General features: G+C 32.7%; 4 protein-coding genes across 6 annotated transcripts; 2 read left to right on the plus strand and 2 right to left on the minus strand.

Annotated features, from left to right (window-relative positions):
* Nucleotides 1-29381: 29381 nt before the first annotated feature.
* Nucleotides 29382-47420, minus strand: LOC124362661 (glycine N-acyltransferase-like protein 2). Of its 2 annotated transcripts, none has more exons than XM_046817356.1 (6): nt 47235-47420; nt 42319-42422; nt 39838-39957; nt 38427-38668; nt 34690-34823; nt 29382-30205 (listed from the first exon to the last, which is right to left on the minus strand). In XM_046817356.1, the coding sequence occupies exons 2-6, from the start codon at nt 42406-42408 to the stop codon at nt 29931-29933; spliced, it is 861 nt and encodes a 286-aa protein (XP_046673312.1). In that variant the 5' UTR covers nt 42409-42422; nt 47235-47420; the 3' UTR covers nt 29382-29930. The 2 variants fall into 2 exon arrangements, with proteins under 2 accessions (XP_046673312.1, XP_046673311.1); XM_046817355.1 differs by having other exon boundaries at nt 47226-47419.
* Nucleotides 47421-48990: 1570 nt separating this feature from the next.
* On the plus strand, nt 48991-68553 carry LOC124363572 (peroxisomal targeting signal 1 receptor-like). Its single transcript, XM_046818827.1, has 12 exons — nt 48991-49011; nt 50936-51069; nt 55104-55248; nt 56290-56464; nt 59059-59195; nt 59665-59850; nt 59989-60117; nt 64102-64190; nt 65158-65323; nt 66096-66253; nt 66383-66544; nt 68157-68553. The coding sequence occupies exons 1-12, from the start codon at nt 48991-48993 to the stop codon at nt 68209-68211; spliced, it is 1557 nt and encodes a 518-aa protein (XP_046674783.1). The 3' UTR covers nt 68212-68553.
* Nucleotides 68554-86887: 18334 nt separating this feature from the next.
* Nucleotides 86888-99494, plus strand: LOC124362663 (zinc finger protein 239-like). 2 transcript variants are annotated; one of them, XM_046817357.1, is made up of 7 exons: nt 86888-87032; nt 88564-88727; nt 91668-91864; nt 92262-92348; nt 92680-92760; nt 94675-94919; nt 99007-99494. In XM_046817357.1, exons 3-7 carry the CDS (start codon nt 91748-91750, stop codon nt 99359-99361), a joined length of 885 nt encoding a protein of 294 aa, XP_046673313.1. In that variant the 5' UTR covers nt 86888-87032; nt 88564-88727; nt 91668-91747; the 3' UTR covers nt 99362-99494. The 2 variants fall into 2 exon arrangements, with proteins under 2 accessions (XP_046673313.1, XP_046673314.1); XM_046817358.1 differs by lacking the exon at nt 92680-92760.
* A 10777-nt stretch (nt 99495-110271) lies between these two features.
* Nucleotides 110272-123476, minus strand: LOC124362664 (probable pseudouridine-5'-phosphatase). The gene is made up of 5 exons (XM_046817359.1): nt 123321-123476; nt 117210-117299; nt 113812-114030; nt 110929-111161; nt 110272-110685 (listed from the first exon to the last, which is right to left on the minus strand). The coding sequence occupies exons 2-5, from the start codon at nt 117265-117267 to the stop codon at nt 110506-110508; spliced, it is 690 nt and encodes a 229-aa protein (XP_046673315.1). The 5' UTR covers nt 117268-117299; nt 123321-123476; the 3' UTR covers nt 110272-110505.
* Between the last annotated feature and the right edge of the window lie 3584 nt (nt 123477-127060).

Genomic DNA, 127060 nt, shown 5'->3' on the forward strand with positions numbered 1-127060 from the left:
ACGTTTGTGTATTGCTTTTGTTGCGTTTCTTAAGTTTTCAGGACTTCCCTGTATCTGCACAGCCGAATCCATAATACGGGCAATTAATTCATCACGAGAATTCACTTTTGTCTTGTATACAATGTCTTTCATCCATCCCCAGATGCAATAATCCAATGGAGATAGATCTGGCGATCTTGGTGGCCTAGGGTGAGGCCCTCCACGACCAATCCAGTGTCCAGGAAATTGATGATTTAAGTAAGCAGAAACGGCACGTGAAAAGTGGGGAGGTGCTCCGTCATGCTGGAAGTACAAATTTTGTCTGAGATGTAAAGGAACATTCTCTAACAGCTGCGGCAACTCTTCTTGAAGGAAATAGAACTCAGCATTTAGGCGTCCAGGTAATATGAAAGGTCCAATCAGCCGATTGTGCAAAAGGCCACACCAGACATTGACGCTAAATCGGTGTTGAAAGTTCTGTTCCACTACCTCATGTGGATTTTCTTCTGCCCATGAGTGTTCATTGTGCAAGTTATTGACACCATCCCGAGTGAATTGTGCCTCATCCGTAAACAAAATACGCTTGTAGAGTTGATTATTAATATTCAAAAAGTTGCAAAACTCCAAGCGAAGCGGACCATCCCCTAGCTGTAGATGTTGAACCTTTTGTTTATGAAACGGATAAAATTTGTTTCGATTAAGTGACCTCCACACCGTTGACTGCGAAACTCCTATCCGCCTAGAAATACGTCGTGTACTTACACCTGGACTGCGATGAACAGCATTAATAACAATATCATCATCAAGTTGGACAGCTCGTTCATAATTGGTTCTAGTACTTGGTAGTGATCCTGTTTCCCGAAGAGTACGAAAAGTTCCTGAAATTGTTTTGGTATCTGGAATCCTCCTATTAGGGTAACGTAGTTCATATTCTTCTACAGCAGCTCTAGCATTACCATTACAGTAACCCAAAATAAAAACCATATCAGCGTATTCCTCTGATGTAAATAAGTAAGGCATTTTTTCGCTGAATAAACAATCGAATTATAACTCACAGAAAAATTGCATTTAATAACACGATTCACAGAACCCGATCTCCTGCTGTAGCTTGCAAAACACCACTAATACACAGTTCTAACGTAACAGTACAGAATACCATTGTTGATCAGCTGTTATTCGTGCGTTACCAACTTAGAAATTAATAAAACAAAAAACTGCATTTCGATTATTAGTAAACAATAATGGGAAAATGTTTGCTTCATTTATTTTCGAACATTTGATGTAAATTTTTATTAAAAAAAAAATACAACGTAATAAAACATGATATTTTTATTTACAAACAAATTTATTTAACAGTTAATCTTGTTTTCTCAATTTATCTCATCATTAAGGAACAAACATTTTGTTTTTGTTTTATTTTAACTAAATACCGTACGGTATTTCTTTACAGCTAGTAATGTATTATACTGAATAAAATCGATTTTTTGGTACTTATTTCTGTTTTATTTTAGACTTTGATTATATCAATTTTCTCAGAATTAAATTCTCTACAATTAATGTTTGTTGATTTTATGTATTTATTACCAATTTAACAAAGTTATTGTACATCAAACTTAAAAAAAACATTGTTTCGTGCCCCAATTTTTTGCATTTAACCCTGAATCCCTCAAAAACTACTACAGGTACAGTTCTGAAACCTATTTTATTAGCTTTATCAGGTAAAAATACATAAGAATCCACGATATTTCTTACTTAATTAACCTTTCCAAAAGTTCAGTATGGCTTTATTTTACTCTTTACCCAGGAATTCAGGCGAAATCTTTCGCTAGCTGTAACTCGCTAACGAAGCGTTTTCGGACCTATGTTTATATAACATTTCTTCATTACTTTTACTAGTACAATGTGCTGTAGAAGTGGGGGGAGAACTTCATGAATCACCCTGTATATATATATATATATATATCTATATATATATATATAAAAATGAATGTTTGTATGTTTGTCCTTTATGGAATCGTGAACTATTGGACCGATCATGATGAAAATTTGTACGTATATGTATTTTTCCACGGAGAAGGTTTATAAGCTATGCCCATCCCTTTCCCGATTCAGGATTCCGCCCCACTGGTTACAGAAATACCCATAAGAAAATGCATTGCAGCAAACATATGTTAACGTCTTTTCAAATTTTTAATCAGCTGTTCTTTGTAAACATATATTACACTTATAGTTTTAAAGCATAGAGTAAGCTTAAGAGAAACGACAAATTTTGTTTAAACTGTTTTTTGCAATCACTGTTAAACATAGACTTTACTATCCAGATAATACAATTCAAATTTGACGTAAAAATTCACCTTTAACTGCAATATTTATTTAATATAAACCATGCTCATGCTTGATCAGAAGAGTAATGCAGATATCATAATTACTATCTTACGTTGGCTACAAATATAAAGAATGTTATAAAATCAACCTTAGTTGTTTTTTTTGACAGAAGTATGGTTCTCAAAACTCCGTGTGTACATATTCTCTCGATCGAGACAACAAAGCAAGCTCAATCGTGGCATCGGAGATATAACTAATTTAATCTAAAAAATTTATTATAGTAAAAAAAAAAAATTTACTAAGTAATATAAGGACTTCGGTTCTTAAGATTTGCGTGCGAAGCCGTGGGTAACAGCTAGATAGAGGCAGGAATATGGTACATACCTTCATAATACGCCCAAGAGGCTCACGATGGAACGACTATCAATTATCTCAGCAATGTTTAGAATGTGATAGAAAAAGAATAAGTGAATATAGTGTACTGTTTTCAACGGGAAATTGCGTGCGAAAGCCGCGGGCAACTTTTGCAAAAAATTATTGAAATGCGCAGCAAAGCGCGCCGGGCCCGCTAGTATATATATATATATATAAATGAATGTTTGTATGTATGTCCTTTATATAATCGTAAACTATTTGACCGATCGTTATGAAAATTTGTATGTATATGTATTTTTCGACGGAGAAGGTTTATATACTATGCCTATTGATGTATCTCGCCACCAGGCGGCACTGCAAAAGTTAAAAGTTTTTAAAGGCGCAAAGCTTTGATGTATATTTGTCTTCAAAATATATTTCTGCTTGAACTTAAAGCTTGAGTGTTAGACCACTTTATAATAAAGTACATGTACCGACAATGGCTATAAACATACACTTTTGACAGATTTTCTTGATCGTGGCAACAATACAAACTCTACATCGTCGTTGGAAATATAATTCGTTGGAACCAGAAGTGCACATACACGGGCAAAGCTTACGAAAAGCGTGCGAAGCCCGGGAAACAGCTAGTATTATATAAAATTACTATGCGTGATGTCAAAACTAGTTCCTAAACATCGTAAATTTGTTTTACTAAGTGCAATACCCTCCCTAGATGGTAAAACGTAAGAGTGCGCTGAAATCTAATCTTATCACCAACTTTTAACATTAACTTTCCGCTTTATTATTTAATTTATGAACACAACTGTCACGTGTTCCAATCAAATGTGACTTTACGCAGTTTGTTTACAAATCTATTTATCCTGCTATTTTCTCGTTTCCATCACGGTTACCCATAAGATTAATATAAAGGTACTAGCTGTTTCCCGCGGCTTCGCACGCTTTTCGTAAGTTTTGCCCGCGTATGAGCATTTCTGGTTGAAGTAAATTATATTTCCAACCCCGATGTAGATTTTACCTTGATGTCACGATCAAGAAAATATGTCAAAAATGTATTGTACATGCATAATGTATTTTATTACAAAGTGGTCTACCACTCAACCTTTAAGTTCAACCAAAAATTTAGTTTAGACAATTATACATCATAACTTAGCGCCTTCAAATAGTGTTTCACTGTTTAATATACGTATCTATCTCGTAATTGCAGGTTATAATGTGCAGGCGCTTTGAAAACTTTTCTTCATTTTATTCGTTTATATTCACGACATAAGCGAATAATTCAGATAATAACTATCCTATCTTCTAAGTTAGACTAAATTACGGATACATGTGAAATTTGATTGAAATTGGTTCAGTCGTTTTGGAGTTTATTGGCAACATACATCGTGACTCAAGATTTTTATATATATAAGATTTAATAACGCTTGGCTAAACCTTATGGAGTGACATCAAACTTAGTGTTGCTCCATATAGAAATTAAGCTTAATACAAAATTACAAGTATGTAGGCTATTCAGTTTTCGATAACGTTTGGACAGACAGGCAGACTCACCACTGGGTTGCCATTCGATAAATCATATTTTTTTATTTTCAGGAAACTTACAAACTGGGATATTCCGAACATTAGAAACAGGCCTTTTTTTAAACTGTAGTACTGTCTTTTATCTTTTAATTTATAAAAAACATAGGATAAATTGGTTTCTTCGAAGAAAAAGGACACTAGTTTAAAAGTATTAAAATAAATAATTAATATATAAAATTTTAAAACGTACAATATCTCTTGCAACAAAAGTAGTGACTAAAATTATAATGTGTATAAAAGATTGTATTTACCACTACAGTATTTTTTATAAATATTAATTGTAATTAAATACATATGGTTTTTATTTAATTACTACCTGTTTCCCGCGGCTTTGCATGTTTTTCGTAAGCTTTTCCCGTGTATGTGAACTTCTGGTTTAATTGAATTATATTTACAACGCCGATGTAGAGTTTGCCTTGTTGCCACAATCAAGAAAATCTGTTTATGTTTATAGCCATTGTGCACGTACATGTACTTTATTATAAAGTGGTCTAACACTCAAACTTTAAGTTCATTCAGAAATGTATCTTAAAGACAAATATACATAATAACTTAGCGCCTTCAAATAGTGTTTGGCTATGTAATATACGTAACTGTCTCGTAATTGCAGTTAATAGTGTGCAGGCGCTTTTAAACCTTTTATCTTTTGCAGCGCCGCTTGGTGGTGAGTTACATCAATGGGCATAGCTTATAAACCTTCTCCGTGGAATAATACGAATACATACAAATTTTCATAATGGTCTGTCTAATATTTTGCGATTCCATAAATGACAAACACACAAACATTCATATATATATATATATACTAGCGGGCCCGGCGCGCTTTGCTGCGCATTTCAATAATTTTTTGCAAAAGTTGCCCGCGGCTTCGCACGCAATTTCCCGTTGAAAACAGTACACTATATTCACTTATTCTTTTTCTATCACATTCTAAACATTGCTGAGATAATTGATAGTCGTTCCATCGTGAGCCTCTTGGGCGTATTATGAAGGTATGTACCATATTCCTGCCTCTATCTAGCTGTTACCCACGGCTTCGCACGCAAATCTTAAGAACCGAAGTCCTTATATTACTTAGTAAAATTTTTTTTTTACTATAATAAATTTTAGATTAAATTAGTTATATCTCCGATGCCACGATTGAGCTTGCTTTGTTGTCTCGATCGAGAGAATATGTACACACGGAGTTTTGAGAACCATACTTCTGTCAAAAAAAACAACTAAGGTTGATTTTATAACATTCTTTATATTTGTAGCCAACGTAAGATAGTAATTATGATATCTGCATTACTCTTCTGATTAAGCATGAGCATGGTTTATATTAAATAAATATTGCAGTTAAAGGTGAATTTTTACGTCAAATTTGAATTGTATTATCTGGATAGTAAAGTCTATGTTTAACAGTGATTGCAAAAACAGTTTAAACAAAATTTGTCGTTTCTCTTAAGCTTACTCTATGCTTTAAAACTATAATTGTAATATATGTTTACAAAGAACAGCTGATTAAAAATTTGAAAAGACGTTAACATATGTTTGCTGCAATGCATTTCTTATGGGTATTTCTGTAACCAGTGGGGCGGAATCCTGAATCGAGAAAGGGATGGGCATAGCTTATAAACCTTCTCCGTGGAAAAATACATATACGTACAAATTTTCATCATGATCGGTCCAATAGTTCACGATTCCATAAAGGACAAACATACAAACATTCATTTTTATATATATAGATATATATATATATATATATATATATATATATATATATATATATATAGATGGGAGAAACTCGAAACAAACGTTAAGGTAATGAGAAACGTGAGAGGAACTACGTAAACAATTTATACATTTCATTTTCAGGTAGTTTCTATAGAAACTAATTTATAATGATTTCATTATTTAGACTCGTCTTCAACCGTTGTAAACATTATTAATTTTTTTTAATGGGTCGGTACAGTATTAAGTGGTGGTACGTTTTATATATGGTGAACGTGGGATTCTTATCTTTTCAAGATCATAATACATCATGTATAATGATATCAATTTACCCCTCAAGTCAACACCTAGTTGACTTGAAAGATTTTTTAGAATTGGGTTCCATTGAGGATACTACAACTATATAATCATATGGCGTAGCATCTTTATTTTTATTATTTAAATGGCACCCGAGAATCAAAAAGTTTTCTTTTTGTCTTAACCAAGTGGTTTTTTTATAAACACTCCTTTCTTGCCTAAATGTACTCGAAATAATTAATAATTAAAACAATTATAGTTTTAAACTCAAACACACTGTTATAAACAGTTTATACTATAAAGTCACAACAAGAATTCACGGATCTACATTATTCTCTTGTCGAGTAGATACATGTTGTCTGCGGTAGATAGCAGCACACGTGACATAATCCGAGCTATCCCTATCTCAAACCTAATAAGAGAGGGGAGTGTTACATGGTAGAAGGGCGACGACCTGCCCAAGGACTGGCCCTAGTACCATGTAATGCCCTAACCTGGGTGCGCATAATAGTGTCATTGCAGCCATTGCTGTTGGTTCTAATAACAGTGGTAAATGCAGGGCAACTGTTTTAAGCACAGGCAGTCCCAATCCCTGCCAAGGTTTGATTCTTAATCATTTTAAAATAGCTGTTTTCTTTCAAAACTTTATACCTTAAGGGACAGGCTCTACTAAACATTGAGTGTTAACAATATATTAATGTATGAGCTAAAAATAATGATAGTGTGTTGTCCTGCACTTTTATTCTTTCTCTAAAGAATGTTTCTTTAACAACTACTCACTTAACAATAAATCAAAATTTAATTAATAGGTAATAACTACTTGCAAAATATCCGATATGTTCCACTAATTAAGCCTTTTCCTAAGCCTAATCGTAATATACCTGCTTTGCCAACGACTATTTATCAGGCCTATTATCTTGCCTGGCTCCGTATCTTGTGCTACAATTTTACTCAGCAGTTAAAGTACTTTACCTATATAAAAAAACAGCTTTAAGAACTCTATTTGAAGAAGGACCTGACGAGTTCTTAGCAAAAGGAGTTACATACAGCTAACATCTAAGTTTTCTGCTTTACACCACAACTAGGCCTAAATAAATAACTAAATCAATGTTACTTATGACACTGGTTACATAAACCTAAGGAGTAAGAACTATCCATATCTTTTCTTTACTTTTGAACCTAATCATAACAGGATTATAAAATAAAACCAAAAAATATGTGGAAAAGATTTATTAAAAATGTTTATAATTAAACTTATTTCAACTGAATATCTGGATTTGCAGGCATTGAGGATAGTTTTGGACTACGCTAAAGCGCATTATAACAATAAAATACTAAAACCTGCAAAGACTAGGAATCTAGATGTCGAAACTATGGACAAAGTTCATTTTTAACGTTTTCGATACCAAATTGTTTTGTGTTTCTTCAACTGGCATGAAATCCAGTTTAAAGTGGTTAAGTTTATGACAGTGTCTGATTTCAGGCGCTGCATCCATCATCGGATGATCAGTTAGAGGTTACAATTTAAAAATTAAATAATACGCATTGTAGTTTACTTACTGGATATACTTTTATTTAGACACATTTGTGGAATTAAACATCAGCAATTTATATCCGTCAAATGACCGCCACGTGCTACAAACTTCAGCACTTTTGATGAAACGTTCCATAACTTTCTCGTTTAAACGGTGTAGAATTTGACGGTTAACTCTGCGAATCTCATTCTTCAGCTCAGGAATTGGTTGGGCTTTTTCGTAAGCCTTCTTTTCCAAGTAGCCTCAAAGGCAATAATCCAGTGGTGTGAATACGCATGATCTTGCTGGCCAATGTCGGTCACCAAAATGAGAGATTAAACGGCCGAGAACGTTGTGCAACAGCTGCACACTTTCTCTAGTTGTATGACAAGAACCTTGTTTAAAACACGTCTTTCAAATCATTACTATCACCTGCCGATAAATAATCGCTTATCATCTCCCGTTAACGTTCTCCATTGACTGTAACTGCACCGCCAACTTTTACTTTCAATCAAAGTAAAGGCCAATCACACCGCCAACCCAAACAGTGTTTTTTTGAATGCATTAATTTGTTTCATATGAATAGATGAAGATTTTTAATTCCCCAAATGCGGAAATTTTCCTTATTTACATATCAGTTGAGATTAAAATAACCCTTATTAGAATTTTATTTTCACGAAATTGTTATCATTCTGATTATTCTCCAACACCCAGATAACAAATTCACGCATTTGTCGATGATCTCCCAGTTTCAATTCCTGAGCCAGTTGCAAATGCAGAAAAGATCCATATGTATTATTCAAAATACGCTGCGTTGTACCGTACGAAAGGCCTAATTGCCGGGAACAACCTCAAATTGTGGTTGACGGATTTTCCCGAACACGCGCGTGTTGCGGCAGTATTTACCACTGGTCGACCACTACGAGGGCGTACTGGTATTTGAGTATCTATGTTCTGTAATAAGAATTTCAACTCATAATGGACCTAACAGATTGCAACTTTAAGAAATGCAATTAAAACAACTCAGTTGACAATAACTGACAGTTTTTTAATGGAATTCTAAACATAATAAAATACTATTACACATCAAAAATGTGGCCTTCGTCTGATTCCACTTGTTCAGACAATTATATTTGAACATAATAGAAGCACCAATTCGTATGATCTTGAAATAATCAGTAGCGAGGACCTAAATATTCACCAAACTTCATATCGCTGCTAAGTCCTATTTCAGCACAAATATGGCTCTTTCCGCTCAGTGTATATCTCTTCTTTATCAAGTTTTATTTCTAAAACCGGCCGTTCTGACCAGGGTTATTTCATCCAGGATGGCCGCTCCCACCATTTAGATTCAACAAGCTGTTTAGGAATATATAAGTCCGAAGGATTGCGCTCTCCAGGACCATGATTCCCTTCTATGTAATGTTCTTAATTTCTCTGACTCGGTTATTTACCAGTCACTCTTCATTGATCTTCTTGTTTGATCCGAGTTAAAGCTGAATCACTCCATAAAAATATATTGACATCCTTAAATTTCTTCAAGTACAAAATGAGTTCGAACTAATGTTGCTAAAAGTTATAGGCGCGGAATAGTAGCATTTTTATAGGCGAAACTCTTGATTTCGCTTGAATTATTTTAACAAATACATCGCTTTCTGTTTCCAATCAAAGTCTATCTGACTTTGCATCACAGTAAGTGTCAAAATAAATATTGTTTAGTCGTGGAACTACAACTTCTTCCAAAAGATAGATTGACTACAAGAACAATTTCTTCTTTATGTCTTCACATACTTCTTCATCCCACCCTCCTTTTTTGATCCAGGTTTGGTGTAGTAAAAATGTATGATACAAGGCACAGGGGCTGTAAACCACTCATGTCAAATATTATTTGTCCAATTGACAGAATAACCCATCTAGTTAATGAGGTTATGTTGTCTTTGTCCATAATATCCTAATTTATTTTCAGTTTAACAAATGGCAAAATATAGCAAATAGCAAATGGTACAGTTGTTTAGAACAGGAAAGGTTTGAATTAACAAATGATCCATGCTCTGAACCTTGGCTAGCCTTACTTCCGAGTGCCATATTTAGATTTTATTGTTATCCACCTCTCTCTGTAACTCTCTTCCTCATCACACTCAGCTTTAAGAACTTGTTCATCATTTCCTGAAGAAACCATTAGCTAACTCACCTGAGCGTCAATAACTCGTAACGTTCCGAGACTTCTTGAGGCACTTCTGCAATAAATTGCTCTTCCAATTTAATTTTAACAGCGTGTAAATCCTGTTTTCAATTGTATTATTTATTTATATAGTCGATATAGATTCTGTTTTTCCATCACTGTTCCCCACAAGTTATGCAAAATGCTCTGTAATGGGAAATTCAACTCACAATGGACCTAACAGATTACAAATTAAACAAAAAAGGCAATTTAAACAATAACTGAACTAGTTTATAATGTAATTCTAATCATAATAAATACTATTCTACATCAATCACCGTAATAAAATACAATCAGAGCCAAATACAAATCGGGTAGGGTACGGTAAGCGGACCCGGTTCTTTTATATCGAAGAATGTACTCATCGATACCTAATATTCGCATCTCAAATCCTAGCTTATCAATCGATATACAAGTATCTATAGTCCCCAATAACAAAAATATTATGTTTTAAATTTAACAGTGATCAAACAAATGATTATAACCGAAATTAGGAAAACTGAAGACGACCATATTTGCCCCTCTCACAGTTACATTTGTTTCTTTCCCACAAATTTCACATAATGGGTTTTTCGGTAAGAGTCCTAAATGTTGAACCCACGAAAAACGTATTATCATCTTTCAAAGCAATGTTGTGTAGTTTTCTAAAATTGACTGTCATTTTTAATAATCAAATGTTACATATTTAAAATTGAAATATTACCTTACGTGTATTATTTGAAAGTGTTTACAGCTGTTGACATAGATTATTTAAGTTGTTCAAAATAATTAATTAGTATCGATTGATTATATCAATGGTTATGATTAAGTAATATAGTTTGCCAATTTCGATATAAAAACTCGGATCCGCTTATCGTACCCTACCCTACAAATCAACCATGTGTTTACATTTTTTCAACCATCGGTCTGAATGTAAATACTATTATTTAAGAGCAGTCCACTGCCAAGATGAATATTGATTAGTGGACTAATGAGTCCAAATTTCAAAACATATCACATTATATTTACGACAATCTAACACTATACCCGTTACATTAAATGTATCAATCAGTTTTTTTTTTGCCGAATATGATTGGCGGTTATGTTTACCAAAATCATTTCAGTGCTCGAATTGTGTAAGTAAAAATGTCCCTACTTTTCAAAAAGGTTTCAACAAGCAAAACACATTCTTCAATAGATTAACGTAACAAAAAATAACGTTAAAAATGCTGAATTACACAGCATTAGCTGTTTATCTTGCATAAGAGAACAGTGCTGCTAACTTAAAATTGTAACTTCTAACTGAATTACCCTATATTTTGTTCATAATATTATTACTAGCAGTTACCCGTGGATTCTAACTCAATTCCTTGGCCGATAATACGGGCTTCATCAGTACATCTATTCTAATTGGCATAGTATTCATTAGGTTAGGGAACTAAACTTCAAATCGGGTGTCCATACAGTGTTCCATGAATTCTGATGGGATATCTAAAAAGATCTCTATAACGCCTACACTATTTTAGGCCAGGGAGAGAAATCCTAGCCAGAGCAGAGTCACTAACTTTCTTAGGGAGAGTTCTTATAATATGAACAAGTTATGTAATGTAAGTTTGAAACGGAAGGAGGTATATTTGAGAAACATTTTGCTTAACATGAGCCCAAATTGTTATTCTATTGTTAATTCTATAATATTCAAAATTAAATTAAATCCGTAAATGATAAATCTGCCTATACTGCAGGTTTGTCCCTGTCCTTGTTTGTATCCTTAGTTTTCATTTTTGGAAAAAGGTCTTTAACCCTGATACAGTGCAGTACGAGTTCTTAGTTTCTATTCTCTGTTCCCTACGTTATCTTATTTTTTAGTTAAATCTAGGAACAATCTAAATGTTCTTAAAACTAATCAATGTCTCCCTCATACTGTCTCAGGTGCAAAAAAAATTGCTCTCTTACAAATCTTGTGATTTCGGTTACTAATAAAAATAAATTTACAGATACAGAGCATTTTAGAACTTATGTTATATTAACTTTTTGTCTTTTTATTTTGTCTCAATGTAAAATACCACACAATACCATACATTTATTACTCTCAGCCCAACGTACATAGACACCTGGGACTTAAAGTACTGTGGAACCTAATTTTGAACATCCTATATAAATATCTCGAGTAGGTCTTGAGATAAATTCACTAGAGAAACATCTTTTAACTGGCGTGATAGCATGTGAGCTCCAAGCAGATAGCAAACTAAAAACATCAACCAAGCTTGTTTTGGCTGAGATCAAAATGGAAAATTAAAAGGATTAAAATATGAAATGAAAATATTTTTTCAGATCATATCTTTCTAAACTTAAAACCACCCGTTATGTACGTAAGTAAAGGTTAAATCATCGTCAGATATCCATATAAAGACTCTTAATGTGGCAAATTGTAATATCTTTCTCTAGTTGTCTGACAGATATAACTTTTATTTACGTACCTGACCGTCGATTGTGTTTGAAAAAAAACCAAATTATTGTTACACATTTTTAACTCTTTTGTTTCTCTTTTTGACCTCCGCCACACTAGATTGGATAAACATCGGTTTTCTTTTTAGGAAGAATTTTATGATGTATTGTGTTGTCATATTTCGTCATTAACTGCGACGAATGTCAGACAATTCATGACTTCGGTGCTCTTCTCTTTAGCACCATTGTACGACTTTGGTGCTATAAAAATTAAATAATGATCGGGGACCTTTGTGCTTTTCCATTGATAACTCCAAAAGACCTTTGAAACGTAAAAAATTGTATACACTACTTTTTACGCTACTTTATACTTAGTAATCGTAGTACTAGGTAATCGTTGAAAACATTCTCTTTATTATTTTAAGTTTTGAAATTTTGATTTCTTGACTAATGTATATTAAATAAGTGAAAACCAATAATGACTCAGCAAAAAATTGTTTACCTTGATATGCTGGGCCTGGAAGGATGAACGTTCCCTCTTCCTATAGCAGGTCCTCTCTTAGATTTTTCTTTTCGGTACAGGGTTTCATATGGTTTCGGAGCTAGGATCCATTGATTATGCTTCGGAAGAGCATAATAGCAGGGTTTATGTCTTACACCTTGAGCAATTTGATAGGATGTTTGGGATCCTTGTTTTTATCTGTACCTACAGTCAAGGTGAAAGGTCCAATCTTGGATAAGATTTTAATTAACCTCTACAACCTAAAAGGCTGATGGCCTTACAAGAGACTCTCTATTTACATCTGCCCAATCTCCAAGTACCTCTTCTTGACTTTTGGTTTTCATAAAAGTGATGTTTTTATCACACTAGTTGTAAGAGTGTTCTTTGATCCGGAAGTATGTCGTTATATTCTTAACTTGTTTTCTTTGTGTACGACGTGATGGTAGAACTTGAAGAATAGTTGTTTTTATTTTGACCGGCGCACTAGTTAGAAAAGATCTACATTTCAGTTACTTGAGGGCCAAGAATATTATAAAGGAATTTTGCAAAAAGGAACAAGCTTCGTCGCTTCCTTTATTATCAATTGTCTCAGAGTACAGATAGAAGACACTCTGTCCAGTTGATAAAATGTGTAGCCTATGTTGAATAGGAATACAGACAACTGTCGATTATAGTAAATATCGTTGGTAGTAATGTTAAAAACTTGGAAGTTTCTAGATAAATCAAACATGATAGCCTCCTTAGATTTGTCAGTTTTACTGCGCAACTTTGCTGTGCTCTTTAGTTTGTACAATCGTTTGCTTTTTCATCAAAAGGATTTCTTTGTTCGCATTTACATCTTTGATTTGGATTTCAGTTGTAAATCTTTCTTTATCAGTTTTAGCCACCAGTAGTTCTGCTTCAAAGTAAGGTTTTTTGTTTTTATTGCAAAAGTATCACACACAGAACATGCATCGGTCTACGTATACCCAAAGCTTATATTGAACTCTTTATTAAAAATTATTATCTACGTTTCATAGAATTTGGGATTAACCTCAGGATGATTATGGTATGGTCTTGCGTCCATCTGCCTCTCCTTGGAGCTCTAGATTGCTCATTATTTAACTTTATTTGTTTGTATTTTTATGAAAAATTTGAAGGAAATGTCATAGAAGTTGTATGAAACAGGTAAGTATTATTCAAATCCTAAAGTAGGCTAAATGTGTCTAGGAAAAGCTCAATTTCGTTAACCAATGATCATTATTTATCTCCGTCATTGACATGTCATATTTAAAAATAATGTATAATATAATATAAAGTTGATGGGTTTTCATGTCTTTTTGAACCAATGATATCTAATAGCATAAATGGTTTTATTAATAACTACCTGAACACTGGCTAAACGGTTTTTCCAAACCCTCGTCTGTTCCGTTGAGCAAGTTCCACTCTAAATCAAACTCCATCTAGCAGTGGGATTTGACTCTCAGAACACTCTTATCTAGATTATAATCCTACAGAGAGCAATGAGTGTTAAAAAAAAAACAAGTCAATAAATTTTTATATTTTTACATGACAACCACTTGACATCTATCATAGGATTCAGACGGATATTTTTATTCGCTATTCCCTAAATTAAATTAAAATATAGAAACATGTGCTTACGCATTAGACAGGTGTAAAATTGCGTTACCTGACAATAACGCAATTTTTAGCTAAAAATCTAAACCTGAAGAAAATGTAAAAACATTCTTGATACTACTGATATACCGTTTCAATGCACAGTAAAGATGAGCCTACATTTAGTTACCATATAAGTTTTGAAGATGTTATTATTATTTTTAAAATTATTTTCAGTATATATTTTTTAATATTATTTCTCGTTATTATCGAAGGAGTAGGCCTACGCTACACCAAATGTTGTGTAAAAGGTTTCACTGAGGTTGCTTGAAAACCTTAAAGTCGATTAATTTTCTAGATGTCTTGCAGACGAAGATAAATCATACAGAAAATAAATTGTTATATCAACCAGCAGACAATAGAGAATTTGTGTCAGCTTTCAAAGACGCTTGGTTTAATTCCATGGTTACACATGCACCATCATAGAACTCATATTAGTATAAGTAAAAATGAAAGATTCATGAACATTTCTAAAAGCAAAAAAGCCTACAAAGGAATTCTTTCTCGAAATAGCCCATGTGTCACACTCACATTCCTGTTCATTAAGTTAGGTTACATAGCAGTGCTTGGATAATTAATGGTTCGTTGAGCTTGGTAGGGCACTACAAAGCAACATTAATTGTAAATAAGAATATCGTCACTCACTTTTAACATTGTCTTGATATTCTATTACGTTTCTCTATTTACGTTACGAATAAAGATACCATATTTCTTCTGCTATTCGCTAACCCTCAGCTAAATCCCGTGGAGTGGCAAACTTAGTGTTGCTTATAAATAAAGTTTCATGGGAAACTATCGACTCTATCGAATACTTGTGAGATATCGAACAAACAGTCAGACGGGCAGAAATAGAAGCGTTTCCAGCCACACGAATAATAACTTGAACAAAATCGCTGTAGCTCAGCCTATAAAAACCGAAAATGTTAGTATATATCTTAAGTGTCAATAATTATACCTCGTTTCCATGAAAACATAATTTTATAATCATAACACTTTTATGTTTTAATAAGTGTTTTAACGCAGCAGCTTCCTGATTAATTTCATTTGAAGTTGATACGGACGAAGTTAGCAATATTCATGTTGGCTCTTTTTCGGTCACGTGATCCTGACACCACGCCTGTGCCTCTGAGATTTGGGCAGCAATATTCTTCAAATGGATAAGTCTATATGTTAAATTGCACATTTTATATAACTCACGTAGATGTTAAACAATTACGCCTTTAGTTTAGACTGCAGTAACTCATGAATTTGTCTTATTACCTTTGGGGCTGTAGATAATTACTTTATTTTACTGTATATTTAACTGCAGGTTACTACAGCCTCTACGCCATATACCTGTCTGTTATGATCACCATCGTGTAGCAACCCATGAATTTGTCTTATTACCTTTGGGGCTGCAGATAATTACTTTATTTTACTGTATATTTAACTGCAGGTTACTACAGCCTCTACGCCATATACCTGTCTGTTATGATCACCATCGTGTAGCAACCCATGAATTTGACTTATTACCTGTAGGGCTACAGAAAATTACTTTTTGTAATGAACTTACTTCCTTTCCTGTATAATATAGTTTGGACTAGTTTTTTGTTTACGTTTTAAGGTATGCTACGTTGATTCTGCACCTGCATGTAAATGCAGTATCACTTGGTCAATCAGGAAACTCGGATTAATTGGGTAACATTGAAAGGCTTTATACCATCATGCGTAGCTTATCTTGTATTGTAACTGATGTCATTAGACAGTTTTATAAATGTTGTACATGATGTTTACAAGCATGATAGTGGGTTCCTATCAGAGTTGAACGAACGTTGACAAAAGATAACACGTGTAAACAATATATCGCCCCAATGAGCCGTGAGCCTCGAAATGTCTACCAAATTGTAATCCTAAATTAAATTTGGAATACATTATATCAATATCCAAAGATATAATGTTATTAAAAGAAAACTATCCCATTTAACTATTTTGGAACACATATTTATTTGTTTTCATTATATTATGATCTATATTATCATTTTTTTACTTATTATATTGAAATTATTAACTAGGAATTATGTTTTAGGCTACAATATGACATACCATTAATGCAAGGTCCAGTACCGTAAGTATTCTACATTAAAAAGTGAAAATTACAACAGCATTATGAAAATACAGTTTTATTTAAATTTCTTCATTTTTATAATATTTTGTTATACTTTATTTAAAATTAAATAAATAACCACTTGGTGTCATATTTTGTGACTCAAGAGTTTTGTTCTTAAGGAAACGGGATTGAATGTCAACCACGTAGGTCTGAAGAAAAATTCGGTAGTAACGCTACGAATTGCGTCCTGGCTCCCAGAGAAGAAACCTGCGTCAGTAGATCAAATTTCATAGTCTCTGGACTCTGTGTTTTCCCACTCTCACAAATCTGTCTTGAATCGTCAACAAAACACTCTGATAGAGTGACCAGACTACCGATGCAAATTCGAGAACTGCCCTACCAATGTGCAATAGATTTAACTTCAATACAACTGACTATTGATTCCCCTCGTAGAACGAAACACAAGCTCCAGCATCCTATTAGCTCTATTACAAAATTCAGTTATTTGAACACTAAAGGCTAAATCCTCAGACATTGTCACGCCTAAGTCTCTAACCTCCCTAACTATACCAGCAGCGAATTTCCGAATTGGTAGTCGTTATTCTTTATGGAATCTATTCTAGTGCACTAAAAATTTCAAACGTTTTTGAACTACACATAGTTTGCATCACAGGCAATTGAGAAATAATTTTACTTATATTACGATTCTTGTACGAAGCATTTAAAACGTGACAGAGAGCAACGATATGGAATATCTTGTCAATATATACTTTTATACCAATTATAATTTACTTCTGGAATACCAAGAAATATTTCACTGGGGGTAGTTTGAGGTTTGAAGTTGCTCTCAATTTACATGCTCTGTTGTGCGGGTTTGAGGCAAATCGGGATCAAATCTAGAGTACCAAAAAAGGATAGAGTACATAAATAAATAAATATATATATTTTAAGATGGTACCTCAATTGGAGTACACGTAGAATATATTTAAAGACGCAGGGGGGCAATATATAGTGCAGAGTTGCGATTTCTAAAACGAGCTCAAATTTCAGACATGGTATGGGGTTTTCGCTTTTTCAGAGTATTAAGTGCCTTCCATTAGGGACTAACATAACGTGGAACAACAATGCGGAATGAGTCATGAGTTTTTATCTAGATTTAATGAATGTCTCATTAATAATTGGCACATTATTCTACAAAATACGGTAACATAATTTCTAACACAGTCAATAAACGTCAGGTTCTAGTCCCTAAATATCTTCATCTGTATTACTGTACCGTTCGGAAAGATAACGTAATTGTAAAGCTCTCAAACACAATATGCAAATTAAGGCAATATGATTGGTAGTGCGCCGTGAACTTGGCCGCCAATTTTCAATACAGTAACAATCGATTATCTTAAAGTGTGTATCATGTGATATCTTGCCACGTGATACATTAACATGTGTTAATTAAATTGGATTTCATATTAGTTACAGTTAAGTAGTCTCTTACTGAATCACTATTGTTTTATCCATCCCTAAATATTGCTAACGTTATAACCATGTTTTAGTGTCTGAACAGCTGCAAACCTATTTAACTTTGTTTTATAGAAACAAGTTTTGATACGTAACGCAACTAAAACGCATTTTAGACTATTGCCAAATTGAAAATATTAACGCAAAAACATTCGGAATTGTGTATTAATATTGTATTTAATCAGTAATGTTTATACAACATAACTCAAAATGACTTACTATATTACTCGTTCCAAAATGTTTGCTACAAAAAAATTAAAGGTTAGTGGATTTTTTTATAACAGTTACTAGCTGACCTGGCGAACTTCGTTCCGCCTTAAAGGGTCCACAGCATCCACATTAGTGCTTGAGATGTGCAGAATAAAAGACAAAGTAAAAAATAAATCAAATTAGGTCCTATGTGATTTTTTCTTTCACAACTAATCTGAAATTTAAATAGAAAAACAAAATAAAACACACAATTCGTAAGTTATCTAAAATAATTTAAATCGCAATAAGCAGCAAAGCCACAGATACATTAATTTATTAATATTGATTCTCTTTCTTCAGTCGAGTACCTTGTGATATACAACATTTTTTGTCTTCTTATTAGGTGCAAGAATGAATAAAGCAGATGGTTTGCCGACACGTGAACATGCCACATATAGTTGTCCATGAGAAAAACATGGATTTTCTAAATTTAGTTCACAAACGCTCAAAGATTTGCCTTGTGATTTATTGATCGTCATGGCAAATGCCATGAAAAATGTCGTGATTCTTGCGTTTCTCCAGAAAGCAATGATTGCAATGGATCAAGAGGGGGAGTCAGTATTGGCAATTTTACTTTGCCATTAAGACAACACAATCCAAGCGACTCTCCAACAAACCTCAATGCACTACAATGCCCACAAACAACATCCATTGGACTAATAAGTACAGATACATGCGAACTGTAATCATAAGTGCAATCATAACTAAATGATGCTCTATTCAAATCAACATAACAACCTCAACAGAAGAAGTTCTCAGCAAGCTTAAGAATCTGGACACTACAAAGGGAGCTGGAATTGACAATATACCGCCATCTATGCTTCATCACTGCCGATCTCTCTTAGCTGAACCCCTCACAGTGTTGTTCAATGAATCACTTAACAAAGGAATCTTCCCTAGCTCTTTAAAGTTGGGCTTCATCATTCCTTTACATAAAGCAAATGATCCCATCGACATACGGAACTACCGTCCAATCACTATTCTGCCGGCAATTGGCAAAGTTTTTGAAAGTATCGTGGTAGATAGACTGAATCCTTTTCTATCCAAAATAATCCATCCTTCCCAACATGGTTTTATGAAGGGCAAGTCTACTGTCTCCAACCTCCTGCTCTTTCAAGAATATGTTTTGTCTGCTTTTCGCAAGAACTACCAAGTTGATACAGCCTACATCGATATGGCAAAAGCCTTCGACAAGGTCGACCACACAATTCTTGTGTCTAAGTTGCTGGGTTACGGAGTGGCTGAACCTCTTTTGTCATGGATTTCTAGTTATCTTCAAAAACGTTCTCTGGTCGTGAGGATTGGTTCCGCCACTTCCACTCAGTTCTCACCTTCTTCAGGAGTTCCACAAGGTTCTTTGCTGGGACCTTGCCTCTTCAATGTCTTTGTCAATGACCTACTAGACAAATTAACTGTAAAGGCCTTACAATTTGCTGACGACCTGAAGATTTTCATCGCTGTGTCTACACCAGAAGACTCTCAAGAAATTCAAAATAGCCTTTCCGGAATTGAGGATTGGTGTGTCAGGAATAACATGTCTGTAAATCCCAGTAAGTGCTCTTGTATAACTTATCACCGCATCAAATCCCCAGTCATATACGTATACTCCATTTCTGGTACATCCATTCCACGGTCCCAGTGTATAAAAGACCTAGGCGTTATATTTGCCAGCGACATGGGATTTTCTGGACATATAGACCACATCAGTAGCAAAGCAAACAAGATGCTTGGTTTCATAGCAAGATTCTCCAGAGGCATCGACAACCCTTCTGCTCTTCGCTCTCTGTATTGTTCCCTTGTGAGACAGCTTGTGGAATATGCAAGTCCCGTGTGGTCGCCTTACACTGTTGGCAATAGGACGAGACTGGAGGCTCTACAAAGGCGTTTTCTTCGCTTGATTGGTGTCCGGCTGGGTTTTGCCTATCTTGATGTGCCTGTGGAGGAACTGTCCAGCAATCTGAACTTGTCACCTCTTGCCCTGCGACGTGACGTGGCTGATGTTGTCCTTCTCTGGAAGATAGTGAATGGTCGCATGAACTGTCCAGATCTCCTAGCTGAAATCGACCTCAGAGTTCCGGCAAACACAAGATCTCGAGATCTGTTGGGTCGAAGATACCACTCAACCAACTTCGACTTCAACAGTCCTTTCGCAAGGTTTATTCGCCTGGGAAATCAGGTTGCGTCTGGGTGTGACCTGTTCTTCGATGGACTTCACCAGGTTCGCCGGCAGGCCTTCTCTCTTCTTTCTGTGAGGGACTAGTGATTAAGACCTACAGTAGTTAGCTTTAATCTGTGTTAGGTGCATGTTCATTGTATTATATGTTGTATTTATTTAATTTCACTGTTATTTTTTAAATGTTATATATTATATTTTAATTTATTAGCACAATTTATTTATGTTCGCTCCATACTTGAATAATTATTGTTGTTTGTTAATCTTTATTTTTATTTTTTGTTATGTTTTGGATATTTATAACTTGTTACATCTTTGAATATTAATTATTTATTATCAAATTTTGTATGATACCTATTTTGTTACTTTATGTAGATTTTTCATCTGTTCGTATTAATTTTATTTTCCGCTGTATCTACTATCTATGCTTGTATTTGTAAATTGGCTGCTGCCGTTGGAAAATAAATAAATAAAAAAAATAATAAAAACAGCTAATATATTCCTTCTTGCGTGTTGAACTTGATCTAGTTGTTGATCAGTACGATTAGCTCGCCGATTTCGCATAGCCAAGCGAGCTGTTTCACGGGCTTCCTCTCTTTGCTCTTGAGATTGAGAAGCACGAAGTCGGGCCATACCAACACGACGCTCTTGTCGTCCGATTTCACGTTCTTCTTCAGTAGAATTGTTCACAACGTTACGAAGCCTTCTTGCATTACGGCTTTGTTGAGACAGATTTGATCTTCTGGGTCGCGGCATCTTTATAATAATCCTCTCAATGTTCACAAACACTCGCAAATCGTTTAATTTCGTGCGAAAAAAAGTTATCCGAACCGAAAGCAATCGAAGTAATAAGTTGTTTGTCTTTTTTTTTAAAACCAACAGATTATTGCAAAGGTAAAAAAAATCACTTCATGATTGACTGATTATGAAGCAAAACTGAAAGGACAATCTATATGTCAGTAGCCATGATTTCATTTTGTTTGACTGAGTAACCCAGAAAAATGACACAGGCAGCTGTCAAAGTGTCAATCAAATTTACAGTTGTTTGTTTACATTTTGAAATTAAGGCAATTTTTTTCAAGATACAGTGTTTTTACTCTATGCTTTCAAACTATAGGTGAAAAGAAATTTAAAAATAGTAATTAAATGATATAAACATATATTTCTTTTCTCGCATTATATATGTTTACAAAGAACAGCTGATTAAATTTGAAAAGGCTATTTCACTTAATAACATATGTTTGCTGCAATGCATTTCTTACGGGTATTTCTGTAACTTTTAGAGACCAGTGGGGCGGAATCCTGAATCGGAAACGGGATAAAAAGTATCCTATGTCCTTTTCCCAGTTGCTAGCTACCTCCCTACCAATTTTCAGCCAAATCGGTTCAGCCGTTCTCGAGTTATAAATAGTGTAACTAACACGACTTTCTTTTATATATAGGGTGATTCAAAACTAAACGGCAATCTCTCGAGAGCTTATTCTATAGCTAAAAACAAGTAAAAAAGTTCATATAACCATATGCCCGCGCTTCGGAAACGCTTCGTTAGCGAGTTACGCCTAGCGAAAGATTTCGCCCGGATTTCAGAACCCTTGGTGAAGTCAGGCCGTATAAAAATGGTAAAGGTAGTTACAAAGATACAAATACGATTGTTTTTTATGTTTTTATATCTGAAAAATTTATTAAAATTCGTCCCAGAGCTGTAAATGCAATACTTTCAGAGATATCTTACGTAAAACACAAGAATTGGTGCAAAGAAATAACACATTTTTGTGTTTAACGTAAGATTACTTCCATAAATGTTAAATAAAGGTAATTTTTTTCTTAAACAGATTTGTAGAACATTTAATTCTGAAAAGATTCATGTGAATTACTTAGGAAAAAAATTAATAATAGGTATTGAAATTTAGCTTTATTTAAAAATAAAACAAACGCACAAAAATGCATATTCTTATCTGCATAAAATATTAACTAATGTTTAGGTTGTGAGTAACAGCTGATCATTTATTCAACACTTTTTATCGTCATATTTTCTTTGCAAAGGTTGGCAATATCAGCTGATCAACAATTAAGTTCATGAAGTAATATTTGAATAACCTTTATGGAGGTTTTTGTATTGTGTCGTGTGAAGATTGTATTTTGTGAGATCCTGTGATTATTTGGAAATATTTTATACAAGTGTATAAAATATTTTATTAAATATTTTTATAAAAGTGTATGTAATTATCTTAGTAAATAATGGCAGATAATGTAAATGGTATGTATTCGTTTGAAGAGTATACGGACATGATACTGATTTACGGCAAAGTTAACAAGAATGGTTTAGCTGCAGTTCAGGAATATCGTGATACTTTTCCACATCGAAGAACACCTGATCGCAAAACATTTGAAGCTGTGGAGAGACGACTTAGAGAAACTGGTAGCTTTAAACCGAAGCGAATAGATACTGGTCTTCAACGTAGCGCAAGGAACTATAATAATGAACAAGCAATAATAAATGCTGTATAATTATCACCAACCACAAGCACCAGACGATTATCACGTCAGTTAAATATTTGCCAGTCAAGCGTATGGCGGACACTTCATGAAGCACAGTTGTACCCATTCCATATAACACGTGTTCAAGACTTATTACCGCAAGATCTTAATAAACAGAAGATGTTCTGCCGCTGGTTAAGAAGAAATTGTTTACGACATCAGTATTTTCTTCTGCGTATTCTCGTTACTGATGAATCCTGTTTTACTAGAAATGGAATTGTAAATTTTCGTAATACCCATACTTGGGCGTACGACAACCCACATGAAACTGCGACGAGGCATTTTCAACATACATTTTCAGTCAATGTATGGCTTGGTGTTCTGGGTGATAATTTGATTGGTCCATTTTTCCTCCCTAATCGACTTAATGGAGTAGCGTACTTAAATGTTTTAAGAACAAACCTGCCTACCCTCTTGGAAGATATTCCTGTTCAAAACAGAATAAATGCATGGTTTATGCACGACGGAGCACCTCCACATTTTTCTAATGATGTGAAAACTATTTAAATGATACATACGGTAGACAATGGATTGGTCGAAATGGACCAGTAAAATGGCCACCACGTTCTCCTGACCTCACGCCAGCAGACTTTTTCTTATGGGGTTGGATGAAGTCAATTGTTTATTCAAAACGGATTAACACCATAGAGGAGTTACGTAATCGCATTACAGAGGCGGCAGAAACTATCAAGAATGCTCCAAACGTTATGAAACGCGCTAGAAAAGAGTGGATTCGTCGTGCGAAAACGTGCATTGCTAACAACGGAGGACACTTTGAGCAACTATTATAGGTGATTATTACAGTTTTATAAAGGTAAATACATTTTATGTTAATGTTCAGTCTAGAATAAATGATCAGCTGTTACTCACAACCTAAACATTAATTAATATTTTATGCAGATAAGAATATGCATTTTTGTGCGTCTGTTTTATTTTTAAATAAAGCTAAATTTCAATACCTATTATTAATTTTTTTCCTAAGTAATTCACATGAATCTTTTCAGAATTAAATGTTCTACAAATCTGTTTAAGAAAAAAATGACCTTTATTTAACATTTATGGAAGTAATCTTACGTTAAACACAAAAATGTGTTATTTCTTTGCACCAATTCTTGTGTTTTACGTAAGATATCTCTGAAAGTATTGCATTTACAGCTCTGGGACGAATTTTAATAAATTTTTCAGATATAAAAACATAAAAAACAATCGTATTTGTATCTTTGTAACTACCTTTACCATTTTTATACGGCCTGACTTCACCAAGGGTTCTGAAATCCGGGCGAAATCTTTCGCTAGGCGTAACTCGCTAACGAAGCGTTTCCGGGCATATGGTTATATGAACTTTTTTACTTGTTTTTAGCTATACAATAAGCTCCCGAGAGATTGCCGTTTAGTTTTGAATCACCCTGTATACAGGGTGAGTCAGAAATATGGTAAAATATTTTAAGACGTGATTCTGGAGCTAAAAATAAGAAAAAAATGTTATATAAAGGTAGGTCCGGAAACGCTCCATTACTGAGTAATGGCTGGCGAAATATTTTGCTTTGTTTTCAGTTCACCTGGTGAAATTAAGTGATTCTGAAAGGTTTTGTTCTTACTTTTTAACTCAAATAAGATGGATGTATAAAGAAAATCACCTGAAAAATCAAATAAAACCACTCTAGAGGTTGTAGTGTGAACAGTTTTTGAGAAAAAGTATGAAATTTGCCAAAAATCTAATAACAAAAATACCGTCTTAAATGTTTGATGTCGAATAACATTGTTAAATGACCAATAAACAAATTGTTTTTCCTAATACAGATTGTAGAGAATTTATTTCTGAAAACAACCATGATAAACAAAGTTAACTAAATGTGTAAAAAAGTTATGATATTGACTCCTCACGTATCACACTACACAGCAAACGTTTGCTGTTTTATAATAAGGAATGAGTATCTGATTGGTAATAGCTGGTGAAAAATAAACATTTTTAATTCAAAATTTTATTTCTAAATACAATAAACATCTACAATTGCTTTTAGTCTCACCGGAAGATTAAAAAGGATGCTCTAAATGACCTCCATTGTTCAAAATGCACGCGTTTAGGCGTCTTCTCATCATCAAGTTTCGGACCCATTCAAAAACTCCAGGTGTCTGCTTAATGGTTTCTATTCCATTATAAATGTTTAATCGGAGTTCTTTAGTGGTATCTATTGGGGAAGAGTAAACTAATGTTTTTAAATGTCCCCAAAGGTAAAAAAGTCCAAAGGATTTAAGTCCGGTGATCTTGCTGGCCATGAAACTGGTCCACCTCGGCCTATCGATTGATTTGTGAAACTCTCATTTAGGTGTCCACGAACAGCCAGCGAGTAGTGCGTAGGTGCCCCGTCATGCATAAACCACATGTTTTGGCGCATATGCAGAGGTACATCATCAAGCAGGTTAGGTAGCTCGTCTCTTAAAAAGTTCAAGTACACCACGCCATTAAGCCTGGGAGGAAGCACGAATACGAGAAAATGATCTGCTAAGATTCCATCCCAAACATTTACTGAAAACTGATGTTGCGGGCGATTAGGTTTGATAGCATGAGGATTTCTGTCTGCCCAAATGTGGTTGTTATGGAAGTTAATGATAGCTGTTCTTGTAAAGTGAGCCTCATTGGTAAACAAAATTGTATTCAAAAAGTTTGGATCAGCATATTTAACATAAGCCATCGACAAAAACAACATGGGGAGCGTAGTCTTGCGGCAAAAGAGTTGCTGAAACATGGAGTAGCTTGGACATGCTGGAAGTGGTATGGGTGTAACTGGTACTCCTACACGAGTACTCCGAATACTTGATTGGCTGACATTGAACTGTAGTGACAATTCTCTAGTGCTCTTTTCATGATAATCATAAATTTTATTAAGAACCAACTCTTCTAATTCAATAGTCCTACATGATCGGACGATGTCTGCATTACTATGCTCCGAAGACTTCAAAGAACCTGTTTCAGATAGGCGTTGATGAATAGTGGTAAAAATCTAGCGCTTTGACACCTGCGGTTAAGAAAGTTCTTTTGCTAGACAGACGTCTTGCTGAAGTACTATTGCAGCGTTCCAAACCATCCATTAAAATGCATGTCTGCTAAATCAGAGTTTGAATACACATGAATATTACCTTCCATTTTTAATAAATGAAACACACAACACAACATCACTAATAAAATGGATGGAAATAACTAGGTTAAATACTTAACACAAGCACATAGTATCTTTACAGTTTGTTGTTTTGTTCAACAATGAGGTGACATATTATGTCATCTAATAATAAATGCCCAGCTAAATATTTATTATTTAAAAATGTTTAAACAGTTGTTGTTTAAACAATTAATTATTACTAGCTGTTACCAGTCAGATACTCATTCCTTATTATAAAACAGCAAACGTTTGCTGTGTAGTGTGATACGTGAGGAGTCAATATCATAACTTTTTTACACATTTAGTTAACTTTGTTTATTATGGTTGTTTTCAGAATTAAATTCTCTACAATCTGTATTAGGAAAAACAATTTGTTTATGTATCATTTAACAATGTTATTCGACATCAAACATTTAAGACGGTATTTTTGTTATTAGATTTTTGGCAAATTTCATACGTTTTCTCAAAAACTGTTCACACTACAACCTCTAGAGTGGTTTTATTTGATTTTTCAGATGATTTTCTTTATACAACCATCTTATTTGAGTTAAAAAGTAAGAACAAAACCTTTCAGAATCACTTAATTTCACCAGGTGAACTGAAAACAAAGCAAAATCTTTCGCCAGCCATTACTCAGTAATGGAGCATTTCCGGACCTACCTTTATATAACATTTTTTTCTTATTTTTAGCTCTAGAATCCTGTCTTAAAATATTTTACCATATTTCTGACTCACCCTGTATAGATTTGTGAAATTTGAACAGATTTCTGTCATTTATTGAAAAATTATTGCGCTCTGAGTTTCCTTTTTCTTTCCAAATGTTAAAACCTTTGGTTACAACATGTTTTACGGTTTAAAAGTTTCTCAAAATTTCTGATGCCCCAGTGGAGACTACCTTGAGTTGATCACGCTGTATATCTTAAGCATTAACTAATATACATACAGTAAACATGTATAACAGACTTTAGAATAACTACCTGAGCAAAATAGTGTTTAATTTAGTTTTTAAATAAACAAGTATACTGTCATAATATTAGCATCGGCACAGTTTATAGTCGGATGTATTTTAAATCAACAAAAGGCACATCTAGATTATACATTAGATAGTATAATTAAGTTGCTAGATTAAATATAGAACTAAATATCGTCATTTTTTCAGGATCTATTTGATATACAGTAACATTCTTAAAAAAATTTCAGAAGTTGTTTATTATGAAGCAATACACACTTAGACACATGGAATTTTAAACTTGTATAATATCATTGTTACAGTTTATATAATAATAAAAATAAAAATTTTAGAAACATTAAAAAGATTTGTTTTTAGTTTTAATAACAATTTTAAGAAAATCTCATGTTAAAAGGTGTAAAAGTCATCATACTACAATAGAAATTCAAATTCAAAATTCTTTTATTTTCAGAAAAGCATTGAATACATTGCAGTATACATATAACTATATCTAACCCTCTAGCATTGATGATCAAGGGAGAAAATTTGATTAAAACATGTTTTTTGATTATATTAAACATACTTTACATGCATATTGTTTTACATAATGTTTTTTGCGTATTAATTACATTAATTCAGCAATAAATAATTCTTGTAATAATAAACAAGTTGTAATTATTATAATATGAATTTATAAAAATTAAACATAGGTATTCCTTCTTACAATAAAAAATACAGAAATTATTTTTGTTTGAAAATTAAAAAAAAAATTGGAGTTGTAGATTAATACTTAAAAAAAACTATAAAATTATTTAAAATATAATTGAACATTTTATATTTAATAGAATGGAAATTCGTTCTCAGAACTATAGAGAGTGACCTTTGCTTGCCTGTACTTTGAAAGAGAAAGTTGCCTATGGGGTTATCAGTGCTGGGTTGTTTTACTGTAATGATATGTTCAAAATAATGGGAAGTTAACATGATAGGTCATAAACCTGAACCGGAAGATATTAGTACGTCTTGTATATTGTTTCTTCTTGAATATTTTCATTGTGAAATGAACAGAAAAAGAGAAGTAGCTCAGTTCTTTAGAGCGGGTGGTAGAGTTAAGGCACTAGTTTGTATGAGCGCTGACTAATGTTACATTGTGAGGGCGTTACTCTAAATTTACGGATTGTTGAATACTTTCTTTTTACTAGTAAAAAAATTGTAATTAAAATGAAAACTTTATCTATGGAGAATTAAAATAGTTTTTCAACAATTTTTCTATCTGATTTTTGTTCTGAAGGTGTTGTACTCGTAGTTCTCTCAGTAATGAATTTATTAGGTTCGGTATTGTAAATTCGGGTATTAATTTGCCATAGTTATTTTCATGACATTGAACCAAAAAGTTTATGTCATAAATTATAATCTACATTAGCAAAATTCTAAATTCATCCTCTGCCATGTCTCCTTAAATCAGTAAATTAACTTAAAGATTAAATGACATTATGCCTAGCATTTCCATTTCCATATCATAAAACAAAGTTTTTTGTATACTTATAATAATTTTTTAAAGGGCTTATTATGCATTTAGGAGCTAAATAGTACAAATTGATTCCATAATAAAAGTAACTTTGCACCAAAGAAACGTAAAAATTCTTCAATGTTGAAACTGAGAAATCTGAATGTATTTCAGAATATAAATAAAATATATCTTAGCTTATTAGTGAGGGCATCAATATTTTTACTAAATTTCATATTAAAGTCCAAATTTAAACCAAGATGTTTCAGACTGTTATTAAAAACAAGTTTTTGGCATACACATTGGTTGTCACCTATTGAACATTCGATTTTATAACAATATAATAAGAGTTCTCTACGAATATTAACATTGATTACAACTCTTGTGTTTCTAAATATAATAGCTTTAGTTTTTTCCCATACATTTTTATTCCATTACTAAAACATATTTAACAACTACAATTAAATCTTCCTGCATACATCTAATGCACATTGACAAATTCCAGATGTTGTGACAGCAGAAGTACTAATTTTACATTTCTTATGGGTTATATACATAATAAATATCTTAAAACCCGTTTTATATATAAAAAATTACAAAAAGTTTAGGAAATGTTATAAGCTTTTCAGAATCAGAATCTCTTTATTAACATGAACATTGAGAACAGTTATAGATCAGAATATACATATGATACATAGTAAATTGATGGAGTTTTAATGTAAAGTCTGGCTGATCTCTTCAGTACATTCTTGAACAGTGTAGATAGGATGTTCCAATAACTACAAATCGAGTTTCTCTTCATTGCCTTTCCAGTCAGTTGTTTGAAGGAAGCTGGGAGCTGATTGTAAAGTCGTGCTCCCATTGTTTAAGGTTTCTTGTCATGAAGGGCAGTTCGATGTCTGACTGGTGGTATCAGAGACGCATTCCAGGCATTGTAACAATGTGGTCGGTCAGGTAACCTTGAGAAGTCCAAGCTTGTCCAGGGTTAAAGTTTAAATGGTCAACATATTGGAATGAAATTGCGTACTGAGCTGGCTAACAAACTTAGCTGAGATATGTGAATTTATTTACAAATGTTGTTCAGTTGCAATAGTCATTCGAATAAGAAGCTACAAATTTAAAATGTTTTCTCACAAATTCATTTTCAATACTATACATAGTATTGCTAATTTCAACAAAAGTAGTTTGATGGATAAATGTACTCAGCTAGAGTATATGGCTCAAAGCCAGCTTTTATAAACATATTTTGAGAAGCCTTGTTGTTTAGTAGCACAGTACAGAAGGGTAACCTGCCACGTTTCCTGCACTCCTGTATCATGTGTTGGACCACAATAACAGCGTAACCTTTGCCCCGGAACTCAGGTTCTGTGTACATCACAAACAATCCTCCTGTGTGTTTGCTAAGTGCAGAACTCAGTAATTTCTTATCGCTTCTTCTAAACAGACCTAAAAAAGTTAACACAGTTATTTCATTATGTTTTGAACCCCAGTCTTCTTCATAGCACTTCATTATTTAGCAGTACTAGACTAAAGAACATTCTTTATGTAACAGTGCTTGACTAACTAAAGAACGCTATTAACACACTCAGAGATTATGTTAACGCACATGAATATTCATAGTTTGGATATTTACATTTGTTGTATAGTAACATACAACTGGGGCAGTACTTGACTAGCAAAAGAACACTGTGAACACCCATCAGCCCCATGTGCACAACATACATTTACAAATGAACAGGTGCATTGTCAATATAACTATAAAACTAGTCTCAGAACAGAAAAAGGAAATTTTGCAAGAAGCTAATTTTGTGAACTGGGTATTGTAGTAGAGAAGAGTTTCTAGTATAATGGAAATACTCCTGATTCCTGCTATAAAATCGGTCAAAGTTACATCTTACAAAATGCACACAATGCAGGATAAGAATACACGATTTCTAAAGTGAAACATTGTCTGCAACGTTCTCTAAAGCCTGCATCAGCTAGAATCATGACTATCCTTTTCTGCAGTAGAAATACTCTGAAAGATTCACTAGAGTTGCCCCAGAACATCAGACCATATGATATTAGAGAATTGAATTAAACAAAATATACTTGTCTTAGAACCTAATGGTCAACTACATGAGACAAAGTTATAATGGAGTAGAAGGATTTGCTTAATGTGAGTAGGGCAGCAATGTGTTGACACCATGAAAGAATATCATTGACAACCAATCCAAGAACATTTTTTTTGGTTTAAATGAAAGTTTATGAACTGAGTCTCAGAAGGGTTGAGTTTTAAACTGTTTGTGTCAAAACAGGGGTTAAGTTCTTGAGTACTTTAGAGTAATGTTTGAGAAAGAGCTATTATGTTTTTTGCAAAAGCAACTATGGAAGTATTGTCAGCGTACACCAGGATTTTGACTTTGGATGTGAGTTCTAGGTGATTATTACTGTAAGTTGGGAAGAGAAGAGGTCCCAGAATAGATCCCTGCGGAACTCCGGAGTTGAACCTTCAATAATTATTTCTCCACACATTATTGTCCATGACAAGCTTCAGGTAACAGTTCTTCAAAAAGGACTCCAACCATTTCATGGCAACTCCAATACTATAAAAAAGTTATAAGTTTTTCTAACATTACTTCATAATTTACATAGTCGAAGGCCCTGGGTAGGTTACAGAAATCACAAATAACAAACATCAAACCATCCACAGCTGTAAAAAAATATTGTAACCAAAAAACTTACTTCCAAACAATATTCAATAGCAACATTATCTCTTGGACCAAAATTATGGAATGCACTGCAAAATAGATTAAGATCACTGCCATTTGGCAGACAAAAGACAAATTGGCTTTTTCCTTTTGGAACACCCATTTTATGAAGTGGATGAGTTTTTTTTAGGATTAATTATGAACTAAACAATTATTGTTGATCTTAGGCAATTATTTAATCTGTGTTGTAATTAGTTTTTTTAATTAATTGATTTGTTTGAATTGATTTTTTATTTATTTAATGTATTGCTTCTTTTAAAGATCTGGATGAACTGGAGGATTGCATTGCTCTTAACATTGAAGTGTACAATGTTGTGTTTTCAATGTGACAATGTATGTTATCTTTACCAGCAGGGCCGCATTTACAAATTCGGCGCCCCTAGGCCTACAGACCAAAGAGCGCCCCCCCCCCCCCCCCCCAGAGGACTCTGATTACACTGACGTAGAAATCCAATAAATTTCTTAATTACGTAATTTTGATGAAAGATAATTACAATATATATATATATATATATATATATATATATATATATATATATAGGAGTGTTTTGAATAAATAAAAGCAATGGACCAATGAATGAGTCAACGTCACACCCCGGACCTAGTTGACCTTGGCCACCCGCCCCGCCGAGCGCCAACACCACCCGCCGCCGCAACTTTTTTTTTGTGTACTTTAAAATTTATGCGCCCCCTAAAATTTTGCGCCCTAGGCCTGGGCCTAGTGGGCCTATAGGGAAATGCGGCACTGTTTACCAGTAATAAATGAGTATCATTGAGAAACTTCATTAATGAATTCCAAAATTTCAGATATCCAGGATATTTAAATTTTATGTAGAGTAACTTAGACATTACTGGGGCTGGAAGTGTAACCCTATATAATACATAGCAGTACTTCAATAGCTAAAGAACACTCTGTTATGTATTAGTAGTGATTATCAAAGTCATCACTCAGGCTTTTTCACAAGGAAACCTGTTTAGAATGAGAACTATCCATGACTATCACACGTGACAAAGCAATGACTTGCCTTAATAATGGAAACTTGCCTAGAATGAGGACTATCTATGACTATCACATGCAACATTGCAATGACTCCACCTTACTGATGCATAGAACTACACTTTTCTCCAAGAAACCTTCCTATATTGGAGCTAGACTATTCAACACGCTTCCACAAGACTAAAAATTATGACTCCAAGACCTTAAAATGATGACTATACCACTCACTAGCTTGGGATAAATCAATCTACGCCATTAAAGAGTTTAAGATTGCAGCAAACATACATTCAAAAGAAAAAATTATATATATTTTAACCAATTTCAGTTGTTGATATAATTATAAAATCAAATAACCTTCTTATCACGACCGTATTGTAATTATCTGAAACCCATTCTTTCCTTGATGAACATGAATCCAGATGTCTGATTTCTTAATAGAGCGCTCTGTTAAGCAACATACAGCAGTTCTTGATTAGCTAAAGGACACTGTTATACTGTAGCAGTATTTGATTAGAACACACTGTTACTCTTAGACGCCTGTGAAGATTCTGTCAGGATATTTATACTTTGCTGTAGAGTAACATAGATGCCTGGGGCTAGAGGTGTTAAATTTTTGTAAATAAAAAGGTATTGCAATATCATGAAAAAATTTCATTAGATTACATGGACTAGAAGCTTCTCAATAAATTGGGCTTACTACCAACATAATTAGCACTTAATTGGCACTTGGATTTTATTATAAACATCAAAGTCATTATTCAATACCAGTGTAACTGCTTATAGCTCAGCATCAGTAGTTATTTGTTATTTGGATTAAGAACCTATGTTGAGTTAAATATTACACTAGAGATAAATATGAAAATGATTTTTCTTTGTCCAGATGCTTTTTGATGACATTTATAAGAATACCAGTCCTTTCATATTTACAAATCTACTTAAATATTAATAATTACATACATATAAATACTATAGCACGAGACAAATAATTGCAAGCCTGGCCTCTTAGGCAATTAATTCCCACCTTGCCTTGCAGAATTATCACATTGTTATATCAAATGATTCTCAAAATGAGAAAACACATCTCACCTCTTTACAAACATGTGATTTGAGCAATTTTGAAAACAATCAAATGACCGCTTGATTGTTGAATTCAGTCGATTATCGCATCAGTAGCTATTCTTATGTTATTGTTGGCAACACTGCGCCTCAACCCAGGCTTGCATTGATATGTCATACTATAGCAGTTACCAGTGGCATTGCACAAAATTTTCAGAACTGGTAAACATAGGCATATCCTATTTAAATGACATACCAAGGATTATGTGATAATTAATAATCACTGGAAGATATTCCAATCTTCTGATACATTTTTGAACAATTGGACTTTAAATTTAAAAGAGCTGTTTTTTGAAGCTCTGAACATGTTAAGTGGAACAAATTTTATAGGTACCATTGAAATATTTTGAATTTCTATGCAACATTCCATGATATTTAATAGAATAGATTAATGATTTCAGTTGAAATATTTAAGACCAATGTGGAGGAATTAAGACAAAGTCTTTATTTTCCAATCTCCGTTGGCTGTATCCATCTGTTTTCTTGGTTTAGTCTAGAAATAATTATATACATTTTTATATACCTAATCACTAATGTATAATCTGTCTTTTCTGTGTAAAACGGACCCACTGTCCCCTTGATTGTTTGCTGCAATATAAATGTTACTTTGTGTCTGGTTTCATTCACTGTTTAGTGATTCTATTTTCAATGGTCACTGGCTTGTTTGTTTCCTCAAATGGAGAACAAATGGTTTAGTGTCCGATCCTTTCGATTTTTTTGTTCCTTCAGTTACTGTAAATATGTTGTCAAACGTGAAAGGAAACGAATTTTGCGTATCCAAAATAAAGTAAATGTGTGAATTCATAACTTCTATCTATATTAAAAGTTAAATAATACTACTGTCGTAATAATAAATATAATAAAATAAATAATAAATATATAATAAAATATTTTCGTGACACAATGACAGATGGTTTTATTTTATCCAAAAAATTTACACTTATTTAACTGTTATGGTCAGTATTTCTTCTTGATATTGTTAACTATGGATTGTCATAAAATGTATAGAGATTATTTAAATATAAATATTTACTTTTTTATGTTCTACAGCTATCAATAAGAATTACCTATTCCGAAGTTCCTCAGTATATGTTCTGTAAGCATCAGCTCTGAGCCCGTATGTCTGTGAGGCCAATTTCTGTTCACTTCTGCTGCATGGGACACATCTAGCTTGTCTACATAGACATCTTCTGGCAGTGGGCTAGAGATAGTGAAATGTCAGTGATTAGTACTTTGTAGACATATAACCTAATATTTAAGAGTTTTTAAACCAACAATTACATAAAACACAAAATATGTAAAGTGCTAACAAGTAAATACAGTGGTCACAAATACTATTTTATATTGAACAAAAGCACTGTGAATGTTTTTAAAACTTAAGAAAGAATTAAGAGTCAATTAAAAATCTTTTTTGCTGAACAAAACATGTTAACAGTACAAAGCCTTTACAGTTTAGAATGTGTAATATATGAATATCAAGACTCGTAAATCTAGTTTTAAAAATCATTGTGAAAGATATTCTCATCTCTAGGAGAGGAAGCACAATTTAATTATTTCACACACAAATTTCATATTCTGGAGTCAAATTTCTAAAATAATTAAGTTTAAACCAAAGTTAATAAACTATAATGTTATTAATTCAAGAATTTATTACAATGGCAATGTTATGAAACCTACACTGCTTTAATTATAAAAATGTATTTAATGCACTCTTGTGCATTCTATGAAAAAGGATACTTTGATTTTGATACCAAAAACACTATGTTAACCATTCCAAACTAATGCTGCAAACATAACATTCTTGAATAGCTCAGATTCTTTGAGTATCTTATGCGTAAATGTTTAGTTAAAATGTGTTTCATAAAACGTGCAAGACAATTTGTGTCATATTTCACAGATTCTTAGGACGTCCATGGTATTTTGACCCTGGGGGCCCACCCCCTTTATTGGTGCCAACACAAACTTGACCTTGGTATTTATTTGTAGAGCATCCATAAAAGTGTTTGGCTCTGGGACTCTGCCCCCTGGGCTCAAAGCTGCTTTTAAGCTTTCCTTAGTTAACATCAAATATTGGTTAAAATTCATCCAAAATGGTTTTGACTCTGGGCTCCACCCCCTTTGATCTAAATGGCTTCAACAACATACTTGCCATTTACTTGTAGATAATCCTTGACAATTTGTATAATATGTTATGAATTGGGGCCATACTCTTGAAAAATGCTTAGACAGACAGCCGGATTAGTGGTAAGATGCATCCACCGCAGTCAGTGTGTTAAACTATGGCTTGTATCTAGCAGTAGAATAGACAAACTGCTGTTTTATCCAAAGGGTTACACTTTTCCACAAACCATAAATCTGTAATATCGAGTTGACTGTTTTGTAGTTATCTGAGGAATAGTATGACCAATTTCTGCGTGAGGCCAGTCCCTTACTGAGAGAAATTCCTCCCTCAAAACTCAATCTTGATAAAGACGAACTCAGGTCTGTATCGATCAGGTGAGAAAGATGGTATAGTCAAAATCTCTGGCATAGGAAACACTACTGTTGTACTAGACACATTAAAGAATAAAGAGAAATTACACCACTTGTTGCAGGGCTAAATGACTCATTAAAAACTCTAAAGACGTCATTGAGAAGTCAGTAATTTTAAAGCTGGCAGAAACCAATAGACTAGTTAGCTTTGACAGAAAGTCTGTTCACCTATGTACCAGTTCCAGAAACACTCAAAATTAATGAATTTCGATTTAAAGAAGATCAAACACTAACAGAGAGAACCAAACTCCACATAATCATGGAACTGTTAGAATTATGCACTCAATGCAACCATTGTAAATTAGAGGGTGGAAATTGACTATATCAAGTTGAGGGATGGAAATGGGGTCTTCTCTAACACCCATATCTTTATGGAAAAATATAAGCAAAATGCCCTGGTTTCAACTCAATTAAACCGAGGATCTGGTGGAGGCCCGTGGATGACACCTTTGTTATCTTCCCTCATGGAGACACCAAACTAAACGATTTTTTGTCCCACACAAATAGCATTTCTCACTCCATTCGGCTAACCATGAAGTTCAAAACAAACTCCTTTTTCTGGATGTGTGTGTAGTAAGAGATAGGAGTGAACTTATGACAATAATTTATAGTAAGAAAACACACACAGGTCAATATCTAAATTTTCAATCCAACCATGAAAAATCTGTTTGATAGATTTGCTTGTGCTCAGACAAATGGGTTAAAAGAAGAAATCGAAAACTTAGAACCGGATCTTATGAAAATGGATATCCGCAGAGAAGAAATATATGTCTATTTCTTATTTGCCGGGATTATCAGAGAAAATTGGAAAATTAGGCAGGAAATGCAATATTAGAACTGCTTTTAAAACACAAAACACTCTTAGGCAAAGTTTTTTAAGATCAAACCAAAAAATGGCACATAGGACTCAAAAATTGTATTTACAGTATAACATGTTCTTGTAACATACCCAACACAAAAAGACCACTAAATATGAGAATTAAAGAACATAAAGAAAATACCAAAAAAGGTCTAGTGAATATGTCTAAAACTGCTTAACACTACTTGTCTGATAATCATTACATGAAATGTGATAATGCCAACGTAATACACAGAGGAGAGAATTATTTCAAATACAAACTGATTATGGCTTCATAAATAAAATTAGCAAATCAACTGCTAAGTTAACCTTCTAATGAGGTTATGAGGTTAGTTCATTTTGACTACCAATATTTAAAAAATTACCTAGGAATCCTAAAGAGATTTTAACAATCAAACAAGCCTAAACCAACAAAATTCATACGACAATTTTTGGTAATCAAGGACCAAAAAATAAGGGTGGAAGCGGCTGCCCTTTACCCCTCCCTGTCCTGATCATCGCTTTCCTATTATCTTTTTTTCAGATGATACACTATGATATCACAAGAAATGCCAACAGGAATTTCCTCATCAGTGTTCCAACTTCATTGGTTCAGGTATAGTGTGTTTGTTTTTGCTCTTGGCCCCTGTGCAGTGACAGTGCTTGGATGCATTCTGTACAGTCTGGACTTCATGCCATTTGCCTACCTGGTATTATTTATATCTTTAAGTGTCAGTCCATCAACCAATATTTTAGTTTTTATTAATGCATTAGGGTCTTTCACACTTGAAGAAGACGGTATATTTCAAGTGTTATACTTTTTTGTAACATATAACAATGGCAAATGTGTTAAATCCTATTACTCTTTCATATCATCATTATATCATCAATAACAAACTTTAAACAAAGAACTATAGAATAAGTTGTTACACCTTCACTGTGATGCTAATCATGCACCGACTTTAAGATAGCTGAGCTAGAAGTAAGCTGTGTCTACTGCAGTTAATGTGTTAAAATGATAACACTGCATGCACAATCATACTCAAAAGCTGTGTTGTAGGGATTAAATATATTAGCTTCACAATGTTATATTATCTATATTGATTAGCCCACTTCTCACCATCTTATCAAATGAACAAGAGACACTTCTGGTGCTTATTTTACCACGAACTTAAAGCACTTAAGTGCTTTTTTGCAAGAAATGTTTCTTATTTAGCACGTTCCTTCTGAAAATTCTAATTCATGAAAATTACTCCAAACTCTCACTAAAACCAATGTGCTGCACTATCAAGCTCATATCAGTATGTTATATTATTTATAGTAAGACAGTATACCGTAGTTTTGTGATCAACTAAATAAGCTAGTACAGACAATTTATTTGCCTAAATACACAATTAAATTTTAAAGTTATTTCAAGAAAACAAACAGACTTACTTCATTTTTAAATCCTTTTCGGGAGGATATATAAACAATGTGTTTGTTCTGGCATCACATGTTACATTCTTGGCTGTAAGGACTTCTTGTATCACATCGAGCTCACTATTTGGTGTCATTTCAAACATATATTCATGTGTGTGCCATGGAATTATTGTTGTCTCCATTAAACCTTTCTTCAACTCGGTCAGATCAGGGTTTGTAGTGTAGACATAAAGCAAATTTATATTTCTGTTTGGATACTAAAAAACAAAATAATACTTCACATGAGCACAGTCCTGTTGCATTTATAAAATACACTATTTTTGCACAGTTTTTGATGGATTTGAAATATTTACTAATTTTTTATTTACTATTTAATAATAGTACTAATGATTTTATTCTCGTTCGATCCATTCAAATATACGATAATGATGATATTAACTTTTAATATTTATTATGCTTGTACAATTTTTAAAATTTGTTTGTCTAACTTCTACATAATGACAGAGATTCAAATTGTAGTTTTTGCAAATTGGCAGATACAAGACCTTTTCTCCCTTATCATCTCATCTGACATTGTAATTTATTTACCATGTGTTGGTAATGTTAGTTATTGTGGCTACATAAAGATATACCTTCTTATCATAATTAATCTGTATTATTACATTAATTACAACTTATCCCTTAGCTTTATTAGGTTTTAAAGAGTATTATTGGGGTTTAAATAGCTTACACTTACAAGTACAGCATAAAACCTATGACCCTCTAGTTTAAAAAATTTGAAATTAAATATGGAATTTAAGTGGTAGATTCATTTATAGATCTGTTTTCATTAGTGGCTGTGATCAAGTTGGCAGTCAAGAAATGTTATGATTAATATGACCAGGTGTTCAAAATTAAATCTTTAAACATATATTCCAGGATTTGAGAGCCAATTTGCCAAAGTTATATGGTTTCTCTTGAGATCGATACAGTGATCTCCCCTAAAAAAAGTTGATCGTCAGCTGCGCTAGTTGTGGTTTAGGTCGTAACGGTAGGGTACCGGTATGAAGAGGGTTAAAAGTATAAAATGAAAGTAAATTTGTTCCAACCATTAGACATGTAAATAAATCAACACCAGCTAACCATAAACAGATTCTGAAAGTGGCAACTCTTAATCTCTTTATTTAGTTGTCTGACAATGTTATAATTATTATTTATATGTCTAATGGTTATTTTAAATGTACCCAGCTAGAAAAAAATATGATGTGAGTGAAAGTTATTGTTTAATATTTTTAACCTTTTGACACCCTCCCATTTTGACCTCCACTAAAATTAGTGCAGCTGATGATCGATTTCTTTCTTAGAAAAAATCCCTCTACCTATTACATGAAAAACCAGATTATGTCCTTATACAATGCAAACTGGTTCTCAAATCCCAGGTTATTACCTCTGCAGAGATTCGTTGTAAATAAACGCCTGTTTCCAAGTCCCCATACACATAAAGATTGTGTTTCCATTCTGTACCAGCCTTCTTGTACTCCTCAAAAACTTTAATAGTCTGATACAACTGAAACAATTACATCTCAGGATTAATTATTATTCTATCTGACTATATTGCTCGCACAAAAATATGATTATTCACCAACCAAGTGACATTCTATCATATGATTCATTCAAACAAAAAAAACGTTAGAAAGTTATACTGAGTTATTTGTATTTTTACTGCATTTTTATACTTAGCCTAATATTCTTAAAAATACAAGTAATTCTTAATGTATTTAATTTTTATTGTAATATTATTATAAAGTTATACAAGCAGAGTTATGTTTATATATAAAAACACTCTTCAGTTGGTCATCTAAACATGGCCCAAAGAAAATTACTTTATCTCTATTCATAAGAAATTTAATAGGGGAGGAGGGAGTGTTGGGTCTCATCAGACATGCTGTATAAAAATTTGTCTATGGTGTGTGTCAATGTGATCGTGTGTGTTTTAGGAAACCACATGAAATTAAATGGACCGATTATATGGATATTTTACATGGACATTCTTAGGAGCTCCACTGGTCTTTAAAGTTACAAAAATTCCATAAAAAGTACATTACAGCAAACAATATTCTTTTTAATTAAAAGAGCCTGTTTAATGCAATCAGCTGTTCTGTGTAAACATTGTTTTATGACAGCACAGCCATATGTTTAATTATTTAACTATTGTTATACATTTGTTTGCATTTATAATCTTGATGAACGTGTAGAATAAGCTTGATAATAACAACTATTCTTATTTTACCTTTTTCCGTAAACATTACTGACCAAAGAGTAAGAAAATTAAAAATATGTATACTTTTAACTGTACGTTTGAGCAAATATTAGTCTGCTTGATCAGTACTGTAATGCGATATCAAAGACAAAGTTACTATCTAACTTTTACTATAAGTTTAAAGACTGTTATAAAACCTATCTTAGTTGTCTTCTGACAGAAGTAGGCTTCTCAGACTTGCTATCTTCTTGATCAGAGCAACAAAGCAAACTCAACTATGGCACAAAAAATACTAAGACCGGAGTAAATTACAATGGCCATAAATATACACTTTGTGATATATTTTCTTTATTGTGGCAACAAGGTAAACTGAAGACTGGCATTGGGAATATAATTCACTCGAACTAGAAGTGTTCAGAATGTTATTTATAAAGAGTGTGATCATGGTGTCTCTGTTTTCAAAACAAAAGTGTGTGGGTAACTTCTAGTTATATAAAAATCTAATGATGCCTGTCTTTGTGTTCACATGTGTTACTTAATCACGTAAAAACTTCTGATTTTATTGAAATTCGACATGAATATTCTTACACTCTCAAGCTAATGTACATGCCTATTCCTATTTTAAAAAATCCTCCAGGTTACATCTCACTGTCTTTAAAACTCTTTTTGGCTGAATTAGCAGGAAATAAGTGTATTTTTGAAATCATAAACATAATTTGACAACACAATCTTATATTGAATTAAGTTAAGAACGATATTACTTGTTTTATATTAATTGATTGAAAGCATAGATTAAGCCTAAAAGTAACATCACTTCTTATTTTAACTTCTTAATAATTACTGATGAGCACAGAGATTATCCACATAATAAAGTAGGTGGTTTTAGAAAAAATATACTTTTATCTGTAAATTTTAGAAAATATTATATGCAGTGTTTGATCATTAATGTAATACAGATATCAAAGACAAAGTTACCATCTAACTTTCATTACAGATTTAAAGACTGTAATAAAACACATCTTAATTGTTTTTGACTGATGTATGTATGCCTTTCAGACAAACTCAACTATGACATCAGAAATACCTTAAACTGGAAAAAGTACAATCACCATAGGTATAGACTATTTATTTGACTAGGCTCCTCAGATCTTTATGCGTGTATATATTCTTGATAGGGCCATCAACGCAAAATCAACTTCCGTTTCATAAGAATATAGAGCCCCACAATTTATTACATCATGAAAGTGTTAACTTAATTTATGACTTAAAAGTCAAAGAATTTTGACTTTTGGATCCCTTTACACTGGTCTAAAATAGCTCAATCATTACTGAAATTGTTTACCATGAAATATTGAAGAGAAATTTAAGTTATTTGTGGTACTTATAGAAATTGTTTCACTCTACGACTTTGGTTCCAAAACACTGCGCTATAAACTTAAATCTCAAATGGATCAGAAGATAAGAATATTTTTCAGTGATTATCACATAACTGAGGAGTGTTTGGAATGTCATTTAAAAGAAATATGACCAAAATTTACCTGTTTTTCAGTACAAAATAGTGTGTGAAGCCATGGGCTAGTTTAAAATATTAATACAGCTCTCTTCTTGAATCTGAACAGCTCTGAATCTGAATCTGAATCTGAAAGATTGTACATGTAACATACTCACCATGAAATGTTTAGGCCAATCTTGTTTCAGCACTTCAAGAACTTTTGCAAAGTTTTCTTCTTTCACCTCTTGGAATATTTCACCTTCCATATTTTGATATATTGCTGTGACAAAAAACATGTTATATAAATAAATAAAAACAAGAAAATGTATAAACAATGAATATGACCACATAGAAAACTGCATTCCACTCTTTTCGATGTGTGTGTGTGTGTGTGTGTGTGTGTGTGTGTGTGTGTGTGTGTGTGTGTGTGTGTGTGTGTGAATACGGCTTTAAAAACTTTGTATTGTGCTTTGGTACGCCAAATCCTTGAATATGGCTCTCCAGTGTGGAACCCCCACCAGAAGTTTCTCATAGATGAACTAGAGACTATTCAAAGAAGATTTATTCGAATGGTGGGTGTCAGGAGTGGTCTTCTCTATCGTCAGGTTCCCATCGGGGAAGTGTCTCGTGATTTGGGACTCCTGACTCTTGCGGATCGCAGATTCTCCGCTGACGTTGTACTTCTGTCAAAGATCCTTAATGGCAAGATCGACTGTCCCGATATGCTGAGCCAGATCCTCTTCAGGACCCCTTCAGCCACTCGCTCCAGAGACCTGTTCGCTAGGCAGCAACTTCGCACCAACCACGCAGCAAACAATACGATGTACCGACTTCAGAGTTCTGGTATTAGCGTCGCCGACATCGTTGACTTTTTTGTGGACAGTATACCAGTGCTCAAGAGGAGGATTGCCGGTCTGCATGAGTTATCTGCCTAGTAGTTGAACAATGAGGGAAGACACTCGTTCTCATACTTTACCTGTACGTCTCTCATTGCTGTTATTTATATATTGTGTCTTGTTAATTCTTGTCTATTCTTGTTTATTCATGGTTTTATTCTCATTATTTCGTGCTAATTTATTGTTGTTATTGTTCGTTGTTTTCCATAGTTCAAATCACGGTACACTAATTATTAATTACGTTATTGTCATTCATAGTTTATATCCGTTTCGTCACTTAAATAGTTTATTAATCGTTATTGCTCTATTTGTCACTGTAGTTGTTTACTTTCATTGTTTAATTATTGTTCAAAACTGTAAAAATGGAGATGTCCGTTGAAATGTAAAAAAAATAAAAAAAAAAAAATATATATATATACTACATGTCCACCAAGATAATTCATACTGGCTAAGCTATTTTCAAATCTTTTTACTTACACAATATGGTATATTAATATTATTTATAAAACAAATAATATTTATTTGAGTCACCTGATGGCGAGTTGGCTTTTCCAAAATAAGTGATGATATAGATTTGTTTTAATCAAAATATAAATGTAATAATGGGAAATCTGTAACTATAATTAGCTACATTTGTTTATACTTAATATATTCATAAAGTTAAATTAAACACACATCCAACATTTTAAACTTTAACATATACTTTTATTTATATATTTTTTTTTTAAACTTGAAAATAAATGTTTTATTACAAGTAGGTAACATATAACTTACTAGAAGACTACGCATTCCAAGAGGAATACAGATGCCGGGGATAGAGATGAAAGGATATCCCCCAAGAACATCTAGACATTTGGGTAATTTGTTTTCAGGCATTGCAAGTATCAGACTATTGAGTAAACCTGAACGAAAAGAACGAGTGTCAAGGAGGTCTTTTTAAAAGTGATGGTAGTGAAAGTTCAGTGTATAAATCAATCAGGAGAGTTATTTATAGCCAGATAGTATTACTGATTTTTAAATATTGGTAGATTTCTTTAAACACACTTCTTTTCCAAATACATATGTTATTATATCTATTGCATATATATATATAGCTACTGGAATTATTGGAGATAAAGAGACAAATCTACATGAATTGAAATTATGAAAGAAAAATAAAATAAATCCTCTAATAACATTAAAATATAAATATAAAAATTCATGGCAATGTCATTCTTCTTTATCCATTGCTGCTGTTTCAACGTATTTAAAAGAACAACATCGAACTTGAACTATATTCGCTTGCCCAATTTGAAGATGGTGACCTGCGAAAGGTAAAAAAATCCACTTTTCACCAATTATTTCCGGAAAAGTTTAAAATATCTTCATTACATTATTGATAGAGGCATGTTACTATATCACTGTAAATGGTAAACGAATGAAATATTTACAATGATATATGAGCATTATGGAAAAAGTTTAAAGAATAATTATAATAGTAATACTTACCTGGTATTTGATGGGTATAAAAATGCAGTATTAAATCTGCCGAAAGAAACCATTGCGCATTGAAAAATAAATGATATTTGAATTAGATAAAAATATGCCTATTAAAATCACTGAAGAGAAATTTTTGTTAAATAATAAAAAAGGAAGTCGCTTGATATAAATATTGAGAATTAAATTAGCTAACAACAGTATTTTTATGTGCTAAGTAGAAAACAATGCCAACATATAATGTTAGATAGGCTACAGTGCCTACTTTTGAATAAAAAAAAATTGTCACAGTTTTAGAAGATATCGACAGTCTAGGTGTTATTAACGACATTAGTGGATGTAGATTGTGAAATATACTCTCTAAAACCATCTTGAGACAAAGTTTAATAGACAAGTTTACAAAAATCGATTCCAAAATGTAAAGAACATATTTTTGTTTACATGCATTCACAGGTTGTGATATTACATCTGCGTTTTTCAGTAAAGGAAACATTAGTTTGCCAGAAATGTTGAGAAATAAAAAGATCCAATATATCCTAATATTTCAAGCAGATGTAGTATGTATTTTGGGTTTATATGCAGCTTCTACAAAAACTAAAGATTTGAACAAGTTCAGGTTCAATTCTTTCGTAAAAGCAACTGCCAAAAATATAAGTGTTCTTTCGTCATCATTATCTCCTACATCTGATACAGCATTTGAACACATAAAAAGAGTGTACCTGCAAATCCAGATATAGTTAGGACACAACGTAGTTATTGAAAATTGAGGATGGAATATTCCAATAACATGTATATCCCAATAACAATGAATCGTTTACCTGATCCGGATAATCTATTAAACGTTTTATTTTTTAAAAAGGGATGTGGAGCTGCGTGCAGATGCCCAGAAAGCAGCTTATACTGTAGTGTGGCATGTTTACAATGCAAAAATAGTTGCTCCAATATTTCACCTATTATAAAAATAAATAAATTTGAAGAAAGTATTTAATGTGTAGGAAATTTTAAAATGTTTATATAAACATATATTTTATTCATAATTTTCTTCCTTTATTTCACCCTGCATAATTTGCTTCTTTTTATTAAATATATACATATACAGGCAGAAGGAATCTTGAATAGGTGGAAAAGCATGGAGGGGAGGGAAGAACGGCACAAACGAGCTCGTGTTATTTAAAATTAAACTAGGTGAGTAATTTTATTGTACATTGCACCTGCTGTTCTGTTCTCTCCTCCACGTTTTCCCACCTATTCAAGAACCCTTCTGCCCTTGCTTGATACACACTGATATCTTTAATTTACTTAGTTATAATTATCATCCATTATATATATAGTTATAATTGTCTTTAGTTACTCTGTATCGATTTAGGTGAAAGTCCACATATACATAAAAAATACTATTTAAAGCAAAACTATATGGTCAATTTTTTTTTAATAATTGGTGTAAACAATGAAACAATTGAATGCACAAAAACATTTTTAGTTAACATTACAATTTATAGTTTAAAGATTAAAATCCAACATCTACCAAATAAATTCATTCACTGTAATATTAATCCGCGGATTTATCGTTTTGAACGCTCCAGGCACTCCACTATTAATAAGTTGTAGAAGTCATTATTTTCTCTATTTGCAATAAAAAAACTATTGTATCATAAAATAAACAATATAAAATTATATTACAAAATCATTGTTTACAATTTTATGATTTTCTGTATGTTTTTAATTTTGTAAAATATAGATTAAAATTAAATATGTTCCCATGCATAAAGTATTTGTTTTAGGTACCTAAAGTTTAAATAAACTCAACATTAAAAACAAATTACAAAACTTGCAATTTGTTCTAAATTTTATTAAAAAAAAAAGTAAAGTAAAGAATGTCTTATTTTACCAGGCGAAGTTAGGGCTAAGAAGCCCTCTCTAACACTTAACCTGGGGACCAACGGCTTAAAGGTGACTTCCGAATCACCACAATTTTACCATTAGTTTACCATAAACCATACAAAATGATATATTTATCTCAACAAACCAAGCAACCTGTGCTCAAAGATTACTTTTACAATTAAGTAAAAACGTTTAGTAGACCCATTGTCTGTGCCCTCTCCAACCAAAGTTGTTTGTAATATATACTTGAGATGTTATCATTTGATAGAAGGAAGATATCCAAAACACCTAGCACATATTTTGTGTGTATGTTAAATAATCATTAGAAGAGGACCCTAAGCTTTGCCATTATTTATCTATTAATCTGCAATTGTTGACTTTGCATACAATATTAAATAAAAGTGCTTGACGTTTTAAAAATATCATACTGTTAAGATCGTTATTATGATTCCCTGTGATCAGGGAATGATAAACAATTTACCGATTCTTCGAGTTTTATTATTGGATTTATTGTTTGATTTGAACTATATACGGCGCTACTCGCCAACCCAATCAAATTGAGGAGCCAATAAACAGGAACAGGATGCAGAATCTTTGTTAATCCAAAGCTGTTAATCCATATGCTTTCTGAGGGCATAATGTCTGTTTCTATTTTATTATAAAATCAAATCACTTTATTCCAAATAATACATAATTAGTATATACAAGAAAATGACAAAGCTTAACAACAGCCAATTAAAAGTTTGGCGATTATTTAAACCAAAGACCAATTAAATTCAATATAAGCAACAATACGTAAAATTAAGTTTTCATATAACCTTAACACTTACTTGTTTCACCTTTGTTATGGTGTCCAATGAATACTGGCAGAATGCGATCGGTTAAGTGGGTGTAGAGAGTAAGCCGACAGGTGCTTTATCTGTTCATCATGACTTGTTTGACTTTGGTTGCAATGAGATAGGACAAGTGTAGCCTACACTACGTGACGCTCATCTCCTACTCCCAATCAAGCGTTAATGACACAGGAAGTAAGAAAGCCAGACGCAGTGACGTATGAATGAATTGTTTGGTGGTCCCAAATGTATTAACTCATATTTCATTGAGAGAGATATAGATTATATTGACCTTTTCGTTTTTTTTTAATATAGTGTATTCAAGATTCAGGGTATTTGAAATATGTGGAAAGACCTTTAAGAGATGGGTTATGGTTTAACAGAAAGATTTCTTCCACCATGATTTATATTTCTAAACATATATGTAACAACACCGTGAACCTAACTCCCTTACTGACTGTAACATTGTAAATTACGATGCGGTTGAAGGACTGATATGTCATCGACTCACACGTACGCACTCTCACACTCACAATCGTTGAGGGCTGATGTCAGCTCCGCTAATTTCCGCCCTACCATGTGGACCACATTAATAATATGTTTCATCCCAAAAAGGCAGGAGATTTCAGTTTATCATACGTTGTTTGGTGTTATTTCGCTTGTAATGATGTTTACAATAATATTGTAAACATGGAATAGGGGCGTATGAGCCATTTCTGAAATTCTACAACAATGACAAAAAACGTTTTAGTAACTTAGAAACACGTCACAAAATAAGAATTTAAATTTGAAAAAATTTATTTTTTAAGTTTAGATATTCCTTAATACAACCCCTATTTCAAAATTAACATTACCTAGACAACAGAATTTTTTTTTATTTATTTAAAAAAAGTGTGGCTCATACGCCCCTTTTCCATGATGAAAAGTTAGGAGCCTTTGAATGATAAATTAGCCTTTATGGAAACTTAAGGTGTAATAAAGTACTTCCAATTCCACAACAAAAGTCCTTTATTATAGTAATAAACATTTTAAATGCTATAGTTAATAGAAATTTCAAGAAAACTATCTTAAATTAATTCGTTAGAATAAAAACCTAGTCTTTTATTGCTTCTTTGCCTTCCTTTTCTTTAAAAGTTTCTCTTCATATCTGCCAAAGAAAGTTCATCTTCTTCATCACTTTTTGATTCTTTTTCTTTTCTTGAATTAGGTGATTTTCTTTCTTTGCCGTTAGGATAACTATCACTAATTGAGAGTAATTCTTGATAGAAGGTATGGTAGGTTATAGGAATCACCCCTGATCTGCACATCTCATTTAAGTCCTTAATTTTTGCATCAGTAAGTGGTAGTTTTCTAGTGTAGGCTGGACTCAATTTAAATGGTTGGTTCTTTTCACTCCTTTTCATTTTCTTCCGCAGGTTTTTTTTTCCATCTCTTGATGTTGTTTCAGGTTTCTGTGTAATATTTAATTCCAGTAATATTTAATCAGTTTCCCAAAACTCGTTTTTGAAATAAAGCGTGTCTGGTTTTTCTTTCTCTAGATGGATACATTTTACACTACCCCAATTCAATTTTGAACCATCAGTTGCAACTGTTGTGTTAATAAAATCATGGATCTTCAATCCTTTAAAGTCCAAAAAGTCCTCAAGATGCATTACTTTAACCTCATAAGGTTTACCATTTTTTTGCAAGTCTGATAACATTCTGCCATTCTCTTGGGCAATATATGTACAGTTGCCAACTGGCTTGCTGCTTCAATCGTGGCATGCTTGGAGTCGCACTCCATGTGGGTGTGTCCTGGCTCCAAAAACTTGAGATTAATAACTTTAAGGCAAGGATGAATGCTCAACGCATATCTGAGCATTGCGACAACAATCGAATTACGATTCTGGCCGGGACAGCAGTCTGAAAAAAACACAACTCTGTGACAGGAGGTTCAATTCTTGCTATGTATTTGAACAAACAGGAAGCTACTTCTATTGACCCTCTATTACCTGTTGTCTCATCCCACAAAAAAACAAAACCCTTCCTTAGCTCCAACAGTGTACACTGTAAAATTGTAACATGCTAGTTTCCTTTTGTAAAAAACTGGTTTAGCAAATTTGAGGGGACAGTACAATACAGCTTCCAAATCAAAAATTTGCTGACGTGTGTAGGGTTTAAGACAGCTTCTCTAGCGTCTTTGTCTTTTTCCTCATTTGCGGCTTTTTTCTCTTTATGTGCAGATCGTATTCTGCCTGCCGGAGATCTTTTTCAGAAGGGGACCATGTCTCAAAATCATAACACCAGCATTGGTCTTTCTTCGGGACATGAAAACCTATATTTAGTTTGATAAGGGCTTCTTTGTACGTTGTTTTGCACACAGGTTTGGCATTTTTATCTTTACAATATTCTATGTACAGGGCGTACATTCTTTCTTTATTCAAAATACTTTCGAGGTACTCCTTCTTTGTGTCTTTTCTACACCAGTGAGGAGGTACCCTTGGGAAGGAGTTTATGTGTTGTAACATAAGATTCAATGATCCTTCAGAGTATTTTAGTGGGAGAGAAGATTTTCCCCTTCCCTCATCTTTCAATATACCAGTAGTGGAACTTTTATACTGACAAACTGGATCTAGTCATTTTTTCACTAACATCTAGGGTTGATAAGAAAAACTTCTTACATACACAGGTATTCTATTTCACCCTTTTTAGTGTGTAAATATTTGTGTGGTGACGTTTAGATTGTTCAGTTCTCGTTCTAAGACGTCTTGAACGATTATTCTTTTTATTAAATACTCTCTTTGCAACCTGAGATCTCCTATTTTCCAAAACTCAGAAAAAATATTATTACGGTCTTCTTCAGTAAACGTTTTGCAGTTATATAAACATTTTTGAACATCGCAAGGCATCTTGATACTTCTTTTTTCTACCTTTTTCCCCTTACGAGTTAAATATTCTTGTCCCGAGTTGCGTTTTATTTTTCTCTGGTTGTCAGCCCAGTTTTTCACTTATTTTCCGTTTTTGTCTAGTACGCTTAGGTTTAGATTGAACTTGCCCCCCCCCCACCCCCCCCCCCCCCCACCCCCCCCCCCCCCCACCCCCCCCCCCCCCCACCCCCCCCCCCCCCCACCCCCCCCCCCCCCCACCCCCCCCCCATCCAGATAACTGCGAGATATTTAAGATGTTTTAAACCTAGGCTCTGTGAAGCTTCATATAAGAATTTTTTTTTGTGTTTGTGGCATTTTAATTTAGTTACAATTTTCATGATTCTAACACAGATGTGCGTACTTTGATTTAATTCTCAGATTGTGATATATTATACCAAAACAGATATTAGATTTTAAGTTTAGACTTACAATTTGCAGACCGAGACTTCAGATACGATTTTAATTTATTACCAACCTTGGAACACAGCGAACGAGTTTTATACAATATTTGTTTAAATATTTATGTTGTTTATATTTGTACATTCTGTATGTCAAACACCTAATTAACACATCATAGCCAAACAGCTAATAATCTAGTCACAAATTTATTTTACTATGCTATTATAAGTATTTTATAAATTTGCATATAAACTAAACTAACCCTATATGACATTTGATAATGTCCATACATTCATTTATAATATTATGGACACAAAGGGCATTCATATGATTTTTTGCATATTCTGTGGTAACACGTTACTTAATAAAATTTCAAATATTTAATATGTTAAATTATCTTAGGAATCAAATCAAGATTCTATATGGAGTACACCACAACCAGGGGCTCCACCTCCTACTAAGGACACTTTTGAGCTAGGTTTTGGCCCTAACTGGGCTAAGGAGTATCTGCAGTCTACCTCTGAACAACTCCACTTGTAAGTGAATCACTATACCTAGCTCATATTGCTGTTAGTGTATTTATTATTGCAGTTAAACATTATAATTTATTATTTTGTGTACTTTTCAAAATGAGTAGCAGATTTGTTAAAGGACTATAAGAAAACTCCATGCCAAAAATGACTATTATAATGAAGGATCTTTGATCATTTTATAAGCGTTGAAGAATAAGTTTTTAGATGATTATAAAATCTGATATACCAAGATAATATACCATGACAGAATGTAACGAAAGTTTTATCACAGAAACGGATGGACATGTCTTTGACCTTTTGACTCCAAAATCACAACATTTCTTTCTTAAACCAAGAGGAACCTAGGTACACATTTTTGAAGGTTCCAGGACCTTTCTATCAAGAGTTATGACACAGAGATGGATAAACTGCCTATGTGCCTTTGATCCCAAAATCAATACAGTTCTTATTTAGACCAAGAGAAAGTAACTTATGTACCAAGTTTGAAGTATCAGGACCTTTCTATCAAGAGTTATGACACAGTGATGGATAAACTGCCTATGTGCCTTTGATCCCATAATCAATTCAGTTCTTATTTAGACCAAGAGAAAGTAACCTATGTACCAAGTTTGAAGTATCAGGACCTTTCTATCAAGAGTTATGACACAGAGATGGATAAACTGCCTATGTGCCTTTGATCCCAAAATCAATACAGTTCTTATTTAGACCAAGAGAAAGTAAACCTATGTACAAAGTTTCAAGTCTCTAGGACCTTTCTATCAAGAGTTATGACACAGAGATGGATAAACTGCCTATGTGCCTTTGATCCCAAAATCAATACAGTTCTTATTTAGACCAAGAGAAAGTAACTTATGTACCAAGTTTGAAGTATCAGGACCTTTCTATCAAGAGTTATGACACAGGATGGATAAACTGCCTATGTGCCTTTTGATCCCATAATCAATACAGTTCTTATTTAGACCAAGAGAAAGTAACCTATGTACCAAGTTTGAAGTATCAGGACCTTTCTATCAAGAGTTATGACACAGAGATGGATAAACTGCCTATGTGCCTTTGATCCCAAAATCAATACAGTTCTTATTTAGACCAAGAGAAAGTAACCTATGTACAAAGTTTCAAGTCTCTAGGACCTTTCTATCAAGAGTTATGACACAGAGATGGATAAACTGCCTATGTGCCTTTGATCCCAAAATCAATACAGTTCTTATTTAGACCAAGAGAAAGTAACTTATGTACCAAGTTTTTGAAGTATCAGGACCTTTCTATCAAGAGTTATGACACAGGATGGATAAACTGCCTATGTGCCTTTGATCCCATAATCAATACAGTTCTTATTTAGACCAAGAGAAAGTAACCTATGTACCAAGTTTGAAGTATCAGGACCTTTCTATCAAGAGTTATGACACAGAGATGGATAAACTGCCTATGTGCCTTTGATCCCAAAATCAATACAGTTCTTATTTAGACCAAGAGAAAGTAACCTATGTACAAAGTTTCAAGTCTCTAGGACCTTTCTATCAAGAGTTATGACACAGAGATGGATAAACTGCCTATGTGCCTTTGATCCCAAAATCAATACAGTTCTTATTTAGACCAAGAGAAAGTAACCTATGTACAAAGTTTCAAGTCTCTAGGACCTTTCTATCAAGAGTTATGACACAGAGATGGATAAACTGCCTATGTGCCTTTGATCCCAAAATCAATACAGTTCTTATTTAGACCAAGAGAAAGTAACTTATGTACCAAGTTTGAAGTATCAGGACCTTTCTATCAAGAGTTATGACACAGTGATGGATAAACTGCCTATGTGCCTTTGATCCCATAATCAATACAGTTCTTATTTAGACCAAGAGAAAGTAACCTATGTACCAAGTTTGAAGTATCAGGACCTTTCTATCAAGAGTTATGACACAGAGATGGATAAACTGCCTATGTGCCTTTGATCCCAAAATCAATACAGTTCTTATTTAGACCAAGAGAAAGTAACCTATGTACAAAGTTTCAAGTCTCTAGGACCTTTCTATCAAGAGTTATGACACAGAGATGGATAAACTGCCTATGTGCCTTTGATCCCAAAATCAATACAGTTCTTATTTAGACCAAGAGAAAGTAACCTATGTACAAAGTTTCAAGTCTCTAGGACCTTTCTATCAAGAGTTATGACACAGAGATGGATAAACTGCCTATGTGCCTTTGATCCCAAAATCAATACAGTTCTTATTTAGACCAAGAGAAAGTAACCTATGTACCAAGTTTGAAGTATCAGGACCTTTCTATCAAGAGTTATTAAGCAGTCCTTAATGAAATATTTTGTTGTGGATGAGACAAAGTGCCAAGTGTGTACCAGTAATTAAAAGCCTAGTATGGTGACCAAAGTAAAGCATGCATCTATCTTGTTAGAATGAGTGTAAACAAATCCTCAGCCAAATGTTGGTAGGAAATTTTTTTCAATTTCTTAATTGTATTTCTGTTTTCACTTTTGTCAGCACAGGAAATAATTACGACTTCCACACTTCCATCACTATCACTGATCAGAATTTCACTTGTAGTAACTGTCTAATAACAAAAAAATGGGTGTAAAACCTGCAGGATCCTGCAGTTTTTACAACCATTACAATCAATCTCGCAACTAAACGAAAAGAAACACCTGAACTAATCTCTCATGTAGCAGCTGACCAATAAAAGCAATGCCTAAATGTTCCAACAAAAAACTGGTCAATTCTGTGCTGCCAGTAACAAAACTCAATGAAATGTATTATCCTCCTAGTAAAGACCAGTAAAGACTATTACAGTGATATCTAACGTATATTTTCAGAACTAGAAACAATAGAGTGGCTAAACATAGAGTACGTAACCTGTGCGGAGCTCGGCATTCAGTCCGTGACTGCTTGGTACATAACCAGCGTGTATGTCGTTGCTAATGGGTTAATAATACCCTTCCAAAACACTTTTTAGTCTTCGTTGTACAGTTTTTTTTTTTTTTTTTTTTTTTTTTTTTTTTTTTTTTTTTTTTTTTTTTTTCATTTTTGAGTATTATAAAGTAACAAAACTAAAGAGCATTTGGATGCATATTAATTATATCTTTTAAATGAGACATCTTCCATAACTGTACAATTAAAAGTAAAGGCAAAATATTTGGAAGGTTAACCTTGTTATTTTGTAGTTAAAATCAAGATGGCTGCCTGTATAGCTGATCCTTAATATACAGTATTTGATGAAATAGTAGCTATATAACAAGAGAATGCTTGATTTCAAGTAACATCTAGATGATTGTTGTAAAACATATGGAGGAAGTGATTCCTGAGAAACAACAATAAATAACTGGCTTAATTTGCTCATACCAGTCATATCACCTATATTGTCCATTGTTCTAACCAATAGTATTTATTCATAAAGGAAATAACAATGGTAATTGTGGTTTTGTTTTCATTTCATTACTGTAAACAATACTAACCGAAGTTCCTTATACACTTGGTTTTCACATTATTAAACCACTAACAACTTGTAACCAAGTTTTTTTATATATTTAGAAGTTAGAATTCACAAAACTACTTCTTTTATGAAACTTACTATCAAGAAATGTGAGGCTGATATTTTAAATTTAATGTGTGTTCAGCTTTTGTTAAATTTAATGTGTGCTTATCTTTTGTTAAATTTAATGTGTGCTTAGCTTTTGTTAAATTTAATGTGTGCTTAGCTTTGTAGTAACCAAATGTTTCTCACCTACAGAAGAAGGAAAGGAGAGTTTTTTTTAATACTGTAAGACAGCAAATATCTGTAATCCTTTTATCCTTTAAAATAATTGACTATCAAGAGGAAAAATTTAACAAAAAATAAACAATTTATTTGTCAGAAAGCCAGGGATTAACAAACTTTTACTTAATTGTTTGTGTTGTGTTCTTCAAGTTTGTTGCCTCCCACAAAAGTTAAATTGCCAGATTATTCAAATAATAATTTAAAACATACTTAATACTATATTTAGGTACTGTTTATGGTTACAGTACTTTATTTACGATAAAAAGTATTTTACTTTACAGAGATGAGCCAGAAGTAAATCTCACTGAACTAGGAGCGTCAGAGGAGTACTTGGCAGAAAACACAAAGGATGACAGTGAACTTAAGGCGACTGCAAACGAAATATTGAGGACTACTTCTGAAGATCCAAAATTTAATTATTCAAAGGTGAATCAACATTTCTGTTATTTATATAAGCTCTTTTTATCTATTTTGTTGTGTATCCCTAGTTTTCAAACTGCTTATTAAAAATTAAATACTGTTTGGCTGAAATTCACCAAAAACTTGTATTCTTTTCATTGTTTATCAACACAAAAACTGGAAATTATTGTATGTAAATGATGCTTTATATTTGTAAAAACATAAATAAACTAAATTTTAATATAAAGTAATTCCCATTATTGTAGGTGTACTGGTTAGTTTGTGGTTAACTTTCAAACTCGGGTATTTACTTTTTATCCTAGATTGGGGGTGTTTAGTTGGATCTATGAATTACCAGATCCATCATCTTGTATTTTGAAACTGATATGATTCTTTTTCAGCAAATTTGAATCTGAGTCTGATAGGTCTAATAAGCTGAAGGTTGAAAAATGTAGATTTAATTAATTTGTGTAGTATATTCTAGTTTTTATAGGTTTAGTGTAGCTGAGATTTAAAAATTAAATTAAGGGAATGATGCAAAATATAATCATATTTCTATATTTTACGTTTCACTTAATTTCGAATGAAAGTACTTACTCAATAAATGAATCACCATATTATTGTTACTGTTGACAACAAGGGTTTAAGGCATCTAATTGCATTGATATATTCAAATCCAAAAATGTAGAAAATCAATCCAATTACAGTTTTTTTTGGGTTCACCTAACAGAGGTGCTCCAATTCCATCACAATTTTCAAAGCCCAAGAACAGATAAGGTCTATATGAACAGAAAAATTTTATTCATATCAACCTTCAGTAATAAAGTACAAACCTTAGTTAAGAAACTTATATTTTACAACAATTGTATTACTTTACCATAATAACAAAGTAAAAAATCTATTTTTTTATCTCGTAAACATTTTAATTTAATGGACCACTATAACTTTGCATTTTGCAGCAATGTTGATAAATTTGGATTTTACATTACTTTTAGTAAAATTAAAAATTGTAATATCTCAGATTATACACTGTAATTTTGGTTTTAATAATACATGTAAATGTTTCAGTTTATGAAGTTTATGCGCCAAATAGGAGAAGGTGAAGTAGTCATTGAAGACAGAGAAGTGCATGACTTTTCTGATGACTTCGCCAGTTCTTGGCTTCAGGAGCTGGAAGACTACAAACAAGAAATTTTTGATGAGAAGTGGAAAGAAGCCAGTGATACAATAGACAGAAGTATTGGTAAATATACTCATTTATACACAAAATGTATATAATAGACCTCAATAGAAACAATTTTATTAATTTATATACTAAATATATATTTTAGAAATTATATTGTAGTAGTGATGTCTCAAAGCTAAATCTCGAATTCAGTCAACTGGATTCCTCAATCGAATTTGCGAAGTTCCTCCACATCATTAATTATCGGCTTATCAGTAATACGCAACAATGCTAACCAATTGCTAAAATGTGTTTTTTTCCATTCTCTGTGATTTTAAAACTGTAAAATGATTGACAATAATTGTCATATTTTTATTAATAATTTTGCACTTGTAGTTAGTATTTTCTATATTCATGTTCGTACAGAGTTGTGAGTTGGCTATGTGTGTTCATGAATAACCATTGATCAGCAGTATGCAAATTATTAACCTTTAAAATGTGTGTTTGTTTGTACTTTGTTTATCAAAGAACTGTAGTTAAATAATGTAATTAACAAATAATTGTATTTTTGTAAATAATATTCTTCTTGCAGTCATTATTTTCAATTTATGTTTATGTACTGCCATGAATCTGCTGTGTGGATTCACAACCACTGATTGGCAGTACGCAAATTACCGATTGCGAAGACTTGATTTTATATTGGATAATATTTTGCCTACAGTTTTTATTTTCCATGTTTGTGTGTGTGCAATGCCACACGTCTAATGAGTCTTTGGGCGGGCGTCAGCTACTCAAAACACAAAATAAACGGACAATCCCTAATTTTTGTTACTTCACAATTTTTGTAGTTGTATAGATATCTCCTCTATAAGATATATTATGCTTATATATTAATATTTTTCATCGTGGGTGGTTTGAAAATTTTCAAACATTTTAAGTTTAAAATACGTTTTAGAAAGGATACAAATATATATATACTGGAAGCCCATTTCATAATCTATCAAATTAGAGTAGAAGGTAAGGGATATGACGGTTTTAAATAAGATATTTCTCTGAACTTCGGTAAATCCCTTTCAAATAGATTGGTGTATTTTGAATGACTTTTTTTTAGTATCAGTCTCCAAAGATTTAAGAATGGACAAAATTGGATTGGTAATGATTTTGTTGAAATAATACCTAGGTTAAAAAAGCAATTAAGATTCGAAATTCAGGAATTGATTTTTAAGATTTTTAATCGGATATAAGACTTGAAAATTCTAGATTTGTTCATCACTATAATTGTAGTACTGTAAATGGTTTTAATTACATATTTCATTTAAATTTGTCAGAACTGCAGTACGGATCAAGTTTTGTAAGGATCAAGTTTGGTGTACAGTATTTAAATGTTTATGCTCTTGGGCAACTCTTGTTGGCTACCTATAAATATATACAAAGCTGATACACATCTGCAAATGAGTGAAGTATATTGTGAAAGAGCTAGTCTGGAAGTTTTTAGGTTGGTTATTTAAATAGTAGTCTATTAATTGTTCATGGTAAAACTGATTTGGGGGGACATTTGTGCTTCCATTTACATGTCCTAATACTCATTAGTTATGGCATATACACTTGAAATGAAAGAAAGCACATATTTCACAATTAGTTCAATCTTTTACTTTCATAAATATGTTTAAAATACAGAATAGTTCAAGATGTTGACTTTTTTATTTATTGACATGGGTACTTTTCAACTTACAAAACTTGCATTTTTTTAAGCTGTGTAGAATTTTATAGTTTGAGGTTTAATATTGCTTTATAACAATGTTTATTAGCACATCTCATCTTTCATATTGTTATTCTAACTTTTAAAAGAGAAAGGCATCAAGACAATTGATAATCTATCTTTACCTGTTGTATTATTTGTGCATTGTGTTTGTTCTAAAAAGTAAAACACACTTCTACTAACACTAATTTAACTAATGGCTTAATAATTATATAGGAAATTCGACTCCTAAAGTGAATTGATGTTGGAGAAGAATATTTTGAATACGTCAGTTTGAGCAAGTCAACAAAAAAGTAATTCTTTAATTTCAAAATATGTTAATGTGACTTTATTGTGGGATTGTCAAAGTCTAGAAATCCTGATGCAAGATTTTAAAGAGTTTGCTGGGTAAACAAAATTGGATTGGACCAATGTCATAACTTTGCATATTATAATCCATGGTTGGTTGGTAGTTTATAAAGTTACTAACTTCAAAGCTTTTTTTAATTTCCAGCTTAGTTTTGTACATTTAATTGTTTAATAAATTGTCGAATTTTAAATAACCATCCTTTTTTTAATTAGTTTTAACTAAGTATTAACTTTGAATGAAATATTTCAATACCATATAATATTTTCACAATAAAACCACAAGAACTTGAAAACATTTAATATTATTTTATTGCCATACTTAATTAATTTGTACTTATTAATACAAAATATTCTTACTCGAACTTTTTCCAACTTAATAGTAGTTGTAATGTCATCAGAAAGTCTTTTACATACTCTGTAAAATAAAAATATCTTAAAGATTTCTCACATTTCAATCCCTAAAACATATATTTAATTTTATTTAGTTGTTTTGCAAACATGTAATTTTGTTGTATTGCTAATAAAATTTAGTTCTGTAGTTTCAATATTTGTATTGATATTTCAGGAGCAGGTGACATACGGAATGATGTTTCAAATCTGAGAAATGTTTCATTAACAAAAGAAAATGAAGACAGTTCTTTTAGTTTACATCCTTGGACTCAAGATTATACGGAATATATAGATTTTGCCTCCAATTTGAATGTAAGAATATGTGTTTGTATAATTTCCTAGTAATGTGTTGTATAATATTTATTTGGCTCTGTTTAAAACATGATTCATAGTTCTGAATGTTGAGATACAATTTTGAATTCTCAGTTACTGTACACAGTCACATGCTGTGCTACCACCTGTTCAGATAGGAACTCTGGCAGTACATTTTGAAAATGCCCCCTATAAAAACTATAATAATTATATAAACCTTACATTTATAGCAAACATTGTGGAATGCTGCTCATAATGTTTAAACATGCCTAATTCTCATGTTACAATAATAATATATTCTTGACTGAATCGTGTACCTATAATATAATTTAAAGAAGTTGTTGAATACAAGTATTTTTACCAATAAATGTTTTAAGTGTAATTCCTTCATTCCTACCATATTACCTATAAAAGATATATTGAAAAGTTTCTAAAGTCTCTCACATGAGTACATGATGTGTATTTGTAGAAGTATAAGTTTTCGGAAGAAAACCCGATGACCGATCTGCCAGATGCTGTGGCCGAGGGGCAGAAGCGACTGGCAGCTGGTGATATCCCTAGCGCTGTCTTGTGTTTTGAGGCGGCAGTGAAAACCGACCCAAGCAACCAACTAGCGTGGCAGCTGTTAGGTGTTACCCAGGCAGAAAACGAACAGGTACCAAGCTAAATAAGAAGTTACAAAGTTGGTAAGAAGCATGATAAAAAGTCTCTCTTAATTGTCATGATGTATACACTTTATATTATAGAGTATTGTAATTTTTGTAATTACAGTTCTAATTTTATTTCTTCTTAGGACCCTCAAGCAATTGCTGCTTTCAAACAGTGTCTGGAGCTGGATCCAAACAATTTGACTGCCTTGATGGGATTGGCTGTTAGTTACACAAATGAAAACTTTGATCATCATGCTTGTCGAGCACTGAAGGTAAGAATTTTAAAACTTTGTACTCTGGGCTCTTAACATATGCCTTGTGTGACTTCCTAGGATTTTTTAACCTTGTTTGAAAAAAATAAGTGCTATTTCAGAAAGTATATAAATACAGTGAAACGCCATCATAACTTTTCCCGCCAATATGCCCTGTGCTGATGCTATAGTGTATAGATGATGGCGGTAGTGATGAGTAGAAGTCAAATCTTACACATTGAATCTTAAAAGAAAAAATTGGTGGTATTTGACAATTGAATCTCGAATCTGCAGAAATTTGTTGCGTCGCTAATTGGACAGAATCATGTTCATGCTTCATCACATCTAGGCCTGCAACATAGTGGCAGGTTAAATCTTTCTTATGCCAGACTGGTAAACAATAAATCATTTTGACTAAAAAAATGGCTTGCATATTGCATTGTCTGTGTTGTGGTAGTTGAATGTTCATGGCTAAAAGGAAAACGGAAATTCCCGATCCTAGACGAGTTCTTTGTTTTATGATCGTAGTTTGGCTAGTGTTGGTAGACAAAAGAATTGGAAGTAGTCAAACAAAGTAATGAATATCGAAATTATAAAAAGAATATATGACTTGTTAGATATAACTTGTGCTTACTTTTGTTTAATAAATTATCCATATAAGCGTTTTGTTTAAAAGCGATAAGGAGGTTCATTATCCTTGTGCTGTGGGCTTCTTATCTTGTCTAACCTGAAGAGGGGTTGAGACGCTCACATGATCTAAGCTTTATTTTTAGATACTATCTTGAAGGGATGTTTTTCTTTTTCTGCCGGCAGTGCTCGGTGGCACCGAAACCAAAGCCCACTTTGATGGCTAGAGGAATTTGTGGTTAGTACTTTCCCATGATGATGATGATGATGATGATGCCACCCCGCACTGCTGGCAGAAACAGAAAAATCATTCCTCACTCACATACATTCAAGCTCATATCATGTTAACACTCCAGTCACGATGGACTTTGCATGAATTAAATAATGAAAGGTAATTTACACTTTTATCCATCAATGATCGTATAAATAAAAATTAATCATAAAATCTGTTGCTAAGTGCTAATCTTGAAAACGACTGGACTAATTAGGTTAATTCTTTTTGTAAAATATTTGTTGAAATCTGAGGAAGGTTTATAAGAAGAGACAGATAAGAAAAGTTACCCAGAATATTTTGGAATTCTAAAAAGATTGTAGTATTTATGCTTTATAATCCAATTTTAACTGACACTACAAAGCTGTTGGCACTTTCAGATTCAAATTCATATTCAAATTCAACGAATAGGTTGAAAAATCTTTTACATTTAAATTTTATAAAATATTAGTTATACAGTGCTTGACCAATAGTGAAACGCAGTTAGCAAAGACAAAGTTAATATCTAACTTTACACCAGATTGCGCCAGTGACGAATTCAAAATGTCTAATACATTGTAATATTATATAAACCTTGTTATAAAACTAATTTTAATGAACAGAGCTGTGGATGTTTTCACTTATAATACTCTAAACTTTTGGGCTTCCTTGTTATTATGATGTGGCATTTTAAAAGTGGTTTGGGAAAAAAACAGTGAAATGAATACCAACTTGCTTCAACTAGTAACCGGGTCCATTCTTTCCCAGACTACAGCCCAACAAACAAGACTTCTATAACGCAAAACCTTTGGATTTTTGCAGGAACTTAGAAGGACTTGCCTTTTATAGTGGAAGTATATAGGAAGTAAATAAGATTTCCCCCTAGGCCATAATAGGCTTATCATTCCTACGTAATTATGTATGTTTTCTTCATCAGGATAACAAGGCAAACTCAATTATGAAAATGGAAATATTTCAGACTGAAAGTAGTTAACAAGAGCTGGAAGTAGCTGCTTTTTTACCGCAGTAGATTTCCGAAAGCTCAAGGCAAACTCAATTATGAAAATGGAAATATTTCAGACTGAAAGTAGTTAACAAGAGCTGGAAGTAGCTGCTTTTTTACCGCAGTAGATTTCCGAAAGCTACATACGTGTAAAGTTTTTTATTGGGGCAATAAGGCAAACTAAACTGTGGCACCGTAAGTGAACTTAAACGGCTGAAAGTAGGCACGTTTTAACTAAAGTATGCTTCTCAGTTCTACGCATATATTTATTTTTTCTTCATCGGGGAAAGTGAAAATATTTTAAATGGGAAGTATATGACAAGAGCTAGAAGTTAATGCTTTTTGACCGAAGTAGGTTTCTGAGACCGACATATTTGTATTTTTGATTGGAGCAACAGGGCAGACTCAACTCTTGTGATGAAAACATAATTAATTCAAACCAGATATTCTCCTACACATGTAAAACATATATTATAAGAGTCAGGGTAAACTCGGATTCTCCTAAGCACAAACGCTGAAATAAAATGTACCTGATGTATGCCTACTTGTTTCACAACTCTTATAGGACTCCATCATATTACATAATAAGTGTTTTTACTAAGTATAATAAGGACTTTGATTTCGAAAATTGTGTGTGTGAAGCCGCAGGTAACAGGTAGTATTTATTATAGATGAGTCATCACACACAGGGCCGATTTGACTGTGCCCCTATGTCAGTGATAATGTGTGGACTCTGAACTTTCTTATCACTCAACGATGTCGACAATGGCTGTCACTGGCCGACTGTTCTTAGTTTCTAAGGACTAACTGATCATCATATTAAAATATGAAAGAAATTGAAGGTGACCCAATAATTTATCAGTATTACCCGTGTACATATCAGATGGCAGTCATCAATATTAAAAGTGATAGCACTTATCATGTTGATAGCACAGGTCAAAGCCAACATCATAACAAAGTTACTTATTCATAACGCATAGTTACAAATGAACTTATGCAGTCTAGATTGTTGAGAAAAATTTTTGGAAACATTCTGTATAAGGTGACATGTGTCCTTTATAATTAACCTTATTTTCTGTGAACATGTTGGAATACATATCTGTGAAAAAAGTAAATTATGTTGTGATATGGCTAAATATATAAAAGATTCACTATGTAATATGAAACCTGAACATAGTCTTCTTTTTTTTTCGGAAAAATACAGTTTACAACTAATAAAATTAAGACCTTTGTTAAATAATGAATAATTTTGTAAAAGCATAAAATATTATCCAATTTTTTTAAAAACTTGTAGGCCTTCTTGATTTATAAATATTGATATCAAAAGGAATATTTATCTAGATTAAAAACTTCTATGCACAATAGTGTGTAAACTCTAGCTGTTGTAGGAATAATTTAAAAAAGCATAAAATATAATCAAAATTATAACAAACAATGAAACAAATCGTAAAATTACATTTTCATCTAAAGAAATAGAGTTAATGAATATTCTATTTTGGGAGAGGTAGGTCCACAAAGAAATATTAACTTTGTTGTAAAAATAGCTAATGGTTTCAACACTAAAACATGCCACTTTCATTATCTATTTATATATAAAACACTTCACAATACTACTCAAAGTAATTCCTAGTAGTATGTTATCTAAATAAAGAACTTATTGCTCATCACATAGTTTATAACTCGTGTTACCAAGATGGCTAGAACGGCAAACTGAGTAGACACCTATTGTGGAAGAAAGAAATAACTTCCAACTTCGTTTTTAAACTGTTGTCAAACCCACAGCACAAAATGCCTTCTTGTCAATTCTTTCAATGTGTATTAGCTCTTCCAAGGAGATTGTTTTATTATTTAGATCTGTCAAATTATAAAAATGATGTATTTAGTCATTTCTTCAGACCACAGACGTGAGCTTTCGAAATTATATTTTTGTAAAGATTTCATCATATATATAAATTTGTAGTTTAGAACTTCCTGAATATATTGCTATGAATATTATTCAGATATCTTGCCAATAAATAGTACTTTCATCCAAAAATCCTGTACCACATCAATGATGCGTTTCACACACTGCTAGAGTTTAACAATCTATTGCAGCTTTGTTCTATTGTGTTTTACATTGTTGTAGGACTGGCTGCGAGTAAATCCGAAATACTCAGATCTGGTCCCACAAGATGATACATTAAAACTCGGAGGACAGTCTATGTTAACGACAATGTAAGTACTCTACTTTCAACTAACCTAACAAGTTTTGACAACTTAAATAGTTATACTTACATTACATCACTTCTAGTTTTGTTATACAAACAACAATTATCTAAACACAATCATTATTCAGAAATTTTTTTAGAATAATTGTTGATTTACTCATATATTTTTTACCTTTATAGATCACCACAGTGTTTATCGATTCACAAAATATAACCTGTACAAATCCAAAATGTTTCATGATTTTAAAACTAAACTGTACAACAAGTAGAAATGTGAAAGTAATCAAATCAAGTCTAGTTCAAATAATATGGCATGATAAAATGTGAATTTTTAAACAAAGCTGTTTACTTCACACAAACCTCTTTTCAAATTAATTTTAGACATAACATATCAATATACACAGGGTGTATACAAGTAAACTTAACATAATAAAACAGTAGAAAAATTTCAAATTACTTCCTGGGCATAATTTACATGTGTATTAGTCAAACCTGAATATTTCTCTATAAGCTTTTTATGGTGGGATCAGGCGCTTAGTACAACCTAAATTGGTTCCCATCCACAAGCTGATTGCATATGGCAAGTCCTCTTGTAGGGTTTTACACACAGGGTATAACACAGTCTGAAGGTATCTCAGCATAATGGAGTTTTTAAAGGCACACAACATACAGGAGACGTGGTATGAAGGTTGGTATCCCTCCAAATTCCATATAGGTGTGACACCTTGGTATTGTATCAATAAAATTGTATCTTTACGATGGGTTCTTTGCAGCCTGAACATATTCAAATGGATATGAATTCAAATATATATGAATAATCTGCATTTTGTAGGAGATACCTAAAATGAATTTATCTGTGAACAATTTTGTTTCATATAACAACATTATGGGATGAAAGAGTAAACAATTAAGTGTAACCATCTTTGTTCACAAGCCTTGATAAGTATTGTGTTTCAAATACCCTTTATTCACAGGGATCTTCATAAAGAAGTGTGTGATAAGTTCATATCAGCTGCCCGACGCAATCCTCAGGACATAGACCCTGATGTGCAGTGTGGCCTAGGGGTGCTATTTAACCTGACAAATGAACAAGATAAAGCAGTTGATTGCTTCAAGTCCGCCTTACAAGTTCGCCCCAATGTAAGTTAGCAGCTTAACCTACATCAACATTTTGAATTGAGATTATGAATTCATCAGTAAATTAAAATCCTTGATGATTGTTTGCTTACATACCAGGATAATTCCCTGAGAATAAATAGTCGTATATTTATTATAAAATGATTTCAGTAAAAAGAATGTTCTTTCTGATCAAACAATGGTTGACCCCTCTAATAGTTGGTAATATTTTGTAATTTTAATTTGTCATTAACCATCAAAGTGCTGATATCGCACCAAGTAATTCGTTACAATATTTCACATAAGAATTTTTCTATGACCAAGAACTGGCAAAAGGAATGCTGAAACAAGTTATAATTTGGTTAAAAAAAATTATATATATATATATCTCAACTAAATTTGTTGGCCAGCTTGGTACATTTCATTATGACGCCTGTTCAAAACTTTTTTAAATTTCACAACTCTGTTATCTATAAACTTTGGAAAAAAATAAAAGTGTTCTGCAATGTTTATAACATTACCTGGTATATGACGCTGTCTCAGACGACTCCTGGAACCTGGAGTCATGCTTGTCTGAAGAGATCCAAAGAAATTCGATGACAAAGAAGCTCAAAACGAAGCATTTACATCGTTACCGACATCAGAGACACCTCTAAATGGAGCTAAACTCATAATTCAATTGAATTAACCCTTCCTATCATAGCTGCATTATGTGTGGATTTCCTAAATATCTTAATAATATTTTTTTACTTGATTTTATTTTTACTAGATACTTTGATAATGATATGTCTTATAGGACTTCACCATGTGGAACAGGCTGGGAGCGACCTTAGCAAACGGAGGCAGACCAGAAGAGGCTGTGGATGCTTACCACAATGCTCTCCAACTTTACCCAGGGTTCATAAGGGCTCGTTATAACCTCGGGATCACTTGTACTCACCTGGGAGCTCACAAGTAAGCTTTGAACACTTTACGAGTACATGTGTAAAATATAAAGCTGTATGGTAACAGCTGACATGCAAGGATTGATAAACCCTATTACATTGTAAAAACAGTGTTATGATGTGTATGGGGACATTGCAGAGCGGCTGTAGAACACTTCCTGAGTGCCCTAAACCAGCAGGCAGCAGGACGAGGGGTGCAGGGGGAGAGGTCAATGGCAATGTCTGACACCATCTGGACTACTCTGCGAGTTGTCATGACCTTCCTGGACCAGCCAGAGCTGGTACAAGCCGTCAATGACAGGCAAGTCCTAAACATTCTAATATGAGTCTTACATCATGATATGTTTTATAAGAAGTAAAACATTTACCAAAAAAATTATGAAACCTCGAATCTGGTTATGATTATGGTTTTATTTCTTATGTGTTCAGACTTCCACAGTTTCTGGATAGTATTATTACTTTATGTATTATGTCCTAAGCTTTATAATTATCTTCCAAACACCATTTTTATCATTTTATGAATTCTTTATTTATGTTAATAATAATTTGAAGTAATTTATCGTTTTAAATTCAAACAACCCATTTTGTCATGCAATTATTTTAATGTTCAACATTATTGATTTACAGTATGACTCTATTTTGAAATTAATAAATACATTTGACTTAAATGGACTTAACAAGCACGAATAAACCAAATTAAGTTAGCCAAACCGAACCAAATTAGCTGTGTACTAAGATTATAAAATCATTGTTAGATCTTAAATACAAAACTAAATTATTAATAATTTATATAACCACAAAACAAATTGCAAGAGCAGCAAAATTTAACCCCAGATACTTTATTACTTCTTATGCGATGTCTTAGATTTCATGACATAAATACTAGGGATCAGCGAAAAGCAGTAGATAAATTAGCTCCGATACAAGGAAATTTTTGAGGATTTTGTATCAAACTCAAAAAATGTTTTCAACCTCTCAGACTATTTGAGCATTAATGAACAAATTGTTGAATTTAGAGGAAACTGCACCTTTCCATAATGCATTCCTAGTAAGGCAGCCAAGTATGGAATTAAAATATATGCAATTGTTTCAACCAGTAATTTTTAGACTAGCAATTTAGAAATATATCTGTATCCTCAGCCAGATGGTCCTTTTCACATTAGTAATGCACCTCACGATTTAATGCTTCGGTTAGTTGAACCGGTTGCTGGATCAAACAGAAATATATCTTTAAACAACTGGTTTGTTTCTCTTCAATTTACTGTGACTCTTTTTGAATAACAAATCACTCACTTTTGTTGATACAATAAAAGGAAATAGGAGGTTAGTCCTTGGTGTTGTATGTCCCCCCGAAAAATTAAGCTGTGATTGCGTTGTCAACAATGCACAGAGTGGGCGAGATTGACCGACGGGGAGGAGATAAAAAGAAGCCAATAATAATAATAAATTATAATGAAACGAAGTTTGGTGTAGACATATTTGATTGTTAGATTACTAACATTAAATATTTTCTCCAACAAGCATAGGAACTTTATATTGTGCATAACTACTATATTTGTGCTTAATTGATCAAAGTTTTGATGTAGGCGTATAACAATATTTTACTACTTAACTATTACTGTTTTGAATTTTGACCACATAACAGTGTTTTTTTTGTATTCATGGAATTAAAATTTTTAAATATGTAATGCTCATATTATCTCATTATTTTTAGCATTCCCCGATAAATAAGTGTAAGGTTTTATGCTTAAACTGGGGTTCAGACAGACCCTGAGCGACCACTGGAGTGTTAATTAACCATAGTTTTGCAAAATCTAATTGTTGAATGGCAATGAATGAAACTTTTGTCATAAACTATTTAAAACTTGTTACTTAAAAATGTGTAATTTTTAATACTTTTTTATTTTTTCCAGGGATCTTCAAAGATTAAATAGAGAATTCATTGAAACTGGAGAGCATCTAAGTTAATATTAGATACTACTCTACTTTAGTACTTCTCAACCTATACATTTTCCACGGTATGTTAGTTTGTTAGCAAACTTAAAAATTAAGTGATTTAACTCTATTTTAATAGTTCTTTTTAAAATAACCAGATACAATATTTTAGTGTTTTTTTGTTCGAAAATGATTGTTTACATGTTGAAACTATTCTTCTTTAGTAGTATAAGAAACTAGTTAAAGATCTAATGTCATTGCTCATTGGTTTGTTTTCACGATTTAATATTTGTGTTAAGTGTTTTGTAAATGGTAGTGTAAAACTTGGATGTAGTGCAATATTAGTATTTTCAAATAAATTCTGGATGTTTCTCATTTTGTTTGTTGTGATTTCTGTAAATATGTTTCTTTGGTTTTGAGATAATTTCAAATAATTAAACATAATAAACTAATAATGATATTGGGAGGATCTACTACAACATCATTTTTTATTTATATTGTTAAATTAATTTGAAACTGTTATTAATTTTATAACAGAGAAATGTATTTAACCCTTTGCGTGCCACGGCGACGATACATCGTCGCCAAAAACCCTTGCGAAAAGTGCCACGGCGACGATCTATCGTCGCCGACTTACTGTGCGAAAAGTGCCAGGCGACGATCCGTCGTCGCCGTCTGTTATCGTAATTTTTAACGCTTTATTTTTCATGAATTCTTTTCACAACCAATATTGTTTTATTTGTTAACTATCCTGCAATAGATAAATAATAGTTCACATAGTACTTTATATTAGTGAAGATAAAAAAACACAGAATAATAGAAGCAACAACAGCGGGCGGTGATTAACCGGGCGCGTAACATCGTTGGCGCGTAAACAACTCGCTACGTATAGTATGCGTAATATCTAAAATAATACGTTCGGTTACATGGTTGTGTTTACATCGTTTTGAGGTTAGGTTCTCTAAAATGATTTTGTTAAATTGATATCTCCCGTGCGTACGTGCGTGCGCGCGCGCGCGCGCGTGTGTGTGTGCGCGCATGTGTGTGTGTGTACATATTTTTTGGGAAAATATGAAGACCATATATTAGATATACTTTAGAACCAAAGGATAAATGTAAGTAATGCATTAATTATTTTTGTTTTAGTGTTGTGTTACCGGTACTGAAAAATGATTTTTTCATTATGTACATAATTTCAAGCATTGTTATGTAACTATAGTAATTATATAAAAAAGTTAACCATTATTTTTTTTCACATTAACAATGTTATAAAGAATATTAAAAAAATTCTTCCCATAGTAAAATTGTTTCTTATTAATTTGTCAAAAAAAAATAAAAACTAAAAAATAAAAATTGCTTTATACATTTTTTGGTTTTGACATGCCAAAACTAATATTATTTTATGTTGTTTCATTTGTTTTGTAACATTTTATTGTAATACAACTTTTTACAAATATTTTGATACCTGTTTCATAAAAATAGTATGAAAAATAATAAAAATATATTCTTTTTTTTCCGGAAGCCCGGTAATACTTCTTATTATTCCCTGGCATTTTTCGCATATGACTTGCAATATAGTTGCTAGTGCATTTCTTTTGTACTAAATTTTTTGCCTTGTGGCATTCAAAGGGTTAATGTAAATTACATCTAATGACAGTTAATGGTATCTAAGGGCAGTTGAACACTTAAAAACACAAAATACTTGTATTTTTTTGCCCTTCGCTATATCTTACTTGGTAATTTGTAGCTTTACTTGATTATAAAATTTCATAACATTAAATTTACATGTAATTCAGTTATAAGTGAACTGCCATTGTTAATGAATATACACATGTTAATTTCGTAACCATTATGTGTTCCTGTCTTCTGTGTTTTTGTATCTGCCAGCTACCAATCTTACAATTCCTTTTATGGAAATAATAATTTTCAGCCTTCATAGGTTTTAAGTATTGTAATTATACCTGATTTAGAGAAAGCTATGAAAGTAGATGGGTGGTATAGTGTAATTTCTTTTCTTAGTAGTACCATTTGACTCTCAAAGTCACAAAAATGTAAGCATATTATGTCTTGAATTATACTAACACTCCTAGGTCTCTTGAGCAAAAACATTTTGCAACAACACTCATCACCTGTCTAATTTCATTGTTTATCATATTATATTGTGTATAGCCATATTTTTTTAACCCAACGAATGGCTTATGTTTGTAATGATGTCAGAAACTCTTTGTGTCTGGTTTAGTTTTTGTAATCAGTGTGTAAGCATTCAACATCTCACTACGTAGGGTGCTTTGCCGTTTATTGGTTAAATGTATATTAATATGAGAATCCATGAAGAGATCTTCAGGATTCTTGAAGGACCACTGACAGTGTCACATGTATATAAGACTAGACATCATCATTTAGTAGTGCAATTTGTTAACATTTATGAGACACCTATCCGTAGAGCGACACCCTCCCCCACCCCAACTATACATCCCCCCAAAGTTTTGACACTGTCAGGTGTTCTCCAGAGAGATTTTTGTTAGTTAATAAGTAATTACAAAGGTCACTTGAAACCAAGTCTCTTATTTTGACTTCAACAAGTGAGCTAATTTGTTCATAAATGTAGATATGTTTGAATATGTCTCATTGAGTTTCTATACTGTGTATATATATCATTCATTTCTTTTAAGTCACTCACTATTGAATGAAGCCAATAACACGTGTCTAAGGCAGAATATAGAATGAGAATCTCAAATGTGATTTTGAAATGTGATTGACTTAAAGGAAATGTATGTTGGGATTTGCCCTCAAAGCTGGAGTTAGACTGTGCATGGGCTAGTCTTGCTGAAGCATGTGCCTGTCTGCACCTTTTAACTGGTGAGGGCTGGTCGATGACCTTCGAGAATATGTTTCTCGTGGTTGTAGATGTCACAGATGCAGAAGGTTTAGTCAGGGCTGAGAGTTGCTAAAGAATCGCATTTGCTCATTTCTTGCATCAGCCCGTTTATTTATGAAGAAAATAATATTTTCCTCATTTAGGAGAGATGGTATCTCTCCAGTAAGAGTCAGTAAAATTATTAGAATTTTGTTATTGCTGCTCTTACATATAAAACTTCATCTTTTCTAATTATGTTGTTTCGTCTATGGCTCTTCAAAGTTAAAGAGTTTCTAAAGTGCTAGAGACTGTATACATGTAAACAAATCTGTCTTTGTGCACACTTAACAAACAAATATAAAACTAAAAGTATTAGCCAATTGATAATTGAATTTGAAGACATTTGAAAAGAAATTGGCTGGTAATATGCTGTCTCAGAAACACATCTAATATAGCCTTAACAACTACAATTTCTATGCTGAATGACTAATCTGTCAATACAGAACTTACATAGAGATGAAGTTAAAAAAATTTAACTTTCTCTTTTTGAAGTGGTAGTACCAGTAACAAAATCTGTACAATTTGAACTGCAAAAGCAGAAAATACCAGTCTGTTTAGAGGTATCAATTGAGAACTTTCATTAAATTCGATTGAAGGATTGAATATGATCATCAATCATTAAGCATGTCTGTGTATTTCAAAAAATTATTGATATGATATCATCAAGAACTGGATTAGTAGCCATGTCAAATTGAATAAATAGGTCTACCAGTGAAACACTGATAAGTAGGTTGGAAATATAACTTGATATCAAGAATTGATAATAGCTATGTTAAATTGTATAAATAGGTCTACCAATGAAACACTGATAAGTTATATGGAAATATAATTTAAAAGGATTTATTTTATAACAGGTCACTAGATATACATAACATTGTACAACAATACATGTCCGTATATTTTTGAGACTCAATCCACAATGCAAACAATGTATAAATGAATAAACAAATATTTGTGAAATACAAAATAGTTTGACTCATTCCACAATGGAAACAATGTATAAATTAATAAATAAATATTTGTGTAATACAAAATAGTTTGAGTGAAGATTAAACTGTACAGTTTCCAATTTGTATTGTCATAGTGAGATAGATAAAAAAAAGTGGAAACAGAATTATCACTCTAATTGTAATCTAATTGAAACTAGTAATTTCAAATAATATTGAAGATATTGCTGTTTCAAAATTAATCTTATTTGTGTAAAATATATATTGAAGTTCAGGATGTGTGAGTACCCAAAATGTCCTTTTATTAGTAACAGTATTAACCCTTTGAGTGCCACGGGTATTTTCCGAAGGCGTATGCATAAAGTGCCACGCTGTTTTTCGCATATTTGTAAGCTTTTGGGAAAAAGGCTGTTGTAAAATAACTACCAAACAGATTTCCATCATTTTGTTGTTGTTTTTTTTTCTTATTAAATGCAGAATATGATACATATCGTTACAAATAAAATTTGATTTATAAAAATATAAAAATTTTAGTATTTATAAAAAAAGTCTTTTACTTTTGTATAAAAAGTTAAGTTTTGACCTAATTTGTGTGTATACGGTATTTTTTAAGATTTTTTATCTTTATACCATTATAAAGGCCATATGATTCTAAATAAAACCCATGTGTAATATCTTATTCTAGAATTTTCAAAACATGGCATTATATGTATTAAAAAAATGTTGCCCGGTACCGACATTTTATAAACTGTACTTCATTTGTCAGAGTTTAGAAATTACTTAGTAATGATGTAGTTTTCCCAATAAATCTAATAAAACATTAATACAACACAAATAAATATGATTAGTAGATTTAGAAACAAATACTTGCTAACATATTTACATAAAAGTTTACATTTACTAAATAATAACCCTAATAATATTTACACTGAAAATTCACGTTTTTCGCTTGAACACAAATCAAATCATACATTACTTTTGTAAAGAAATACAGTAAAATACTGTATAAGTTACTATTTTATTTTGTATTTACTGAAATGCTTGGTTATCGGCACATAAACAACAAGAAAGGCCGTTACGCAACACGGTACTTGTCTGCTACGTCGCGTGACTGGAAGACAGAATCATCGTACAGGTACTTATCACAGCCCACTATTTTTGGACGAGTTTTCCCTATCAGAGATAAAAATAAACTTCATTATACGTTCCTTCTTCCATAATGAATCAACAAATACTCGATGATACTTCCTACATACATACTTCCTATCTCCAAATCGTCTCCAAATAGACACACGAATGACTTGACATTTTCGAATAATGAAACGTTGTTCTTATAGTTTTAATTTAATTGATTGTCATAATAACTTGTAAATTCCAAAATAGGTTAAATAAAGTCAGTTGTTTTTAATACTGTAATTTATTTTGTCCCCGATAAGGAAAACTCGTCCAAAAATAGTGGCTTCTTGATAAGTACCCAAACAACGTAAGTTTCGCAGATAAAATAGTAGATAAAGAACATAAAACTCGTATTTATTGATAGTTTGGAACCTATTGAATACAGCCGTCTGATTATTTGGCCAAAATAATCTTGCACTATATAAAATATTATCAAAATACGAAACGTCAAAATTGGCGACGCTGGCACTTTATGCACTTTTCGTACCGTCAAAATTAGCGACGCTGTGGCACTCAAAGGGTTAAAGATGGAGTTGAGTTATACCAATTCAAGTCATGTATATCTATGACTGATTAATTAAAGCTGATTAGTAATGCTCAGTATTATCAACTGATAAAATTAATGTTTAAATCATAATATCAAAAATGTGCATACAAAAGCACAACTTATTACATTGGGATTGTCACTATTTTTAATTCGAGGAAGAGTATTGTATGCAACCCAGAAGGATCTTAAGTAGCATAATCCTTTGATTATATACTACTCAGAACAGCCTCAGTCTCTTACTGAAACTGAAAATGTCCCAGAATTCAATTCCTATCTCTGTTGTAGTTTTAAAAACATCTGCTACTACCTTAATAGGCCCAAAAAGATTCACAGTCACATAAGAGTTCCTGAAAGTCTCTGTGTTCCTGAAAAAGTGACATCTGATTTAAATGTAAGCATAAAAGATATGAAAGTATATTTTACATCAGAATAAAATCAAAACTGTGTGTTTTACACACTTGTGAATACATAAGAACGGTTCAGATTTTAATTGTTCTCTTTTTAATGTACCTTCTTTAAGCAATAGGAGTGGTGAAATTTGTGTACCTTCATTGAGTGTGTTAGTTTTGTATAAATTATAAAAAAATCCTAATGTATTTCGTATTTGGAATTGAATTGTAATTTTAATAAAAATGATCCTTATATCAAAGGTATTGAGGATTATAGAATTCTCTGTATTTTACATATATCCCAAACAAATCTATTATACTGAATTTAATGTCTAAGCAATATTTTAGAAGTGCTAAATCCAAAGACATAACGCTAAGTAAATTTTCACTGTACTTAGAGCTGTGACCTAAAAGGTTTGTGAAGCTTTTGAAGTGTCAGGATATTCTGAATGGATAGGGAACAATGTTGAGGAGCTATCTCTTGTTAAGATCCCATTAAAACAGCAGCCATAAGGGGAATATTTAAGTAATCTAGGCTTCAGTTATGCCATCCTTGGAAGATGAAGAGGCTTTTGTTGTTTCAACCTCTTATCAGTCCAAGTGAGCGTAGTAGATGTCTCCCTCTCAATATTAGACTTGCTAAAGCTTTTGGAACTGAAGGAGCTACACACACTCCAACTGCCATCTACTGCATTCAATCAATTGACTGAGTTATCTCCTAACTCCCAGTAATCCTGCTCCAGGGCATTCTTTGGATTCCCTAAATACAATACAAGATCAATGATATTCGAAACCACTTTGATTGTGGTTGATCAGTCTAGACCAGCCAGAAGTAGTTTTTTGTCACTAAGTGACCGAGTCTGGGTTTAGTAATAGATTTATGACTCAACTCCATTCAAAATTCAAGTAGTAAAGTTACCATAGCACTTAAAATTGTACTCACACATATCTAGGTGATTAGTTTACATTAGGTTAATGGTCTGGACATTTTGAGCGAAGTAAATTTGTGTTCCCTGATTAAATTGCACATTGTCATAATATGTAAGTCTATTGTAACATTAACAAGCAATCTGAACTTGTACAGGACATGGGTTATAAGTCACAAAAATGGATTTTATGATTTATCTTGTTTTTATGTTTCAATTAGGACCAACTGCTAGCTGGCCAGGCTTCATCTATATCCTTTCTACTGGCTATGATTTTTCTCTTAACGCATGCCCTGTATCAGTGATCACATTCGTAGTCAGATTGATGTTAAGATGTTACATATTTAGTACACAAAATGCAACACATTAGTACAGTCAGTAGGTTTTTTTCAGATTTCTTAGCTTAGTTAATAGAAAGACTAGCATATTATTTTTAATTTTGGACTTAAGTCAATGATGAGAAGAGTAAAGTTGAAAGCCACTAATCTGTCACTGGCACGTCAGGAGCTGTAATTTTAAATTTTTAAAAAGTTATAAGATGTGAAGTGATCCAAGTGGGATCCAGGGCCTGATGTGTGACAAATCACGATAAAGAAACCATTTAACTCATTGTTTATTGGTTTGTCCAGAATTGGCTTGTACTGTCACATTTCAAAGGGACCTTAACTGTCCCCTTACATCACTCCTGAAAGAATTAACATTGCCTACACTATATGTATTGTTAGAGAGCAACCTTATACTAACAAGTGCCATTTCTAGAGAAAGTAATACAACTGTCAGGTCACAGGCTCACTGGCTACTATTCAATACTTCGGTTTCTGAATAGTGGTCGCACTAGCCAAGAACAGATTGGGTGGATTCTACTGTATGTATAAGGAATTTTGTCAGTAAAATATGTTTGTTTAATTACCATTTTGATGAAGAAATGTACATGAATTTTACTAGTATTTTAAGATATTTAACTTTTTTAATTTTTTAACTTATTTTGAAGCCAACAGCAATGAAAACATTTAAAATCAAATAATTCTGATCCTGAGTATCACTTAGTTAAAACAATAATTGAGAATGATTGGGTACAGATTAGAAGTCAAGGAATTCTTCCGTCATGTTTGTTGAATATTTAAAATAAATTCATATGATTGATTAATATTTATTAAATATCTCTTCATATTGTAATATACTTGACCATTTTTCCAAATGTGTTGATTATTTAAGATGTAAACAAATCTCTTTGTTAGTTGGCTTTACAAGATATTTCATAATATTATAAATCAACAAATTAAAACATAGTTTTGTCACCATCTCTTTTCTAAATTTGCTTGTAGTTTTGAACAAATTTCTAAATTGGTTTACAAAAGTTTTGTTCACAAGTCTTGGGAAACTTCGCTCAGGAATCAAACAAATCAGTCGAATTGTAGTGTAAAAATTGAATTTGACATACATGGCAAATAGTATGGGGAAAATGTGAGACCTGTAAACTATTCATAAATTTGTTTTTAGAATACATAAGTGGTGTCTTAACCCATCCAAGCCCATCAGTGGTGTGCTCAAATTGATCATTCTGGTGTTCTCTGATTACTACTAGCCAGTTCATGTTTTAGACCCAGGTGGGCTAGTATGGGTTAATATAATTTTTAGTTTTTTTTCTGTAGTACATTTAAAGAAATAAAGATTAATATTACAAAATTGTTATATAAAAAGTTATGTTACATTTATTATAAAATTGTTTAGTTATTTAAGTGTAAATTAAACACAACTTTATTGATATATTTTATGTTTAGTATGTTCAGTTGTTAATTTGATTATCTAAAATAATTCGAACCACAATGTAATAATTGCATGGATATTTTTACAATATACCCGTTAAAATTATTTTTTATAAAGGGAGTTGTCTTTTACCTTGTGCCCTTGAACTTATGTTTCATAGGTTTCTAGCAAGAATGGGAGGAAGTGGAAATATTATTTTTAATAGAATTAAAATTACTGACACTTGGATAGCCAACAGAGTTCTGAGCAATAGTTAGCAAATAAATTAACTGCCAGTTCAACCAATTGTAACTAAACGATAATTAATTCAGGATATTATCAGTATACAGATGTTTGTTATTAAATCATTTACATTGAACCAATATTGTCATATTAATAACAAATGCCTTTATTGTCCAGTTTGTACAATTAGAACGAACTTTGTTCCATTCAAAAACTACCACTACATTTATAACAAAACATTATATATTTATGAGGAGAGTGCAACAACTGACTGACTTAGAGATTCAAAGAAGACACTAATGTTCATATACAAAACAGTTCAGTCAGTCTTAGCTTTTAGAATAGTTTGTATTATGTGCTCTAAAAATATCAATGGACAAGTGTGTCAGAATTTTCACCATAGTAAGAAACAAATATCAAATATGACCATGCCAGATTTAGGTATGAGACTGGGCCCAGGGTGGATACATTTAAAGGAAAATAAATTGAATCTGTAAAAACTTCAACTTTGTTGTTTTTAGATTAATATAATGAAACTCGAAATATATGTAGGAATAATGTCAAAAAACCAACAAATTGTTGTTTTTAAATTTATGTTTTTGTATGTTACAAAGAGGGCAGCAGTTGGCATGAAGCAGTGTACACTACTCGCCAGCACATTTATTTGTACATACTGACTGCTGCCTCTTACAATGCATCTTTTTTTAATCTGTGACATCCTGATGTCCGAACCCTGTTGATAAGAACCTGGTTGTTAAATCATTTAGCATAACAAGATGATGCAAGAGATGAAGCATGCAGAATTTTAAGGACACATTCTGAGCCAATTACAAAAGCCATCTAGAATATCATTGAAAGTGAAAAACCAATAAAAAATAATGAATCTAAAGAACTGTTAACTCAATTTCTTTCTCAAGAAACAACTTTTATAGCAGTCTTTTGGGGAGAGGTTATAAACAATTTTAACTCTTAAGGGAAAAGGCTCACTGAATGAACTAATATACAGATGTGTGCTTTCAATAAAATACCTTCAATTTTCATTAAGGTAGCAGGGGAAAAGAATTACAGGTTATCCAAACTACTCGTGAAAGTGAAACTGATATTGCAGGTATTAAGGACACAGACCTAGAAAATCAAGGAGAAGGAAGAAATCTGAAACGGACTAATTAAGTCAAATCAAGGTGAAGAAGAAGAGGTAAAAAATTTCGGATTGTTAACTTAAAGGGTGCTATGCAATAATTATTGACAAACTTTCTTATGAATTGATATTCAAGTGGATAACTGTCTAAAATAAATTTCTCGAACATGTTTTTGTTATCAAACCTATGCAACTTGTGTGCTGATAAAATCTCTACAGCAGCAAATTCCTTACTTGAAATGTATGCAGTTAACATTACAATGTCCTACTTTCTTGTTCAGTTGCTTCATTTATCAAGAAAAATCAGAAAGTGGTGAAAAAATGGCCTTATCACAACTTAACAAGTTTCTCCTGCCAAAAGATCCTCAGGACGTATATATAAATATAAGAATTTGCCTTAAGTTAACGAGCATTTTTGTAGGTAGCAAACCTTAAAGTTTTGTATCATATCTTTTATTACAATCATTACACTTTGATATTTGATTCAGATAATGTACAATGAATAGTTTACATTGTACTATTACTTAAAAAGAGCCTATTATACATGTATATTTTTTTTTATTTATTTGTACTCGTTACTCAGTAAAATGGTTTTCCTTCATATAATAATTATTTACAAAACCGTTTTTTGTCGCCTGCTTTCTACGACATGTCATATTACGTAGAAAGAGAGCTAAATAAAATTATAACAATTAGATCTGGAGATGGAAGGACGGGTGAGACATGAGGCAAAAAGGGTGCACTTGAGGATAGATGCCAACTCACTGATGTTGATCTTGATTCTTGCCTCGCTTCATCCAAGGGGGAGACTACTTACACCTCGTCCAGGGCTGCTGTGGGATCCAGGATTTTCACTGAGAATTGTCACTGGCATCGGTATAAGAACAAGTTTAGAGAGGAACCATTACGAGAAAAAAGGGTAAGTTACCGGACCAGGTCACCTCCGACGGGAGCTACAATACACACACTAACAAGTACAAGAAAGTAAGCATCGAAAACCAAGACGGCACTACTTTGTCAAGAGAAAACAAAGTGCGAGATTTTGGAGTGGCTGCGACTCGACCTTATATCCTCCAACGATACATGATACACTAACGAGAAAAAATTACATTGAGACCATATCTCTAGAACGGCTCATACGGTACAACTAAAGACTACACGTGAAAAGAGGGCATAGAGAGCCGAGGTGACACTTCCACTACCACAAGTACAAAGGGATGAGCGACCGTAACCGGACCATGTCTCCAGAATGGCTTTCAACGGTACAACTGAATGTTTGGCCGTCTTAAATGACGCTCCTGGACATACAGACGAGACAACGTGATGTTTTCACCAATGAGAGACCGTTAAATCGGGCGATAGATACAAGGATCAGCTCACCAGTATTGATTTTGCCCTGAACTATTTCAAAGACAGGAAGGAGTCTTATACTGGAAATTAAATACTAAACTTACTCTAACTGAACATTGCAACTATTATTCGCCGGCTCCCTTGAACTCATGCAGGAGTTCAACAAACCAAACAAACTTAAGAAGTATGTTAAACAACACTAAAACGAGAGTGGGGCCATAGAAGCAGCTTAGTTAAGGAGAAGTAGAAACACCTAGACTACAAGTCTGGCCAGGGTTTCCGTAGGCACGGCACTGGTGGTGCAGGCTCCAGTGTGGAGTGGATGGGTAGCACATCGCTCTGTTATAGCTGATCTGTGTGTGTTCATGTGCTTGCGCTATACTGTTGACCACATCAGTCCTGAGGCGGCAAGGGGAATTTGTAACCAAGAAAGGGTTACAGTAGAGTCAATGGTAAAATGTTCACCTAATTGTTCAGTGCAATAGCTAACCAACTGGACCAAGAGGTACGTGATACACAATTTCAGACTTGGTACCATTTGGTGTAACACGCTTAAGAGGGGCAAAATGAGTTTTTGGTATAATTTGTCTTACGCGCACTTCACTTTCACTGTTTGTGCGCCGCAAGTATACTTCTTACGCGTGAGAGAACCCATGCATTTAATAGTTTATTGGCTCATTTAACTGTGGAGGACGACGTATAGAGAAGTATATTTCTGAACTTGCTCCCATACAATTTGCCCGCCCCCAATCTGGCCACCTGGCCTATAGCCCTTTCAGCCCATATGTGAATCCAGCCTTGTAAAAGATCTGACGTTTCTGTTAACAAAATAAAGCTAATTAATTTACTGTTGAAATTATATCCTATTGAATTGCATAGTTTGGATTTGGTAAGAATAAAAGTCTTGCATGGAGACAGAATGGTAGTAATTCGTTGGCTAGTTCTTTATACACTGTGTAACACTAGAAAAACACTCTTGGTGTTTATGTCATGTTTTTTTGTTTTTTACTTAAAAATTTAAAGATCAAATCCGAACATGTTTAATTAACTTGAGTGCCTTATGATGTAACGGTAAACCAATAAAGATGATTCTTCATCTGAGGATACAAATAGAACAGAAAACTTACTAGTGGTTGTCCGGGTTTATTTATATCTTTCAGCCTTGATAGTTAATTTCTGTAATTTTTTATTTATTTATTTCTTACAAATTATATCTTAGAAATACTACACATTACAAATACCAATAAAACCAAAACTTATAACAATGCAACAATTAAATATGGTTGAATATTTGAATGCTGGTTATATTAGATGTTATCAGAATTGAAACCTACTCATGTTTTTACTTTGTTATTCAGGAATCGGAAACTAAACTAAGCCATTTTTTCACACAAAGCAAGAACTTATTTGGTACTTTAATCCCCACCCAAAAAAGGCACAACACAGAATTTCGATATAATTTCTCTGATAAGACTATTGATATAAATTGAAATTATGGAGCATAAGCGCTCGATATTTATTTTAAAATAATTTGTTTCAAAATGAATACATGTTAGGTCAGTTATAATATAATATCCAAATCCTAATGTTATGAAATAATTCTTACTAGAAATATAAAAATTTACCTTAACCTAAATTCTTGTAAAATATGTAGAATTTATGGATCTCTATATTTTAAATCAATTTTTCGATATGACCCATTATTTTCTACCTATTAATTTTATTTAAAATGTTTTTCCTTGGCCAAATGTCTGTCTGAGTAAAATTTAACGAGGCTTTATGAAAAAGATTGCTCAATAGTATTTTCCTCTCTTGAACAATAATGCCTTCTAACTAACAAATGAGCTTTATCCGGAACTCAGCCTAATGTTAAACTTAATTCAAAATAATTTCAAGCTGAACAAATTAAAGAATAGCAGAGATATACAGCACAGCACGTGGTAAGAAGAGAGTGGTCTAAATAGAGAACATGGCTGTTCGTGAAAGAATTATACCGTAATACGGGGTGAATAGGGACAGTTTTTAAAGTTATTTAACAATATTTTAACATCCAAATGACATCTGACATAACTCACATGGTTAATAGTTGGTACTAATGTCTAGGCATCTAATCACACCCCTCTCCTTTCTCAATCAGTAATACCGATTTTTATATTTATTTTATTAATACTGTCCCTATTCACCCCAGGGTTGGGGTCAATAGGGACACCTATTTATTTTACATTAAAATGCCTATTGGGTGTTACTATGGAGTGTATAGGGACACTTATTATGTTTTTTTATTCCATTTTAGTTATTAAACATGATTAGATATTCTGTTAACCATTATTTTGTAAACATATCGTCATAAATAAGGATAAATGATTTTGAAAATCGTTGCAAACTACAAAGTTTTTATTTGTAAAGTAACAAAGTTTTACAGTAGGCTACTTACATTTCAATGGTTTTTAAATAGGCCTATATAAAATAATAAAATTTATGAAGACACACTTTTTACATTTGTTTTGGCCTACTTTAGGGGGTCAGATTCAAAAATATACCGTCCCCTCTGTGAGTGTGGCGGTTTTAAAACTGCCAAAACGTCATCCTTGTTAAATGGGAACTCATCAGGCACATTGGGAAAATAAAAAATATTGTCACATTTACTGGACTGCCGAAGGAATGTCCCAATAAATTCTGCATCTTCGATTCCTAAAACCTTCCCAATAAAAACCTTTACCCCCTTATCATATGTAAATCTCACTTTCACCCAGTCTCCTTCACTGATGCACTCCACTAAATCTTCAGAACGCTCTTCATTGCTCTTTTCCATATCAAAACCTTCTTCATTAGAATCATAATTAGAAAATTCTTGATTGTCTGGTACATCTTCGTTTTCAGATCTTTCATTTTCTGTTTCTTCCTCGTCAGGGTCATCAAAATCTGCAAGAGTGACGCTGCGGCCAGCCGGAATGTTCAGTTTCTTTTTTCGGCCTACTGCTTGTTTTTCACTCCCATCACCATAACGCATCTCTTTCAAGAAAGTTGTTAAACTGTCATTTACACTAGTGCTGCTATTAGCCTGACTGCCATCAACATCTTCATCCTCACACAGCTCAGGGGGCAGCCGGTCCAACACACGTTTTCGGATAAGAGGAAAAATTCCTGCCTTGTCAAAACCTGCAATGATGTCTTTCTGTAAGTTAGGCTCTAGTTTTTGTAGGGCTTTCCTCACATGAGATGGAAAATATCTCTTTATCAAAGGCATTGCTATTCCTTTCATGAAATTTTGCTTCTTCCATAACATTACGCCAGCATTTTTTCATGGGACCGAACAGTGCTATATCCAGGGGCTGCGTCAAATGGGTTGAAATTAGCCGGCAGAAAAACAAACTGGATGTTGTTTTGTTCACTTAGCCGAATAACAACCGGTGACAAACGTGAACTTAGGTTGTCACCTATTACAACTTTTTTCCCATTTGATCTGCGACAGTACGGGATGACAACTCTCTGAAACCAATCTAAAAATGTGTTTCCGTCAATCCAACCTGACTTGGTGCGGTTGTAAAAGCATCCTGGAGGTCCACCTTGGCACCATAAATCGTACAAGTTAGTGGCTTTATAAATAAATTATGTAAGGAGCCAGCATTTTGCCAGAAGCAATGGCAGCAAACATCACAGACACATTGCTCTTACTTTGGTTCATAACTCGCTCAGGGTATTTAAGTTACAACCCCTTTTAAAAATTAGTTTGCAACGGCCTGGGTCATTGGACAACGCAGTCTCATCATAATTGATTATCATATCGGGAGGAACATCTGTAACAGTGTCCTTCAAACTCATCAAAATAGTCATTGATTACTTTTGGAGATAATTTCGCTCTACTTCTTTTAATGTTTTGGCACATTCTTTGGGACAGAATGGCCTTGTGTCTTGATAAAAACCCATCAGCCCAGTCTGCACCAGGAAAGTTATTTTTAAATTTTGATACATTCTTCCCTTCTCTATCCAAATGATACTTAACAAAACACCGGACATCAAATGTACTCAGAGGATAACCCCATTCACCACACTTAGATAGGCTAGCACTGATTTCTTGCTCTAACTTTGAGTCCAACGCGGTCTGTCCCCCTTTCTTTTTAAAAGTCAACTCTCGTCCACTTCTTGCTTTTTTTGCGTATCGGTGCAGCGCTGATTTTGAGATTTTAAACTGCTCTTCAGCTTTTCTCATAGACATGCCTTTTGCCACGGCATCTAGTGCTCGTTTTATGGCTTCTTCATCAACAGGGCGGTGATATTTGGCCCTCGGATCTCTTTTATAAGTCCTCGGCATCTGAAATCAAACGACACAGATTAGGCTAAGTCTTTAAAATATACTTTAAGACTGCATAAATATCATTATAAAAACATCTAATAATCCCCCACCCCCCCCCCCCCCCACCCCCCCCCCCCCCCACCCCCCCCCCCCCCCACCCCCCCCCCCCCCCACCCCCCCCCCCCCCCACCCCCCCCCCCCCATATGATATTTCTTGAAATTAAAACAGCATTAATATGCGATGATGAAACTCCTGAAGCCGATGACTAATCTGCATTGTATAAGTACATAACTAGTTTTTCTTGAAATCGTTAGAGGAATTTCTCCTATGAATCACCCGCATTAGACATTCTGAAATATAGAAAGAAAAAAACAACACATTTATATTATGCCTTTAAAGTTTTCTCGGAATAAAAAATATAGAATGAAACGTGAACTACGTCATATCAAATAATTTTGTAGTAAATAAAATGTTTTAACTTTTACAATAACAGTATAATATTTTGATGAAAAGGGATCTAATATTTTTCTTAGATGAACTAAGTTTTACTCCTTTGGAATCAAGAGATTTTCTTCTGTTTCAACAGTTTTTGAATATAGAAGATGTCCAAAAAACTATCATGAAACCACCAAACATGAAAAACTTTGTTTTATTCAGACAGATGTAACATTAACGAAAAACAAATAAGGCTAAGTATGGTTTATAAAACATCGATTTGCTAATGAAAGAGACAACCAGCCATGCCAATTGTGTACTCTTAAATATTTACTTTTTTTGGAATGTCTTGTTTGAAGTTTTTTTAAACCTGTCCCTCTTAGTATTAACCTTCATCAAACAGTTCAAACCGTAGTCAACGCTATTATAATAAGTTATCTTCTGGTGTCAATAAGTATTAAAAACGAGGATTATCCATGTCGTCATAGTTTAAAATTTACGAACACAGTACAATACACTATGAATAAATAATGGAACACACATTAGACAGGCCTACCACACACGAATATTTAACATGTGATTGCACATTAAAAGTACACATTTTTCACATAATTAGAAATTTTGATTGCACTGCAATCTTTTCTCAACCAGTAAAGAACATTCTAGTTGTCTGTTCACTTTGAGTTGCAGAGTCACTGAGGGAGGCAGGGGTGGCAATTCACATCTATTGGTTGAGAAATATTGCTGTGCAATCGAACGTTTCTAATTATGTGAAACACGTGTACTTTTATATGCTCTTTCAATCGGTAGACCCTAAAAGATAGTTTTTAAGGAAAGCTTGCTGATTTTCTCATTAACTTGTAACAATCCCTGGCTTTCAGCCCTATTAATTCAAACAAATACTTAACATAACATCAGGGCTGACACAAGACAGGACAACTCCTTGATGCCAGAAGATGAGTTATCAGAAGTCGAAACTCAAATCAAATCAAATCAAAATGTCTTTATTACGTGAACATTAAGTACAGTAATTTGTCAAAATATAATACATAATGCAAAGTTAGATAATTACAGTTTAATAGTGTCATCATTGTGAGTTTAGGAGGTTTATGCTTCAATTTTTAAAATCACGTGGTTCCAGTGTTAGCAGATTCCAGGAACTCTTCAATGGTGTATACAGGTCTCTTCAGCAAAAACTCTCGAAGTAGGTTCTTTAGTCTGTTTCCTGTCAGGCTGCGGAGGTAGTCTGGTAGAAGGTTTTTAAATTTCCGGCCAATGTATGAAGGTTTCTTCTCATATAAAGCTGTTCTGTGTTGAGGTAGAGTGAGCCTTGAGGCATGGCGTGTGGGGTAATTATGGAGGTCCATGTGAGTCTGCAGATGTAGTTTATCTACGTGCAAGATGGCTTCATAAATGTAAAGTGCAGGTACTGTAAGTATGCCTAGGGTCTGGTAGGCCTGTCGGCAAGTTTGTAGTGGCTCAAGGTTTGCAAGGGTCCTGACTGCCTTCTTTTGGAGTACCAGAACTCTCTTGAGGTTTTCCTTGGGAGGTTCCCCAGACTATAAGGCCATACCTAATGTGAGACTCTATTAGCGCATAGTAGGCTATTTTTGCCGCTTCCAGAGAGCCTACCCATTTAATACGTTTAACAACGTAGATGCCTGTACTAATTTTATTGCATATGTTGTTTACATGATCTGCCCATGTGAGTCTGCTATCGAGAGTTACTCCCAAAAACTTGATCTGGTTAGCCACTGGTATATTGGGAATGCTTGCTGGTACCTCTTTCTTCCTGCTAAAGTGTACCTGTGTAGTTTTGTCAGGGTTTATTGCTAAGTCATTTAATTTACTGTAGATTATGGCGCTTTCTAATGATGTGATAGAGTTACTGTACAATTGTTCAGCTGTGTCATTTCTTAGAAGAAAAGTGGTATCATCTGCGTACATTATGCAGCTCGTACTTTCATTTTGAATTAGAGCTGGGAAGTCGTTAGTCAGCAGAATAAACAAACTATAGTAGTGTTGATTACTGTTTAAACGGTTTGATGAAGGTGTTAGTCTTAATTGTCAATTCACAATCCATTGCTATTATAATAATATGGAAAATAAGTAATCCCTTTTTCTCATAATTTTAGTAATATTTTGTGTAATTCAATGTTTTTACTGTTTTTTTTTTGGCAATTATGTTTGTACACAATTTATAAGCTGCATTAATATTCATAATATTCAAGAGTGTCTCTATCAATTGATTTAAATATTTATTGTAAGTTAAGTATCACAAGATCATGTCATTGTATGAAGTAGATCTCTGCATATACCTTAAAACTATTAGCTATTGTTTTAACTAAATATCTTTTTTTAATATTTTGATGTGAAGTACTACTCACATAAAGATTGTCACTATTTGAAGGAATTGGATCCTTCAACAATTTTATTTGTGTCTTGAGTATTCTGAAACTGTTTATACTGTTACAGATTATATAAATCCCAAGCCATTTAATGGTCATAAAATCCCTAAATTATTAAAATTTTGATTATGTAATGTTTTACTCTGTTGTTCTAATTCATCCGTGTCTTGGATCCTTTATCTACCAACATTTCTTTTCTTCCAGTATAATAATATTTAAGATTATATTATAATAAGTTCTTTATTTCTTTACTTTTCAAGTATATTTGTTATTTTGTTTATCAATGATTGTTATATTTGTTTCAGGTTGAGTCAGCACATGAGGTCATAGAAGAAAAGTAAGTTTAAAAGATGTGTGTTATAATTTCTAGAAAATATAAAGATATTCTTAGCTTTGTATTTATAACCACATTTCCATTTTTAGTCCATTATTGGTATTGGATGGTTTGAAATAATAACAGGATAACAGGATTGATGAAATTAACCATTGAGTTGGTATTTGAACTTAATTTTCAATTTTTTAACAACAAATTATTTTGGTAAAACAATTTTTGTTTGTTTTGGTAAAAACATTTGTGTTTACTTTGGTAAAACAATCTATTTAACAAATTATCTCTCCTATTTATCAACCTATTTTCTGAAAGTTAGAATCGTTAGATTTGTAGTTAAATTATCTAATTAAAATTTAATAACTATAATTTTGTTATAATGGGCTGTTTTTAAGATATTTGCACTTAAAGTATTTAAGAAGCCGCTATTTATAAAATATGATATTTTTATGTAATTATGTTTTTATGTCATATAGCTGTATACCATATTTCAATTTATTACAACAAGCTATTTGTAAATTAAAACTACATAATTGAAAAATGCAAAATGGCGGTTGTTTGGGTTATTATTGAGTTTTTGTAAGTTTGCATATATACCTGGTTCAGGCTTGGCTATATTTTGATTCAGGAATAATACCTGGAAAGAGTAGAGAGTTCTGGGACACCCTGTATACACGCACATGCGCATACACACACACACACGACAGACAGACTAATTTTTTTACAAAATCTGCAAATCTGACAAACTGAAGTAGTTTATAACAGAATAAAGTTCTATATGTAGGTATTTTATCACTGTATTTAAGCATAATTGCTTCTGATTAAAAATATAGTATCATCATTTTAAAAGACTAATTATGATCTGTTACTTATGTCTGCCACTGTAATCCTTTACTGTTAGTGCTTGCTAATACCAGCTGCATTTCTGCATGTTGTGACATGAACATGAGTTGCTATCACTGCTAACTATGGTGCAGTTGTCACACAACCAGAGTGTGTGATGGTTACATATTCACAAAATGTACAGCAAAAACTGGTAATTGGCAAGGAGTGTTTCATTAATGAATTAAAACAAAATGAATCCTCTCAATTAAATTAGTTCTAAAAACAAAATAATTGACCAATGTCAAGTACACTGGTTTACTATAGTTTATTGGTAATAGAAAACGTCTTTGGACTGCCACTCTTTAGATGTGTCCCAGCCACATGTGCCTGGTATCCACTCGTGGTGGATGGTGGAGGTGGAAGTGAAATCAGAATGTTCAAAATCTTGTAATGTTGGGTGTCTGGGAAGTTTTAATAACATTTTTAACCCTCGCTCAGTTTTTTTTATAGCGATTAAGTGTTCAAGAACAACAAAACTTTATATTTGAGAAATGGTTGAAAAGGTGTATTTATAATACAGATATATGGTCTAATTTTTATAGATAAGTAAATTTGCAATTCAGTAAGAGGTCGCAGGACATGCCAAGAGGGATAATTTTATAGAAGCCGTGAAATAGAATGTATCCAATTGAAGTAATTATATTTGTGTTTTCAGTAATTCAATTTCATTAGACCTAGATGGGTCATTTCAATGTGATCTTTGTGGAATTCAGTTATCGGAAGCCATAGACCTTCACAATCATATACAAGAAAATCACTTCAACCAGTCTGTACCTCCAAATACAGAATTTTCTGTACATAAAATTTGTTCCCTGTGTGGTGAGTGTTAAATTACTTTATTTATATCACTGTAGACAATATAATATTTTAGCTATATGTAATTGAAACATTTGAAAAAGATTTTCGTATTTACAAATTTGATATTAGCGATTTTTCGCTGTCATCTCTAACTATTTTGATCAACTCCATCTTTGGTAAACTATTTTGGTTAGGTTTATGAAGCAATATGTTCTAGTTTTTCCCATAGAACATAGCACATAAAGGCATGTTTTAGTTTGGTTAGTTTTTTCCTCTAAGTTTTAAGTAGTTATGTGAATTTTTTAACTGCTGACGAAGAATCATATCACAGATTTATTGTTAAAAAAATGTTACAGATTGGTTTCCCCCAATACATTAATTAAATTGTTCACACTAATCAGAAACATTCTGTAATTTAGCACAAATCTAAAAGATAGAAAAACATTTAAATGAGTCATATTCAAAATTAACCACTTTTAACATTTATAACACCATTGATATGAATCCCCACAGACTCCATATGTGATCTACATGTCGTTGATGCTGTTTCCTGTGAAATGTATTTGAAGTTAGTTATATGCAATAGTAACTGTTGCACATACATTGAAATTCAATGTCTTTATTATTGTCCTTCACAATTATGAGTGAAAAGAAGGCATTATCATTCTTCTGGCCAGCACCTGCTGACTGTTATTGATAGAACTTCCCACACACGCTATTGTCACTCGCACATTCATCACAGCGTAAAATGGCCAAACCAATCAACTCTCCCATCGACTGTGAAGTACATAGTGTCATTAGATTTCTTTGGATAAAGTAAATGCAATCAATGTAAATTGTGAACTGTGTTCTGTGCAAGAAGACATTATAGACTATACTGCAATTAAAAATTGTGCCAAATGTTCATGAAGAACAAACAAATGGTCACAGAGAAAAGCAAAGTGTTCGACCACTTATCACCTCGCTAAAGAAAAGCAAAGTGTTTGACCACTTCTCACCTCGCTGAACAAATGAATCATAAGGTTAGGGAAAATCAAAGGTTTACAATCACAGTTCTTCCGCAATATTTCCAATAGATATAAAAGCTCTAATGTGAAATTATGACTAAGAAACTTTTAAATCTTATATTTTGTGTCCGATTCGTACCCAAATTTTTGACTGATGAACTCAAAACAAAGAGAATAGGACCAGCCTTAAAGTTTCTTATTCCGTACCGTGAAGAAGATGATATTTTTTAACCTCGTAGCCACTGGTGATGAGAGACGGATCTCTTATCTTATCAGTTTCGAACAAAAAAGACATTCAGTGGAGTGGAGTGGACATTCATTTCTTAAACAACTTCATTCCTTGTACATTAACGTAACAAGAGCCAAGGAGGTGCGCATGGGTACACCAAATTATATGTTAAATTATAAAGTTAGAACAAAACTGTACAAATCGTATTATTATTATAAATGCATACATTTATTTCATAATGTTCTAAATGTAATTAATGTGTTATGTAGTAATTAAATTATAAATTACTATTTAGATTAAGATTTACATTAGATATCTCAAATAGGTTTCAATGTTATATTTTTCATTTATACCTAAATGTAATACATGACAATGTCTATTACATGTTTGCAATGTGTTTAATGGCAGGATAAAGATCTTGAATCTTGATGACAATTCACAACTAACATACAAAACGTCTCTTTCAGAGTACATAAATGTAGTGATTTTTTTTTTTGTATTTTCTGTCTCACATACTCTCTGTATTTGAGCTGAGAAAGACTTCTTGGAAAACATGTGTAGTAATCATCAGTATTTGAGATTACGTTACAGTATAGAATTAAATCATCCAGAAAGGTTAGTAAATGATAATTTGGGTTTGACTGGTACAGGAACGATTTATCTTTATTTTGGGGAATAAATGCTTACAGTAGGTAGATAAATATATAAAGAAACTAGGTTTCCTTTGTAATTTAATCTAATTGACCTCCCTCCAATCTGTATGTTTATGTTTTTAATTTACTCTTTCATCATCCAACATCAAGTGTCTTACTAAAAGTGTATGATTGTGCAATTTGTGTAATAACAAAGATGTATGATATTAGGATATTTCTTCACACCATTTCATTCTGTTGATTCAATTTATCCAATGAATTAACCAATGTCATTAATATAATTTTCTTTATTTTTATGACAGGAAATTATTATGTGCTACAGATCTGTATTATTAATAATTACTCTTGGTTGACAAAGTATAGATACCCCGAATTTGAAAGTTAACCATAAATTAACTAAATTACATGAAAAAACATAAAACCAATATTTAAAACTTTTATTGTTTTGTGAGGCCTTTCGATAGCGAGGCTATCTTCTTCAGACACATCACAAAAATAAACATAAATTAACTAGTAGAGCTAAATTACAGGAATTGCATTACATTAAAATTTAGCTTGTTCATTTCTTCGTTCAGAAATACAAAGGAAATAATTTACAAACAATAACTTCTAGTTCTTATGTCAATAAATTCAAAAAAGGTACTGGTTTTTGGTGCTTTTCAACCAAACTGCAACTTTGAAAATTCATAACTTGGAAACTTGTGATCCGATTAAGACCATATCATTGTACAAGTATACTGTTTTTGAGTATTACATTTTATAATTCTAGAATCATATGAAAAAATAATTTTTTAAATTACTATCCTAACATGGTGGTTAAAAAAATTTGGCATTGAATCAAGAATCGTTGCCGGCAACTGCTCATTTGAACTTGAAAACTGTCAGACTGTTGACTTGCAACATTGCCCTGTTGTACCACCCTTTCCTAATTTCTAAAATTAATAAGTGCAAAATGATTTTTAGCCTGTATACAAATTTTAGATGTATATATTAATAGAACTTATAATGACACATTTACAATACATAAACCAAAAAGTTGTAAGCTTATGTAATTTTATTCTGTCTCTTTTAGGTCAGTTGTTTGAATCTGATGAGGTGTATGTTTTGCACAAATGTGAAAGTCAACACAAGTGTGAAATCTGCAAGAAGTTAATGCCTACAAAATGCTTACTCAATAGACACATACAGCATTCCTGCAAGCCTTTATATTACTGTCCTCACTGTCATAAAACGTTTTCAGTAAAGCCTTCATTTCTGAAACATGTTCAGGTAATTTTATAAATTAGTACATAACTAATTATATCCTTGATTATTTATTCATTTTGCTTCACTGAACAACATTTAAATTGTATAATTAATTTTGAGAGTCACTTCTCAAATTAAAAATGTCTTTATTTGTTTATTATTATTAGTATAGAAATTAGGATCTAGCAAGGTCTTGTCTTCTATGTGACATGTTAGTTATGGTACTATATTTATTGACATTTTAAAATTGTTTATGTATCGCAAGTGTATTGGTATCCACAAGACGTTTACTTTATATATGGATACTTGATTGTTAATTGATTTTGATTTATAGTATAAAGGTATTTAAGATAAACATTGTGTTCATTTGAACTTTATGTTTGCAAGCTCTGTAAATGCCTCTCACAATGTAATGTTGCAGATTCACACTGGAGAAGCAAACCAAAGTGATTGTCTTGCATGCAACAGAAAACTTCACACTTCTGGGGAAGTAACTGAGCACACATGTGTAAGTTTTTTTTGTATTATATTGTGATACAAAAATCTTATTGAGATAAAGTAATTCATTGTTTGGCTAATTTAGGGAAATTCTAATCAGTCTAGAGTAGACGTAAATTCTAGTTGTCTAATGGGTTCAGTGTTGCTGCAAAATAATCAAGTGAAGCAACGATGGATGTTGCAGCTTCTTAGATGGATAACGGCTGAGTGATTCTCTCCTCACCTACCTGGCTGTGGGTTGTGATTTGGGAAATCACTGTAGCTATGAAACAAAAATGGGTACTGCTCTAAGCCAAGCTAATTATGAATTCATTTAATTATTATTAATTTATTTGTTAAAGGATCAAAATCTCAATGGCAACTCTTCAAAAAAGTACAAATGCTACATCTGCGGACAATCATACAAACGGCAGCTAAATTTGGTAAGTATTAGTGGTTGCTTCATAGGCAATGCATTTATTTGCTGGAATAATGGTAAATGCTTTACACCCTGTTGTTCAGAGGATCACACAGTAATGGCAATTAGAAGATATGAGGCTACTAATGTAGATAAGAAGGCGAACTTGATATTCCTACTGTATAGCAATCACAGTTCCCCTGATTATTAATAGGCTCAACAGTCAAGAGCTCCATTGTGTTAACAATTAGGTAAAAACATGTTGTTACAGTCATCCACCATTACAGTATCATCTGCCCTACACCACAGATCATAACCCTTCTCGTTGATTTGACAATTTTGTGACCAATACAATTGAATTGTATGATATGGTTTGGATTGGTTGGGAAATCGCCCAGGTGCGAGCATTGACCGGTGCCCTCTAAATAGCCAAGCTATAGATAAAAGATTGTTATTCTTTCAGGGTTAAACCAATTCTTACGATCCCTTCAATACAAGTTTGATTACAATTATGAAAAATTATTTTAGCAAAGTATTTACTAATTTTCTAATCTTTGACCTTGTCATATTTAATATGTAATATTGCCGGGAATAGATACTATGGTTAGATGGATGTAGCAATAAAGCTTTGCTGAGAAGACTAGAAGCTTGTAGTAACTGAGCATCACATGACTGACTTTTCATTCACATAATTATTGCTGTGTTGTCCTTCTGTGGAGTGTTGCATGGTCACTGCCGTGTAGGTGAGGATACAGTAATAAGTTTCTTGGTTTATGTCTTTGTTTGAACATCCATTAGCATGTTCTAATGTTTGAACACTGTGTTGTCCTTCTGTGGAGTGTTGCATGGTCACTGCCGTGTAGGTGAGGATACAGTAATAAGTTTCTTGGTTTATGTCTTTGTTTGAACATCCATTAGCATGTTCTAATGTTTGAAAACTTTGTTTGGACTTTTGAGAGTTCTACTAATCTGCTGTTGTTGGTTACTAAAAGGGTCAGTAGGTTGTATGGATGATTTGAATCATTAGAATAATATTTATGGTCTTAGGTTTCTAAGTTTTGTTGACGAAGACAAGGAAGGTGACAGGAGTGGGCCCTTATTTTATTATTGGTTCATGCTAGATGAACTTCTTAAAACCATACTGTGACTGCATTGGTTTACTACAAATATCTAATTTGTTTGATATTTTTGGTTTTCTCACACACAGTCACAGTATGGTTTTAAGAAGTTCATTTAGCAATAATAATAAAATCACTCCTGGCACCTTCCTTTTCTTTGCTGCCATCTTGTTTCTTCTGTAACAATTGCCATTTGCTATTGACCTCTGGTCAGTCGTAGGTGGTTGGTCGACGAATGCAGACCTATTGTGACCTGTACTCTGTAGTTCAGTTTTAATAATTAGTGTTGTGCTTTATTAAGTGCATGTCTTAGAGTTAGTGAAGTTGACACACAACATGGTGGTTGTGATTCCTGACTTAAGCATGTCACAACGCTCTGGTATGATTTGTTTATTTTAACCTAGTTTGTAATTATGTGTTAGTTATTTACCTGAAGAAGAGATCAGATTGCAGATCTCGAAACATAGTGTTACTGATTTTTTTGTATCACTGAACAATGGCAAACGTCCGGAAAAAATCCTGTTTCCTTCATAAATAATATTGTTTTCTGGGTTTTCAAAGTGTCTTCATAATATTGTGTGTTAATATATGCCTTCCAAAATTAGGAGTGTATCTTAACCCTCCCTTCACTTTTGCAGCATGAACTTGACTTCTGTCTCCTGTTTTCTTTTTTCTCGACATGATTTAATTTTTTTTTTGTCCTCTGTACGTACTTCAGTGATATTTCCTTTACCCAAATATGAAATTGTAAATACAATAATCAACTTTATTGTATATCCATGTTCGGTTTTGCATTGCATAAAGTGGTATACTATTTTCAGGCAAAACATTGCTTACAACATGAACCAAGGGCTGATTGGAAATTCAAATGTCAACACTGTGATGAAATTTTTGAAAAAGAAAGAACTCTTCATACACATTATGAAAAAATTCATAAAATGCCAAAATCCTGGATCTGTCGGTTCTGTGGCAAGTCATTATCAACCAAACTCAGTGTACAAATTCATGAGCGTATCCACACCCAAGTAAAGCCATATGTATGTGAATGGTGTGGAAATGCATTCAGGTAAGTGTAATTTGTGTTCTTGTTTAGTTTTTTAATGCTATTTAAATTTTTTAAAGGCCAGATACAATAGTTACGAGGTATAAAAAATTGTGTGCATTTGGTCTTGTTACAGTGTGAAAAATAACTCCACACCTGCAAACCATGAATTGTTCAAGATAAACAAATTATTTTCATAATAATGTTATTAAAAATATTATTATTATAAACTCGTTTCTGATCCTTGTATCTAAGATTTCATAGTAAAATATTTCTTTTCCTATAAACCAATAAAAATTTGCTTGTTAGACGGGAGCAAAAAACATGTCACAATTGAAAGGTATCAGCTATTTATCCCGGTTTGTGCAAGTGTACCTTTTAAGTGGTCATGATCACTTATACGTTGACGAATTTCATTGAAAAATTACCATTGCAATTGTTATAAAAACTTCAAAATAGTTAACATTTTGTAAATTTTGCATCGCAAAACAGCTGATACCTTTCAACTGACAAAATGTTTTTTTGCTCCCGGCTTTTTAGCATAACAAAATGTTTTTTTTAGCATACTTCTAAGGTGATTGTGCTTATTTATGTGTTGATGGATTTCATTAAAAAAGTACCATTGGAATTGTTCTAAAAATTACTAAATAGTTGGTATCTTATACATTTTTTATAACTAAACTGGTAATTTTGTTATTTGACTATAACATTTTCAATAGGGGCAACTTTGTTAATATTAAAGCAAATGCCATGGTTTTTATTTTCCTTTTATTTATTACTACGTATGTGCAAAGTATAGTTATCTGCAGCTTTATTAGTTCTTGACATATTAATTTTATCGAAAAAAAATGGGGATTAGTGACTAAACAACATATTATTTTCTCGACCTATAGGGCATATTTTGCTTGGAGTGATGAATACTATCAGCCACAGAAGTTTTTGACACCCTTTTGTGAGCAATATAAGCTGCATAAACTAGTAAAATATTCCTGGTTTATTAATTCAGTAATACAGCCGACAACTAAAGTAATTCTTTCAAAGCAAACTTTTAAGGAGTCGAAGACATCAAAATTTCATTTTAAATGATTGTTTACATAAACTAAACTGTTTATTGTAATATATATGAGGTTTGTCCAAAAAGTATTCAACCTTGTTATGCTGGCTGATTATTATGTCAGTCAGACCACACCAGCAAAAGAGGGCAGATACTTTTCTGACAAACTTTGTGTGTTTGTATGTAAAAAGTTTTATTTTGAATTAAACTGATTGTAAAGAAGTAAAATATGATTAAATCATCGTACAGAAGGACAAAATAAAATTATTTCTTTTGAATCAGTTTTGGAAAAATGTGTTTGTAATTGCAAAGGGTAATAAGCTTTTTTAAGTTTTTGAAACCATGAAATTATAGTACTTTAAAACATTTTAAATAATTTTACATCTGAATCTTTCTTAAAACTACATTTAAAAAAGATTTTTATGATCAAACGCTAGGATTTTCAAATTTGTTTTTGGCTTCTAAAGTGTAGTGTTATGCACCCCTTTACAGGAACATGTTCTATTCACTGTCACATATGACTGTGGCTATTGCAAGATATTGGTACGCAATGGTAATGCAATTACTTTGTACGTTTTTGTGAAAATTCTTGTATTAAGTTAGTTTAATTTAACAAAGAATACATTTTAGGTGATCTTTGGACTTGTACATTTACTAAAAAAATCAAGGATTTGTGATCATAATAGACATTAACAACATTCCATTTTACATATTAGACAACACTTGGGTTTCCAAGTGGCACAGTGTCTGACATTAAAATTGCCATCACATACCAGTGTTATTGCCCATGCCTCATTTCGTCTGGTTATCCATAGTGCAGTATGCTGATATGGGAATATGGATTGTCTGCACAGTTGCGGCTGGCGACATTTTTTGTATATTATTTTGTGTTCCAAGAAAAAGAAAATAAATTGAACTTTAGCAACTTAAAGATTTGTTCAACTCTAAAATGCCCGTATTGAGATCAAAATTTCTTTAGCAACATTGTGGTTCAATATGCACTTCCTGGTACACCCAATTTTATCAAAAAGTTGTTGTTTATTTAAATCTAGACAGTAAATTGGCTACAACTTAAAAATTTGATATGTGAACATTGTTTTTAATCAAGCCATCAATGTTTTGGATTAAGCCTACACATTGAAAGTGTGCTGTTCAGTTTTCTGTCTAGTTTGTGAGAGAGGGGAGTTTATTATGTCCTTCCCCTCTTACCACCACCCTACCCTGGTTGGATACAACTATTCTGTTTGCCCATCCTTTCCTCATAATCAAATTTGAATGATGATCTAATTAGTAAACACTGTTCACACATCTATTTTTAGAGTATTGTAATTTTCGTTACTATATAGTTGTGGAAAAATCACTAAATAATAATTTTGTTACTGTTACTATGAGTCATTTAGAGCCAAGCTACCATTAACATGACTATTACGTAGTCATGTAATTATTATATCCGTTACAGATAGCAAGGAATAACAAACCTAAGCTAGTTGTTTGTTCAAATGCTTTTTCAACTCCATTTAGTTTTAAATATACATATTTTTGTTGAAAAGATTTAAGATAGAGCTACAAAACTTGGTACATAGTTACTGAACATAACAATCTAATTTAACACATATCTAATGATTTGCTTCCTCAGGGTGCTGGCTCTCAAGGAGTCAGAAGAAAATCTTAAATGAAAGCATAGGTTGGTATGCACATCAAATTATAGGACTTTATTAATAGAGTACAATGTCGTAAACCCGAGCTCAAACGAACACAACCGAGCCAAAAATGGCAGCCGTTCAAAGCCAGTATCTGTCAAATAACTTTATCTCTTAGGCCTACCATGGTTCATTCATGATCCTTGTGTGATTTATTGTCACTCCCTCTCAGTAATGGAACTTATTATTGTACAAAACTATTAATTGGAAGCAGTTTTGCATTATTAACGTTAAAATTAAACAACTCGTCAGTTTATTATTTACACTGCTTAATTGCAAATTCAAGCTATCTGTGAACGACTGGCATCTCTGGCTCGGCTTTCCATTTGAGGTTGGGTTTGCGGTGTTGTACTCTACTAATTAATTAAGGTCTTTAATTTGATGTGGATACTAACATATGCTTACATGTGAAATTGTCCTCTGACTCCTTGTGGCCTGTCCCCCTGAGGAAGTAGCATGGGTCACTGGATATATGTTAAATTATATTTTTTTTATTTCCAGTAACTTTATACCAAGTTTTGTAGCTCTATATTACATCTTTTCAAAAATATTTAAACGTCCTGGGACTTTTTGGACACCTTGTAAGCATATTGTGTGTGTTTATAAATAAATAAATAAATGATATAAAATTAGAACTACTGTTTAAATGAAGAGAAGACTGGAAAAGCTGTGAAATAATTTCAAAAGTATAACTGTATATATGTATTAACATTAAATGTCAACATTATTGCATGAATATAAATGTATAAAACAGATTATAATAGATTGTCAGTTCATATATTAAATAGATGTCAATATTATCTAAATCCAAGCAATAATCAACATGTCATTGCCGACAGTATGAACAAGCAATTGAAGCAAATGTATAAAAAAACTCTATATTATCTGACCAAACTTCTTGTAGAATACTTTGTGATGATTGATCAGACATACCCGAGCAACCAATAAGTAATAAAATTACAAACATTCATGTGAAATTTTAAAAATGATTGTGATCAAACAAAATACATGACAATGATTCTCTAATGTTTAAATAAACTTTAAAATACTAGATAAAAATATTATATAAGTCTGCATATTTTGGGTTATAACACATGTATACCAGAATCTGGAGGTTATAAAGCAGTTGAGTAACACACTGTTGTACTATTAGAAGGTTGATACTGACCCTGTGGACTTAAAGGTTAAGAACTTCTAGAATTTTAGGAACATTGCAAACTGTAGTAAATTAAAAAATAAAAATGTGTCTATTGTCAGTTTATTGTGGGTTCCTATTAGTGATTGAGTCTAATTAGATGCTTTAGTTGATTGAGATGACAGTTTTATTGAAAAGTAATGTCCATTAATATTTTTATAGGTCAAAAGCCAATCTTATCCAACACCATGCTAAACACACCGGGATCAGGCGACATAAATGCCCAGTTTGTGGAAAGATGTTTTCACGCACATTTTTCTTAAAGACCCACCTGCGGGTTCACACAGGCGAGAGACCCTATCAGTGCGATATATGTGAGCAGAGATTCACCCAGGTGGGTGACATGCGGAGACACCGAAAGCGACACGACAACGCTTCCCAATCTCAGTCACAACCGACCGTCATCATTGTGCGGAGAAGTGGGCAGGTCGCTCAGTCATCTGACCTGCCCGTTGTTGCATTCGACTCCATTCCAATTGAGACTGTCGAATTGAAAATTGAAAGTTCACCAGCATGAAGACGATTTTAATTTAAATACAAACAATAATTTGTGGATTTAAAATTGCATGAATTAACTTTTCTAAGATGAGTTTGAATTTTAGTGTGTGTAATAAACTACTTGTGAAAATAAATTAATTTTATACTGTGTATTTATTGTTAAAACTATTCTCCAGTTTGAAGTATATACCTCTCTTTATAGCTGGACTCTTGACTGTTAGTAGATTAGAGGATCTCTTCACCATTACTTTTAATAGTTTTTGTTACTGTATTGTTCCTTAACATGTTGATTACTGCGGCTGAAAATAATAATGCTATTAAAAGTGTAAGTAAATGGAATTTTTTCTTTTACTATAAGAAATATATGAAAAACAACTTACAGTAGTTACTCAAAATCTTGGTGTGCGATAGAAAAAAACTCTAAGTACAGTAATGATAAAAGTATAATGGGAGATTGTAAAATATTAAAAAATCAAATGTCAACCCTCTATAGTGTTTCCATTTTAAAATCTATTGCTGTTGGTCATCTCTAACAATTATATTACATTTTAAGAATTACCAGAAAAATTGTTAATTATTTACAAAAATCAATCATACAGATATATTTATTGCAGGAAATGATACCAATATTTCCAGTATTCTTTGGTAAAATAAAAACTACAACTAATAAAAAAACTCTTAATTGATAATAATTATAACTAATAAAAATAAAAGTATTTAACTGTTTTTGGTGTAAGAATACTTCAGTAATATTAAGAATACTTCAATGTGAATGTTGGTTGAGTTCTATTCCACCCTCGGCTTAGTGCAGCTTCTGAAATCTGACGTCATACAGATGCAGAAACAAACGTACTTATAGTATAATGGAGCTGAACTCAATATTCTCAATGAATCAACCCTTCCCACCATAGTTTCATTTGTAAGAAGACGTTTTCCTAAAAACATAAAATGTATTTTATATTTGATTTACTTTTACTGTCGACAAAAAATTACTTTGCATTGGCCTTGTATTAAGAAATACGTGTTATTTTAGGATTCAATCAAAATTAATTTTAAATCTTTAAGAATATCTACTGTGACAAAATGATGATGTTTCTCCTAGTTCAAGTGATAACGATCAAATACTGGTTCCTAACTGAAGGTATAATTGGATTGCAATATGTGAATCATACAGTTAATGGCGTTGTGGTATGTAACCAACCACAGTCGCCTTGAAATGTAAACAATTGCAATATCTGGAAATTATTTCTGCCAAATTAAAAAAATAGGCACTATCTGCCATTGACATGAGTAGGTAACTCCTGAAAGCAGGGGAGGCTAGTTCTGTTCCAACCTCTTCAAGTGAAAGAGGACAGGAGAGACAATATTTCCTCATGTTTAGGCTTGAAAAGACCTTTAATATCAAAGTCGCTATTAGCTCAAGGTAGTCAAAGGTGTTTATGCTTCATCTTTAGTCACATAACTCACAAGGTAACCTAAGTATGACATTTCAGTTGAAAAAAATGGTATCGGACGAAGAACTTCTGTAATTTTGTTCCCTTAATGACAGAGAACAAAATAAAAGTCAGAAAAAATATTGGATCTGACATTTTACAAAATCTTTGGAACCATTGTGCCAAAATTGATTGATTTTTCTCCATTTCTAAAATTAAATCTTCTGTATTTACATCATTGTCAATAAATTAAGACAATTATTTTATTTTTTCATTCTGCTTTTTTTAACTCTCACATTTTATTTCTCTACTAGCACTTAATACAAAATGGTATATATCATCAGAGATCAGAGTGATTTTGAAGTAGAATATTAAACAATAAAGCTCATGTACATATGCACTGTGAAACAGTGATGTCACCAGTGACTCTGGCTAATAGGCTGTGTTTACAACAGTGCCCTAGAACACTTCTGAGCAACAAATTGTTGCCTGGTGTGTGACAACAGTCTGTCACCAGTTACTCGTCGTGTCACTAGTTGCTTTCAGCTAATTAGATACATTTAGTATAATGATCTGCTACTCCATCAGTAACTGGTAACATAACTAGTTGTATTACTAGTTACTCTTGGCTAATAGCGGCTTAAGGGAGTATCACCCACTCCAACAATCATCCTCTGCAGTTAGCTAAGCAATTCATAAGCCCTTTTTAACGTAAGATTTCAACATTTGTAGTTGTTGCATTGCCCAGATTTAAGTGACACATGTTTTTGCTGTACCAAGTATATGTTTTACTGGCAGATATAAACTAGCCAAAAGTGAACACTCTTAGGGAGTTTTAGAACTTACTTTCACCATATATTTTGAATCAAGAAAACCATAATTTACAAACCTAAAATTATAAAATATGTATTATCTTGACTGGCTATAGTGTCAAAGACTACAGACTCTAGTTGTCTGTATCTATTTTTAATTTATCGTGTTTTTTTATATTACAGGAACTTTTATATAAAGATCTCATTCAATCATAATATATAAACATTATTGGATGGAGGTATTCTCTTTATTTTTGGAAATAAGAAAAGTCTCACAGAGCCACATCTGGAGAATAAGGAGCCTGGAACATTGTTACAGTGCTGTTTATTGGCCAAACATTCATGAACAAGCATTGTCATGGTGTAAAAGCCTAAATTATTATGCCGTAAATCCGTGTTTTTCCAGACTGCTTCACGCGTTGAAGCACAGATAGTACTCCTTATTGACTTTGTGGCAAGAACTAATGATGCATTATGCCATTAAAATCAAAGAACACAGTGAGCATAGCCTTCACATTCGACTGCACTTGTCGAGCCTCTTTCGGCTTTGGTGGTTCAGAATGCTTCCAAAAGGATGACTGAGCCTTAGTTTTGACGTCATATCCATAAACTCGTGTTTCGTCACTTGTTATAACAAATTTCAGAAATTCTGCATCATTGTTGACTTCATTTAGTGACTCCTGAGTAACTTTTCTATTCTCCTCTGTTTTTGTACGAAAGTCAACAATTTTGGAACAAATTTTACTGCCACATATTTCAGACCCAAAACATAAAAAAAATATCATGGTATAAGCAAATCAATATGCGAACATCATCAGCGATTTCTCTCATCAAAATACACCGATTGCTCACACCATTTCTTTAAATTTTTCATGTTTTCATCGGTTGTTGATGTGCTGGGATTATTCATTTTCAATGTCTTCACGGATATCTTTGAAACGTTTATACCACTTATAAATCCTTGTTTTACTCATAGCAGACTCATCATGGACCTGTAGTAACATTTCCCACACTTTGTTATACTTTATTTAATTTTTCACACAAAATTTGACAAAAATTCTTTGATCCAATTTTTTTAACAAACGAAAATCACCGACTTCAGTAATCACGTCTAACCTTAGTAGCTGCCACTGAAAAAGTAAACAATGAATAGTTGGAAATTGTATTATACCTTAGGATCATGAGAATCAATATATTTAAAAAATCTGACTCTCAAACCTGTGAAACTTCAAAATTTCAAATCTGTAGTTCATTTCATTCCAGAGATGCCTTGCAGCCAGATAGACATAAATATAAAACAAGTTGATATGAAAATTACGCATCATAGTACTCATTCTTGTAGAAATAAAGTTTCATGTAAAATTTAAAGTCTATATATGAAATCTCATTTGACATATCTCGCCACTTGATACATTTAGATTTATGTTCATTAAATTGGGTCTCATATCAGTAAGTGTACATATCAAGTCACTAGAAAATTATTTATGTGTTCAGATAGTTAGGCAACATATTATGTTAACATGTTGTATGTTTGAATCTCTTATGTGTGTATTGAGTTTATTTACAAATTTATTTATTCTGTTGTTTTAAGTTGCCAACATGGTTACCCATAAGACCAATGTAAAAATATTCGCTAACATTCAGCCAAATCCCACTGAGTGACATGCACCATCACTGAAATCAGTGATCCTCATATAGAAATCAAGGTTCATAGACAATTCCAAGTCTATAAGTCAGTTTGTTTTCGAGATGTCATGCTGACAGAAATGACATTTTTCCAGCCCCACAAGGCTTTGCTAAAACTCAGCCAATTAAATAATAACAGTGAATTATACATTTTAATACTCAATGTAAAACTGTATTTTTAAAAACTAGTCAATATAATGTTTAATAATTACTTTTACTACCTAGAATACTCAATTAATTCACTGGTTGCCATGTAATAATATTAAACCGGAATTTAGACTTTGACAATGCTTGTAAACAAGTCCTCCTGACAGTAATGATTTATTTGTATTTATTACAACAATTCAGAAGACTTCAAATTAAAGCTGTAAACTCATGACAAGGTCACCAATACACTGAAGTCATAACTAATCTTTATGTTTATGAGAATAAAGAGAGTCTTGTCTTGTCAACTAATTATTAATTTTAGCACTGATCAAGCTACTAAATATTTCGAATCTACCAGTTTGTGTCCGGTTGTATTTATAAAATAACTCATTGCCATGGGTGCTGGCAGAAGGGTGCACTCACACCTCCTGTCTCTGGAAAGATTGTCTTACAATCAGAGAAATCTGTAAGATAGAAACATTTATAATATATAACTTGTTGTTCAATTAACATTATTACAGATAGTGGTATATTTAATACAAAAACATTTAGTTTTGTTTGGTTTATTCCACAACATTAGATTGTAGATCATTCAAGATTCAAAATGTCTTTATTAGTCATTAAGCAACATAACAACTTACAATAGACTCCGTCAAACTATTGGGCAGTAAGTAATAAATAAAAAATAATAATTTTAGAATTAGAGACTTGAGAGCTTGACTGACGGGGCTCATGCTCACTGCTGTAGATATTTGCGGACCTTTTTTTATCATTGTAGTCTTGTTAATTCTACCTTATTGTTAAGATCAAACACATGTGGGGAATTAGTAATGAATATTCAAAGAACTGACAAACTTGCATTTCTAATTTGTATTACTCACATCCACTCATGTACTGAGTTTTTAAAACTATTGAAACACAACACAGGACAAGCTTTTCTTTATTTGTTTGTACTTATATACAGCCTCAGTAATTTTCACGAATTAAGCCTCTGAAACAAAATCACCATAAAGTAGTGGAAATAAAACTAGTATTCCCATGTAGTCTTTCAATGTTTAAGTTAGCTTGTATTAATAAACGAAACAATATAACCATAACTGTTGTAACTTTTTTGTGACTAGTAGCCTAAGTTAATGTGTTATACTAAAAATTATACAAACTTGTTTTATTATTTCATGTTTCCAGTCCTTCATCAAATTTCTATAAAACTCAATCGCATACTAGCAAAGACTTCTTATGAAATATACCAAATGTTTGTGAAAAACTAACCTATTGTTACCCGTTTAAGTCTTATTTACCATCAGCTGTATATCATTATTGTACCTTGTACATGCAAAAAAATGACCAGAATCGGTTGTTCACACTGTTTAATCTGTATTGGCAATCCATAAGAATAAGAATATGTTTATTGTCATAAAGCTTACACAAGTCATGTATAAAAAAAGCCAATGTGAAAAAATTGAAAAATAATCCCTTTCAATTGACATAAACTACACATATACAAATCTGTATGCTTTAATTATTCTGTTTAATTGATGTATGTACTTAAGTACATGGAAAGTTGATGTGGTGAGTAATAATAGAAGTATTTGCTACTTGAACATTAATAATTTGTTGGAATTTAATCCTTTTCACCTGGGAGCACCCAAAAACTATATTATTGTCTGCAGAGTTACTCACCAAACAAATGGGCGAACAATTTAATGTCCGACGATTCCATGTTTTGAAATAACATGTATCCGCTCAAAATATATATATAAATAAATATACAGCAGTAATAGAAAAAGAACAAAAACTGTCTGTTCTCTTGCCAAGAGGAATGCTACCCAATGTGTTTTCCCAAACATATTTACAGTCAGGCCCACCCATTATTTTTAATAAGCCTTCCATTATTGTAAATATATAAATCAGTGTTAGCACAGATTTGTAAATACAAGTATCACTACAAGATCAAAGAAGCTGAAAAGAAAGCAAACAGAAGCTATATTGATGAATCTAGTAACCAGATTCGAGTCTTGTGGAATATTGTAAATAAAAATAAATCTATAGGTAATAGTAATGTGGGCCTAAATGCTGTTACTCCTGATTATGTAAATACTTTTTTTTTGTAAATGTGGCAAGTGAAGCTAAGCCAAAATCAAGGAATGTAAATATAGGATTAACTCTTAACCAGTTTTTGACTAATTTTAAGATTCCAGACAATGTACATGATTTTAGTTTAAAATGTGCAACTGAAAAATGCATTTGCTAAACAACAAATTATCTTACATTGAATTTACACTGCAGTCAAATGTCTACTATTTTATTTTATTTATATCATTGTGCTACAATGTAATTGACTTATGTGACAAAGCCTATTGTAACATATGTTATTTAACGGCAATAAACGAATTGATTGAATTGAATGTGCTTTAAAAGTAGTTAGGCAATTTAAAGTGAAAAAAGTAGAGACCACTTTGGCTTGTCCAACACCCTGGTTAAAGAACCCATTGCTTACTTTGTACTGTTTTAGTCAATAGGTGTGTACATCAAGGTAATTTTCCTAATGTTTTAAAAATAACAAAAATCCTTCCTATCTTTAAAAAAAATTAAAAACAGATCAATTAAGCAACTATAGGCCAATAAATTGCACTTGTTCCTCCTCTAAGGTAATGGAAATAATAATAGGTAAGCAACTAATGAATTACCTAGAAACAAACAAGTTGATCATCAATTCTCAATTTGGTTTTAGGAAAGAGCTCTCCACCATTCCTAAACCATAACATATGCCTTAATTAGTTTAGTTGACAAGTTTTGGAGTCCTTTGAAAACAAGGCCTATGCTGCAGTGATGTTCTATGATATCAGCAAGGCCTTTGTTGTGTGTCACATGAGCTTCTTCATTTTAAGTTAAAATATAAAATGTATCACTTGTACTTTTTGAATCCTACTTAGGAATAGAGTTCAATATATCTCCTTAAATAATATGGGTTCTTGCATTTTACCTGTAAATATTGGAGTGCTCCAAGGGCCTATCTTTGAGTCTTCACTTTTTTTAGTAATGGTTTAATGACAGCGCATGTGCGACGTTCGTCATCCTGTATGCAGATTAGCAGATGATATTACCATCATCAACATACAGAAGATTAGCAGTCAAGCTTTGATATTAGCAAAATTTTGTTCAAAATTGGATTGGTTGACTGCTAATGAATTGGTTTTAATGGAAGACAAAACTTCCACAGTTCTTTTTAGAATTAAAGAGAAATCTGGCCCGGTTGATAGTATTCCAAAATTTCTAGGATTCACCTTAGATCTCACGCTTAACTGGTCACTACATATAATTAGCCTCAAAAAAGCTGAGCAGAGGTATTTATGCTCTGAAGCGTCTGTGTGGTGAGTTGGATCAGGATAGTCTGCACCAAGCTTACTGTGGCCTGTTCCTATCTTGTGTGATGTATGGGTTGATAGCATAAGGTAGTCCATGCACAGGATGTATTTCTTGTTCATAAGAAAGCAATTCGTTCTATAGCTAGAGTTGGCAGGTTTGAACACTGCAGAAATTTATTTAAAGATCTTGGACTACTAACCTTATTTTCCTTGAATATTACCCAATATTAGATTTATGTACAGAAAAATGGAGACATGATACAGCAAAGAGATGAGATCCATACATATGAAACTAGTCTAAGAATTTTGTTGACAAGCCTCAAACTAGACTCCACAAGAGTGATAAGAGCCCACTGATTATGTCTAGTAAATGCCTTAACTTTCTCTAGAGATGAGGCAGCTTAACAATGCTAGCTTTAAGATAAGATTTGAGGAATTTCTGTTAAAAAAAATCCTTTTTACTCTATCCAGGATTTCATGAATAGAAAGTGGACAGTCTTAGACTCTTAAGGTATATCTAAGAAATTAATGTTGTGTTAACATTTATGTCTTACCTGTGTATGATTGAATTAAATATTTGTATAGCTAATAAATTATTCTAATTTGTATTTTTATTTATTTTTCTAAAAATTGGCACATAATTTTATTTTGTCTTATTATAAAATTATTATTTCTTCCTCTAAGGGTATAACATTTTGGTAAATTATAGCTGATTAAATTCAGAATTAAAATATTTGGGTTGAAATGGTAAAGTTGTTATTATTTCTTTTAGTTTTAAGGCTTTAAAGTTATTTTTAACATTAAACTCAATTTATAACCCCAAAAACACATGATAGCAAATTATTACATTCCTTTGATAAACTTAACAAGTTCTCTATTTAGTTAGAGAATTTAATTATGAAAATGTTGGTACTAGAAACACTACAACACTGAGTAGAAACTGGAAAATCATTTGATATACAAAAACAAAAAAATAAAGCAGTGTCCATATGACAGTTCTATGAGACTTTAAAAAGATAATTATAATGAGCGTACCAGTTTTAAGAGACAATGATTGTTTCTTCTGGGTTAAATAAAACTTTGATTACTACTCATAAAAATGTTTTAATTTCACCCAATACAGACTAATATTTTAAAAGTGTTAAGTGTAACAAGAATAACATTTATAAATAAATAAATATTTATAACAATATATAATATACAATATATAATATACATTTTAAAACATTTCAAACTTTTATCACAGCATAATTTTTTACAAATAATTTTACTTGGTTTATTAACTTGTCTAACGGTGGTTTGATACAGATTCTCAAACTGAAGTAGTGTTGTATTAGTATCTGACACAATACATGTTGAATACTATTGAACATGAATCTCGTGTTAAATAGTATGTTTCACACAAGAGTTGCAAACATCTGTTCAACTGCCTTGAACTGTTACCTAGAATAGACATATTATTAATCATCATCATCATCATCATCATCTGACGTTTCCGTTATCACATATTATTAATAATACTTCGAAATATTTATTTATAATTTCAACTCAGAGAGTTTTAGAACCATCCAACATTAAAATTCATAGTGACATTAGATACAGTAATGTATACATTACTACATCATGTACCATAGTGAAACTTGTAGTTCACTTTGACTTTATGCATAATGGCTATCATAACATAATAGTTATGTAAAACGCAACTTAATTATATATCACAGAAAATAAAACAAACTAAGCTTTCAGTTTCAGACAAACTAAGCTCATTACAAGTAAAGATAATCTAATATGGAGACCCATTTCTATTATTGTTATTAAAATCCATTGTGCAAAACAGGAACTGTTACTGTTATCACTGTTATGTGCGTGAGTCAATTGTTATGTTACAAATGATGGAGTTACTAGTCAGACAACTCGTTAATATACTATTGAATATAACAAAATTATGGTTTATATCAACATAAATCATAAAAAATTATGAATACGACATATTGTTTATTACAGTTGACACATTACTCAATTTAATTTATTTTGCAAAAAATGTTCTTCAAGAATCACCACTAAATAGATATGCATTGTTGTTAACATTTATTTTAACCTCTTATTGTTAAAACGAATATTAAAAGAAGTATTTTTAGGTCAATGGTTGTCTGTAAAAACACTTTTATATTTCTAACTCAAAGCAAATTAAAATTACATAAGTTGGATTTTTAGGAAATGCTCCCAAAGTAAGTACATTTTCACAGCGTTTAAAGCTTGTACCTGGGCGTACATGCATGTACGGACAATACACGGTCCCACAGCTTGCTCCAAGATCAGTCAAGGGTTCAAAACTTATAAAAACTGCTAGGATATTCAACTTTTTTCTTTAGATTATTGATACTTCAAACCCAGTTGGTGTGTTTAAATTTGAAATAGGATCATTAATATTTATTATGATTAATGTTTTATTAGAGTGATTAAATTAGTTTCCAGGTTCTTGACTTTAAATAAACTTGTTAATTGTGCACTATTGAATACAGTCTGATTCTTTGAGCTGTCCATGTGGAGATGTGCACAAGCATCTCTACAACTAATAAACACATTTGAATTTTTAAAGTTGATTTTGAATATCAAAAGGTCTACACAAAAGAGATTTTTATTAAGTTATTATATTATTTGATGGAAAACATCTTTAATCAAATAACTTATTTAATTTCAAAGCTCAAAACTGTATTATAATTAATTAGTTAACTATAAAAAACTCAATTTGGAAAAATGCAAATTCCATTTCACTGCATGTCATATGTACATCAGTAGTACAACTAGTAAAAGGAGAGCTGGGTGCAGGGAAGCTGGCCATTTTATCAGTCATTCATTTATTTCATTATCATAAAATAATAAGTGCCTTCTTCTAGCTCCGGCTCTAAAATGTTCAAGGTGTAACCACAGTTTAGTTACATTCACTGCTTAAGTCTCCAAATGGAGATGCGCCGAACTTTCTTTGGATACTGCCTTCTCCGATCGGAGATGTTAGCAGTGAATGTAACTAAACTGTGGTTACATTCACTGCTAACTTCTCCGAATGGAGATCCACTGTACTTTCTCCGGGCACAGTCATCTCCGATCAGAGACCTTCATCCATTGTTTTCTCTATACGCTAAAATGTTTAGCATCCTAAATGGGTTTCAATATATTTGGTAGCAGTGAAAGTGTTAAACAGAAAATTCTTTGGTGTCATCTGCACATTTCACCTATCTCGGGTCTAGACTGGTTGGGAGTTCTCTTTTGGTTATTTTAACAAATATTTTTTTGTATTTCAAAAATTGAAGTAATGTTGAAAACTTTTCATTAGTTTGTATTTTCTTTTCCAATTCAGTATTTTCTTATTGAAGACATTTGAATTACCCAGTTTGTTTTAATACTAGGATTTACTGTATTATGGTTACAGATACAATCTTAATAACGATGTTACTGAGTATGGTACACCAATGATCAAGTCAAGAAGAATACCAAACTGTCTGTTTTATAATAAAAATATGTAATAAAAAATGCATTCAGCAAGCATATGGTAACCGTAATGTCTAACAACTTCTAACAAATTGTTAATGACTAATAAATCATGACTGCCACAATTTGAATTATCACAGTCTTGCTGTATATGGATGAAATAGCCCTCTTAGAGTTTATTGTGCCAGTACACAGTTGATTTTATCAAATGGATACTACATTAACTTAAAATTATTTTTCATATGAAGGAAGCCCGAAGATTTCAGGTACAAAATCTTCTAAGGATTCATACACTATAGTTGCTTTTTTTCGCTTCTCTTCAGACACCAATGCCTCTGGAACCATCACCACTTGCATGCCGGCCGCCCTAGCAGCTAAGACACCATTGTAAGAGTCTTCAAACACTAAGCACTGTAAAATAATAAAATAATTACAATATCATTAAAAGATCACCTTTTAATGTTACTTTAACATTATTTGATTTATATATTATTTATTTTACAGTTATATTATATTATTTTCACTATAAATTGTTCTTTAGTCAGAATTCTAGTAACAAAAATATTTTTGTAACTTATTTTTAAATTCCTACCTATCACACACACACACATCTACTATGCTAATGGTAGAGGGAGAGGCCATGGGGATTCTTACCTTGTTCGGACTTGGATTATCAGGAAACCGTTTAGCAGCCAAAAAGAAGATATCAGGGGCAGGTTTACCGTTGACAACCTCTTTGTCAGAACTGCCCATCACTATGTGGTGAAAGCAGGACTTAAGCTCTGAGAACCTCTTCAGTTTTATCTCACATGATTCAATGCCACTGCTTGTTGCCATTGCCAATGGCACACCATTTTTGTGGAAATGGTGGACTAATTTCTCTGCTCCTAAAATGTAATACTATTTCAATTATTTGGTAACAGTCTATCCTTCTATGATAATGAGTTTTCTTTGGTTAGAGTTTAATTTTCACAATTATTAAAGATTTAATGGTTAACAGGATTTTTACAGATATTTGGTATTGGTAAAGTGCTGTATATATTTGATTAGGCCTACCATGTTTTATGAAAAGATCAATTTGAAAGTAAATTTAAATTGGAATTGTGCTACAGGAATAACATGGTTTTGCAACTTCATTTGACACATATTATGTATGATAACAGGGTTCTGTGTAAAACGAATATATTGAACATTCATAGATATCTAAACTCTGAACATCTAATCAGGCCATTACTGTACACATTGAACATCGTCCAACATTTAAGTAATTTAGTATTCCTGCATAAAAAATTCTCAAACTGTAATCCCTTACAGTGATAAGAAATGAGTTGTTAAATCATATTCCCCTTATAAACATTCTGTACATTTAAAATTAAAAAAATTATCTTATCATAAAATTATAACAATAATATATTAGTGATGTATATTGCATGTACACTAATAATAATACATTGGATTTAGATTACAACGTTATCTTTAGATAACACTAATATTAATTTAGGTACTCCAATAAGCACTCTTACTAAGCGTTTCCTGATAAAAGTATAAAGAGTTTAATAACTTTTAGAATTTATAACCAATGAGTTCATATTACAATGTTTATTTTCCATTCACAATTTAACCTGTCATAGGTGAAAAACGTTTTCAAACAACAAAGATTGTTGGTGCTGCTTGCTGTAAAGCCAGGTGACCACACTTAGACATTAAATACCCTGATCCTCTAGAAATATTGTGTCCCAGCTTGAAAATTTTTTTGATTGATGTAAAGACAAAATAGACTTTCAAGTAAGAGATGGTATCAGAAAGTACCTGGACTTTACATGCCATATTTTTTGGGCTGTAAAAGCCGGCGTTGTCTCTGCAAGGTAATAGCTTCTCCTGCAATAGCACAGAGTCATTCTGCAGAGTTTCGTTGTTATGAGTGGTAAGGTTATATCTACAACTTGTGCTTTGTTGTTGTGTGTTATTATGTAGTGGTTTTTTGCGATGGCTGATGGCTGACAAATTCGAGCAATGGGCTTGCATTTAGTTTTGCTTCAAACTTAAGAAATAACCAACGGAAACTTTTGGAATGCTTCAAGAAGTTTTTGAAGAACGTTCACTGAGCAGAACACAGGTTTTTTAGTGGTACACTGGTTTCGAGGCTGGCAGGACTTCAATTAAAGATGATCATTGATCAGGACTGCCTTCCACAAGTACAACAGATAAAATTGTTAGAAACACTCGGCACCTCATTCATGAAGACCATCGTCAGACAATAAATGACTTATGTAATGGTGTCAGTATTAGCTATGGAAGCTGTCAAGAAATTTTAACCGAAACTCTACACATGCATCGAGTTGCTACAAAATTTGTGCCCCGGCTTTTGACTGTTGATTACAAACAGTGACTTGTTGATGTGTGCAGTGAACTGAAAGAGACATCTGAAAGTGACCCCATATTCATACCCAGGATCATAATTCGAGATGAAAGTTGGTTTTATAACTATGATCCAGAAACACAACAGAAGTTATCAGTGTGGAAAGTCCACAATCACCAGGACCGAAAAAAGTAAGACAAGTGAGAAGTGCAACAAAAACAATGCTTGTGGTTTTTTTGACATTAAAAAACATGAGTTTTTGCCACCTGCAGTTACAGTGAACTCTGATTTTTATTGTGATGTTTTAAGTTGTTTGAGGGAAAATGTGCGTCAAAAAAGGCCCTATTTGTGGAAAGACAACTGGCTTCTGCATCACGACAACACTCCAGCTCACGCTTCCATAAAAACAACACAGTTTTTGACCAAAACAGCACGGCTACCGTTCCACATAATGCATATTCACCAGGTTTAGCCGTTTGTAACTTTTCTCTCTTTCCATAAATGAAAAAGCATATGAAAGGATACTGTTTTGACGGTGTTGAAGACGTACAAAAAAAAATCACAGGAAGTTTTTGTCAGCTTTCTGGAATGGCAATTTTTTGACACTTTCCACTCATGGAAAAAATGCTAAGTTTGTTTTATCAACTCAAATGGAGCTTATTTCTAAGGGGATAACAGCCAATATTAGCCCAGGTAAGAAAACAAAAAATAGCAGACCTAGTTAGGGAACTTTCTGATACCACCTAGTATAGGCTGTCAGATAGTTATACACAGTCTCCGAAAAAGAATGCCAGGATTTAAAATGGATGTTACTTAAAAAACTATTCATGATAACTATAGATTCAAGGTATGTATATATATATATATATATTAAACCTTTCTTTAAAAACAGTACAAATTATTGAGATGTATACAATAACTCTACGAGTAAAAAAATATCACTACAGTAATTATTAACTGATTACAATAAAACCTGGTACAATTTTAACATGTCCTAAAAAATTTTAGAAGTCATCTGAATTCAATGAAAAATGTTTATTTATTTATGAAAATAGGACATATCCAGCCCACAGAAATTACAATGAAAGGACACCCTGTTGGTTATCTATTTAACCTTTGAATCGGAATGGTTGGAAGAATATTTCATAGAAGCAAGACATTCTCCACTTGTTACATACCTGGTTTTAGCTCCACATCTGAAAGGGTTGGTACTATACAATTCATGTATTCTTTATTAAATTCTTCTACATCCACTGGTAGTTTCAGCTCTTCCACCAATATTCTGACAGTATCCTGTTCTTTTGTACCCATGACCTTGAGCCTAACTTCATCTGTGTACACTTTGCCATACTTTTCCAATAGTAAATCCAAACTTTTCTTGTAGATTGTTTCTGAATCTGGAAAACAAATGCGATTAGATTCATGATCCCAGATCATTTATTTATCTTAAACATACAATATATGCAATGAACACTTTCACTATAACAATCACAGGGTAACAATTAAATTGTTAATTAAATTAATGCCTATTTGAATCAGTACTAGAAAATACATGTAATAATATATTGCAGCTGCTGAAATTTGTTAGCAGGACTTTTTAGCCCTGTAGAGGGAGTATCACATTCTTTTAGATCGGATCCTCAATAAATATGAATATTTTCTTAATTAGAGAACCATGAGCTTCCTCCTTCTGAGTACCTTTTAATGGACTCATACAATATCAGGAACCAAAGTTCTTCTAAAGGGCAGCCTATTGGCATGCATTTAAGCCTCAAGGACCTTTTGCGCACCTCAGAAGTTCACCTTAGTTAGTGTGCCCGTTAATTTTTTATCATATGTTTTATTTTCTAAATTAACAGTTTTGTTTATTAGAATATTTTTATGAAATTGTTGTAACTCAGCTTTGTTTTATCCTTTTTTATAGTAGCTCAATTGTCTTTAATTAAACCGAATTTCAGGTAAACTCTTTGTATTATAATATTTCTTACACCTCTATTCCGTTAGCGGCAGTGTGTCTTGCAATGCGGACCCAGTTTAAATCTTCCAGTGCGCCTTCTCACACAACTCGTTTACACAATGTTTTTCACAGTGCACCTCCTATTATGAGACTTTTTTGTATTGATTAATGTTGTTTAAATCATGTATACTTGTAAATAGTGTAACAAAGTGTGTCATTATTGCTTTATAGTGTTATACAATACAATAAAATAATGTACAATAGTTTGTGAAATTTTTGTATAGTGTAATATTGTCCAAATCATAAATACATGTAAGCACTGTTAATTATAAAGGTAAGAAACAGACAAGAAAATATGAGAAAGACTTCTGGGCAATGGAGATACATAGATAGCTAGAGAACGGGAGAAGAAGAAAATCCAGGAGCATCCAAACACCAATTGTTCATAGATACCACACCGATAGACGTCTTGTACCGGATCATGACATTGAAGATTAACTGAATCAGTCAACGAGGACTGTGCGATGTTGTCCACACTTCTTGGTCCCCGCTGTGCGACCAAGGGTGCTGTGCCGTGCAGCAGATGACTTGTCGCGACGGTCTGTCCATTTTATTGGTCACCGTCAATTGCACTCTTTCATGGCCTCTAATTTAATATATTGTTACTATTTGGCCTACTGAAAATTTAGATTTTTGAATATTGTGTTGTATGTAGTGTATTACCTTTGTGGTGTGTACACCTATGTCATGTTAGTAGGCGAATGCAGACCTATTGTAACCTGTATTCTGTAGTTCAGTTTTAATAACCAGCGTTGTGTTTAGTTTTTTATTAAGTGCATGTTTTAGAGTTAGTGAAATTGACACACATGGTGGTTGTGATTCCTGACTTACACAAGTCACAACACTCTGGTATAATTTGTTTATTTTAACCTAGTTTGTAATTATGTGTTAGGTTAGTAATTTACCTGAAGAAGAGATCAGATTGCTGATCTCGAAACGTAGTGTTACTGATTTTTTGTATCACTGAACGATGGCAAATCTCTGGAAAAATCCTGTTTCCTTCACAAATGAGTACAGTTATTTGACATTTGATAGGTAAGACTTAGTTACATTCTATTGGGCTCTTTTGATACTCAGTTTTGTCAGTTTATGTTATAATTTTGTGTTAAAAGTGTCTTTACATCATGTCTTTAAAGTACCCTTGTAATTAAAATACAACAATTTGTATAAACATATACATATAGAAGAAAAATATAAACCATGTTAAGATGTGTACATGGAAAAATCAAGATACATGTGGAACTTTAATTATCACAATCAGAAAATGTATAATATGAAAATTTTTCTGAACCAAAGTTGAAATGGTATTTTTTACTATTATAACAAGATAAAGTTCAATGATGGAGTATGTCTCTGTGAGGGATTTGGTTGAGCAGGGTGATATATCGGGAATGAATTAATCTATAAAATTTAAATTTTATATATCTTGCTTCCATAGGGTCAATTAATTGCAAAATTCTTCTTCTGTCTGTGAGTGGCGAACTCCTACCTTGCAACAAACGAGGTTTTAGTTCAATCTTTCAGGTATTTTGCTATGTAAAGGTCCAATAACACTGCAATGAAATGTTACCAACCCTATCAGCATATATTAAAACAATACAAATTGTTCTTACCAACATTTTATTTTACATCAAGAAAAAAAAATTAAAAACCATTTAAAGAACTAAGAAAGACAATAGCAATGGAAAAATGTATAAACACTCAAAAATATCTGGGCATAATTTTTCCTTTTTTAGGAAATTTCAATTTAAGCTAATTTCAAGCTAATTTCAATTTAAGACATCATATGGCTGTGTTTCACCTCCTTGTTTGCTCAACACTTCATCAACGCAGCAAAATGTGTTGTTTAAAAAGTAAAAAAACTCTTGTTTTTGAAATTTATATGACCATTGGGTAAATGCTCAATTTATATTTACCTTCACAGTGGGTACTTAACGACCTATATCACTGCATCAGTCGAATACGGAACCTGATATAATATAAGGATGCTGTGTTTTGTAAAGTTTTGGAAAACATGTAAAGAACGTGCTGAAACATTAGCCTGATTAAAGTGACAACATTTTATAGTCCAAAAGTCAGGATGTTTTCGCCACACTGAACCTCGTTTGTGATGTCGAACTAAGTAATATTCTTTAGTGATAATCTGACCCTCAGTGTATATTCAAAATGAACTACTTAACTGCATTAAAACACATGGCCTTGATTTTTTTATTGGAAAACTTGAGGGCATTTTTACAAGACAGCCTATCACTCAGTAGGCCGACATAATTTCTTTCTTTTTTGGTAGAATGTAAATATTTCTTTTCTATCTATTTCTATTTTGTATCATTGTCTGTGTCTATCTGTCTGCAGGAAATTTCGATAATGAAATAAGCTGCAGACTGAATTCTACAAAACATTTCGTTTTAATATAGTTATTCATTATTTAATGACATATTGTACTAAATTTCTGTTTGAGTTTTCATACAAAAGGTTATATAAATTCGTACACTATATTATATTGTATATGCACAAATTATGTTAATCCTTTAAAATTGGGAAATGTTGTACACAACTTACCTATTAAGAGGCCATCCAAATCAAATATTACATGGGTTACTGGTGTAAATTCAGCCATATTATTCCCTGGATATCTTTTCAGCAATGAACCTAAAGAATAGCAATATTTCATTAGCTTTGCATCAGTTATTCATTTGACATTTAAAGATAACTTATTCCATTAGGCAAAAAAATTATATTTTAGTTACATCAAAGTAATTTTATGAGTACATCTATGTAAAGTACTCACTAGAATTGCCAAACAATACAAAACCTTAAAAGTGCTATCCAAAACAAGCACAGAGGAAAATTTTTATAAAAAATGTTGCTTTTGCATGATAATGCCCGGCCTCACACGGCAAACCGTACACAAGAACTCTTGAACTTCTTCAACTGGGAAGTTTTTTTTTTCATCCCTACTACAGTCCTGATCTTGCTCCAATTGATTTTCACTTGTTTTAAAAATGAAGGCCTGGCTAGCAACACACTGGTTTGATATTGATAAGGAGCTCCAGATATGCATCATTAAGTGGCTGAGATCACAGGTGGCAGAATGCTATGACACATGAATTTCAAAGCTTGTCTACCGCTATGACATTGCAAACTACAGGCCTATCTCTGTCCTCCCGATAAAAAGGTGCTAGAAACAATTCTAAAAACTCAATTGACAAATTTCTTTGAATCTCACCTGTTGGGAGATCACCAACATGGCTTCAGAAGAGACCGCTCTACCACCACTGCTCTTCTGTCTTTGTCTGCTGAAATTATCAGGGCCTTTGAGGATGGGGATTCGCTGGCCTTAACGCTATGCGATCTGAGTAAGGCCTTCGACTGTGTGCCTCATAGAATCCTACTTGATAAGATGAAGAAGTATGGAATAAAGGAAATTGCTCTACAGACCCTGGAAAACTACTTGGAAAACAGATGCCAGATAGTCTCCATCAGTGGCGCAACATCTAGTAGCAGGGAAATTATGCACGGCGTCCCACAGGGCTCCGTACTAGGACCATTGCTGTTCATCGTCCTAGTTAACGACCTCAGACTAAACGGCCAGGCATTACTTTTTGCCGATGATACCACACTGGTCTCAAGAGGAAGGTGCACAGATGAAATTCTCAGAGATGCCGAAGATCTACTCTCTGTGGCGAAAATGTGGTTTGCAGCAAACAAGCTTAAATTAAACGAAGATAAAACCCAGCAGATCTTGTGCACTTTGAAGCGGACAAACCCGGAAGATAATGTGGAGGCTGTTAAGCTACTTGGTTTTTGGCTTGATCCTAAGCTGGATTGGAATCAGCATATAATGCAAATCTGCACAAAGCTCTCCATGGTAGTTTTCATTCTCTGGAAACTCAAATATGTAATTACGGAGATATACCTTGAAATTGTGTACCATGCACTTTTTCACAGCCTCCTGTCCTACGGATTGCTTCTCTGGGGACATGCCCCTATGTGTGGTGAGGTATTGCTGCTCCAGAAGAAGGCTATGCGCACCCTAACATCTGCCAAACACCTGGACCACTGTCGTCCGATCTTCAGACGACTGGGAATTTTGACAGTATATGGGCAGTACGTCTTAAACTCGTTGTTGTACGTAAAGAATAACCAGCAGAATTTTACTCAAAGACAAGACGTTCACAACTACAACACCAGAGGAGCAAAAGCGTTGAATATCCCGAAATGTAGACTGTCAAAGTCCCAAAAGTGTTTCCCCGTAGAAGCATTGAAACTATTTAACAGCCTACCTGAAGAGAAAAAAGCGTTGAACAGTTTAAAGTTCAGAAGTGAAATCTACAACAAATTAATAGAAAGGCCTCTCTATTCACTCACTGAGCTGGATGCGACGCCACTCTTCTAGTCCCACCTTCCGGGATCAACCAAACTGACGCAATCTATCTGGAATTCCAGTCATCGATGAAGACATCAAGTAAGTATGATAAGTGCCTGAATTTGTAGGGTTAATTTGTAGAAAAGTAGTACTTTAGTCCTTCTTTCACTTGTATATAATAAAATATTTTTCCTGTACTTGGTATTTTTAAATTCCAAAAAGTTTCTTACTTTCTGAATAGCCCTTGTATTAAAAAGTAGAGTTACATCAAAAGTCATTCTGTTGTAAAAACATATTTTTGTAATCAATAAATTTAATAAATATATTGATCATATTGTTGTCACAATCTCCATTTTTTTACAAGAAATACCATTAATGGTAATACACAAGTGAGATAACACTTATAATAATAGACGTGTGGAGTACTTAGTAGTGGTGGTGCAATTCAGATTATTTGATTCTTTTAATGACTGAGTTGATACACTTAGTCCACTTAGCCAAGTATATGGTATGTATAATAAGTATGGCTTACTAACCAGTTTATGTAATGAATGTAAAAAAACTTTGCGATTTATAATTTTTATGTATATCCAAGTACACAGAAACATATTAGTATAAACACAGTGTAAGTTTTTTCAATATGTACTGTAAACAAATCAAGATAAAAAAGGTTAGAGTTTATTACTTTGTAGTTAAAAAAGTCAAAGTCAAGATCAAAGCAATACACATCTTTTGAACAGAAAGTATTACACATTAATGTTTCACGTCACTTTATAGTCATCCGACAGATTCACTTATATTTTCTAGAAAATATAAATGAATCTGAGTGACAATGATTTAGGTGAGGAACTCGTGGATGACACTGATGAAGATCACGATTTAGTCCCAGGTACAGATAATGATGAATCCGATGAGGGTATTGGAATAGTAAGTAGGAATGCTTTGATTATACATAATGACCAGCCTAGGCCAAACACGACCCTTACATTAACTTTATTGGTCCTGAATCTTCTCATAATGTAAGTTCTACTCCTAGCCCTAGAGGGATTTCTACAGTTTTACCTATTGCTTCTCAAACTAATCAGGGTAGGCCTATTGGTCCTGAAAAATTGTGAAATATTGTCAATCGAACTATGAACAGTGGCTTTGACGACAATTTTTCGTTTCATGAAGAACGTGGCAAACCATAAGTAAATATTTTTTCCCAAAATACAAGCCTAGACGTATGAATATGATCGATTTTATCCAATTTGTTTGATCTGTGTTATTTGCAATAAGAAAAACTGTGTATAGAGTGATACTCCTCAAGGAAAGTGATTAGCTTATGACTTTTACCAAAAAAGCCTATGCAAAACCTAAAATTTAAACTTATCCCAAATGGCTGTAACTTCAATACTTCTCAAGGTAGGGCATTGACATTTTTTCCATGGTTTAGAAGTAGTAGTTATTTGAAAAAAATCCCTTAGTTTAAGCTTTTAATATGTTAAAAAAAATTAAGATTATCAAATCACACTTACAAAAAATCAATTTTAATTTAAACTTTTTTTGTCAAATAAATTTCTGATAGGCTACATTTTTTCTTTAAACTATGGTTCTAATAGAGCAACACACAACACAAATTATGTCTCTAGCACAATAAATTAAAAAGTTACAGATTTAAATTCGCAAACAGGTAAAACCAACAATTTCTACTGGTTCCTAGCATAACCCAATAACTACTACATATACAGTTTTACTACATATACAAAAAAATAAATTATGGAGTTAAAAATTTTACCCCGGTTTTTTATATCACAATTATCAAACTATATTTAATTCTTTAGGGTCAATCCAATTCAAATCACTCAGTCAGTGTTGCTCAATTTTTTTTTAATTTTCCTGACTCTTTTATTATGGATTCTCTATGAGTAGAGAACTTTAACAAAACTCCGCTTGAAAAAAATCAGTTGCAGATGGAAGAGTTAGACATAAGTTTTAGTCCAAACTTGTAGAACTCATATTAATTTGAATGCAACATAAGAACTAATGTATCAGTTGACATTTGACAACGGGTTTTAACTTAAACAATATACTTGTATAATATACTAAAATATATTTTTAATACATGAACATTTTCAACTCAAGTATTGAGTATTCAACTCATTTAAATATAGACTAAGTTAATGATTTAAAACTCTAAATAATAATTTATAAATTTAAGCATCATTTAACTTTGACAATTGAAATCATATTATGCCTATATTTGCTAATTTAGCATTGTATAAGTGTATTAATAAGATAGTGTTTTAATTTAAATTCATAGCTCTATAATTTAAAACATAGCTGGGTCTGTCATAATTTTATGTGGGATATTCTTATTAGTAAAAATAACATTTTATACAATTTTCACTTGTTTTCATTCAGTCCCTTTTCAGATATTAACCAATAAAAATTGGCATTAAAGTGTTTTAGGCCATCTTTTAAAGGCTGAAGAAAAAAAGGAGTTTACTATCAAGACTAATGCTGTGCTGGTAGTATTAAGAGTACTTAACACAGAAATAAAATGTTATTAGTGAGTCTCTTTTCCTTCATAAAACATTATAGTCTTAAAAATTAAGGACATTCTTGCAGAGGTTTTAGACAAAGAGTTTGACTGACTTTCTTCATGATAGGAAAATTAAACTTATGTCTTTTCGAAAGTCATTTCATACTGAATACACTACGATCGAACTTCTTTAGTAAGTCGTTCACTGTTCAGGCATGTCACCTCTGGAACTCTCTTCCTGATAATATCCGTATTATAGAAGGTCGAGCTCGTTTTGGTGCAAAGGTCAAGGACTTGTTGCTGGGCGGTCTGTAGGGATGACGGGTGGCGGTGCTCGTGGCATGCTTGTGGTCAGGCTGTGTGTTTGAGAGAATGAATGTAGCAATAACGATAAATTCTTTAAAAAGTAAACTGTTAATTTAAGTTTTAATTTAACTTTGTTGTAATGTTTCTACATATTAAGCTGATCAATTTTATATTTAATTATTACATAATATGTAGGCTTATATATTTTGGTTAAGTTTTAAGCATTTATTTTAATTTAAAATTCAATTTGTTATTAGTTAAGGTCAACATTCAATGTACATATATATCTGTATATTATGTGAGGTTGAGTGGTAGAGAGGGCTAAATAGCCCTAACTCCGCCTCTTAAATAAAGGCATATTTCATTTCACTAGTTTTTTTAAATTATTCTGATATCTTAAAAAATGATTTCACAATAACATTTTCTACAAACCCCATTTTTTCATTACATTCATGAAATCACCATTTTAAAGTGGCTGACAAATAAAATATATGGCTTTTAAATTTTTCAATTGGAGTTTTGTTAAAGTATACTCATAGAGAATCCATAATAAAAGAATCAGGAAAATAAAAAATTTTGAGAAACAAATTTGCCACTGATATAATAAACCAATAATAATTAATTTGAACAATACATTTAATCATCTGCACCAACTTTAGACACATTTTCATATTCTAAACAGAATTTGTTCTACTAGCAACTTCTTGTAAATAAAAAAGATGGTTACATTTAGAAAACTATACAAAACAACACTAAAAGACACTGTGCCTTCCTCCGTTTCAAGATGTTTGTTTTGATGTTACATATTCTTTACTATTCACATGATATTTTTCCTGTCACCTGCCTTTAAATTTTTGTTTGATTAATGGTTATGGATTTTTTTTATTATTTATGACATTACATACTTGTCTAAAATATTTCTACTAATTTGTAATGTGACTTTAATTTAGTAGCCTATTTTATATAAGTTGAAATCGATTGATAGTTCTGTTATTCGATGATTGTAATAAGCAATATAAAATCCGGATGTGCTGTATCATACTCTGTCCATCTTAGCTAACAAAAATATTGTGGGCACTAAGGATGAAATTAAATGTAAATATTTTATTGCAGCAAAGTAAAATACAATAATGTATTATTCAGTATGTATATTTCAAATAACAATCAATGTACATCTTATACATGCATTACATGAAAGTGAATGGTATTAAATTAAACAAATATTATGTCCATAACCATAGATACTGTAGAGTTCCACAATGAAACTATTTAAAATGCCTGAACTAAACCCTTTCAATTATCCTCTAAGTCTAGTCTATTTTCGGCCAATCCCTAGAAGGTTAGAATATTATTCCTTGAAACCTACCGTAAATGTCTAATTTTAATTCATAATTTTAAAATATCTTAAAGGCTCAATTTTTATAACAAAAAATTTCCAATTCAATTAACTTATACATTTAACATATTTACAAACCTTATGTCAATTTGTATCCTGAATCAGGAATTTTGTATAAAAACCAATCAGGAACAGGAAAACCTACTGTTCCGCTTCTCTTCTCTGGCTTACTACTATACTCACACACTGCCACTAGAAAGTGCCACTGCCTTTCATCATACTAGCTAGCCCGACCTCAACCTTCCACTTGACCGAGTTATTTTTTTCAGGGTGAGTAAGGTAATACTCATGCAGGCTTCATAGTATCTCATGCCACCTCAAAGTACAATATTTGTACCGTGCATTGTGCATTATCACCCGATCTTCTAGCTCCTAATAACTTCAAAGTTTTTTTTTTAATTCCTCAAATTGATTGCTTCCAAATTGATAGAATTTCATTTCGGAGCGGTTTGGATTTAGGAGAGGTAACTTAACGACATTTTAGCTTGTAAGAGTCGCAACAAATTAGAAGGTTACGCTAGTCCAAGTATTTGTTACAAATTTAACTGACAAGGCTTTCGACAAGGTCTGGCATAATGGTTTACTCTATCTAGCCGTGCTACACATTCTAAATTTGTATATCTGGATGGGAAATCATTCCGCACAATAAAGTTGTGTGGATGGATAGCTATCTACTTTAGGACCGTTTGATGACAAAGTACCGCAGAGTAATCTCATGTACCCAGTTCTTTATATAGATTATAGTAACAAAATACAGCTTATTCCAGTGATAACGTTATCACTTTATATCGATAACTCCATGTTCATTTGTTAAAGCGTGTGGCCTGTTGGAACTAGGACTGTAATACATTTGTAGATGAACGAACCTTCCTCATTACTCGAAAAGTGGCAGATAGCTATCAACACAGCACAGATTATTTGTTAACAGCAAACGCCATTTACAATCCCTTTTTCAATTTTGGTAGCTATGCACGGTGTATATTACACATATAGGTATATATGCATATCCTGTGTTTTTATATTGTAAATATTTGCTATAGTTAAAATCAATATTACTTAGGAAAACTGCTAGTTGAGATTGTAATGTCTTAGTGAGGGTCAAGAATTATTGTCATCCTCAATATAGAACTACTCACAATCATAAGCATACTCCAGGAGCTGACGAACAAAGGATGAGTATAGAGTTTTCAAAACAAGAGGATTTGTCATACCATCATTTGACGTTGTGATGAAACCCAGCATTATGTATGCTCTTCTGCATAGGTCGTCAACGTTCTCATTGAGTAATAAGTCAGAGGGAAATATAACACCATTTCATTAATCGTGGACACTCTTCCTAGAGGTTAATTTCTAGAGTATTCTGTAAGTAGTGCAGATAGTATAAACGACAAAAGGTCATGACGGAGCACTTCCAAGAGTTTAGCTTCTTGTTATTAGTAATGCACCAATTGTTGAGACTTGTCGTGTAAATTCCTCATCACTGGAGATCACGGCGTGAATGTTCATAACATCAGCGAAGAGTAAAGTCTCCACTAGAAGAACGGACGTTATATCACTGATAAAAAATGATGAATAGGTATATGGATCAAGTAATGACCCTTGAGGTACACCGGAAGTTGGCAGGAATTCCTGGGAAAACGCATCAGGTAATTTTACTCTTAGGTTCCGGCAGAGCAGACAGTCGCAGAAGCAGGAAAGTAATGAGCCATTGATTCCATATGCTAAAAGCTTACTGATGACGACTCACCCATTTCATTAATCGTGGACACTCTTCCTAGAGGTTAATTTCTAGAGTATTCTGTAAGTAGTGCAGATAGTATAGACGACAAAAGGTCATGACGGAGCACTTCCAAGAGTTTAGCTTCTTGTAATGCACCAAACAGTAATGCACCAATTGTTGAGATTTGTCGTGTAAATTCCTCATCACTGGAGACCACGGTGTAAATTTTCATATCATCAGAGAAGAGTAAAGCCTCCACTAGAATAACGGACGTTATATCACTGATAAAAATGATGAATAGGTATATGGATCAAGTAATGACCCTTGAGGTACACCGGAAGTTGGCAAGAATTCTCGGGAAAATGCATCAGGTAATTTTACTCTTAAGTTCCGGCAGAGCAGACAGTCGCAGTACGTAGCAGGAAAGTAATGAGCCATTGATTCCATAAGCGTATAGCTTACTGATGACGACTGAGTGGTCAACTTTATCGAAGGCCTTGGCAAAGTTGATAAAGACAACATCTAACTGTTTACCTGATCCATGGTATATAATGTACATTCCTCAAATATCCAGCAGGTTGGTGACGGTTGACCTAGAGGAGGTGAAGCCATGTTGACTAGGACAGACTAGGGGTTTTAGAAAAGGTTTAAGGCGAGTACTAGCATTTCAAACACATTGCCTACTTCTGATAAGATCATAATAGATTGGTAGTTCTCGATTTTCAGCACTGAAATCATTCTTCCAAAACTCTCTTGGATTTTAGACAAATCATAGATAAAGAAATGTCGACTGTTGAGAGCATCTCAGAAGCAACATGCAGGTTGCACTTACGAAAATATGGTCAAGTGTAGAATTTAGCAGGAGAGAAACCTCAAGCAACTTGTAGTGATGAAGACAATTAGTGAGGATGATGGAGATCAGCTTGAACTAGAAGCTCATCTGCAACATGGTCAGAGATTGACTTGAAGCTGCAGAAAACCAAATGTAATCTCACCTGTCTGAAGTTTCTGCTGTGATTAATCTGGTACAGGGAATGGAGTTTAGCGAGGTTTTCGAGAAGTTCTTTTTTTAGGTCGATTAGTGATGAATAGGCATGCAATCATAAGAAGCGATGTCAAAGTCACCAGCAAGTAGCAAGGAAAATAATGAAGGTAAAGAAGATATTACTTCAACTACTGACTCGCAATACGGGATTATATGTCGAAACAGGTTGTTCCGCGGAATAGACACAATTCCCTATTATTGTGAGCTGTCAGTTACAAACCTAATTTTGATGCCAGCATCCTCACTTCATTTAGGTATGAATTAATTAGAAACCTTCCCGACTCAATGTCGGGTAATATTAGCATAAATGTGTCTCTTGAAACCAAAACAAAACTTGATGCAGTAAAAAATGTCACCATTACCAATTAATTGAGAATGCTATTCTCTTACGGGAATTGATCAAAGAGAAGCATAGAGTCGTAGGGCGCCGGCAAAATTTCACTCACAAATTGAAAAATATATCTTAAATTTTAATCTGCTTTCCAATCGTTTGAAGAAATAAATATCCTTAAAGGAAAGGACTTCAACCTCGCTTAAACAATAAATCTGTTATTGATGTGTCTCTGGAGTAAAACACAACGGACATTGAACCATTCTTTAATGTATTCTCCAATTTGGCGTTCAAATACAACTTGGTTAAAACTGACCATAAGAGGTCTTATTTATTTGCGCAACATGACAGTGATGTTTTAAACTGTATACTATGATTCACTACAATTTACAAGAATAGTGAAACAAGCTCTAGCCACACATACTCTAGAATCAAACATTTTTGATACCCGAGTTTGATAGTAAACCACCAACAGACCAGTAAAACTACAATAGTGGGAGTTAAAATACAATTTTAAATGGGAATTCATTAAAACCTTCAGATTGCCAAGAGCGGCGTTGCCTCGGCAATATGCAGTTTGCGCGTTCAAACGAGCATGCGCTGGCTATGGTAATTCAACCAAACCTGTTCAATTACTTTTATGTTAAAAAATAAATGTTTTAAACGGTAATTTACAAAATTACAAGTCCGAGACAATAACTCTATAAGTTCCACCATGAGAC

This window comes from Homalodisca vitripennis, chromosome 5 (assembly GCF_021130785.1).
Source record: "Homalodisca vitripennis isolate AUS2020 chromosome 5, UT_GWSS_2.1, whole genome shotgun sequence".
In the NCBI taxonomy this organism is placed as follows: Eukaryota; Metazoa; Arthropoda; class Insecta; order Hemiptera; family Cicadellidae; genus Homalodisca; species Homalodisca vitripennis.

Excerpts from the sequence above, each read along its gene's own strand:
- LOC124363572 (XM_046818827.1), top strand. The coding sequence starts at position 48,991 with ATGCTTGGAGTCGCACTCCAT. Across the intron at positions 51,070-55,103 it reads ACCTCTGAACAACTCCACTT|AGATGAGCCAGAAGTAAATC; the intron begins GTAAGTGAATCA and ends TTTACTTTACAG. Across the intron at positions 66,545-68,156 it reads GTACAAGCCGTCAATGACAG|GGATCTTCAAAGATTAAATA; the intron begins GCAAGTCCTAAA and ends TATTTTTTCCAG.
- LOC124362663 (XM_046817357.1), top strand. The coding sequence starts at position 91,748 with ATGCCTACAAAATGCTTACTCAATAGACACATACAGCATTCCTGCAAG. Across the intron at positions 91,865-92,261 it reads CATTTCTGAAACATGTTCAG|ATTCACACTGGAGAAGCAAA; the intron begins GTAATTTTATAA and ends GTAATGTTGCAG. Across the intron at positions 92,761-94,674 it reads ACAAACGGCAGCTAAATTTG|GCAAAACATTGCTTACAACA; the intron begins GTAAGTATTAGT and ends TACTATTTTCAG.
- LOC124362664 (XM_046817359.1), bottom strand. The coding sequence starts at position 117,267 with ATGGCTGAATTTACACCAGTAACCCATGTAATATTTGATTTGGATGGC. Across the intron at positions 111,162-113,811 it reads AGATGTGGAGCTAAAACCAG|GAGCAGAGAAATTAGTCCAC; the intron begins GTATGTAACAAG and ends ATTACATTTTAG. Across the intron at positions 110,686-110,928 it reads ATAATCCAAGTCCGAACAAG|TGCTTAGTGTTTGAAGACTC; the intron begins GTAAGAATCCCC and ends ATTATTTTACAG.
- LOC124362661 (XM_046817356.1), bottom strand. The coding sequence starts at position 42,408 with ATGGAAGGTGAAATATTCCAAGAGGTGAAAGAAGAAAACTTTGCAAAA. Across the intron at positions 39,958-42,318 it reads ATTGGCCTAAACATTTCATG|TTGTATCAGACTATTAAAGT; the intron begins GTGAGTATGTTA and ends TAATTGTTTCAG. Across the intron at positions 38,669-39,837 it reads TACAACGAATCTCTGCAGAG|TATCCAAACAGAAATATAAA; the intron begins GTAATAACCTGG and ends TTTGTTTTTTAG.